This window comes from Nothoprocta perdicaria, unplaced genomic scaffold (assembly GCF_003342845.1).
Source record: "Nothoprocta perdicaria isolate Ctin4 unplaced genomic scaffold, notPer1 scaffold_25, whole genome shotgun sequence".
Lineage (NCBI taxonomy): Eukaryota > Metazoa > Chordata > Aves > Tinamiformes > Tinamidae > Nothoprocta > Nothoprocta perdicaria.
In genome coordinates, this window is record NW_020455477.1 from 4,207,196 (window position 1) to 4,351,374 (window position 144,179).

At 38.5% G+C, this 144,179-nt stretch overlaps 4 protein-coding genes across 10 annotated transcripts in view; 2 read left to right on the plus strand and 2 right to left on the minus strand.

Moving 5' to 3' along the window:
• Positions 1-6,936: 6,936 nt before the first annotated feature.
• Positions 6,937-72,076, minus strand: TRIP12 (thyroid hormone receptor interactor 12). Of its 3 annotated transcripts, none has more exons than XM_026040053.1 (42): positions 72,013-72,076; positions 53,216-53,362; positions 48,298-48,423; positions 46,449-47,248; positions 40,291-40,396; positions 39,482-39,618; positions 38,503-38,586; positions 37,022-37,117; positions 35,998-36,146; positions 34,659-34,694; positions 34,470-34,565; positions 33,985-34,077; positions 33,691-33,852; positions 31,760-31,828; positions 31,497-31,662; positions 30,697-30,814; positions 30,457-30,613; positions 30,032-30,185; positions 29,309-29,537; positions 28,526-28,644; positions 27,763-27,970; positions 26,830-26,930; positions 26,532-26,706; positions 26,018-26,159; positions 25,055-25,246; positions 24,317-24,468; positions 22,759-22,916; positions 22,263-22,336; positions 21,971-22,170; positions 21,078-21,205; positions 20,692-20,843; positions 20,104-20,246; positions 18,768-18,924; positions 17,439-17,537; positions 16,821-16,935; positions 16,427-16,581; positions 15,755-15,919; positions 14,443-14,607; positions 11,969-12,082; positions 10,050-10,144; positions 9,749-9,852; positions 6,937-8,891 (listed from the first exon to the last, which is right to left on the minus strand). In XM_026040053.1, exons 2-42 carry the CDS (start codon positions 53,311-53,313, stop codon positions 8,695-8,697), a joined length of 6,186 nt encoding a protein of 2,061 aa, XP_025895838.1. In that variant the 5' UTR covers positions 53,314-53,362; positions 72,013-72,076; the 3' UTR covers positions 6,937-8,694. The 3 variants fall into 3 exon arrangements, with proteins under 3 accessions (XP_025895838.1, XP_025895837.1, XP_025895840.1); XM_026040052.1 differs by having other exon boundaries at positions 22,759-22,931; XM_026040055.1 differs by lacking the exon at positions 37,022-37,117 and having other exon boundaries at positions 22,759-22,931.
• A 473-nt stretch (positions 72,077-72,549) lies between these two features.
• On the plus strand, positions 72,550-92,330 carry FBXO36 (F-box protein 36). Its single transcript, XM_026040153.1, has 4 exons — positions 72,550-72,671; positions 86,169-86,277; positions 88,098-88,270; positions 91,048-92,330. The coding sequence occupies exons 1-4, from the start codon at positions 72,576-72,578 to the stop codon at positions 91,234-91,236; spliced, it is 567 nt and encodes a 188-aa protein (XP_025895938.1). The 5' UTR covers positions 72,550-72,575; the 3' UTR covers positions 91,237-92,330.
• A 320-nt stretch (positions 92,331-92,650) lies between these two features.
• SLC16A14 (solute carrier family 16 member 14) lies at positions 92,651-106,186 on the minus strand. 4 transcript variants are annotated; one of them, XM_026040151.1, is made up of 7 exons: positions 106,089-106,186; positions 102,536-102,677; positions 101,986-102,262; positions 101,466-101,609; positions 98,070-99,065; positions 96,128-96,283; positions 92,651-92,881 (listed from the first exon to the last, which is right to left on the minus strand). In XM_026040151.1, the coding sequence occupies exons 3-6, from the start codon at positions 102,245-102,247 to the stop codon at positions 96,135-96,137; spliced, it is 1,551 nt and encodes a 516-aa protein (XP_025895936.1). In that variant the 5' UTR covers positions 102,248-102,262; positions 102,536-102,677; positions 106,089-106,186; the 3' UTR covers positions 92,651-92,881; positions 96,128-96,134. The 4 variants fall into 4 exon arrangements, with proteins under 4 accessions (XP_025895936.1, XP_025895937.1, XP_025895933.1 ...); XM_026040152.1 differs by lacking the exon at positions 92,651-92,881 and having other exon boundaries at positions 95,690-96,283; positions 102,560-102,677; XM_026040148.1 differs by lacking the exon at positions 92,651-92,881 and having other exon boundaries at positions 95,690-96,283.
• A 26,977-nt stretch (positions 106,187-133,163) lies between these two features.
• The window catches only part of ZBTB38 (zinc finger and BTB domain containing 38), a 21,544-nt gene continuing 10,528 nt past the window's right edge, over positions 133,164-144,179 (plus strand). The window contains exons 1-2 of one of the 2 annotated variants that reach the window (XM_026040057.1): positions 133,164-133,181; positions 138,467-138,576. The gene's annotated coding sequence lies outside the window, so the exon portion shown is untranslated. Of the gene's footprint in view, positions 133,182-133,896; positions 134,082-138,466; positions 138,577-144,179 lie in introns of those variants that run through there. The other variant, XM_026040056.1, reaches the window with a different exon arrangement.

The window sequence follows — 144,179 nt, forward strand, 5'->3', positions numbered from 1 at the left end:
ATTTTTACTGCTGTAGGTCAGTCTACACTATGCTCAAACCATCTGCTTCACATGCTTTTAGATGAACTAAACATCTTTTGGTCACTGTATTTATCAAGCCTTATGCACCACAGACATAAGGCACAGGCACCATGAACATTTCATGGCAATACAAATGAGCACTCACTGTTACTCAGTATATAATCAGTCCGATTACATTTTCTTTATGCATTTATATCGGATTAACTACTCTGTTTCTGGCAAAACAGACATTGTGTTTGCATACTGTGGACCTCTAAAAACTGTATAGCAAAGAGGCCAACATTTTTTTCCCTTATATTTTTTAAAAAATAATAAATGCCAAACTATGTAACTGTCATATACACATAAGTTGCAGAAAATAATTAGACATAAGACCTGATGTGAAATTTATTATTAATGCAAATAGAAATAGAAATTATGCTTTCACTATTCCTTGCTGGTATGTACTGTATGTTAGGTGCTCATGAGGCCGCCCGCAGAATTATGTAAGAATGGCTGTATCAGATTGGCTGTCAATGTCTTTTGGGACCCGAGTACCCAGTGTATAGATAGATATATGGCATCTGTGCATTAGTGTTCAGTCTTTGAGGTCACCAGAGAGAAGGTGATCTACAGCATGTCATACCTCAACTAAAACATCCTAGGGAGAGGCTTGAATAGGCCAGCCCCATTTCTCCTGTGACGCTGTCACACTTTAAAGCAAACCCTTCATTATCAACTCCTATTCATATCTGCAAATAATTGTCGACTTTAGATCACTTTTTACAGGTATAGGACTACAGATAAAATTATTTTAACCATAAGTTTGCAGGAAAATGGATCTGACATTTTTAAGTAACTTATAACTGGAATTGTTTCTTATACTAAGTTTCATACATATATACACACGCACAAACCTGATTAAAGTGATTATTTTAAGGTAACAGATAAAGTGAAAGAGTTTTGAAGGTCTTGGTTTGCTTTCTTTCCAGAAAGCAATAATTTGACTAAACCAAATACAAGTTTTCAACCAAAAATAGAATCTCAGTTATAGATAAAAATCCACTCTTATGTGGATTTTTTTTTTATACTTTGCATGGTCAAAAAGACAAGATGCTAATTCCTTCTCATTGCAAAAAGAATATGTCAGAAATAGTCAGTTTTATGTCATCCCTTCCACAGTCTCAGCTACTTGCATAGATGCTCTAGCCCAGCCTCTGGAGGAAACAACACTGTTCAGAGACCCAGCAGCCCAGCACCGAGCCCTGCTGCGCATAGTCCAGCAGCACATGGAAAACATCTAACTCCTGTTGCTCAAAACGGAAAGGCACAGAGTAAACCAAAGCTTCCTTAAATGACATATTAGGCAAGATCCCTATGGCTATGTTGAATTTGTCAGTAATTTTTATAAATGGTCTGGGCCAAATAAGAAAAATAATTGTGTTGACTATAGTATCTTACTATAAAAAACATAATGGAATATGCAGATTTACTCTTTGGAATGTGCTTTTGTTGGTATTGTATAATACAATGCAAGTTTTGTAGTCCAGATTTATTAACAGTCTTTAAGATTATATGAAACATACTGTTAAGTCTAAAAGCCATGATTTTGATCTTCACATTGATTTGGCAGTTTGAGAACAGAAGATTTTAAGACTAAGAAACAAATAGGCGGACCTCACAAGAGAAATAACAGAAAGCAAGTGTCTTTGATAAAACGCTTTTGTTAACACCTACTTAAACAACTGCAATTATTTTTTTTCTATTGAGAATTTTCTAAAAAGTTAAATCATTGCTACTAATTTACAGTTATAGTTTCTTTTTTTCTTTTTCTTTGTTTAAAGCTAACAAGAAAAAAAAAAGGAAGAAAGTCCTTGGTGGCTTTTTTTTTTTTTTTTTTCCCTCCTTCCTACAACACGGATAACAGATCAGTTCACTGTACTCACAACCACATTGTGTTTGATGCTGTACACAGAAAGAACAAGAAAGCTCCCTGTTATGAAACACTTACCATCAAAGCCCCAGAGAAGAGAGCCAGAAAGATGACAGAGCATAAAGGACACAACCTGAGAGGCCATAACCACAGATAACAGTCATCACTTACCATCATTTACCATCATCAATTTTGAGCAAACCTTTTGGCAAAGCTTTTTAAAGGCCAAGATAACTAAAGAATATGCACAGATGCCAGAAAAACAACAGGAGAGGGAACAAAGCTTCTTGTTTGGACTGCTGAGACAAGAACTTTATATTGATGGAGCTGAGAAGAGGCAGCTATGAAATAAATATGAACAGATGGTTGCACAAGCAAAGCAGCAGACTAGCAGTGATCTGGATAGTTGTCCACTGAATGGGAATACACAAAGTTGTCTTTAGTCAGGGAAAAAGTGAAGTCTAAAAAAGAAAAAAAAGCCGATTATGTAACAGGTTTATCTTTGGAATATGTATGTGGATATAAGAAGATCTCTTGAGCACAAAGCATCAGCACATTTAGATCCAGTATAGATGGGAGAATGTAATTATGTGGCCAGACTGACAGGACAGCTGTACTGATTGCACAAACTTGGGAAATGTACAGGGACATGCTTGGGAGACTGATTGAGGGCCTTGCCTAGGACACGGTAAGAAGTAGTACATAGCATATCTGAAAGATCACACTGTTACATCAGAAAGTAGCTGTCTTTAAGCATCAACCTCACTAAGTCACAAAGCATAAAATGTTGCCTCTCTAGCTTTAACAATTTTTATTTTTTTTCACTGTTATTCATAAAGACAAATGTTTTTCTCCAAAACTGCATTAATGAAGATTGTGTGGTGAATCCATGAATATCTCTCACCAAATAACCAATACAAAACTTGAAGTCCTTAACCTCAATACCTTTCTCCTTCCTCAACCCATGCTACTATGGGCATGCATGATCTATATTAAGTCAAATTACCAGGTGTCACACAAGTACCAAAACCAACACCAAATGATTTTGAGAGTCTGAATGTACAATGCTCTCAGAAAAATGTGCATCTGATGCCAAATAGCATCAATGTTGTTGATCAATTAAATATTGCATACAACAGAGGACAGGACTGGGGGAAATGCTGATTTCAAGAAAGAGGTTAACCAAAATATTCCTGGTTTGACTACACAGGAGAAATAATGATCTGTGGAAAAAAAGTGAGGAAAAGTTTTTTGGGAAAAAGGGTCATCTCCAGACTGGCTCCCAGCCTGCATCATCTGCTTGCCAAAGGGTCTTTTTTGTATAAGATGACTTAAAGAAGAACTGTAGCACCAAGCCTGACCAAGCCTATATTTAGCCTAGAATTCCTCAGACAGCAGCTAAAGGAAGAGTAACACAACACCTATGATATTTGCCCCAAAGTACCTTCTCTCTTTCCAATAGTCTCTGGTTCAGGGGCTCCTACTCAGTCAAGATTTAGCTGTATTCTCTTGTCCCACAATAATCTGTTTGTAACTCACTCAGGGCATTAGGTGAGGTTGCTGTCCTCCCTGAAAGGGCAGGCTTTGCTTCAAGTTACCCAACGTCTTTGACACATACCCTGATTCTGTCAGCAACAATTACACCAGGGACCTTCATCAGCAGCCTCCACTAAGGAGGCTTGTAACGTTGAGCTACTAAACTGAATGCTACAAAACACAGTGTTGTTGAGTTAGCTGCTTGCCACAAATTCTGTTGCTGGTTTATTCTAGTAACATTCCAGAGTAGGCAGCAAGTCCAGGAACTTCCCCAACAGCTGCAAGTGCTGTGTAGACAACTAAAGAAATGTCAAACTTCTCTTCCCATTTTCCTGTCCAGGGTGTACTTGGGAGACAGCTGCTTTAATGGGATAGCTTTATCATTTTTAAGTACATCCACATCATCAGCCTGCCTTCAATTTCAACATATATGGAAATACTCATGTTTAAGCTTACCTCTGCTAAAAGCATCTCTTCAATCTGACTCACATTTTCAGGAAATACACACAGAGCGTTTGCTGCTTCACAAAATGATTTGACAAGTAATCATTTTGCCCGTGGTTTTATCAAAGTGTTATCTCTGATAGGGCTTCTGAGAGTCAGATCCTGTGTGTTACGTAAGTTAAGCTCTGTCAAAGGAAAACAAACACACTACCACCCCCCACCCAAAAAACCCCACGACCAATCCACTTACTTACACACACACACACACACACACACACACACTTATGCTTTTGCTTTTTGTTGTTTGCTGGTAGGTTGGTTAGATCACCCCCTCCATGTGCTGCTTATGGCTTGAACTGGACATTTTCCTTCTTCACTATGGTAAAATGACACAAGATTTGGGAGCTCCCCTTCTCCATTTTCTTTATTTTTTTGAACAGCATGTGCAGAAGTTACTATCAAATTACAGCTCTATGGCTAGAGGTAGATTTAATCAGACCTTTTATAAATTAATGTCTTGAAGTATTCTTTTATTTACAGCTTGAGATTTCACCAGCAATCCCCTAAATGCACACAGCAAAAGAGATCCAAGATCTGCTTCTGCTCCAATTCCAAGGGAGCTTGAGGTCATATCAATACACACGCTTACCACCATCAGCAAGCAACATGATATTGCTTTACACCTTGTCTACATTTTCAGGCCACTGATACACACACTTTTTTCAAGCTAATCGCTGCTAGTCATAGACAATGTAACTAATAAATTTCCTATGCCTGTATAAGCACACAGCAGTGTTCTGCTGAAAAGGGAATTCCTGCAGGACCACAAAAAAAAAAAAAAAAAAAAAACACACAACCACGCCAAACAAGAGAGAGAAAGCAGATCTAGAAAGGTCTGACTTGCAGCAAAGTTGATTTTCTTTCAAGGTAGTGCAAATCCTGATTTGCTTAAGGACTTTGGTTTTTGAAGAGGGAATTTCTGCCTCTTCTCACTGAAGGAGAGTATCTGCTTTGCTGTATAGCAGTAACTGGGGCCTGAAAACAGCACTTTACCTACCCTAACAGAACACACCAATCCATCTGCACCAATCCACCTGCACCACCATGGTCTAGGAAGAAAAGCTTGTCCATGAGCTGGGCGAGCTGGGCCTAGGGTACAGGCAGTATTCCCCTCTTTTACAGATATTTCCTTCTTAACCCTCCCTTGAGGCAGGATGAACATTCAGGTTAATTTTTTAACCAGCTCGGTCACATACAGACGAGCATCTTTCACTGCTTTTTGGTAGCAAGGGGCATGTGGGGGGTCAGAGAAAGAGTCTCTGTAGCACCTTTAAGGCAGAAATTGCTCTACTTCCTATTTTTATTTCTATTATTTCCAAAGAAAGTTTCAGAGCTTCCGAAGATGTGATAGAGTCAAAGCTTTTGAATCATTACAGAAAAAGGAGTGTCAATCAAGCCAGACAGGATGAAATGGGAATGTTCATGGTTGGACTGTGAAAGTTCAGATGCTCACAGACAAAGCAAAAATGCCGTTTCAGCAACCTGCCCTTGGCCAGGCGTTATGTGGGACAGACACCATCTCCAAATGATGGACCTACCTGCAAACAGCGGCAGGAAAAACAAGAAAAGGCAGCCCCGAGGTGGATCCAGACACCTGCTACTTCACTATTCCTTGTTTTTAGGCATTCGTATTTGAGTAGAAGCAGTGCAATAAGGGAAAGCAAGACAGGAAAAACAAACATGTACTTGGGGGAGGGAGATGGAAAAAGGAGGGGGGGAATCTGTACTGCTAAGTTATGCGGGAAGTCTGTATATGACAACTCTACTATCAATGGAGCTTTGGCACTGGGCCACAGGGATTTTACACATACTTGAAATTGTTTCTTGTACATCTTCCTACAGATTGGGGGGGAAGGGGGAAACACTACAAAATGATTCAGTGATTCATATCAAATGTGGCTAAGAGCTCAGGTTTTATCCACAATACTTAAGCGTTCCTTATACAAAACATTTCTGTATAAAACAAGCATTTAACAAAAATCACCACAGAAAGAGTAGCTATCTGGGCTTGGATAGTCACCTTGTCAACTTCTGCTGCTCTTGTTAATTCAGAAAGATACAAAACAGCTATTCATGTCCAAACAGTTCTCTAAAACCAATAAAATCCTAAAACAATTTTAAAATGCCTCTGTTTTCAAAAATACTACTTCATTTTAAAGACATACAAAGTAGTTCAGTACCAAGTGGCCTCTCTGCGCCTCTGGGGGGCTCATCATTAGCAGGCATCTGAACACACCTTTCTTTCCTGTCAGAGCCTTTCATCAGCATTCCTCAGGAGGAGGAACCTCTGGCATCCTGCCCTACTGCTCCTAGGCCTTCTGTTTCTGCCTGCTGGAAAAAAGAAACTAGTCAAGTCACACAGGCTGCTCTACTAAAACACTTGAAGCCAGGGGAAAAAAATCACCCCTCTTCAGAAGGGTTAAATTCATTTTCCAGTCTAAATATACCCTTAGTCATGCTGCAAGTGATGGCTAGAAGAGCAGATCAATTGGCATGTGAGGTTATTTTCCTTCCTTTTCAAATAGGCATTCCTCCCCTTCAAAAGGAACGAGGTACACCAGCAGCTTCCTTTCCCATTGAAATGGAGTTACCCAATGGCTATTTCAAATTTGAAAACAACTCAAAGTCAATGACAGCCAGATTCTGGAGGGAGACAACATGGGTAAAAAAATATCAATACACATGATATTTTAATACAAAATATTAGTTTTTTTGTTTTTGTTTTACACAAGTCAGGTTTTTCTTTGAAATATAGAACCTTAAAAAATGAACAAATTACTATCCAAACACTATAAACATGTCTTTGTGCTCAGTTTGATCAAGTTATCAGAACAATTTAAACACCAGTCCATCATTTAAACACTGCCTGAAGTTTTATGAAAACTATGCCACACTGGGCACTAGCATTATTCTAGGTACGGTGTGAAGCGCCTTCGTTCAGCTCTAATTCGGTAGGTAGCTGTTCAGTTACCAGGTTCTTTGTGCAAGGATTTCACATTCTACTCATGCTCACGACAGATCTGCATTACAGTTCACTGGCACTGGTATGAGCAACCACGTGTAACTCTGAATGTTCATGGTAAGAATGTCCATTATCATTACAGGTATTGAAATACAGATTCTGAAAGCACAAGTTCTTCTGCTAGATAAAAGAAAACTTGTTATTGTTAGTTTAGGGGAAATACTAGCCTGATTAGCCAGAATGTAACAATTACTAAGCACTGAAATGAATTTTGATTTCTCAAAGTTGAATAAAAGTTGTTAACTATCACATTTTTAAGAGATGAACTATATAGCATGTACATCTCGGGATGATTTGTAATTGCACATTTTTTTTTTTTTAAACCCATAGAAAGGAAAAAAAATTCCCTTTAAGTTGGAGGTCTTATAAGGTCTTGTTTTAGCAGTAAATCATCCACTAGTTGCAGGCTTTTAGCCAAGTAGAATCAGGATGATTTACTTGCTTTACAGTAATTTACACAATTGAACTTTACGTATACAGTACAAAACTGAACAAAAAGGTGAAGCAAACTTTTTTATTTATATTCAGGTAAAAACATTAACCTGATGAAGTAAATTATTGCAGATTTGAGAAATCAGCACATAAAACAGTTGGACAGAGCATTGCTTACAGGTGCTTTATCTGTGTCTATAGACAAAGACTGAACTGTTTGTTCCAAGCTAGCGCTGGGAGAAGAAAAAAGAAAAAGAAAGAAAAAAAAAAAACTACAAAAGTAACCAGGAACTTGGATCAAGAACAAGAAAATTGTTTACTTGAACAGGGAATGAAACAATGAATTTATCTTTTTAAAAAACTTTACATCAATTCGAAATGCTCTGGCCTTACCACAATACAACACTGGCCAGCCCAAGCTGTGGGACTTCAACTACACAAAAGAAATGGATTCTTCCTTGCCTCTAGGAAGAGGCTTCTGCTGCCTGAATCACTGTGTAAACAGCTCTAGAGCATCACCTGGTAAAGACTGTCACCAGTATATCCTACCACTACAGTAAAACTAAGCTATAAGAAAGGTTCTAACTAGTTACAAAGGCTGAATTATATTGACAATATATATTTGATTTCAGTAAAATTTAAATTATCTTAATCAGAGAAAAAAAGGCATGGAGCAGTTAAATGCCCATGCTAACCAAAACATAACAATTGCTGAATGTTGCACACGAAAAGAACCAAGTGAATTGCACATCAGACAATACATGAGGATGGGTAAAATTAGAGGCAGGTGAGGGCACACAGAACTAGTCTACTGAACTAGATTCGTCAAATACATGGTGTCTTTTAATTTCTGTACTTATGTACAAAAGTTGTCTTTGGAAGAAAAACTTCAGACTTAGCTAGATGGATACACACAGCCCAGTATTAAACTGCACAGCGACATTTATTGTTCCAGCCTGGAAAAACATCCCTTTTTTAAATTTCACACAGCAAAGCAAGTTAAAAACTTCACTCATCAAATAAATGATAATTTAAACAAGAACTTGCTAAAGAAACCTTGTCACAACAACTTTTTAGGGCCTGATCACTTTAAGTCCACAGGGGCCTTTAATGAATATCAACCAAGTGTCTTTGTTTATAATCTGCAAGCCGTTTTTCTACAACAAGAAGGCGTAACACGTTTCCTTGACTCAGGTGATACATTTAGAAAAGAATCATGATTTTTCTCTTTTGCTGTAACAGGCAGACATTGCATTTTTCATTGTGATCAGGAAAGATGGAATGACTGCTGCCCTTCTCTTGCAGCTATCAAGAGTTTTTCACGCATTATCTCAATAGTTGAATAGTCCGGCAATTTGAGATAGTTCACACAAGTCATTACTGAGGGCAAGAAGTCATCTGGATTTTCCGTAGACTCAAATGTCTTGCGCACAATTGTCAATGGAGGATTCAAACTTCGAAAGCCTGTTAACAAGAAGAGAGATTCAGAGCGAGAGCATCCTCCCTGAAAAGCCACGCTGTACTAATCCACTGCGAGAAGCACGTATCCTCAACGAGAGACTTCTTGAAAAACCTCTACCTTTACACTTTTATCATAGGGGGCTTCTAGACAGACCCATTTTTAAATTCTGTGTTCTTTATGAGTAAAAAAAAAAAATCTTATTCCCAGAATAAGAGTTGTAAAAATTTGTTCTCATGCATTTTTCCCCCCCAAAGATACCTAGAATATATCTGACTTTTGTCGCTACATTTGCACCCTTTTTCCCTCTGCAGCTAAGGTTTTTACACTCCTACTCCTCAATCCTGCCTGCATTTTCTCTAGAATAAAAAAAATAATCAGCTCATTCTCTAAATTAAGAGATTAAAGAGATTGATAAAATAATATTAAGTCAGTAAAACAGAGAACGTAGGTAACGGAACAGATGTATTTACTTGCAAAAACATTCAGCTAAGAACAAATTAAGAAATATTTTTTGGTCACAATTTACAGCATATACTTCTAACTAAAGAAAACAAGGTGATGGGGTTTTATTTTTAAAAAATGAACCAAAAAGTTTAAACTGTTCTTGGTGCTATAATAGACTATTTGGCAACATGAATTAAACTATGAGAGAGAGAATCTTTTGAAATAAATGTTTTGAGACTAATGCAAAGTTGCCAAGACAGCTGAAAACTGGTCTTGTAACTGCCAAATAAATATAAGGGTCCAGTACAAATACACACATGAATAACTTCTGCCTTTCCTGAAATAATCCATTTATTCTGAAATGCATCAGCAGTATGGATTTCATACCAAGCAATATATCATAAACAAAACCTACCTCCTACAGGCAGTCTGGGGCTACCGGTCACAAACTGCAGGAACAGTCTTTGCTGCTCACTGTCAAAACTACTGAGAATTTCAAAGAGATACTTCACTGCTCGACTAAAGAGGGAGAGAGAGTCAGCTTTTAATATTTTGCTTATGGTTAAAATAATTGCATCAAATTTCTATTCAGTTAGACATTTTCAAATAAGCTTCATATAACAATGACATATGGCAACAACGATGGCAATAAGATACCAAATATTCAGATGCATGTTTTCCAGTGCTAGTATTTAACAAGCCCAACACCATGTTACCTGTCATGGGTATAACCGTGATCTGGCCTGCAACACTCCATCAATGTCTTGGCATCCCAAGTGTCCGTTTTACTGCCACACAAGAGCTGCTCCAGCTATAAAATTTAAAAACAAGATGTTTTTCCCCCTCTCCCTTTCAAACAGATGCAGAACGAAGACTGCCTATTCCATTACGACTGCAGCAGCCTACGTTCTGGAGCAGTGCTCTGCAAATCTGCCAGAGCCAACCCATGCAACCTCCAAGTTCTTCACACCAAACACCTGCATCCCAGCAACAGCCTCACTAACCGAATCTGCTTTTGCCTACAGTTCAGTAGCACATGTGGGAGTCAGTGATGCTGAATGAATCTCTGGGACCAGAAGCAATCCTCTGAAGTAATTTACACCAGAGGCCCAAAAATGCCTTCACTTTTTAGGAACTATTTCAAAATCTTAAATAAATCTGTGGGAATGGGAAGAATTAACTGCTTACATTTGTTTTTTAAAATTCTATTATCTTCTTTCAAATAAAGTAGCATAAATCATTAGACAGAGGGCTATCTATCAGATGGCAGCTTTGTACTTCAGGTTAATCCACTCTGCCTGTTCTTCCTATGGAATTTGAACAAGCAGAGTTGACAGGCTAAAGTTGTAATACTAAAGCTTTTAAAACGTCTCTGCAGGATAAGAGGTATAAAGCCAATATCCCCATAAAAATAGAAGTTTGACACACCTAGCCATTCCCTATATGAACAAAATATGTTTTTCCTTATTGTTTTTTTAAATACAAATACTGAGGAATGTTTGCATAAAAGGCTCAAATGGCCTGATATATGATCGACAACAGAGCTCTAGATCTCATGCTAATGTCCTCAAGAATACATCTTATATCTCAGGAGTACTTCTGTTCTGTAAAGTCACTTGAATGTACACATTCACAATGGATTAACATCAGCATTTTATAATTTCTAAGCAGCAGTAACCATCAAACCATGCCACCAAACATGTAACAGAAGAACAAACTATAGCATCATTTATATTACAAAAAAGTAAAAACTTAGTGAGGACCCTTAAGAGACTGACTATACATTGAGCATTCATGCTTTTTGCTGGTCTTATATTTGTTGCAGAAAAATAGGTGGTGGTACTCTTTGAAGCACCAAGAGAAAAGCAAGCAAAGAATCAAGATAAATAGCTGCAGGAAGCCATTTTTTAAGAGATACAAACATTATGAAACATCAATTACAAAAGTCACAGTCTTCAAGACTTGGCCGAAAGACTGTTTCAGTGTACACCTAACATTCCTTCGTGAAGATAAGGCACAAATTTATGACAGTGACAGCAAGTCTAGGAAACACAGTATTCAAAAAAAAAAAAAGCACCCTCTCCAAAGGCAGGTAGAGTAATAAAACAATTTAAATAAAATTTAATAAAACAACTATTTTATTAAATAAAATTTAATAAAACAACTAATCCAAGCAAGCCATACAGAACCTTGTCTCAATTCATCTCTAAGAGGTAAGAAAAAAAATAGGTGGGTGATAGAACTATCTCATTCTTCGCTTTTTCCTCTGTTCTTGTTAGAAAGCTTTTCCCTCGCATCCATACAAGGTCCTAAGTAAATTCCACATCTGTTCTGCAACTGGTAAGAGGAATTGGTTCAACTTCCATATGAATGCATAGCCTGAACATAAAAGTGAAGCATTCTCCTGGAAAGAGATGGCTGTACTTGATTTTACATGAAACTGAGCTCAGCATCAAAACAAACTTCTGCTGCACAAAATCTTAAATATTTAAGTATGCAGTTTAAAAGACTGAATTACAGTTAATATGTGCCATATGAGTAATAAGTCTATTGTTTTAGGACTACATAGTATCTGGATTGCCTATACAGAGAGCAATAAGGCATGAGAGAATCAATTCAAAACACTTTTACCAACCTCCTCAGGATAGAAATACTGAAGATGACTGAGGGGGAAGACAGATTCAAATCCATCTCTGAAGGAGTCAAACTGTCTGGCAACACCTTCATTTAGTGCCCAGAATATAACCAACTGCAGGGGGGAAAAGAAAAAGTTATTTGAACAAGGGAGCATGGACTACCACTGCATACAACAGACTATGTAAAGAGAAAGATCCACAGAAATCTGATGACATGCTTGTACTGGCAGCAGTGATTCATGATGCTGCTCTACAGCATGGCCGTATTCTGCCTTAATTCACTAGCTCACTGCTGCCTCTATGCAAAGGCAGCATTCCTGCAGTGCAACATACAGTGGACAGACAAAAAACAATCTTTACCTGCTCCATCATCATAGAAGTCACTTAAATGCAAACAAAGCTCATACTTACAATACCCCAAATATGTAACTGAAATGCAGTTTAAACAACTTATGGCTTGATTTTTGAGGGAGTAAAGCTAATAATCAGAATCCTGAGCAGCTGATTAAGCTGTTTCTATTTAACAGAAAGTACAAGACTTACTCAGAAAAATCATGTGTTATATGTTAATAAAGCCTAACCTAGGTATTGTGCCTGTATACTAAAGAATTGAAACCTTTTAATATAATAAATGGTAGACAGCACGTAATCAAGTTGGGATTCTTTTGGCAGGTGTCACCCCTGATGATTACACTTGCAGCGTCCTCGACTGCAGCTGTGAACGAAGGCTGCTTGTAAGGCAGGTGACAACACGCAGCTGCCGACTGCCAGGGGCACTAACACTCTCACCGGCAACACTGAGCAAGCTGCCCAAGACATTCATTTATGCACATGTCTGAACAGGGTAAGAACTCAAGATATCGCTGGACTTCTGAAGCCCATTTTGAACACTGTTCTAATAATCAGAATTACTTAGTCCAGACAGTTCTCAGAATCGAAAACCTATTAGGTTCTGGTGGTAAGTTTTTCTAAGGAAAAGGTAATCCTTGCATTTCAGTTAAGATGTACATCCCTACTTTTATGCATTAAGTTTTCATACTGAGGAGAGCAATTTCATAAGCACTAGCAGCACAAAAGACCCTATGCTATTTTAGCAAAAGGTGTTGACCTGAAATTGTATTTTCTGACTCAGGTATACATAAATTTAATTGTCCATAAAACTAGAAGAAAAAAAGTCAGCCTCCTTACCCCAGAAGCAAAAAAAAAAAAAAAAGAAGTCTTTAAAGACACCAGTGCATATAGTGCAATTTTCTAACTGAGGCAGTGCATATAAGGTAGTCCTTTCTGATTAAGGTACAACAGTCAGGCATGCAAGTAGCAGTAGAATATCTTAATTTTATAAACCAGTCTTAGTGATAATCTAAACAAGATACTAATGAAAATAGCAAGGCCATTGCCCCCAGGAAGGTGCAGAGGCTAACTGATAAATACACTGTTTCAAAATTGCAATTCATCATACTCATGACATGGAGGACATTGATAAGTCTGTGCGGTCATTTCCATTTCCCTGACATTTTAAGTCTAGACGGCAGGTACTGGGATTTGGTTAAGTTTTCTCTTGAAACTGGCCGAATCCGGAACATGAACTAAAATTACTCCTAACATTCAGTTGTGTAGATTAGGGAATAACTTTGCAAAGTTCTCAGTTAATATCTAGGAGCTTGAGTAGTGCTTAAAAATCTTAACACTCCTCTGAGAATGGAATTAGTCAGAAATGAAGTTTTCCAAAAAAGTGTTATACAGCAACTAGAATTTGACTCCTCCTTCTGACTTTGACTTGATGTTTCATTCTTCCTTTCTTTCTCCTATCTCTTTGCCAGGCTGGTTTGATTCTACTCAATTCATACTTCCTTATAAAGAAACCTCATCAGTATTGCCCCTCCCCCTAGGCTTTATGTCCTTTCTGAAATAGGAATCAAGATGTATGCATACCTTCAGCTTATTACAAAATCGTTCCATTCCCTCTTCCTTAAACATTTGCTTTAATTTCTGCTCAGCATTGGGCTGATGTTTTCGTAAGCCTAACTTCAAGAACTTCAAGACCAGTACTGCAGTTCAAAGCCAAGTGAAATGTGGCAGCAACTGCTACATCAGCCATCTAAACATTCATTAGCCTATCAAAATATGGGACCTAATTAAAAGATTCTCAAAGTCTGTAGCTCTACTTAACTCCATCTTTTGCAATATGTTGTAGCCATAAAAAGCAACCAAAAAAAGAGAACCTACACACACCCATAAGTCTGAAGATCTCATTAAGTATAAGCCAGACAATTCTCAATGACTAAATTTAAAGTGCATTGACTAGGTTCAAAGTCTGTCTTTGTTAATCAACTAGAACAAACCAGAAGCAATTAGCAGAAGTATCACTGTGTTGTCCAGTTCACAAGAATGAACTGAAACACATTTGGAAATACACTGGGGGGTAAGGTAAGAAAGAATTAAGAAACACAGCCCTATCTTTGCGTTTACGTACTCTGAGATACTCCTCTAGATTGTGGATGGTGACTGGTATATCTTTTCCCCCTTTTTTCAGCTCTATATTAGGAAACCCAGGAAGTGTGAAGTCCAGGCCTAGGTCTTCCACTGAGCAGCCATTCATAGTCAGAGCCTCCAATGCATACTGCAGACTTTCTTTGGTCTAAATAAACAAATAAAAAAATTAACTGAAAATCTGTAGGAACAACTCATTCATATTAATTTATCCAAAAGATACAGCTTCTAAAACAGTTTTGACTAAGCAAGCATTTCTATGATAATTACTTCCAATCCATTAAAGTACTTGCTTTCCTCCCTTTCCCCCAGTATTTATAACAGCAAAACAACACGGCAAAAATCTTAAATGGATATACCTGAAAGATCAGATTTCGCACCCCCCACCCCCCCCCCAAAAACTTCGTGCATATTATAAGGTTAAAAAACACTGTTGCAAGTAAAGAGCTCAGCCTCTTACAGAAATTAATGCCTTCATACTTGGCATACATGCTCATGTTTTTCAGCTTGTATCCACCAGATTTCAGACTTTTCAAATTCTTATTGGGAAACCAGAAGTGGTGATCAAAGGGATAGAGTGACAGGTTGCAATAAATTTACTAGGAATAAAGTAGATATACTGAGAGGAGAAATTACCACAATCTAACCTATTAATATTAGACACTGAAAAGAAAGCATATGTGACAACCCCCCTCCTCTCAACAACAGTGAGCACTGTAGTTAAAAGTGGGTGTTCTATGAGAACTAAGACCCTTCTATTGCTGTAGAAGAACCTGTATGCTTACATAAAGTGAATTTATATCAGTTCTACATACATTTTTTCAGTGAAAAAAGCCAAGGCATTTCCAAATAAAAAATATTTAAAAATTCAGATAACTAAACTAGTAACAAAAACCAAGCCTTATATGTTTGAAATTGAGCATAGATTTTTTCCCTCCTCCCAGTAACTGAAGCCAGTTAATCTCTGAGTGAATCAAATTAGTCTAAAAGAATTCACAGTTTCACTGTTTCTACCTTGCTTCCAATCACACGCAGATTCTGTAATAAATTTCTAATGTTAATGTAGAGATTACTCAGAATGGCTTAATGATCAAGTTTACAAACAATTACTGCTGTTATATAATTACTAGTCATGGTAATACTATTCTTCCTATTAAAATGAAGCTGTCGCTATTATCACCAATATAATAGCGCCAGTAATAACATCGCCAAGCACCATCATACACCATTCAAAGCTTCTTAAAGATCAGAAACATGTGAAGATGCATTCTTCCTTTCTCAGGTTACTGTCCTACCTGTGTTTTGTCTTGTTCAAGTCTTTTCTTTTGTCTTACAATATCTTCAAGATGGTATATTGATTTGGCTACTACTGGATCAATACTGAACAAATCATGTGATGTCAAGGAAGTCTCCTGTCGTAACATCCATTTATAAAAAGGAAGTCCAAGAGGAAGGTCCACCTAGGAATCGAAACATGTTTCAGTACTGAACTACTGATCTTTCAGAACTATAATATTTTGCTATTTCACCTCTTGGCAAGATCTAGAATACTAAGTAACTGTTAGTTTTCTCACATACCAAAACACTGAAGTGTTCTGGCTTGAGAAATTCACAGCTGGGAAAGCATCATTGACTGAAACAGACATGCATCAGAACAATCAGCAAATTATCAGCTGGTTTGCCAGCAATAAACCAAAAGTAATTTTGAAGCTATTATGCAGAAACTGGACACCTGATCAGAATTAGCTGTTTCTTTTTTTTTTTTTTTTTTTTGCAGCACAGACTCAAGAGTAAATCTAAAGACCTCCAGCATATATTGTCCTCCCTTCCTGAAGGGAAGGATGCTTCCATGCAACTCAAAGCTATTTCCATCCCCCCACTCCCGCCGCTCCCCGACCCCCCGCCTCCTTCCCCAAGTCAGATTTTTTCATATAACCCTTTGGATTCACTCTTGCTTTTATCCTTACCAGTCTAAAATCCATGATGGCCTTGGCCATTAGTTTGCCCAGAAAGCGGAACTTCATTTTAACTTTTGCAATGTGAGCTGGCTTTGCTGTTCTACCAAAGGGCAGTGCAAAAAGGCCTTGAAGGTTATGAATATACTTGGTACCTTCCTGACTTCCTGTTGAAGAAGGAAAAAAAAAACCCTTTCAAACACTATAGTTGCTTCATTTCAGAGACAAATTTAGAAGTAGGCAACTTAAAAAAATAAATTATTTTTTAAACAATCTAACCCTATCGTGAGCCTTAGCATCAGACCAGAAATTGAGACACTATGAAAACTCTTCATCTAATGAAAGTCAACTCAGAACCAGTCCTATATCAGACCAACATTGAGAATTTTAGAAATAAAGTATTTACCTTTTGGATTGGCTAGTGTTACTTCTTCTCCCCTCCAGAGACCTAAGTCTGCTCTCTGCAGTTCCTGAGATACGAGTGCATAGAACTCTAGTGTGGGGCCTAGGCCTGTGCCAACCTTCAGAAGGGAAGGCAGGGTGCAAAGGGAGGAGAACAAGAACAAAAATAAAAAACACACAAAATAGTCCATTAGGTCAACATCAAAATCTTTACTTACTCTGAAATTCAGCTACAATAGAGGCTATTTGCAATAGCCTATAGAGAACCTAACTACCCCAACAATTATAATAGAATTCAAAAATTTAGGAAAATCCTGTATCACAGTAGATAAAGGAATAAAATAATTGCCCGCTTAAAGATCATGCTATAGGAGAAAGGGAAGGACAGCTGTTTGGTTAGCATTAGAAGAATCATACTCTTTAGAATAAAACTGATTATGAAATTCAATAGAAACAGTTTCTTCTCGAAATTAAAAAATATAACTAAACAGATGAGGGTTAATAGACAGAATTTCATTGCACCAAGAAGGGAGTCTGACCAGGTTGTTCTAGGGAAATTGTAGCTTTTTGCATTCATCTTCATTAAAAAGGGGTTAAGTTAGACTGCATTGACATTACTTACTTCATTCTCATACTGGATTTCCAACATGGCTCTTGAACTGCCTAGATCCTGCATCACAGATTCTGCCTGTTTCAACAGCTCATCTCTGTTCACAGTGCGCTACACATTATAGAGAAGTTTTAAGTAGTGAAATTATGTCTGTAGGTCTCAATTTCCAAGACAGTAACAACAAGAAAAGACTTTAGTTATACAAACTTTTCTACTACATGTCAGTAGTTCAGTGAGTTCACACTCCATTTGATCACATTATTGCATTTATATGAAAATAAATCAGCCATTTGAGTACTAATATAAAACAAAAATCACTGCCTTACAGTTCTACCAGTGTAACTTAGAACTGCTGCTCTTCTCCAGGATCCAGCAACAGGACTACAACATAGCAAAGTGTCATGGTGTGATGCTATTTTATATACCTCGTATGGATGAGAGAGGAGCCTGTCTGAGACAGAGTCCCAGCAGTCAGTCTATTCCCTTTAATGTTTAAGGCATAAAGTAGCTCTATAAACAGTTGCTTAGAAAAGATGATGTAGCATACAAGCTATAGCCTATATTCGTATAAACTTTCCACTCTTGCCATAATCCCAGAGCTAACAGATTGAGTAGAACAGCAAATCAGAGGTACTGAAGGTCAGCAACCTAAAAGAAGCTTCCTCTTCCTCCAATCCATAGCAGGGAAAACTAAAGGTTTCAAACACAGCACTAGGATTTCTATCTACCGGCAGTTATATTCTAGTTACATTAGAATCTAACTTCTCTTGTCTTTCTTCCCAAGGTGTCCAAGGTTCTACTGCATATCTATACTAGACATCAAATAACATCCCTCTCCAGACTCAAGACAGAGACCAGAGACTCTGCCAATTTAAGACAGTCACATATTAGCTTCATTACTGAATAGTGACAGAAGCTTTAAACACTCTCAGAATGCTAAGGACAAGTTTTCAGTTTATTTAGGTAAGAGTTAAACTTCTTAAATCCTATTACTTGAATTATTCTCAAATTCTACCTAGAGGGAATCAAAGGTTTAGAAGCTATTTACCGGTCTATAAGAATAACACTAACATGTTCTTACCTTAGGTTCACCTTAGGAAGGTCCAGAAAGCCTTCACCAACTTCATGCTCAGGAAAAGTAATCTAATTATAAAATAGCCAGTTCTGCCATCTAATGGCAGCTGCCTAGAAGACACATTTTATGCTTTGGGGCTTGTTTTTGCTTTGCTAGCTAAGCTACCAAAATTTGAAGTTGAAAAAAATAACTTTGTTCACAATGACATTCTTAGAGACACCATCAAAACAAACAGATCACTTGTTCCATTTACACATTATACTTACTTTTTTCCTGTCCAGTCGTGGTGCCACTCTGCTATCCTGAGAGTCTGACTGATTGATTTCTGGATTAGTATCCAGTAGTCTCTGCATGGCTCGATCACGATCAAACGCGGTTACATAAAACAACATTTGTCGAGTATCAAATGGAAAGAAAAACGGGCTGTAAAGAGTGTTGGATTAGTTAGCTGAGATTCAACTAACATCTACTGCTATAGCTCAAGAAAAGAAAGCTTTTAGCAATGTTTAATAAAGGCACAGTTGCAGACATACTACATTTCTGGTGGTTTTGTTTGAATATTTGTGACTTAGGTTTTTTTCTCTTTTTCTTTCTTTAACACTGGTAAAAGTAGCCCTGAAAAGGAGGCCTCCAGGAAACTCTATTGCTTCAGTTATGATACTTATGATCAGAGTCTTGAGATGGTGTTTTAAAAAGCAAACACACAGACTCTAAAAATTATCTTCCAGAAAAAATAAAGTATTTGAATGCTTTGGCTAAAGATTAGATCAGAAAGTAGATATCTACTTGCTCATGCCTGCTTTACAATTAATGTATTAATTCAGATCAATTATTTTAAGACAAAAACTCAAGGCTGGGTACTCAGGAAAGAAATGAGAATCTATGTACAGTAGTCCAGCTTCTCCACTTTCAAAAAGGCTTAAAAAATAGAAAAATTCTCTATCTTACATGATTTATTATTGAATACTATTATTGAATATGTTCATGTATTCAGTACAATCTTCCACCAATATTTATGTGAAAGTTGTTTCATGGAGCAAACATGGCTACAGGTGACTCTATATAAGAACATACATTAAGTATCAAGCAAAAGTAGTTAAAGGTCTAGAATGTTAGTAAGAATTTGGGAGATCCCAAATAAAATCTCTATAGTACATACTGGCAGTTGGGAGACCCAGTATTACTTCAGCTATCACACTTGGAAGATCCAAATATCTCAAACTCAGTTCCTCTATTTCCCCAACCCTGCAGATGCAAGAGTTGACAGTTTCTGCTGTCTCTCAAGATACTACAAAGCATTACAAATACTTTATTACAAAGTTATACTGTGTTCATGACATTTTTACATTTATTAGAGATTCATTTAACATAAACAGTAACTATTGAAGATTTACTATAAAAATTATATTTTCCTTATAATTGTATTAAATATGCCAAGATAAACATGGCGGAGCAATAAAAATGCCATTAAGAAGCTAAACAGAAGAACACATGACAAAGATTCAAGTATTTGTAACTATTGTAACATACTGCACTTCGGGAGCCCAGCCAAGAAGCCTATTGAACTCAAGTCTGACAGAGCAGAGGGCAAGTCACTCATACCATGTTTTTCCAAGTTCTGTCAGCCAAGTGGGTATGTTTCCCGTCATGATGACCAAAGGGTCCTGGAGCTGCCTGTTTGCTTTTGCTGTCAGTTTGCTGTTGATAAATTCGGAGGTTGGAATAATCTCCTTGCAGATTGCATTCTGTGATGTTAAAGAACAACAAGTTTCTAATTAAAGAATATCAGATTTTTTTTTTTTTTTTTTTTTAACATCTGTAATTTGCTTAACAAAGTAAGAAAAGGGATTGGGGGTAGAGGGTGAAGCAGAGAACTTTCATTGTCATTTGACACAGAGGATGAACTATGAAATACAGAATAGACTTCCAATATTCATTTCCTTTTTATGAAGGATACTGCTCTTTGCTTTGTTAAAATAAACATATTCTCCTAGTTCTTTATCCTTTAAATTGAAAGAACATGCCTCACCATTAGAAATTTAAGTCTTTACCTTATCATAAATTAGAGAGAGGTAGGGGGAAAAAGATAATGGCATTCTCTTTAGAGGATAGGGATGGAAGACTATTTTAAGAGTTACTCAACACAGATTTTCATGTTAAGTATGAAAGCAATTACAGTGCTCTACTCACATCATATAGGTAATACCAGTATCGACTGATAGCATGTAAAACTCTCAAAAGAAGAATAACATCTAATGATGGATCTTCAAATGTTATGTTTTCAGGTGGAGTAGATATGAGGTAAACTTCTAATGGATTTAATACCGAAGGGCACACACCATCTAACACGGGGAAAAAAAAGGAAAAAAATCAAAAAAGTTTTTTTGTCATTTGCTTGGCATACATTCAACTAAGTCATTTTACATAGATTATATGTAGTTTTTATTTTTATAAGCTTTTTTATATATATTTGCTTTTATTACACATGTTTTTAAAGAAATCTTTACTGTGATATCTCCACATACATTTCCTCCTCGCTTTCAGAAACATGTAACACTACCTAGCAACATACTCACCATGCCACAACTCATCATGTTTTTTAGAATTTCTAGGGGAGGTTTTTGTAGGAGCAGTCTGTGCTCTTCCTCTTTTACCACCAACACAGTCCTTATTACCATCTTCATCCTCTCGCACAGGTTTGTACCTAAAAAGAAATTTTCCATTTCAGTAAAGACACATGGAAACAAAGCCAGCTGTTAAAAGTGTTATGATTAACAGAATTTTACTTGATCATTAAAGGCAGAAAAGAACAGTGCATCTGCATATGTTCCAGCCTTTGGAGCAAACCCTTCAGAAATAAAGCACAGAGGAAGAAAAATGGATCCCCTGCAGCTCTATCAACTGGAGGAAGCAGAAGGCATAAATGAACACATCACACAGACCTACTGGTTTGAACAACAGGCACTTAAACATTAGTGAGAGAAAACACAAAGCTGAAACTTAAAAACGCTTGCCACACTCATAGGCCAAGACTGCTTCTTACAGTCATACGAGGATAAACGTATTCTCTGCTTATAACTTATCTAACCACTAATTAACTATAAAAAACAGCATTGAGTTAATGAGTAATTGTAGACTGCAGCCATATTTTCTATTGGTTGTAGTTACCTGTCCAATGCTAGAGAATAATCTCACTCCACTGAGTTGCTATCACTTTAGATTGTCATTTCTTGTTCATCAGCTTTAGTATATGTTACCTACCTAATGTAAATTTACATGAGCTAGAAGGAATAGCAGCAGCAGACAAAAAATGCTTACTATGGTTTAAGCATCTCAAGTACATCAGTAAATTCAAAGCGTCACAGTTTCAGAAGACAAAAAAAATATATATTCTAATTTGCTTCAAGAACCTACAACTAGAAATTTTGAAAAGTTAGCCACCAGCTTCTGGCTTCTGTAGCTGACTTACCAAATGGTATGTGTTTTTGTCCAAATCCCAGCTCTTCCCAGCGGGTTGCTTTCATCATCTGTAGACTCTCTCTCCTCCTCAGCTTGTAAACTGTACTGCCTGACTGCTTGATACACAGTCATATTATATGGCAGCAAGTGATCCCCAATGTAAAACTGTAGTCTATGTCTCACATTACCTGAATTTAAGAATTGAGCAGCCTGAAGGAAACATGGTAAGAAACTGGCTTGTTAGCTTTTCTTCAAAGCTCTCCCCAAGCTGCTCTCTTGCCCCCCCACCATCAAAGGCTTACCAAAGATTCATCTATTTCTTCATCTGACCCATCATCATCACTGTCTTCATCATCTTCTCTAACTCTACCATAACCTGGGAAAGAGAATAAATACAGTCTTAGATGTTTTTAAGTTAAGCACAGTAATACTTTTATAATGTAATTTTTGTGAAATCTGAGTGATTTCAGTTCCCAAATACCTCAGGAATGGAGAAGTTCAGGCATGTATGAACATGTGGCATCAAATACGCCACTTCACAGACAATCCAATAGTCAATTTGATTTTATTTCTGTTATGATTTGGGCTGAACTTACTACAACACACAAAAAAAAAAACAGCCTAGAAAATAACAATTTTTTTTAGTTCAAGTCTCTTCTCTGTGAATTAGACACATTTTAGGTACCATACGCCTGGTTTCAGTTTAATTCTATCAGGTTTTTACAGAGTCTGTACAACTGATAGTGCTAATGATCTTAAGAACCAAAACACCCGTGTTACTGCATAAGATATAAATACCTCTAACTACAAGGTATCTTTCAATGGCCTGTACCAAAGCCAGAGGATCAATCTTCACAGGTCCACCCTTCCACTGTTTCACATTAGCACAGTCTGGATGTCTTTGCAGTTGGCATTTTAATTGATGTGTGTTGAAGAATTTTAAAGCTTGAGATCCTCTGTTAAGAGAAAAACTCAAAATAATTTGTGAAAAAAAGTTGCTACACAAAGAAAATCTAATAACCACTGCCGCATAAACAATGCGCGAAAGTAGGCTTATGCATGCATTTGAGAATTTACCTGCTCTGTTTTAGTACCTCTCTTTAAAAATAAGCTATTAAGATTTGCATAAACAAATTCAAAAGTTCTCTCTACAAAAAGATCAGAGTCTAACTGGATAAATCTCATTTGCAAGGAAAGCTGAATGGATCAAGAGAAGATTTAGTCCGAGGTCTGAAAAAAGTGTGGTCTATACTGACCATCTTTTACATTTGAAGTTGTTCAGATGATGTGTTTAAAAACTTCACCTACAGAAGATGAGCTGGAAGTGGAAAATATCCATTTTTTAATAGTTTCAATAAATACCTGAACAGACAAAATTACATATTTATCTTTTTCCTTACCAACAAGTACATTTTATATACATGTTCCATCTCACCAATTATTAATACTTAAGCTAATGATTTTTAGACACAAGCCTCTTATCTTGGGTTGCTTTTATCCCTAGGTATTAGCAAAAGACTATAATTGATGTTGTCACAGTTCACAGTTGGTGACAAAAAAAAAAAAAACCACCACACAACACACAGCCATACAGAAGTTTCTAGCATTTCAAACTTTAAGTGTAAGCTACATGCACATCATCTTCCAGAAGCCAGAACATAACCTCGTCAAAGGCAGCCTGAGAAAGCAGCACTCTACTTTGCCTTATTTAAGAAGGTTGAGGAGCTTGATGCTCAAAGTTTGGATCCAGGTGCAGTATGGACTGCCATTTCTCTTTTAAAGATGTAAAATTTATTCTAGCAGCTTTAAACATGTTCAACAGCTGTAACTTGAAAACATTCTTTGTAGATTGAACAAGAACAGCAGTTTTCTAAAACCTGACTTCCACAACTTCTCCCAAATTTCTCTATGATAACAAAGCTACCCTTTTAAACAGCACCAAGAAATTTAAGCTCAAACTTATGTGCACTATATATCAAAGTAAGGTTATTAGTTGCTATACACTTAATCAAAGATAGTGCAGATAGATTAAGAGTATAGCTTATTCTTTCCAGTGTTGGTTACACAAGGACAAGGAAAACATGTCAAGTTCTTATTTTCAAAAAAAGCATTTAATAGTACTTCCATCTTTAATCTAATAGAGAGAAATTTCAAGATGGTAAGCAAAGATGCAACCTTCTACTGAAGAAAAGCAAACAGAAGAAGAAAACAGACACACACACACACACACAAGTAGTACACTATGCAATTGCTTTTTTCTTCTGCAAGGCTCTTATTTCTTGATGCTTTCAGCATTGGAACAAGCTGCATAAAAAAAATCTTCCAACAAAACAGTTACCTGAGCATTAATCCTTACCTGCTCCCTGTTCCATTTCCACTAGGAAAGTCATGTACTTTGACTGGAAACTGTTCCATTTGACTGAGGCAATTGTTCATTTTGTGGACTAATGCCAACAAAGGTGCATTTTCTAATGGCTCTAATCTTCCAAGGGGCTCTTCTCCAGGAAGCTGAAATACGTTAAAGTCTGAGTTACGTGCTTTAAAAAAAAAAATCTATCTTAAAGAAATTAAACTACGACTTGTTTCAAAAAACCAAGTAATGAAAAAAAGGAGTTAAAATCAGTGCTCTGGGTTCAAGTTCTTGCATTATCAGGACATCTGGTAGATACGTAACAAGTTTATGGAAGAATTGTTTCAAATAATACACTTCTCTCCCTGTTCCGATTTAATAGTCTTACAGGTATTAAGCATTAAAAGAGTAAGCTTCATGAAAGCTGTAATTACTCTATTCCATTTCACATTGAAGCTCCTTCTTTAAAACCAGTCACAGTAAAGGTTCTTGCAGTATTTAGCACAATGGCTGTTTTGGAAACTTTTTCTACTGTTGTGTCTAATTTTCTCTAATTACAAACTAATCTAAAGAGTTAGGATCCATGTAAACGATGTAGTATTATACATCCTAACCATATGTAAAACAATCCTCACATCCTCCATCCTCAAAAGTCAAGGTCGTCCCTGAATCTCAGGGGTCAGATTATACAGTTTGAAACAAAAACCACTCATGAATTCTGAGGTAGGAAACAGGAAGACTTACTGGAGAAGAAAAAAACACATGAAGGAATCTTTTCAATCTGATATCTCTGCTTACAACATCTTTCTCACTTTTAGATGTCAAATAAAGCAGCAGTTGCTTCACAAATCCGCTATGCTGGATTTCAAATGAGGAGACGTCAGACTCCGAGACGATGCTACGGATTTCTACAAGGCACTCTGTTCCACCATCCACCTGGAAAGCACACCAGCAATACTTTAATTTTACTACACCCTAGTATTAGGGAACAACTACAGAAGAGGAAAAAGGCTATAGTAACTCAACACAAGCAACAACTGATCAAGTAAATAAATTTGAGAAAAGCAATTTTTCTATTTACAAGCAGGTGTTACAGGTGATATGAGTTTTCCTCCTTTTAGAAATTGGATCCTGCCTCTCTCCTGTCTCATGCAAAGTAAAGATGAACTCCAAATAGAAAAAATGATCAAATGAAGAAAAAAATAATACTGAGATACATTTTACAAGACATCTTTGTAGAAGAGAAGAGGGGTGGTTTCTACTTCTATTAGCATTTCCTTATTTCCAAGGAGATATCACAATTAAAGCAGGTGAACAGTTCAGCAGTTAAGGGTTTAGATTGTCTGTCAAAGATGTAAAATCTGTTCTCGATGACGAGAGTCAATGAACACCTAACTGAACAATTTTTTATAAGTTTAAAGAGATGCATTGCAACAATGCTAGGAAGCAAGAATACCACTGCTAATGCTAGTTCTTTATCATAAATAACTGTTTAAGAGCTTATATACTAATGCTTAAAAAAAAAATCACTGCAAGTTTAAGAAACACTGCTTAAGAAGCATTTAAAGTAACAAAATCTGCACTTGTAGCCCTATCTATACTGTCTAAAATAGTCTGCTTGTCTCCAGACAAATAGCTATATCCTTCCCAAACAGTTCCACTGCTTCCTCTGCTTCTTCAGCTCATAACACATTTTCCATTTCTAACCTGGAGGTTGAGCTGTTCAGTTGCAGTGCAAAGTCTCTGTAGTACATTTAGTGCAGGATTGCTTCCATCCATGTTTTCAGAGCTAAAATAACGTTCTACAAATTTATGGGCTTGCTCCTTAATCCAGCCCTTAATTTTCTCTCTGGAGGAAAAAAACACAGCAGGCATTTAGCCACACTTAAAATATGCACAATGTAAACAGTATGAGTGAACACAGCAAGAGCACCATTCCTCTCTAGTTTAACAGGAGCCACAGATAACCACCCTCTAATTTAAACTCGGTAAAAACCTATTTCTGTTAATTCTTCTTGTACCACTTTTCCTAGTCTCCATTTCTCTCAGCACCGTACTATTTACTTTTCATTTCTCCTGGAATTGTTTACTTTGTTAAGTAGTATTTACCTCTTACTCATCTTTGATGCAGCTATCTAATCAACCGATTGCTTATAAAGCAGACATAGCTCAAAATCCACCCCATACTGTAAATGTTTTGAATGGATTTTTTTTTTGGTACCTGTTATTGGAAATGGTATCCTTGGAAGCAGCCCTTGCAAGACCACTAACTCCTGCTGTTCGTGCTGGTTCAATATTATTACTGTTGGACTGCGTGCTTAATCTTCCCCATGTTTTAGGATTTAAACTTGCCAAGAAGGAAGATTTAGGAGATTGAGTAGTTGTAGGGCTTTTAGCTGGAGGAAGCAAAGACAAAATTAAAAGATTCTCCTCGAATCAGGTTTGTTAAGCACTACCGATAGTTTGTAAGGTTATTTTGAATTTAAGAGGAGTTAGCAGTTATTTTAAAAATGATTTACCTTGATTGTCTACTTTATCATCATCTCTCGGAGGAGAATATTTTGGCCTCCTTGGCCCTCGTTTTGGCAGTCTTTTTCTCTTTAGAACATCACTCAGTCGTCTGTCCAAATTTAAAAATAAAGCAACATGTTTCCACCTGCCATACTCATACACACACCCACTCCACAGTTTAAGACATGCCTGCTGCTATCTGCTCAGAAAGGAAGCAAGGAAGGTTCCCTTCCATAGCAAGGAGGGAAGGAGGAGTTCTGCTTGCTAGTGTCACCCTTCCGTGGGTAGCCAGGTACAGCCAGCAATATCACTGAAGAGGCTTCTCCTAAATATCACAGTTACATGGGCAACTACCTATCCATTTATTTGGCCACGCTAAGACACAGAAATCACTGCTATATGACCACCAAAAGACACTGAGTAGTTGACATGTGTCTCTCACTAAAATATAGCAAGTACTTTTTAAACAGCTAAGTTTCTATTCACCAACCCCTACACTTCTCAAGTTGACACACCTCAACTCTAATCCAAACTGACTTTCCTTACTATACTAATACTATACTAATATATACTAATACTATACTAATACATTAAGAAAAACATTTCCCTCTCAAAATGAAGGCAACAGTAGCAGTACTAAAATAAAATATATTCCTACAAAAGATTTTAATTCTGTAAGAGTTCAAAATGACCCCAACAGAACAACCTAAGCATAAACCTCCCCCCCCACCGCCCTCCCCACTCCAGCAGGGAAAAAAAGGCACTACTGCTACCACATTTCACCTCCCTGGAGAGAAAAAAGGCAGATGTTAGTCGAGACTTTTACAAAGCACTTTCAATTTCTTCCAAATATTTTGTCTACTGACAGTAATGGCAACTACAGTCAGCAACGGGCTATGCTAATAAACCAGATCATTTGCTCACAACACACGGGTACTTACCCCTGCGGGCTCAGATCCAGAGAATCCTCCCTGCTGTGCTGCAAGCTGGGGGAGCCCAGATCTGCAGCAGCGTTGCTGGCAGCAGTGGCTGTTCCAGTGCTTATTGTTGTAGCAGTGCTCAGCATTCCCGATCCATTAGTGCATACTTTGGGTGGGCTTGTTAACAAAGCCTCAGACTCTGCTAAGTTTTTCACTTGGTGCATCACTCCTTCACCAAAGACAAGAAAAGTCTTTTACATATAAAAGCGCTTTTATATAAAAACCTTCTCTTTTTTTTTTGACAGTCATTTTAAGTTAAAACCTCTTGAGTATCACAGCATCCTTCCTCTGCTTCAAAACTAACGTTGAGTGAGTTTTAAAAGCAGTTAAATCCTTTCTGGAATAAGTTAATCTGTATTATTAACATAGTAATAAAACAAAAGTCACATACATGCAGAAGAAAAAAAGACAGACTTTCTACTAAGACTCATTAGTTTGGTTCATTAAAGACTCCCATGCAATTTCAGTCAGCATTCTTTGGACTAAGTAAATTCACTGGCTTCTACTGAGCTTGTTCAAACTTGTTTGAGATCCAGAAAAAACAAGCTTCCCTCCTCCAGAGTCTTGGCCAGCTCCTCTACAGTCCTATTAGAATAGCTTGCATGAATTTGCTCTTACCATGCAATAATACTACTAATGCACTACAGTGCAAAGCATCCTCCCTCCACTTGAAAAACATTAACTTAATAGAGAGAAGAAAGAAGAAAACAAGAGTACAACTTACCTTCTCTTCTGAAGTAAACACTAAAAATGTCAGGTAACTTTTGCATTAAGATCTCTGCCATCTGAAGGGCTCCAACTACTATCTTAAGGTCTTGACTTGACAGCATAGAGGCAATATGACTAGAATAGATAATTTCCTAGAGTTATGTTTGTGTTTCACTTCTTTGCTGTTCTGTTAAAATCAAGCGAGCTCATCTTGCATATACTGCTAGTCCTGAAGACTGAAAGACTTTTAACTGGCCTTTGCAAAAGCAATAAGAAATGAAGCTTTTTCCTCATCTAAATCACTTGTACCAAGTATTTCTCTAAAAATACATAAAGGAGAATTCCTTGAAATTAAACAGTGTCAGAAAACTTTGCAATGCCTATTTAAAGTTAACATTTAGTTACTGTACCTACTAGCAACCCTTCTAAGCCGTGAACTTGGACAGAAATAAACTTATGGACAGAAATAAACTTATTATTTGAGTACTATGAGATTCTGTTGCTGTTTGAATCATATTATTCTAAAAGTCACCTTGCCTCCCAGAAGAATGTATGGGCAAGTCTCAGAAATTATGAAAATAATACGTGTCAGACATTAACAGCCATATAAATCGATTTTCTAGTCTAAGAATCTATATTGGTTGTACTGCAAAAATCTAAGTTGCAAAAAAATCCCTAAAAAACAGGCAATTTCATCATCAAAAAATAAGAATTCAAAAGCACAATATTTTAAAAAGTGATTCAAAAAACAAGCTGCAATTTCACAATAGTTGCATTTCATGACTGCTAGTGTACTCACCTTGAAACAGCATGGTTTTTCAGGACATCCTTCAGAAGTTCAGCATCAGCAAAATAAATTATCCTAAGAATTGCTCTAAGGCACTTGTGTCTAACAGCAGGTCCAGCTGAAGAACTATATACTTCATAAAGAACACCAAATAATGTTTTGATAAAGGATTTAGCCAGTTCTGGGTCCTCCTTCATTAGCTGCGCTCGTGCATCATCCTTCTTCAGCTCTGAATGTCCACCTGTGAGAAATTGTGCAACAAATCACTGCCTAGTTCTCTGCATCTCTGCTCTGCTTTGATGAGTTAGTTTAGATCAAGTCAAAAATGTTACTTTAATAGTCAGATGTTAAACTGAGTTACAAACCCTTTCAAAATTATCATTAGATTTTATTTTTTCCAATATTTTATACATGCCTGTATCATAGTAGCCTACTGACTTTCTCATAATCCTCATTAGGAGGATTTTTGTATGCAGATAGGTTTCAGAAAACAGAAATCTCCTTCCCCTCCTTCAAAAATTTGTGTATTTTCAGTTCCCAAGAAGAGTTTGCCTATTAAAGAGACCACATTTGAGTAGTTTAAGTTTTGTTGCAAAGTCTTCTTCATTCATCGGAATGGTTTAACGTTCCACAGAAACAATGGGGAACATATTCCTGTTCTCAAGTAGATTGCAGAGCATCCTAGCCTAAGCAATTGCCAGAGAGGCCAGTTGTCTTTTTAAAAGCTATACTTACTAGTGTTTGTATTGGCTAAGGGGTTTGGTTTTCGCTGAATGGCACGTGCTGTTCCAGTATCCTCATTTATTTGCTGCATAGAATTAAAGTCAATAGTATAGACACGTCCAAGCGTTGACAGGCTTATCTCATCCTCACCAACCTGATGAGCTGCCTAAGAACAAAAACAACATTTAAGTTAAGAAATCCCTAATGTGTAGGGATGAGAAGGCAAGGACAGGGGCATCACAGTGGGAAAAGACTGACAGCAATACTGTAAAGAGGGGGATTAAGCATTCAATAGTTTAGCTGTTACTGAATACAAAAATTGTGCAGTACTACAACAGCAGAGTTAATAAATGCTTGCATTTCATATTGGGACAAATAAGGCTGATAAGCCTGTTTTCAAATTTTAAAAAAAACAAACAGATGTGTGGAACTACTACCTCTATTATTCGACTATCAATTCTGTTATAGGGATGCCAGAGACCCCTGTCATCTCGCCACTGCCATATTGCACCATCTGTATTTTGTGCATTTCCTTTCTTCAGCATAGTATCAACAGCAAAGATTCCTTCTTTTGGCAGACAAGGCATCAGCTCGCTGGAGAAAAATAAAGAAATAAAAACACATTAAAATAGCATTTTAAAGCAGCCAGAGGCAGAATCTACATCTGTACAACTTACCAAATAAGAGAAGTAAGCTCATAAAGTTCTTGAGGACTTCGTGGAACAAGGTCAATCTGTTCTTGACAACTTCCATTTGAGGCTCCACAGAGGAGGAAGTGAAGTGTTTCTGCAATATCTATAAAAATTACCATTATTCATGAGATTGCCTGCATCAGAATATGGGTCATTTTGTGACAGATGTAACACAGAAGAGACAGCTGCTGCCTTGAGCAAACAGAATAAAGGACAAGAACCATCTCTTTGGACATTACAAGAAAGGTGTTTTCATGGCTTTTGCTGTTCTTAAGAATATAAGTACTTGTAATATTAGAATACTGTAAGTCATTATGCCAGGACAGGGAAAACTATTGATAGAACATATTTGGAATAACAAAATTTAAAAGATGGGAAAAAAAGAAATGAGCGAGCATCAAGACACTTAAATGGCACATTTAGTTTCCTTCATGCTTCTTCTTAGAAGCCTCCCTTAAGACATGTTTCTCCTACCTGGTAAATATTACAGCTATTCAATTAGCACTGAAATAAAAGTAATTTGTGTGACTAGCAGGCTCAAAATCAGGTGAGCACCCCAGTGACTACAGAGGCCAGAAAAGGGGAGGGAAGAGAACAATTCTGAGAAAAAAAATACATTTAACAAGGTTAACTAAACTTTATATCCCCAGAAAATCATAGCAATGGACGAAAATATAACATTAGCCATATATAAGCGCATGTAAGTGCGCTACATTTCATACTCACCCTAGGCACACACAAACTTAAAGAAATGCCCCCAAGAACAGGAAAGAACAAAAACTCACTTTGCTTCATAAGTTGCACTGCAAGTGTCGGGCAATTGGAGCACATTAAGGAAAACATGCGCACCACCATGATGAACATTCCTGAGCTCAGAATAGGAGGAGTCACTACCAAGAGTTGCTGGATATTTGTTAACAAGTCCTTGGAAGCAACCTGCTGGAGCAAGTTCTTTAGACAGAGAAAAAGACAAGTTAAAAATAGGAAGGAGGTGGGGCAGGAGGGGGAAGGAAACAAAAACCCACCCCCAGAAAAGCCACAGCCTTACCTCCTCATGCTGAAAGTTGTCCACTAGCCGTGCAAAACAGAGACAAGTGCTTTCAACAGACTTTTTATCCTATTAAGAAAGTTAAGATTCAGTTGCTAGAAAGCTCATATGTTTAGTACGTACTCAAGTCCTCAAAAAGTACTTTGGAATGTGTGCAGTTTACTGGGCAAAACAATCCCAAACTTCAGAAATACCAAAATAATAGTTAAGAGAAACCTGTGCTAAGTCAAGGACTTTGACAGTCTTGTGTTCTAGCTGAAAGAATGTTCTTAGAGAAAGGTTCCTCTTCTGTAGAAGGTCTATTTGCTGTTACAAGAATTTGTGTAGAGAGATTTCTCCTGAACCATGCAGGAACTCATTTTCTGAAGCGTAAGGAACGCTGTCATTCAATATTTCTGCAAATGGCCATGAAGAAAAACAACCTTCTCCCACAGCAATGTGAAGTTCACCACACAAGAAAGATCTAGTAGTAGATGAGTGAACAGGTCTGCAACATCCTTTTCAGATTCTAGAGAGGAGGGTAAAAAGCTGAAGCGACTCAGATACCTTCACATCTATTGGAAGGTTATTCCCCATCCAAACTCTGATGGGACCCCTGACATGATCCATGGTTTCCAGGTGAACAGCAGACTCCATACACTACTTGAGGTTTGCTGCTTTGTCAGCAGAAAACCCCACCCACGTCTAGACAGGCGATACCACTTAAAGCTTAGTGGAATCTCTTTTATCGTTTCAGAGAAACCCATTCTAATTTTTAGGGTATCTGGCCATCTTCCTACTGTAAAAAGGACTAAACAGTCCAACACAAAATAAAAAGGACACCTCACTACATTTTAATAGTTGCCAAGTCCTAAAGCATAAGAAAACAGAACTACAGCAATGACTACACACTTTTTTTTTCCACATGAATTACAGCTAAGACACCAAATCCAGCAACACCAAGAAAGCAAAAACTGCTCTAAAAATAGTTTAAAAGTTAATTGAAAAGCTAACTCAAGAGTTTAACTGAAAAGTTCAATTTCAAATTGTTTTTGTGTACTGTAGACCATTAAGAGGTCAAAAGTCAGTACACCTGTCCTACTATTGCTGAGAACAGTACTCCCTACCCTTTCCAAAGCATCTTCTAAAGCTGACATATCTGACTTGTGAAGCTGCTTTAAAGATTTAAGCAGTCTCTCAGCAAGACAACAGCAGAATCAAGAATATTACAAGAGCATGCAAAAAGTTTCCCCTGAGAATTTCATTCAGTCTAATCTATTCTAGAGAAGAAAGTCATTTCTCCTTTCTCACCTTACTGATTCTCCTTAAGAGGGATTTGCCAACCAAGCAGTATGCCCAAATCTAGATCTCTTCTAGCGCAAGAGTCTTTATGAGTGCTCATTTATGAGCAAAAAAACACTGCAGATCTTTACAGTCCTAGAGCTTGGGAGTCACCATTTCAAACTACTCTGCAACAGCAGGAGCTTTCTAAGTAGTAGTAAGCCCTCCCAAAAGGACTGTCAGGAGAAGAAGAAAAAAAAAAGTAAACTTAAATGACACTGAAGAAGCTTTACCTATTTTAGAGTAGGGGAGAACTTTATAACTCAATTGTTAAAAAAAACAGTAATGCTACTGGATTTCTTCTTAGTTATTGGTAGCAAGTAAATACAAAAGCACTGTTATTCATGTTTTATGTTCAAGTACCTTAGTTATCTAATTCTACAAAGTTATGAGCGTGTCATGAATAAAACACATATACAAAAACATGAAATCTGCACATACACCAGAATAGTATGGCTTACCAGGATAGAAATGTCAAGATATTTACCAAACAACTAATTCATTACAGTAGCAAACACAAGAGATACACAGTAAGAGCAAGATACCTAGAGGGAACTTTGTATTACTTTTAGGTCAAAGTGAAGACTTACTATTTTACAAAAGCCTCTTACCTGATGGGTTAACCTTTGCGTAAGCAGTGGCAACGAGTCTGCCACAAAGTGAAACTCATCAGGCGTTATGCTCTGGCAGCAGTTAGCAGCAATAGCTAGTGCGTTCCTCTGCGCATTTATGCTGAAGAATTCCAGATACAGCAAGCAGTCTGCCAACCCACCCTGTCACAGACAAACAGAAAAGCCCTTGCATTCTGTAATTTCTCAGTGCTGCTAAAATTAAGAACTTTAATTCAGAGAAATTATGGATCACATAGATCTGACAGAGATACAAATTCTTTCTTCTATACTTACTGCCTGCAGAATAGCTTTACTATGTCGGCGTGATAACATCTCCAGGGCTGTCAGGGCCTGCTCTGCCACATCAATGCACTGAATAACTTGCAGCTAGAATAAAATAAAAAAACATAGTTCTTCCAAATTGGTTTAGCAAATAAGTTATCTTCATTAACAACAGGATAGTTAGCATGTACTAAGACACATGCTAATGCAAATGCAATGCTACTTGATACCTAAGCTATTTAAAGCTAGATCAGTTGTACAGCTGATGCAAGTGTGCACTTCATACACATTACTCTTTGCAAGATCAGTTTTCTGCAAATTAGACAATACCTTTCAATAACAACATGAACAAGGAGTTAACTCATCTTTAGAAGTTTCTCATGGACAACACAGTATCTTTCAAGCCATAGAAAATGTGTTTTAAGGACAATCTTGAAGTTAAAATACATTAAATAATAATAATAATTTTTTAAAAATACTAATCCAATTAATTCTACCTTTTCCAAGAAGACAGGAATTGCATCTACCACTACAGCGGATGATCTGGGAAGTGCTTCCATCATGTATGTTAAGGCCCGACAAGCATGGTTCATCTATAAATATATTGAGAGAATTAAGTTCAGATGATACATTTTTCTCCTTCAATAACTTTATAGTTATTGAATAGTGCATTACAAGTCACTTACAATGTCAAAGTTATGTTCCATCTGCAGCAATGTTATCTATCAAAGAAAAAAAACTTCATTTAGCAAAGCACCAAGTTATCAGCATAAATAAGGTACAAACATTACTGCAGTTTTTGACTCAGCATTGGCTTCATTAAGAATTTCAAGAGAGCAATTACCTATTTTTCAAGCAAAGAATGACCTCAAAAACAGAGAACAATTTTTAAAACATATTTGATAACTATGTCACTCTATTCGTAGATAACTATGTCACTCTATTCATATAGCACCACTCAAGTTATGTAATATATGCTATGTATCAGAATAGCTTCTTTTATTTAAGGTATTGAACAATTGTTCATATGTTGTAGTAACATGAAGTCATAATCACATTTTAAAAGAGATTAAGCTCAGAGAAAGGTGTGGAAAGGGCTACATTTTTTTCCTATATATTATTCTCCTGGATCACACCTGCTACAAGAGCCATTTCCATTCTTATAAACATATCCTTACAGTGCAGGATTTTCTGCATTCTCATAAAGCCACTCTTATTCTCACCGTATTATCCAAATAAGTACAGAAGAATACATTAAACTAAAGTCAAGTCACTAAATTGTTTAAACCCATCTAGCAATCTGTATTTCACAAAGGCTATAGATTTCACTATTTTTCTGATTAAACACAGAGTAAGCTGCAATTTCTGCTCATTTATTTTTAGAGGGTGCAATCCTACTTCTGTTCACATTGGACTACTTAACTGCAGTTTGTATTGAAAGTTTTAAGTTCTCCAAGGGAGACACTAGCAACAACAGGCACAGGTTGGCTTTTTTGGTTTGTTTGTATCCACAAATTTGTAGCACAGGAGAAAGACCCAACGACCAACAGGCTCTTCTAAGGTGTAACCTAAGGTTACACATTCTAAATAGTAGGCCAGGAATATACTACTCCAAGAAAGAGAAGAGGTAGTATTTGCAGTTCCTAGAGCAAGAAAGCTGCAGAAAAGTAAATCTGAATAACAGAAATTTCCCTGGCTTAAGTACCACAGAGTACACTCCCTACATTGTCGAAACCAATCTCCTCTGTGTATTTGCAAAAGCAACAGAAGCTACATTTTCTATATACCTGTTCACATTATTAAGCTTTTATCTATTACGGGAAGAGTTATGACATTTTAAAAACATTTCTTTAGGAAGAACTATATAGTGAAAAAGAGTGGGGAAAAATTTAAAAAAAGATCTTATATTGCACCTCTCAACGTTACCTCCAGCTATAAGTAACAAACACCTCTTGAAGTTGAGAATATTTGATTTAAGCAAAATACTGATCAGAATATCATGACTTCCATAAAAATCATCTTTACCAAAGCTGGTACAACACTCTTGACTGGAAATCCTCCCAGCGTTTCTTCGTTTCCCATGACCAACAGCTGGCACATCTCAATCACTGCCTGCAGTTGCTGACTTTCATCAGTAGCTTGGAGACCTTGTAGAAGCTGTTGGGCTTTAGAACCTAGGTATTGGGGAAAGAGGCTTCAGAGAGAGACACTGGAAGAGTCAAGGCAAATGTATTTCTGCCAGAAGGGAAGACCAGAGACAGCTTGCATTCTTCTGTACAAGGCAGGGAGGCGAATCTCATTCTTGGCTACCTTCACCACACTCCACTCACCACAGCCATCTTGCCAACCTACAGCAGGTGACAGAACCCACATATCTTCATCTTTGCTGAGCAAAGGCCTTCAACAAACACCCCCTGGATAATGCAGCACACAGTACTCATTAGACCCAGTCTTCTTGGCAGGGAGCACAACTGTCTGCCTTTGGCTCTCCTGAAAGCTGAAAGGACTTGGACTGGAAAGTATGCACCTTATCCAGCTGCATAACACAGATAAAGTGGAGCAATAGTAAGGAGCCACAGTCACAATGACACGCTGTCTGAAAGAACCAATCTCTGCTGGACACCCAAGACACTTGGAAACTATGATCAATGAACCTAACGCTTTTAAAGCTAGCTCATGCACTGATTTAAAGCTAGCAAAAAGTCCAAGGGGTTGGGGTGGGTCTTTTGTTAAGCAGTCCATCATGCAAAATAAGCCCAAAAAGGAAGAGAGAAGGAAGGGGTGAAACAGGAAAAACCCTCCCTTCCCCATCTAGACAGAAACATTAAGATGTCAATAATTAAATAAAATGACAAAAGTAAATTTCTCTTCCTTATAGGAAGAAAAGCAAATTAATGTTACTGACTAGTGGCCTACCACTACAGTGGCACAGAAGTCTCCAACATATACATCATTTTAGTAAGAAATGTAGCTAACACAGATACTAGGATTAAGTCTGAATTCTACTAGTTTGGAAGTGGAAAGAATTAAGTCAACAAACTTTGCTTACTAGCTCCACTTCCAATTGTCCTGTGGAAGAGCTGCGACATCCGAGGACCAAGAGGGCCAAACAGGTGAGGAGGAAGACCCCTAGCCTCTAACAGAGCTAAAAGCAAACAGAGGACAACAACCATTGTCAAAGCTTCTACATACTTTTGAAAAAGTTCAAATTCAATGACGCTACAATTTCAGACTACAGGACCTTCGAAACTTTACAAAGAAGAGTTAGGATTAGATTACTCCATGCACCTAGATTTCTGAAAGCACAAAAAAGACCACCTTTGGGGAACACATAACTTGCGTGCACCAGGGTATTATGGCTCCCAAGATTTAAGAAGTCACCCACTGAGTTTCTGGAAGTAACGTATTTCACAGAACAAATCTAGGCCTCTAAACCGATACTAGAAGTCTAGATCTAGAACATCGGATGTACTAAGCTGTAATTTCAAATTTGAACTCAAACATTAGCAAAATAGGTTAAATTTATCTTCCATGTTTCCAGTGGGGGGGGGGGGGGGGGAGAGAAGTTTATTATGGGAATTGAGTTACTGGTATGATTAAACTCAGAGGACCTGAAAAAGCTCTATTTGTTGCGAGTATTAAACTAAGACTACTATTAAGATTACTGAAAATAAAGTCCTCTCCTTCAGCTAGATGCTAAGTGGGTGATTCTCATTCTTATCGTACTAGGTTTGAACACTGCTGATCAATCCAAACAAGAATTAATAACAAAAAACAATTTAGCTTGGGATACATTATGCATAGCTATGCTCAATGATATCCTATAGAAAGTGAACTGGCAGTGATTTAGCACTTATTTCCAGCATTTCCATGTTAAAGATCTAGACCATCTCAAAACTGTCTTTTGACGAGTTCTTTGCACTACAGGGCCAAATCCCTCAAACAATTACATGATATACAGACTATGTTTACATCTGTCTGAATTCTGACTTTGACAGACACCTACCTGTATCTTTGTGCAACTTGGACAGATACCGTAACTTTCTATACTCCATTCAAATTTCACTTAGGGAAAACTTAAAGTAACAATAATAAGCACAAAAATATTAAGCAGAAGTAGGTAGAGCAGCAACGGGTCTCATCAGGTCTTAAAAAAATTAGATCTTTCTTCTTGTAAAGACATTTTTGTATTTCCAAGCCAGCTAACACACTCACAAACAGGACTGTCTTCTTAACTCTCTTCCCTAACATAACTAAAAAAAGCAACCAACAATACATTATGTTTAATGCACTACCAAACGAATCCTTACACTGTATCCTCCCTTCAGACATCATTTCCAAATTCTTGCATCTTTTGTGCAGAGGTTTGAAACTCCCTACTTCAAAAGAAGTATATGTAAGCAAGGGATCTCATGCACAGACACACGAACTACAGGTTTCCAACTATGTATTATACAGAGGGTGTTTGGACTCTGTAAGTAGCCATAGTAACACAAAAACCAATTTGTAAATTAATATGAAAATTCATACCTTGTAATCTTCCCATCTCAGAGTCATCTGACTCACTTTCTCCAGAGGTTGTCATACCTACAGCTCCAGCAACTGAACTAGAAGCTAGAAAAAAAATAAAATTATGATTAGCAAGTTCCCATAAAGCTGCAAAATCCCCATCAACTCTAGCATTAAGACAAATGGTTCTTAGGATACTCTGCACTTAATATTGCTGCAGTCATACTTCTGTACAATTGCCACTCCAACAGACTGTACAACAGTCTGTCTACTGCCCTGGTCCTAGTCCTTTTCAAAAAGATAAAAGGCACTATAGCGAACCAGGATGATGAAAAATAGCTAGATCAACAAATTATATTTCATTTTTTTCATACTTCATTTCAATTAATTTCAAATTACTACAATGACAGAGTTCATTTTAAGAGTAAAACATTGACGTTTTCTACATGCCAGCAGAAATGTAGAAAAGCTCCTTTGAACTAAGTGCTAATCATGACCAGATGATAAATTTAAGTACCATGCAAGAACTCCATGAAGGTGTAAAATATTCCAAGTGCAAATAAGGAACACTTAGCTCAATGATAAATTTCTCCAGTATAGACAGGCTTAAAAATTCAGTAGAGAACTACTAGAACTTTAAAATACTTTCCAGCAGTTAGAAAAGAACTTTTGCAAGTAAATGCATGTCTTTTACAGTCTGAACAATTTGGTCTTTTCTCTTCAGTTGGCCCCACAGTAATTCATATAGCATTAGCTAAAATTAGTTTAGTTTCCAGCAGCCTCCTCCTTTCCAGGTCTGCCTTATTAGAAACAGCTTGGAGACTATGAAATAGCGTAATTCAAATTTGTACCACATGTCCAGGAGAACAGATTGAAACGTAAAGGTTCCTTTCCCTCAAATAGCTTCCAAAAGTAGTACAATTTAAACCACACTTTCTCCCAAAAGCTTCAGTATTTTACAATGCTAAGAAAACAGGCCGCAGTTGCTCTTTCTCTTTACCTGCAGCCCCTTGGGGAGCCTCATCTGTACGTGCAGCTGAGGAGTTAACACCATCCTGGTTGTTATCCGGATCAGCCATCTTCTCCTGTCGGCGAGCTTCAGCTGCTCCTCTTTTGCCCAGGCCAGAGCCTCGCCGACTGAAGATTTAAAAAAGCACACAGGGGTTTGGGAGCTATAAATCAAGACTTAATAGTATGAGGCTTTTGAAAAGTTTTTATATATATATTTATTTACATAAACCATAACTACAAAAGTGATGACTCCCCACTCCACTCTACAGTCTACTTAAGAGTATTAATTTGAAACTAATTTTGCCCTGCATCAAATGACATTTCACATATTTAAATACTTATAATATTGGTTGTTTGGATGCAACCAATGACAAACATATTCAGCTCAGATATACACTATTATACTGTCACACTGTCTGTTTAAAGTCCTTTATCAAAATAGTCAATCTTATTATTTTTAATGGAAAGTTCCTCAGAATTCTTTAGCTCTTAGTGTTTAATCTCTATATTAAACATTATCTCACTAAGAAAAAGGATGATTTGCATTTGAGCTATTAGCTTTGGCTGTCTCTTCTCCCTCACCCACTTCACCCCCTGAACTGGAATATCTGAGGGAACTGATGGTGCCAAGTCCTGTGCACATCTGTGCGTCTGCACATATCACAGCGCCTCAGCAGGCCTGCAGAACTGCAGCTACTTCTCCAATAGCACAGTAAAAGGTAGGCATGGCTAACTTCATGTAAAACCCACAAATATCAATATGCCACAGTAAATACAGCTTATTTTTGTAGGTTTTACCTGGTGCTAGCACAGGAGCCCGTGGTCTTTTGCCGTGTGCTCCGCCGCAAACTGGGGAGCTCAGCAGGTGGTGATTCACTGCGCTTCTTTGTAGATTTTCGTAGACCTAAGTGACACAAATAATTATTTAAAGGCTTACTCTCCAAGAAGTTCCGCAGAAAACAAAAGGCAACAACTTTTACAGGAAAACTGCAATCAGCTGACTTCAGCTCTTTCAGATACCTTAAACTGCTGCACCAGTAAGAGGAAAGATTTAGACAGCAGCTCTTTCACTTACTAATCTCCATGTTGTTACTTGGACACCTTTTCCTAACCTCTACTCTACAGATAAGAGATCTTTTCCATGCCAAGGAGGTACTGTAGTATGGGGCACAAGTCTCCCATTTCCACATGCTGATATACAGTATATCTGTGGCAGGAAATAGTTCTAGTTTTGAGTCAAAGAGAATGGGGGGGGAGGGAGAACACCAACTAGGTTTAGGGGTGAGAACCAAATACTTCTCTCCAACCTCCTGAAGTAAAACCTGTACAGAGTAAACACAATACTTTATCACCTTAAGTAGCTGAATCCTTATTCTCATCTCAGTCAGTTTGATCCACATTACTACAGCTTATTCAAGCCTGCCTGAAATCCAAGGCCAGCACCATCCCTGAGGCCGGCACCACTAGTGTTCAGAGCTCTAACAGGTGTTTATCATGTTTTTAATCAAATCCCTTGAGTTCCTGTCACTGTTGTAGTGTCATTTTAGGCAGGTAACCCAGAATATCTTCATAAGTTAAGACTCTTAAATTTTTAATTTTAAAATATTTGCTCTATTGAAGACTGACATAATGGACACTATCTGCTCCAAATCACAAAGCCACCAGCCATCATTCTGGTGGCATCTCCCATCGCAGATTCACATAGGACAAATACACATAAAACTGCAATACAAGTATAATCCTATTACCAGGCTGAAATACTCCAAAACATATCTTCCAGATCAGAAAGGTGCCAATTTGAGTACAAAAATAAATATTACTATTAAACAACCTACCACACATCACAACTTCATTTCCCTGCTGCATTTAACACACAAAAGTAGAAGATCAAATTTGGGGCAAATGGGGCACATTACAACACTTGCTAGTGAATTTGAAAAGATGAAACAATTGTGTCATTTTGCCCTCTTCCAGCAAGAAAGCAGAATAAAACACACACACGCCGACACACACAAACACACACACACGCCAACACACACACACACACACACACACACACCATTAACACCACCAACGGTTCCAGCAGCAGCAACATCCCGCACCGTGGCCAAGTTTCTCAAGAACAGGAAATACCCAGACATTGTAGAATAAAAAAAACTTTCATATTTTTGTTCTACCAATGCATGTTTTAACTAGCACGTCAGCACAACATGACTCCACCAATAAAACACGGCTCTCTCTGTTCACATAAATTCCAGTGCTGCTTTTCCACAGAACAGAATAGTAGGATTCCAGAAGTGAGGAGTACTTTTGCTTTATATTTGAAAGAAATAAAGGGGAAAAGACATCCTACTGAAACAGAGCTCACTGCAAAGGGTGTGCGCATGCACACCAATTCTTTGTGTAAACGCACCACTGCTCCCAAGCCAACGGCACTCTGCTCCACACTGCCAAACTCAACGAACCTAAGCCCCACACTAGTTCCTACCAGCTAAGTAATAAGCAGTCAGGCAGACACTTCTATTTTAAGTGAAATAAAATAGGCTTAGCTTAAAAATAAAATAGGATTTAAGCCAAAGACAAATGTATCACCAGACAACAGAGCTTAACACCTTACTGCACTTCAGGTGTATGTTCTCTCACTCCTGCTTTACTACCCTCAACCTGATCCCTTGATGTACAAAATTATTCCTTTTTTTGGTAAACTAGCACTCTGCCAGCAGGGTGAGCTGAGCCAGCTCACCAAGGGTCAGACAAGTAGAGACAGAGTGAAGAAGCAGGACAAGGAATCTGCAAAAGGGGTCACCCCTTTTCACCGAAAGCATTCATTTATTTGTGCTTTCCCCTTAAACAGCTACCCCAGGGAGAGTTCAAGATCCTAAGGAGTTACTACAGCTCAGTCACCAAACAGTAACTTAAAAGGTGCCTTCAACTTGAGTTAATTTTCTCCTCCTACCCAGATGAGAACTTGACTCATTACATCCTTTGTTTCTCTACTCCCACATCTGCATTTCTCTACCCCTGATGGATCTACCAGGGCAAATATGCCCTTGCACCTCCCTCTATTTATTTCAAAGGCTAAAAAGGAAGTGATGAAAGATTTTTTTTCAGAGCTTCCCCTGCCTTCCTGCTGTTCAAAGACACTTTCTGTAATTAAGGTTTATTGTTTAAAAAGGCTTAAGTCGATCTCAAGTCTAAATCTTTTCAAAGGAAGTTCACCTTAACACACTGCCAACACGGCCTCCTCTCTGGGTGTCAGTCCTGTGCTCTGGAAGTTGTGGGAAGAAAACAGCCCCGGCCTGAGGTGGTAAATAACACAGTGCTCAGAGAGACAGGACTAAAGATGTCCGCTGTCTGCCAGAGAAAGGAAAGCACCGGTCATACTGCCATGAACAGACAACGAGGGCTTTTTGATGTCTTTCACTGGAGTTATTCACCTGGCACAGAGCTATCATTAAGAGATCAGTTTCCAAAGGACTAGGAGACAAGAGTAGAGTTAGACTTTCAATAAACTGAAAGCAGGTTAGGTTTAAGCAAAATCACATTTACCCACTGCAAAAGATTTAGACGTAAACTTTAGAATTAGAGCTATGGGGCTTCCTTAGTTATGGCAAACATATATTGCTTACGCTGTGACATCAACCCATTTGCATGCCAAGCACTCATGTTAATGAAGCTGAAGGAGAAGACCCAAACAGGCTAAACCAGAATCATTGCAGCTAAACAGAAACAAGTATTAAGATGCCCCAAGAACATCTGCATATTTCCGTCTGTTTACTGGTCACCATTTCTTTCATAAAGCAAATACTTTTTAAAGAAACTAGTTCCCAAAGTGGCTGTGGTGCTTCTGCTTACTTGAGCAGTATGACTGTTGAACAAGGTTAGTCTGAAAAACAACTCATAATACCAACAGCCTTTTGGTTTACAGTTCAGAGAAGATAGCTCAATAAAGATTTGTTGGAACTGTCACCCAGGCTCTGTGTCGAGCTGCTCTCCTCCTCAGGCAACAAGGGGAGTGGACAGGGGAAGGGGCAAGACCACCCTCAACGGCTCCACCAGTGCACAGCTCTAAGGCTACAGCCACCACACACACACCCTTTGCTACAGCACATCCCCGTCTCAACCCAGCCTCAACTAAATGAGTGCTGTCTTCAGACTCTCCTTGCCATTACCCCTCCCAAGTCCCTTCAAATCAGTTACGCATCTATGCTGTAGGTTCAAAGCGTTCCAATATATCCCAGCAACTCAAAAACACCTTCCCAGCACCCGGCCAAGGCTTCTCTATCACCAGTAGCATCCCTAGCAACCACCTGCTCTCAGTGTCGTCCCAGGCATCATCTCTAGTTTCCTTCTGCCCAAAGGCCACAGAAACACAGACATTTCCATAGGAGCACAGACATAATTATGCTTGCTTTTATATTGCTGCATACAAGTAAATTGACCTAATTTGCAACATTTAGGAAGGCCCGGCAGAATACAGTGCCAGAAAGGGATATGAAAATGTAGCTAGATCAAAAGACAGCAAAACAAAGCTCCTGCATTGTAATTCTATGTTGCAGTTTCTCTCTTCATATCAAATTGTGGTATTTGACAAAATTAGTCATGACATGTACAGAATGATTTTCTTCCTCTTATTTAATTACTATTTCTTCCTATTTAGATAAAAAGGGGGAGGCAGGGAGATGATGATTTTAGTCTAGACTGATTTTAAATTTCTCCAACAAATTCACAAGCCTCAACAATGTCACCACTCAGTCCCAAGACTGGTGGGGTAAGTGAAGCCTTCAAAAGTCACCATGGCTGTATTTAACATTCAATATTTCTCAGGACATGAGAACCTGTGTGTTTTCTTCCGATACGAGAAGCTCTCCTGGCAAGGCTCTTGTTGCTCTTCATTCCTCTCTTCTATGGAATAGGCTACTTTAGCTCTTCCACATTTTATTCTAAAATCATAATCACCAATTTGTAATAGTTTTCAATGGAAAATTCAACTGCTTCTACTTCCATATCTACAAAGGGTATTGGTATCACACAGAAAATAAGCTTGTCCCAACTCTTCCTTTCTGAAGAGCCTAACATGGCGATTTCTTTTTTGTGAATAATTGAGAAGTGTCAAAAAAATACTAAACCTGAGTATTTTCTTGGAATATTCAAAATATTTAATATTAGCCTCAGCATTCCTTCAGTTACTGACTCTATATGACAGACAAGATAACATCTTTTTCAAAGAAAGGATCAAAGACCACTGACACAGTAGCTATTGGATTAACTCCGCTGTCATCTATAGGCAAAGAAAGGGGTATTAGACCTCTGAGGCTTCCAAATATTCCTGCCCGCCAGCTGCTCTGCTCTCCAGAGGCTGCAGCTTTCCTTTACCTCTAATGAGCCCACAATGCTTGCTACCATCCCCTACACTCCTTCCCAGGAAGGAACTCATATATACTTCTCACACATATATACGCATGGACATAGCGACCCTACTTACCTGGCTTTGTGTCATACTTGAATATCCTAGTCCAACCTAGCTCTCTATCTTTTGCATAAGCTGATTTTCAGGTCACTAAAGCAAGTCAAGCTGGCTTCTCAGGAAAGCCCTTATGGGGATAATTTAGGCTTTTCTTCTCAAATTTGGCTTGTTTTTCAAGCTGCTGACACCTGGATTTACTTTAGGATCCCACTGTGCTGTTTCGCCCTTTCGCTGGCAGATGTGAATCGCCACTGAAGCTGCCTCTGCCTTTACCTACTCACTACCCACTCACCGGAGAAACTTCTGCTCCTCCTTGGTGCTTTTCTCCAAAAGTCGGCCACAACTCAGACTCAGCTAAGAACTTGCTGGCCAGCCCTACCCTTGCCTCATTCCTGCCCCTTCCCATGCTGTGCCAAGTCAGAGATCCTGAATCTATCAGTTTTGAACCACAGAGTATACAAGATAAAGCCAAGGGCAGTCCGTTTCCACTTCTCTAATCCCTTGCTTCCTGAACCAGCTTAGATCATCCTAGAACCAACAGTCCAGGCATGCAGATCATCCCAAACAAGCCTGGTAAGTCAATTGAAGCTATTTTGATTATACAGGAAGCCATCAAGCTCCTCCTGTTTATTTCACCTATTTCCTGCATTACTACGAGCTCCAAACATGCCCCAGTTGGGGCATCCTACTCTATACCGTGCCCAAACACAGGAGCAGACAAGGAATCTAAAGCAACTGTTAGAGAATACATGCTACAAACAGATTTTGCAGTACACAAAGTTATATGGTGCATTCTTATGAACGAGTTTAGACAAAAATATTCTTCCATGGAACTGGGCTACAAGGATATCTACACACTAATGAGCACAGGCTCCACTTGGAAATACCTTTAATGAGAATGTCCAAACAGGGTACATCCTATTTTAACTCAGTGAAAGAGTGACAACATGTTTTACGATAACAATTAAAAAGACAAAATGATACTAAACTTCTAGGCACCGCAGCCTAGAAAGATTAAAAGATTTTTACTGATCTTCAATTAACATCAAATGTCCTAAACACACTAAAGAGACAGAAAAGCAGGCCTGAAACAAGAAACCACATATTTCTACTTGTGTTCCAGCATTCATAGCTCCTGTTTTCAGATAGAAAATTAAAGAAAGCAATTTATAAGAGAAGACGAATATAATGAAGAGTTTTCTAAATACACTTCCCAATCACAACAGCATTCAAGTATCTTACAAGAACTGATGTTTATGAGAGAAGCAGCTTACACCTACAAAGCACAGATTCTGTACAAAGTCACTTGCTTTAGATGCAGTTTCATACATAGCTTTACCTAAAGGCTCAGCAGAACACACTACGAGTTACCTTAACCCTAAAGTAACACCATGAAACCCAAAAGCAGCACATGTGTTTGTTTAGATTTCGTTTTCAGACATCCATGCCTATTCTTCCACAAAAACCAAGCAAAATATCTTCAACTTACTGGCTAGTTTCGCTTGCAGTCCCGAGGGTCCAGGTTTTGATGCCTCTGACTTGGAAGAGCCTGGTAGAGACAGTTTTGTTTTAGGCAGGCTAACTTTCGGGCTGAAGCGAGCAGCCCAGTCGAACTTAGAAGAGCCGCTTGTTTTACTCTGTTCTTTATCCCTGCTACTCCTTCTCGGACTGGGACTGGATGCAGAACGGGAACGTCTAGCCTTATTCTGGTCCTTTCCCTGTTTTACTCTTGCACCCTGAGGAACACTGGAGGAAGCAGAGGCAACAGCAGAAGAGGAGGAGGACGTGGAAGCTGAAGAAGAGGAATCAGTGATGGTGCTACACCCAGCTTTGGCTGAGGTCACCGATTTTGAAGCCAGCTTGGAGGGTTTTGCTGACCTCTCTTCAGCGCCAGTTGATTCAACTGCTGAAGCACTCTTTATACAAGATGGGCTTTCTGTCCTTTTTCTTTTCTGACTTCGGGAGCTACCAGCAGCTCCACCCTTTCTGGTGTGAGCCTTGCTCGTTGATGGTAATTGTGCACACTTCGGCTGTTCTTGGTCTAAGTGTCTCTTCTTAGATTTACTATGTGGTTTGCTAGTTTCCAAGGAAGTTTCAGCGTGCTGAAGTGCTTTGGGTTTTTTAGCAGAGCTAGGAGAATTGGTCCTGCTGTAATCTGGACTAGCACTGCGTTTAACTCCTCGAGAATTGTCTTTCTTAGGCACTTGCCCCGTTTTTTGCTTTTCTGATGTATTGACTCTTTCTGAATCTTCTTGTTGTGGTATTATAACAGCAGATGAGCTACAGCCTCTGCAGGGGTAAGCAAAAACAGCGTTACTGTTAAAATAGAGAAACCTGATGCTATTGCAAAATTTTTGCAAGATAAATGCGAGCATTCTCTATTAAGGGAAGCCACAGGTAACAAGCCCTACCCACTGTTAACTTCACACTAAGACAAGAAAAAACATGCTTGAATGAGGACAGCCCCGTTGCAGCTTTCAGTGCATCACAACAACAAAAAGATCCAACACTTTGCTAGCACGAAAACTGTAACGGCAGCAAAGAACACACTATAACAAAAAAACACACTATAACAAAAGGAAACGAGAAAACACTATAACTACAGCAAAATAAAACATTCCTCTTTTTTAAAAAGAAAAAAAAAAGAAGGTAAGATGACTTGGATCAATTTTGATCAATTTTTTCACAGAAAGGTAGAACTGCTTAAAATGACCAAAGAAACAAAATTCAGGTCATGAAGCTTAACTAATTAAAAACACAGAGCTCCAAAACAGAGCAAGTGTTTAGTAATGCATAACTAGTCATAACCATATCCTAGTTCTAGTTCAAGGAGGTGTTTAAAAAAAGTGGCAATCTTATCCATCTTATATCAAAATAAAGGTAATTAATCATACATACAAAAAGGTAAAATTCTTTTTGACATTGTAGAAGTTTGCTCCAGTGTGTAAGTAGCCAAGAGCAGGACAAGACCAAAATGTTTACCCCAATTGCAGGCAAATTTTGGATTATAGGTTGCAATTAATATATGATACCACTCAATTACTTGGGCAATCCTCCTCCAACATACAAGGTGCAAGAGAGAAACTAAGCAGGCCAGGCTAGTTATGCAGGATTCATTCCCTCCCCACCACTGAAGGGAGACTGTGAGCTGGTGAATTACAAGCACAAGCACCAACAAAATGCAAAGCACGAATACAATGACAGAACACTACACCTAGTTTAGTTAAAAAGCTATTACTCATACATACATTTTAAGAACTCCATATTACTAGATACATTAAATACAGTTGTGAAGTGCAGATAACACTTGTTAACATATGAATATGAAGCACAGTTACCTTTTAGAAAAGTGTCCCTTGGACTGCTCAGAAGTAGTATTAGACTGCACTTTGGGTGTCTTTGAAATAGATTTTCTACTCTCAGGAGGGCTATGTGCCTTATGTTTTGCCTGCCCTAAGTGTGACCTGTCAGCAGAAAGTCAAAACAGAAAGCTATCAGGATTCTGAGATACAAACCTGTAGGTGGAATATTTTTGGCTTATTTACAAATATTAAAGTAAAACTTCTTTCCCCCCCCCTCCCCCAACAATCCCTTATGTTAAAGAAATACTTGAAAAGAACCGCTTGGTTTTGTTATAAATCGCTACAATGAGTTTAATTTTTAAGCGCTCTATTATTTACTCATTTTAAGGTAGACATTTTCTCCCACCTGAACCGCAGATAGATTCACATATTATTGCACAAACTTGCTAAATGATCACTAATCATACAGCTAGCACAGTAAGACACAATTTTAGACAACTTAAATATATATATATTTCACACACACACTCATCAACTTCAAGATTGCATGCATTGAGATTTCATGCAGTTAGAAGTGTTTAGGGAGGTCGGTCTCTTGGTTCTTCAGTTTAAGAAGAATCAAAGGCTTAAACAATGATTTCCACTCTGCAGGAAAGCTCAGCCTTGCCTAGTATTTTATTTCTGCCACTTCACCAGTTCAATGTTTAGGAAGAGGAAAGCAGAAATTCATGCTCCTGCTCAAGGAAGTCACATGAGACAAAACCTTCGATGTCAGAGAAAGGGACTGGTTTCATGTAAGTTCTTCAAGAAGCTTTTAGCTAAATGCAAAAAGAAGTGTTTTACCGCACAAGCTCATGAGTGGAGGGCAAAAGAAAACACACTATTACACTATAAATACATATTCACATATTCCATGTCTATTTCCAAAACCATCTGCAAGACTGAGAAGTGACAGCTCATCAGCTTTTAAAGCACAGCGTGGTATAAATACTTGCTAGGCGACCACTCACTTGAGCTTCTCTGAATAAACTATGAGAACTTTATAATTCACATATCCCATTCATACAGAACATTTGAACACTGCCAACCTTTACAAAGCCTCCTATAAACTTATTCTGGTATTAATGCTGGAAAAAAGAAGCAAGGTATCAAAGTTAAGCAAGCACTGATTAACATCAAAAATCAGTGATTAGTATCAAAGAATTAACATGTCATTAATTTAGGATATCTATTGAGTTGAACTATGCTTCATAACCTTAGGAGGTCGGGACAGCAAAACTGAAACATCTTTTTCCAACTAGTGACCCTGAACATTCAAGAGTTTAGTTCAGAAGAGCAAGTGGAAGGAGTTAGAGTTCCACAAGTTCTCAAATAACTTTTTTCTAGCCAAACATCAGCAAAGGAGCAAAGGCAACGCTATTATTCACCAGAAGTCTCCCCAGTTTCTTAAGTATTCCAATATTAAAAATAAAGCTTAGCAGGAAAAAAATATATATAAGAGAGAGAATGTGTAAGCAGGAGCACAATTCTAAATAGCTAAACACCTCCATGATAATCTAGCCACAAAGTGATAAAAATCCAAGTAACACAACCCTGCACATGAAATAGCATGGCAGTTAAACCGAAGGAACAGGACTGCCCCCTCCTCCAGGATTTCTGTGATGGCAAACAGCCTGTCAGTTTGGAGAGACTACAGAATGCAATTAAAACAATCTTTCCACAGCTAACAAATATCATCAGGGCAGCTGTGTAAGAATTAACTTGCACATGAAGTTAGTTAAAACATGTCTGATGAGCTAGAAACAGGAATAAGGTGTGAGAAATAAACAGCTGTGAAAACTACCCAGGCAGAAGGAGGCTGACCTCAGGACTGCAGTAGGGTAAAGCCAGCAGCACGCTGCCGATAATTCAAGGCTTTAGCTCCAGGCTATCCACTTACAAGCTCTGTATTTCCATGTTAACATATAATTTGCTCAGGGGATGCAATCGAAGAAATATTCTGGCAACAAGTATTCTGAGAATCAGAGTTTCTTAGTACTGATGAGGAATGAAGAAATAAGTATTTATTTGTGATCACGCATTTCCATTGACAGGTGCAGGTCCAGGGAGACCAAGGGCTTCCTGTGCCTTGAAGGGGCGTTTTCACAGCTTAAGACCCCAGTTTTACAACCCACCCCAGGGCTGTGCTCACTTGGACAGAGCTATGCACTGATAAGCACTTCCACTCACAGCAGACACTCAGCTAACAGTAACATGCTTTGCAAAAAACATCGTTGTTCAGCGTTTATACAAGGAGTCCTTTGGAAACTGCCAGCCCTTAGCTTTTCTTAGAAAAACCATGAAGAACCAACCAGAACTTGCCCTCAAAGAGTTACTTTGAACATATTAAAAATATGTTTTTGAAGTTCATTTTGAACCTTCTGAAGTTAGTTAATTAACAAAAAGTGTTTCATCTAAGTCATGATCGTCAGTGGCTCAAAGTGAGATGTTAAATACTTCCAAGTATTAAGCCTTACAAACAAACAAAACTATCCCACATTTGACATCTAAAAAATAGTAATGCTGCAGATCACGAGCTACTTTCACTCTTCAGAACTATTCCATTTGTCTTCCCATCCCTATTTCACACAGTCCAATTAGAAGTACTGTTAGAGGATTCAGCCTACATAGACAAAATGAACGTGTAGTGTATCGTTCAAAAAAACACATGGAAAAGTTAAACGTAACATTTTTCAACATGATTCTGCTAAAATGGATCAATCTGACAATTAAATATTAGATTTAGTTTTGACACAAACTTCATGTAAAAGACTTAAACTATCAAGATTGGTTCTGAAACAAATTCTTTCAGAATGGAATTGGCAACTCCGCCAATAAATTATTCTTGTTTTAGTATTTGAAATAGGTCAGTCTAAGATTTATTCCATATCCTGGTTCTTGCATTAGTATCCACCATATCGATTTTGAGGACCTCTGTTTTCTCATGTAGCCTCCAATCCAAAATAAACAGGGATAAGTATTTAGTATATTACGAAAATGTGAAGTTTAGCAAAAGCCATTTGTACACAACCAACAGCATGATAGTTATTCACATCAAATTCATATCCAACTTAAATATTTTTTCCATGTTATGGGGGTAAAAAGTAAGACTACAGGAGTCAGGCTATAGAAATAAGTATTACTGTCACTTCACAAAATTGGAAAAAAACATACAGTTTTTGCAGTACTTAGTTCTGGTGCAAAGAACCTCTTCCATCCCTCTACACCAGCAATACACTGAAGCACTGCTTGTAACTGAAGAGACATTAGCTGCATGAGTTTTGAAGAGATCTTCTGTGCCTCAACATTGTTTTCAAATTTCTCTCCTTTAAGCTAAATATTAACGTTTGGAAACAGTCGACAGCCTAAGTAGAAATTTAAGGTTGCAATGCCATAAATCTTCAAAATACATGAAAAGTTTAAAATATTATATATATAATTATTTATAACAAACTTCTCTGAAGGATTAAGATTAAACTGCTCTGCAGATTTTTAAGTTCTGCATCACCTCTTGTAACAGATTTCTTGGTGAGAAATACTACTTTTTTTAATCTGTATTTTGAAAATACTTAGCCACAATAAAGGTTTAAGTTATTTCCAACATTCATATGAACAGAAAGAAGTGTAATGAAGTATACAAGATTGGACAGCACTGAAACTTGCCTTGCTGGAAGGGTTACGATTGCTTATCTAAGACGAAGGGGAAGCAACCTTCTCTGACACACTTTAGAAGGTGTGGTCCTTAAATTCCAGGTTATACATTTTGTGGCTAATTTTAGATGTGAAATAACAAATCTCTACAGACTCTGGTTACCACTTAAATCTAAGATACTGGCTTAAAAAATATACTTATCTATGCATTTAATGAAGTGGCTGAATTTAATCTCATACCATCTATGCATCCCCTTCAGCACATGACACAGATCATATCTAAACATATCTAAAGCAAAGTAATTGGCATTAAGGATCAATATCCACCTTTATACATTAAGGTGTTTTTATATATGTTAGACTAGTAAGAAATACACTTCTTGTCTTTATATGTTAGAGGAAGAGTTTGAATCCTTCACAGAGGAAATTAGGTGTGTTATTTTCCTGCAACATTCTAGTCAATGTTCTTCTATCAAAAGACCAAGCCCTAAATGCACATATTCAAACAACTCCACCTGGAATATGGTGGAGGGAAAATAAGACAGGCAGATACTATCATCTTTCTTCAGTAGACTAATATTTTAAACTAGAGAAAAATGTATCCACATAGGCTCACACAGTTACTTGATGAACCTTATTTCATGAATTGGCACGTCAGTATTAATACAGCCAGCATCCATATAAAAGTTTCAAGGTCTACTTTGTTTTGCAGTTCTGATGAACTGCTTGCAGCAGAAAAAACACAGCTGGATCCACTTGCTCACTAGTATGAATATATTAAGATATGACAAGTGTCTTGTTCTTGCATTATTCAAAAGCTGAATACAGTTAACATACAGGCCAAGGGAGCAGAGGGGAGCTAATTATCCAGTCTTCTCCAGAGCGGGATGGGATGGGGCGGGGGACAGATTCTCCTTGGTATCTCACAGACCACAGGGTTTTTTTTTTTCTCCCCCTCCCTATAAATATTGTTTATTGAACAGGAAAGGAAAGAAAGAATGTGTAGTTATCTATAACTTGTGTGATATAGATCAGTCAGTTTTCTCCACAGATCTACTACATCTGCTCTAGCAGAGCACACATCATAGAGAGTTAATCAAGTTTTCAGCCCATGAAATAAAACCACAGGTAGGATTCACAGAAAAAAAAGGGTTTTACCAAAGTTTCAGAGCTAGGATTTCAAGGAAGAAAATGTCATTCTCTACCTGTATCATGTCAGCTTTGTCTTTTATACATTAAATAAATTTGTAGATAACAATCATACCTTCCTCCTACTGCGTCGTCTTGTGGCTGGGCCCCAGCAGTGTTCCTCTGTGAACGTCGCAGTGACCCCCCTGGATTGTTATTAGGCCGGTTGGACATTGGCACCTCTCTCCTGAAGGGACATACCCTTTCTAGACACTATCATTCACTGAAAGAGAACAGAAGCAGTCACGCGAGTCATGAGATACATCTGTGAGTTTTCATGCCACAAAATGCAAATATAAAATGCTACAGCTTCAACAAAAAATTAAACACACACATCTCTGCAAAACTTTGAGTCCTGCTTTACAGAGCAGGATTCTTATGAAGGGTAGTCTACAGCAACCAGGAGCTTATAAGTATATCAACTGCACATACACTACACTGCTTCTTTCCTGGCAGATTTCTATAATTGCTTTATCTGAGAGACCAGATAAATTCAATGCAACAAATACATTAATTTCTCGAATTCAATGTTTGATATAGAAAGAATAGTACCTTAACATGCACTGAGATTACAATCTGCTCCAGAAATTGCCATCAGTGCACACAAGATTAGAGAAATAACCTAAATATTGTATTTTCAAAGCAGCTTCTTGCTTTTGTCAGATTTGCACAACTTCTATCTATGTAAATAAAAGGGAAAATAAAGGCATAATCATTCAACAAAAGGGATGTAGCTTAGAATAAGAAAATCATTCACACCCATAGGTTCTTGATTAGCAGGGAAAAAGCTTACCGATTTAGACTGAAGAAATAACAAACTTCCACAATTATTGCAAGAAGTCAATACAATTGCTGTGAGAAGCCTGAAAGTCTACAGATGGTGTTTGGATAATCATTTATTGAACATAACCATAGTATCCAGCCACACACTTTTCAAATCTGAGCCTCTCAACATTCCAGTGAAGACAGAATTTGTGCATCTTGAGCTAAATACCTTGTTCTAAACAAAAACCACAGCAAGGGACCCACAATAATTAACAACAATAAAAAGAACTTCTTCAGAATTGTCATTTGGAGACCCAACTGTCTCTGATCCCAGTACACTGGCCATAAAAGGACGCGTATTCTACAAAGATTCTTCCTGCAAAGTGCAATACTCACTCTGGAGCTCTACTGCCGTGGGCTTTCCCACCTAGAATCAGTACCATGGGATGCTCAAGATGCCATAAGGAACCAGCCAAGTCAAGATCATGTCCTGTCTTCCATATTCAGCTCTCTCAAAATACTACACTAAAACACTCAATATACACTCAACCTGCTTTTACATGTAATGTTGGATTGATTCATTCTCCCATTGTAATACAGTCTTTAGATACCAAAATGTAAGGAGCTGCACGGCCCAGCAGACCATGGTCTATTCAGCCCCACCACATTTTAAAAAACCGTTTCCTCAACTACATTAAAAGCTTCCTCCATGCCCCTCAATGCCCCTTGAGGAAAAAAAGAGAAAAAAAAAAAAAAAAAAGGTGCTACAGCAGATCTCTGTGCTTCAGTTGAGGGGCCTTGAACTTGGGAAGTGTAATTTCAGAACCTCTGCTAGTAGTTTTTGTAAACAAGCCACTTCAGTTCAAGGTGTACAACTCCATATTCTTAACAATATCAAAATAGAGACCCACAGATCTCCTCTTGCAAGCAAGAATCAATTCTGTAAATCAACATTTCAGGTCTACTTCACATTTCTGAAGACATCCTACAGCTCTGAGTTGTAGTAGCCATTGGTTGCCATTACCAAAGAGTTGTCTTTTGTATTGTAAAGAGAAACAAGATAAATTCATTTCCATCACACTAAGACCCATCAAACATAACCTATTCCAAGTTTTACAACAAGTTGCAGACCAAACCCAGTCCTCAGGGAGGTTCCACAAGAAGGGGAGGTGCAATCCATTCCCCTAGCCTGCAGCAGCAGACTTCCATTAACCTCTTCTCTCTTGGAAAAGCTGATGGGAAGTAATGGACACTTTCCTGCCTCTTTGAAGGCAACAGAACTCTAGAACAAACCAGTACCCCTTTCACCACCAGGAAGTATTCTAGAGCACAAGGGACTCACATAGGCTATGCAGGGGCCTGTTAAACTCCATTACCATGACAGTCATCTTCCTGGAGCTAAACTAAATTGGATGCATTTCTGCTCTCTTTTGTACCTTGATCCAAAGATGCTCTACCAGGCACTGCAGCAGTGATCCAGCCTCTCAAGAGTGCAAGGTCTTACTGCCTCTAAGTCAAGCTTAAGAAAAAAAGAGGGAGAAGGAATAGAAAGCAGAATGTTCAAATGCCTTGTAGTTTAAGACCTTATCTTCCAAAAAGTTAGATATCCTACCACTAGGACCCAGACATATTTTAGCATACTTATCAAAACGCATTAAATCTAAGATTTTAGATCTCTATTCTGCCATGTCAATTCAGAAAATTAATTTCTTGACAAACTGCATCTGTAAGGAATCTAGTCAATTAAGGTAGAAGAACTATTCTTAATGTCTAAGTGCGAGCACTATTCTAAACGCAGAAGTGCACAACACTTTTGAGGGCTCAGGACTGCGAAATGCAGATAAACTGAAGAACTTGCTGGTGTGACCTTGTAACTGCTAAACTGCTTTGGATCTACTTTAGTTTATTTTAAAACAATTTCATAGCTGCACCTCACTTTAGTTCAGAGTTTAAAGTTCTCCTGGTTTTTTTCCCCTGAAAGCAAGCACTTCAGGGCATTTTCCTGCCCTGAAAGCGAGCACTTGCATATCCCCACTCTACTTCTCCCACTTCACCATCTGACTCAAAAATAAATATTAAGAAACATTTTTTTTTCTTACTCTAGTTAAGTTTTTTAGGCAGTCTCGTCGAGCTAACTATTTTTTCAACAGAAGCATTTGATCAAAAGCCACCTAAGAGATCAGCTCAAGTACCCCAAGATCTCAGATTTGTGTAGATGTACAGTCACACAAGGACACATTCTCCCTTTCTGGGCACAACATGCACAAGCAGAGGAAAGCCAGCTCTGGCTCCGCTCCTTATTGGGATCACGCATAGTTCACAGAACACTCCTTCCCTTTCAGTTCTGCAACGTGACAACCCAGTTACCTGGGCGAAGATGAAGAAGAAAGTACTGATACTTGCAGTCTCAGTCCCAGAAGACTGCAGTCACTGAGGTTAGTCTTTCATGGCTCTTCACATATCCACTCTCACACTAGCTAACTTGAGACATTCTCCAAGCTGAGAGCCACAGCCAGATGTTTCCACCTCTCCCCGCCACACACACACTCAGATTGCTGACCCCTCTGCTACCAAGACCACCAAACAAAAAATTCCCAACAGCCTTCTGCATGTTTTCTTCCCAGATTTATTCGCAATGGAACAGTTATTGTGGCTACTCTGCCATATTAGGGTGGAATAATAACATCTTAGTGCCAAGATTACCGTATATGCTCTATGCTAAGAACAGAGGTATGGGTATTACAGACTTGTTATCCAAGTGGAGCATAAATACACTCAAGCTATGGACTCCATAAAAAACAGTCAACAAGGAAGAGGAGTTACCCACTTCTCCTCTGAACTTACAAACAGCCATCTGAAGATTACAGCACCCCTTGTGGTTTGCCCCACTAAGGAGAAGTCAGTTTCCCCTTACATATTTCAAGGGCTCAGACCTCACCTACACTTTTAGCTGAGACAAAGCTGGGGCATTCTAGAAGACCACATTCATGGATGCAATAAAACAGGTTGCTAGGAGTTTGAAAGGATATAACTACCATGTCAAGACTTTAACTAGACTACTAAGTCTATAAACACATGCCTATAACAATCTCTAGAAAGGTATCAGAAAATCTTGGCTCAAAGAGGAAGGGAAGAGCTAATAAGCTATCTTTAGTTGTTATGGTTCAGAATTAGTGGAAGCTGAACCATTACTTAACAGCTAGAATACTCAGGGCCTCAGACCAAAAATTCACAAGTTCCCAGTTGAGAGGGCATCACCTATTTGTCTCTGAAAAGACTTATATAGTGCTCAGTAGGAGAACGCCCCAGGTTATTAGGATGATCTAATGCAGTGACTCCAGTGCAGGAACGTGGCATCCTTAACTATTGCCTTCCACTGAGAGGACTGGATGATACCTGTGCAAAAGATAACAACTTGAGAAAATTTTCTGGGAAAGTCAGATCAAATACAGTTTAAGGTATTTTTAAATATATACTACTGTACACTCTGGAGCTGACAAAAACAATCTGGTGATGGTAGGAAGACACTATGAGTTGCAGAAACTCAAACAAGAGGTGAAGGGGAGACTGTTAAAAAGCTCAGCTGAATTCAAAACTTGAGACTGCAGAGAGCTTTCGCTTGGTTTAGTGGGGAAAATGAAACTAAAAAGGTCCTTAGGAGGAAGCTCAGGATCTTGTTCTGAGGATTCCAGGGAGGCCTTACACCAATCCTTTACGGAAAGGCACAGTGAGTTGGCCTATACCACACACAACCCCAGCGAGCCCTTCTAGGCTGTAGAGAATCTAAACTGAAATACCAAACCGGACATTACCCAAAACACTACTGGAAACTGCAGGTATTGCTTGCAGATGGTTTGGTAACCAATTCAACAGTACAACTGACCACGGCTAAACTTAAGTGTTAAGAGCTGGTGAAGAGAATGGCTATTTTTAAGACAGTAAAAGCCCCAGCCTCCTACTCTTCTCCTCTACAGCAGCAGAAGCTGCAGGCAAAGGAAGCAAACCATATGAGCTACCTGAAACAATGACAATCCTGCTGGAGAGCATCCCCCTTCTAGCTCTGCCTATCCTAGGTGGGGAAGCAAGCACATAAGAAGCTGTTTCACTCTTTGCACTGTTTAGGTGTACATGTGTGCACACACCCATACACAGAGCACGTAGGTATCTTTCAAATCTTATAATCTCTTTCAAAAGAAGCTAACAAAAATAGAACATGTTTAATTCTCTTGCTTCTTCAGAGTTTAACATTCTCATTGACACCGAAAAACTTTGTCAAGGGCAACTATTCATTTCTTCCCTGGAAAGATCAGTAACATAGTTGATCTTAAAAAACAATCTCTTAGAAAATTTATTTACAAGCACAGATCACAGTGTAATTCACAGAACTCGAGCAGAAAGCACCATGTGTTCCCCTTGCAGACCTACAAGGGTTTGTGACCTGTCAGAACCGGTCCCACAGAAGCTTTTATCAGGATATTGCTCACCATGAAGTCATCACGGACAAGGAGGAAGGCTCTCAGCAGCAGAATGCCACAGCTTTGCACTTCAGTTGTTCAAAACAGAGTTTTCACCAAAGTTTTAACAATCATCCTCCCCTCCCCACACTTTTTTTCTTTTTCTTTAAACCAGCTGAACTGCTAGTTTCCTGCTACATTAAGTTCTGTTGCATAATTCAGTCCATACTGCAGCAGTTTGTTTTTCCGCTTGCAAATATGGAGACTATCAAAGCTACAGAATTCAGAAACTCTGAATCAATTTATATTTAACAAAAGAACAGTTTAATCTGGACAGTCAGCCAGCAATAGCCCAACTAGAAAAAGCCCAGAGATATTTAAGCCATGTCAAATTAAAGAACTACATTCGTACAGGGAGAGCTTGTGCATATAAACATCAAAACTCAATATAGCAATAGAGCTGCACCAAATTAATACCAAATTAATTTTGTCTCTATTGACTGATAGATATTTTCCCATTTAAAACAAGAATTGGAAAGAATGAGAAGGAAGAATAAACTCTGCATACACCCAATCCATACAACATACATTTTCCAACAATTAACTTGCATCTACCCAGAGTGAACTGGTACAAGCTCTTTGTTTCTAACAGACCCCAATAAAGACCTTTTATTTTTACTTAGCAAAAATATCATCCGCTGTTTGCAGCTTCTCCAGAAATTCTTATTTTGAAGGGCCAAAACTCCCCATCTGTGTGGCGGCTTAAGTTTTCAGTAACCAAAAACCAAAAGAAAACCAATGCAACGCTGGAGGAAAGCATTCTCTTCAGAGGACAAGTACAAATTTGAGCAATCTTTTATCTTGATGGGACCTGCTGAAAGAGATTCCTCCACCTGGTGGAGATCATCAATATCATCAAGACAAAGATGAATTAGGAAGGGGTCAAATAAGACCAAGGAAACAGGTATGGTAAAGTTGGGGGCAAGTTGGAGAACAAGTTTACTATCAATGGAGTAAAAATCAAGTCAAGTAATCAGTGCAAACTCAAGTTTAGCAGCTGATCTTCTATGTTTTCATGCAAATAAACCAAAAAATATCCCTGAGCAAGTACTCCAAATGTGCACTAGTCAATGCTTAGCACTCAGCTACCTTTGACCTGTAGAACTCCTTCTACTACAACCTCAGCAGCTTGAAGAGAGAAGTGAGCGCTGCAGCACCAAGCCTCTTCCCTCTCTGACTGCACGGAACAGACCCTGCCTTGTTTGGAGCTTGCTCTTCATGGGCAGCTCACACGCAGCCCTGCAGTGGAACGGGGGTGACAGCATTACAGGTCCAATAGGGGCAGTTACGTACCCACGCCTGCCACAGAGCCTGCTACACAACACATGCACCATGTTTCTTGATAAGTACATACTCAGAACCACGTATCACGAACTTCCAAAATACATTTTTGAGAGATTCCAGTCCTTACAGGGAAAAAGGAAAAAAAAAGTCAAAAGCCCAAGTTCCAAAAACTCCATAAAAGAATCAAACAGTTTTCTGCCTAGATTGACTACCCACCACCAGGTTTACACTACTTGGTCCATAAAAATCAGTGTACAGGCACAAAGTGTTGCACACAAAAAAGCTACATGTATATGCATAGGGTCTAAACTAAATATGGAGAGTTAAGGACTGAACTTAGAAAGTCTAAACATTACAGATCCCTACACAGTATTTTAGCAAAGTGCTTGACCTTGTCTTAAGATAGACAGAGACATGAGAATTTAAGTAGAGATGAAGAAAAGTCTCCCTCTCCTATCTCTGCAAGCATCTATATCCCTCCCCTCTGCTTTACCATACCTACTAACCTCCATTCTCTCCTAGGCTACCCACACACTCTTTCCTTCCACAAGTATCACCAATAACCATGACCATATTTTACAGTTCACTAGATAACCAAACAAAATTTTGTTAACAAAAATACAATATTTTTCCTCACTGAAATAAATGGTCAGATTTGCCACAGAGTCTGAAGAATTCTGTTGGAATTCTCCTGGCAAGAAACATGCCAGGAGATGCTGCTGAAATCCATTAGATACATCTTAATCACCTCCTAGGTGAACTGGGATGCAACTGAAGGGGTTCACAGAATCTCAGGAGTACAGAATACAGCTCAGAAGAACATGAAGCTTTTCCACCACTCCGAGATGCTTACAAAAGAGTGAGCAGAGCTGCAGGCTTTCTATGGCTTAGTTTAAGGACACCCAAAATGACTATATAAGCATTGGATATTACAATAACTTCATTGATAATTCTTTTCTCATGCAATTTGATGTGACCCAATCAGAATACCTAATGCTTGCCTCCTATACAGGCAACCTTTTGTCCTAGATTGATATCCAACTGTGTCTTACATGTAGGTAAAGAGAAGAGCCTCATACCCACAATCACATTACATACACACCCACAGCCTCAATGCACATTACAGCATCTCCTTTTACAGTGTTTAAGCACAAAATACACAGGTAATGGAGAGACTTAAGGAAAAAAGACTGAAGAGCATGAAACAGACTTGGGAAGAAAGGAGAAAACAGCTGTAGGTCCAGAAGTGGGTACAGTTTCTTCCTTCTCTCCCTGCTGCACAATATCATTTGAAATATAAAACTGAGTTCACAAAAGTTGCAACCTTACATCTATTTTGCTATGGAAAGATGCTCAGTTAGAAGCATGAGCGACCCCATCCCACCTAATCATTAATGAGACAGTAATGACAACATCTTTGACACCTCTACTTCCCCACCTCAGATTTTTTGAATACTACACTTATTCCAACAAGCAGTTCCCAGCATCTTAAAGACCCATTTGGGACCAAAGAAGCTGAATTAATTGAACTAACTTTGGGCCTTTTTCTACTATGCTTTCCAAATGCATTTGTAGATTTTCCTTGTATTTAAAGACTTTCCCAGCAGAAAAGCCTTGGGATACAGATATTATGTATGTAACTTTGAAAGCAGTGAAATCCATCTGGCATGAAGCATTTCAACAGATAGTGAAAGTTAAATAGTTTGAAGATACTGCTTATCAAGGTTGTGGTAACTATTAATAAAAGTTCAAAGTATTTATTATTAAATATCTGTTTTGATTAGTTCAAAAATCAAAATTGCATAAAATCGACTTTTCCTATCAGTAATCTGCTACTGTAGTTTCAAATACCAAGGAAGTGTATGCTAATGGCATGTGTTAAGATGGAAACACTTGTTACACGATGCAATTGCATGACACAATCTGAAAGTCTTTGATTTTATTTATTTTCCCCTTCTTAAAGCGGGGGGGGGGGGGGGGGGGGGGGGGGGGGGGGGGGGGGGGGGGGGGGGACAGAGAGAGAGACTTCAGATATACTACAGCACTATAAATGTGATGATGTATATTTTTCTAGTTTGAATGATTGCATAAGCAATCTGCATTCATTCAAGAGCGACACACTTTCTGAGCCAAAAACCCTGTTTTCTATACCTTCAAAACTTGACAATAATAATGCTTGACCCCATTTCTGTTAATTTTCATGCAAGTTTAACCTACTACTTGGCTTAAATTAGACGAAGGAGAAAAAACGCAAGAAGCCACCAGTGTTAAGAGCATTTGAGCCAGTCCCCAGCACGCAGTTACTCAGTGGAAAACACCCCATCTTCCAAAGGGTACCACAGCACCGACAGAAGTTTAAGATCCAACTAGATTTCTTATGAGAGATATCATAGCAAATGTAGCCATCTCAATCAACTACAAAGAAGTTGGTTCATCTATCCAAGAATTTTAAGTGAAAATTTTAGGTGCCTAACAATATAAACTCTCCCACCACTAGAGGTATTTTTTCAAAGTTCTCACCTTTAAGCACGTCATTATTTCAGGCCCATAGCCTTATACAGATACTTTTAAAAGAAGTGCAGGGACATGGTACAATTGAAGGTTTCACCTAATGCCTGTGCAAGCCATCTTGATGTTAAAATTCAGCATATCAGACTTCAGGAGTTGTACAGATGCAGCCATTGACGTTTTGGCCAAGATCTACAGATGATTTCGAACCTGGCACTCAGAGCCATCAGCAACCCTCATCATCTATAAAGAGCTTTCAGATTCTGCTGAAGCAACCTGAAATTAGACCAGTTTCTCCTCTGTTCTCCCACTACAAATATTTTGGGGGATAAACTCCCACTCTAACACTTTAAACAGAGCATCACCATCCTCTTGATGCCAAAAAGAAGGCAACAATGCTAGGATAAAATCCTGTTTCAGTCTAGGAAAGTACAAAGAAAAAAAGGAATTCATTAGATAGCTGGTCACAGATATGTATTTCACAAGTTTTCCTACCTCAAAGCTGGCAAACTAACCCCTCTCCTCTGGGAAGGGACACATTTACACAGAGCAAACATATACCAAGTAAAGTCCGACTAGTTTGCCAGTGTAACCTAGAACATCATTAGGAAGCAACAGACTACCTTGATTTTGGATGCACCTTGACTGACTAAATTTAGATGTTTAAGTAATGTTTAAGAAATCACAGAATATTCAAGGTTGGAAGGGATCTCATCTAGTCCAACCTTCCCACTCAAGCAGGCAAATATTCTGCTATGGGTTGGGTTTCTGCTTCTAGCTGCCACAGGTTAAAAAAAGTGCAGATTCCTACACTTCAATTCCTCAGTTTATTGCCAACGGGGAAAGATCAGATTCTTTTATAATGCACTTTTTAAAACAAGTCTGATCCCTACCCTAGATTTATCTATTTTGCATACCTGTTCAAACAGCTATATCTCACACCAGCTCTCTGAAAAACAGCAGAAATATAGCAGTTTTCACCTTTTCACACTTAGTGGTGTTACACATATGGATTAATGAGTCAAACTGAAAACTGGATCCAAGAAGCTGCATGCCCAAAGTCTTCCAGGAACAGTGTAGAACAAACAAGGAGTGGGAAGAGGGTAGAGAATGAAAAAGTACAACCACATAAACATTTTACTGCTTTTCGAGTGGTTGCAAATAAATTATAGATTTAGGTGTGTACCAACAGCATTAGTAGATTGCACTTCCAACCCATGAGGTCTCTTATAAAGCTTATTCCTACAGAAAAGTACTTTATCACCCTTCTTATAGACACATAACTGACAAATATTGCATTCTGTTGCTCTAATAACCTAACAAATAGAGAAGAGAGACATTTTGCACAGGAATGAGATACTCAGGCACAAGGAATACTCCAGGGCCTCTGGTTCCTTCCTCACTAAGGATCTCTTCAGAGAGGAAGTAACTCCAACATCACTCATTATTGATTTGTCCATTGTTTCCCACAGGGAAAAAGAGAGCACAGATGACCCTGTCAAGAAGCAACTGTACAGTGCCTGCACTTGAGACTTCTTTGTCCTGCCCCACAGAACCCTAGTACTGTGGTACTACAATACACACTAAAGTATGTGCTGCTGATATCAAGTAGCACTAAGGGAAGAAAACGTATCCCAATTTTCTGCTGGGGGGTATGGAAAAAAAATGGGGGGGGGGGGGGGTTGAAGGACAATAAAAAGGGGAAATGCATTCTTCTCATAGCAGATTATTGTAATACACAGTGACTTTTAGGAAAGAAAAAAGAAAAGGAAAGAGGAAAAGCTTTCGACAGGGTCAGCCTCTGCAGAGGTTGTTTATCCAGCTTGATCCTTCTGTGCTGTGTCACTCAGTGCCCATATGTTCAGGTCTGATATCTCTCAACTAGGGAAGAAGGGGGAGGGGAAGAGAAGAGCGCCAGAGTCTACACATTCAGAAAACCAAAGCAGGGACTTACTTTTTTGGCAAGAGCTCCATGCAGAACCATGCAGAAAATAAATACAGTAGCACTATGAAAAATAAAGGCCTTTGTAATCAAGTTACTCACAAACACAGAAAACAACCAATAGCTAAGAAGTGTTACAGAACGGAGAAAGATGAAAATTGTGTTGTTGAATCAACTTACAATATGATCCATTATCTAGTTCTGATTTGTCATCTCCCCAAGCTGACTTTTCCAAGAGCTGAAGTTCTTTGTTAAAGGATAATATGCAAAACCAAAAATCTTCAAGGAAGAAACTGTTTCTTGGTTCAGAAGAATCATTTTCACACAAAAACCACCACATTGCTTAATGAAGAAGATGCATTAAGCAATTCTGTGACACACAGCAATCAGCTTACCTTTGATTTTAGGCTTTTACTCCAATCTCACTGAAACATGATCAAAACTGATTGCATGGTCAATACCAGTAGAATTTAATAGAGTTTCTAATAATTTTAAGTGGCCATGGAACACAGTAACAAGGAAATAGATACTGAAAGCAAACAGATAAAGGAAACCTAAGTTTAGGACTGACTTAGCTGACTGCCAAGGTCTAGAGGATTGACAAAGCAGCTCTGGAAACATTAGGGGTACTACCAGCAAGCAAGTACTTAGGGTTTAGGTCTCATCTGCCTGAAAGTGACAGGCCATCACACTTCCCCTTAACATACAAAGTAAAAATAGGTGGTACAAGTACACTGCTGTAAGCACACCATTGCACTTACTCCACTGGGTTCCTTTACAAAGTAGAAATTAACTTTATTTAAACTACCAGAATAGTTTTAACAACTTTTGGCTAGATTTGTCACAGGGAATTTAAAATAAATAAATAAAAAACACCGCCACAAACCTTTCACACCCGGACAATAGAGTTTACTCTGGACAACGTCTGGAAGCAATCAAGGGTAGCAACAAGTGTTTGTCATTTCAAGAATAACAGTTCGAGATTTCTGAACTTGTCACTTTTTGAGTCGTCTAACTTAAGAGCCTACCTGACATTGTAACTTTACATGAATTTTAAATATCTTTCAAAAATTAATTGGTTACTGAAATTCTGACCTCAAGTTTCCAAGCACCCAACTCTCAGATTCTACCTTACTTGAATTCATCTGCATATGGCATCACGATTGCAAGCGCTGCTTCTGCGGAGGCTCCAGCTCAGCTTCAAGGGCACGTCAAGAACCTCTGCTACACACAAGATCATCACCCCAGCTACTTTGACCACACTGTCTGAATACTGAAATATTAGTGAAAGGCAGTCCTGTTCCTTCACATACTAAATTCCACAAAATTCACTTTTCCCAAATAATGTGTTTGTGCTAAACTATTTCTCCAAAAGTATTAAAATTTATAAATTACATTCATGCATTTTCTTAAAGAGTTTAAACTCACACCCATCTCAAAGCATAATGTAAGTCTTCATTCTTAGTAGTGTTGTTTTATTCAGAAGCTAGAACAGGTGGGGTACTACAGAGCAAGATACACATCCCTATGAAACATACAAACACACACACAACAGAGTGTAGCTGTTTTCAAGTATCATTTTTCTCCACGTTCACTCTGAATTCTGGCTTAAAGCTTTCCCAAAGTTTTACAGCTTCCATTAAATCCTTTACATGAGATTCACTTGATAAGGTGCTCCCTCCAGAAGTGTCCTACTTCACTTCAAGTTGCACACTCTAATGCAGACTGATAGTACTTGTGCCCCTTCCATTACCCAAATGAGCTCATTTATTTTGCTTACTGGTACTAAATAATATTAAAAAAATTAAAGAATTTTAAAAAAGCTTTTTCATGGGGATTATGACTGGCCCAATGCTCTCAAGTTGGCAATTTTTTTTTAAATGACAGATGAGTTCATCTAGTCACTATACCTTAAAGTTCTGCAAGCTAAAAATAAAGTTTTAATGAGAAAATACAGTTCACATTAAGTAGCTTAATTACAACAGACACACTATATTCTAAGAATAAATAGGAAGAGAATATCTATTCTGTAAGGCAGAGTTCCATATTTGTACTCAGCATATTAACATACACCTTAAGTGACTTGCTTCATCAGTTCCTTCACACACACACACACAGCCACATTTCATCAGTGTTCAGAAGCTGTATTTAAATGCACTTCATTTTCCTAAGGGAGGGACTCTTTATACTAAATAAACTAGTGAAATAAAGGGTTTGACATTAAAAATGGAACATTATCAATATGGGCAAAATGCCATCTTCTAGCCCCAATGTCAACTGTCTTACTACATTATTTCATCGAAAAACAGGACTTCCACCACAGATTTTCATTCTACAAAAGTATGATGTAAAGACAGGTATCCTTACTAAATAGATGCTTTTTTCTTTTTTACAACTCCTCGATTCTTTTTTTTTTCCTAGCATCAAGAGTATTTAATGCAAGTCTATTTATTGTTTGTATAATTTTTATTCTGCCAACACAAGAGCTACTATGGCATTATGCTTTAAATAATTCTCACTTTTTGTCTCTCAACACAAGATTTCTTGTTCCTAAGAGTCTTTGTTTTCAACTTAGAAGATTCTGCATGTGCATTTTCTTTGATTCCTACATTTACTCACCTGTGCTCAATCTTTCTTATACATTCAGCAAACTTAGATTAAGAGATGAGGTACAAAATTGTCTTCAAGCACACAAAACCCTATGGCACAGAGGTCTCCTTTCATATCCAGAGAGGATAAAACAAGCCAGAACAAGCTCACAGTGAAGCACAAAAGACAAAAGTTTGACACGCAAATAGAAAAAGGAAACCTAGTTGCACTGAGGCCTAAGTATGTATTAGATGACTGAAGGTGTCTGTCCCAAGGCCTACTTTTCCCTAGTTGATTTACTTTTAAGAACTATCCCTTAAAAAAAAAAAAAAAAAAAAAACACACAACAACACACACACACCTCCATTACAGTAACTGCTCTGTATCAACAATGATTGGTAACAGCCATGTTTCAAAAAAGCACCGAGTTCACAACAGTCAACAGAGACAAATTCAAGGAACTCCATACAGCCAGTGCTAGGGTCCTAGTGGCTGCCTCATGACTGGACTGCCTTCTGAAAGCTAACACCTTTGCCCCAAACCATGCACGCACAGCAGCAAATGGAGAATATGTTTATATCCTTTCATTTCCACCTTTACAAAGGCTACCAAATAGTTACCCTTCTGTACACTAAGTTTACTCATTTGTATGCAACACAATAAAATAATAATTATCAGTAACAAGTTAATTTGGAAATAGAATGTGCATGAAATACATTTTGCCCTTCAGGGGAAGAGAGACAAAAAAAGTGAATCTTTCTTCGAGAAGTATCAGGGACCTCAGCTTCCATTTTGAAACACCAAATTGCTCTCTACTACTCAAGGTTCACATTCCAAGAGATGACTCAGACTCTTTCAGACCTTTTATGATCAATTCTTTGCAGTTCATCATGCACACTGCTTTGCAATGGACACTTTAAAAAAAGCAGTCCAACCCATTCAGAAAGCACTAAGACATGTGCTATTCCCCCATTCCCCCTCCCCCTCAAAAGGGCGCCGTAGTGACAAACATTATAGAATCCTTCTAATTCTCTCTCCTCATCCATCTTGGTAGTTTTTCTCTTCCCTTTCCTACTGCACTTTTCCAAATTTTCTCTGCTAAAGTAATTACTTCAAAAGCAGGCAATCTATTGTTCTTATACACTGCAGTCTTCAGCCATACTTGTACTGAGTACATTTGTGAGTCAAGTAGGACTGGCAACAGTCAGTACGTTGCAAGACAAGCCTTATTATAGACAGTGAGAGTGAACAGATTGGTTATGTGTACTAGAACCCTGCCTGCCAGACAGAATTGAAGAAGAATAGGATTGCAGTTGCACATAGTTAAATTCTACCAAGCTCAGGAGGAAAAGGCCATCACATGACAGGATGAGGATAACTGCCCCTCAAAACTAACCTTCATGCTAAAGCAACAATCACGTGCATCTAAAAGCATTCTGTAGAGAAGCTAGTTGACTTGATCCTTCACACTCCCATGCACATCATATCACATAAAACTAAAAGTTTTCTATTTACAGAATATTGCTGGATTCATGTTTAAAATTTAGTCATCTTACTAAAGAAAAAAACAAAAACAAAAAAGCTATGTATAAGCATTTTATCACAGATGGATACTTCATTGCTAGTGACACGTGCGAAGATAGTTTTGCTACTTAAACACAGTATTCTATGTAAATTAGAAAAATTATCAGGAAGAAAAAAAAATCAAAATAGTTTTGCTACTTAAACACAGTATTCTATGTAAATTAGAAAAATTATCAGGAAGAAAAAAAATCAAAAAAAAATTACTGTTTTGCAGTTAGCAGCCAGATTTGCTCAATTAAAATCTCACTATGAAAATCCTCAACAAATTGTTCTATAAACTGCAATATTTTAAAGCAAATTTAAGCTTACAGTAATTATTACAGAAGGACAAAAACAAACAAAAGAAAACACAACAAAAAACACAGACTCCCAAAGGAAACCAGTTAGCCTAACAACAGGAATTCAGAGGTACCACTATTTTCAGAGACTGAAGTGGGACAGCGATAGCTGAAGTCTAAGTGCCTTACAAGAAGGGTTACTAATTTCACAAGTGAGGAACAGTATATGGGTCCTCCAACAGATTGATGGAAGAGCCCCAGAAACACACTGGGTCTAAGTTTTTGACACCTGGATACAATACCACGCCAGGCAGCTTTGGGATTTGTTTATAATTTGTCACAGTAATCTGTAGCCTCTGCACGGCAGAAGACAGACCATAATCAGAAATGTTCTAGACACTATGTATTAATTAGGGAGACAGAAGATGTAGCATGGCCTATGAACACCAAGGTAACACATAGATAGTGCTGAGATTCATTTGCACTTCAAATTAGATCACAAAATGCAGGATAGTCAGACAATAACATTCCTAGCCATGCTTCAGCTTCATTGCTTAAAAACAAAAGGATTTTTAGTCAGATTATTTTACTGGATTGCCTCAAAGTAAATAACTGTACTTACAAGTAAAATAAGGGCTTATGTGAACATATTTGCTGGCTTCATTCATGCCAAATAAAGTCATTTGTGTCAGGTTTTGAGTGAAATGCTATGGGAGAAATGTAGGGCCTCCAATTCCTCTCCTCTTGCCAATAACTTTGGATCTCAATTTCAGAATGATTTTATGAAAGACTTTCCATTCCTTTTTTTTTTCCTAGAATATTAGTATTCAGAATTGGAAGATAAATAGTAAAAAGCCATTATGCAAAGAATCTTGTGCCTAGTTCCTTAATGAAAATGGCACAGTTTATTTGTTTACTGTAAAGGTACACGTTGTTTCCTCAAGGGTCATTTGGGCCAGGAGAACTTTTGCTGAGTATTAAAAGGCTCCATTTTCCTAAGCTCTTACTCAACAGGTCAGCACTCTTCCTGAAGCAGACCTGCTCTACTTACTACTACTAATAAGTAGTAATGTCACATTAAGCATGACCTACAATTTTACTTTCTGTTCCCTACTAACAGACAAAACCAGTTTAGATGCCTGTATCTGAGCCATGTGGAGCCTGGAGAACATGCAGTCTTGAGAAAGTTGGCAATACACATTTGCTCCTTCCAATTTTTCATATAGACCCTAGAAGTGAAGCAGCAGGCAACTGAAGATTCCTAGCACAACAAAAGGAAGTGTTGAACAATTGACATTTAAAAAAAAAAAGCTTCCATTTTATTACCATAATTAGTGTATATGTAACTAGAGTCATTCACAACCAGCTATGTTTTAGGAATGTGAAGCAATTACACATGTAGAAAACATGCAGACTTCTGAAAGCTATTGACTAATAATTATTTACAGTATTACCTACTGATTATTTATTCACTAAAACATTGATTTTAAACTACTTTACTCAAATGTAACATTACCTGTCAAAATATTAGCTGTGAAAAACTAATCACTAATATTTTCCTATGTATTTATTCGCTAATATTTATTAGGTTACCTTAAAAGTTATATAGTTATTTAATTCAGTGTTTATAATCCTTCTTACATGTTTCTTATGCTTCTGCACTTTTACTCTCAGTTTAACCAAAAAAAGTCTATAGATTTGTTTGAATAGAATTAACATATCAGGTCTCAGAGTACAATCAAAAACAAAACAAAAGAGTAAGGGAAGAAAAAGTATAATTAGAAACCTAGACTTTTTCTTTGAGGGGGGAGGGGAAAGGAAGGGCACAAAGAACTGGAAAAAGGATATATCAGATTATTAAAAAAAAAAAATCACAGCAGTACTTCCTAGTGTTTGAAGTCTTACACAGAAAGCCTATCTACAGTGGCAGTTTCACCACAAAAAGCTTGTAAAAATAGTTCAAGCTACTGTAGCTGTAATCACAATTACTCTTTCTTTGCATTACGAAGGCCTTCACCTTTGCCAGATGAACTACTCAACTCCTTTTTCTTTCACTCTTTCAAGCACTACGAAGGCCAACACCGATCATATATAACACACAAGCTGTGGAAGACATCCTGTCTGAAGAAAGTTGTGCGTTATGGCGTCAGAAACCCTGAATCAACATTACTCCTGGTGAGCAACACGGAGAGAAAGAACACAGACCAGCCCTCTGGAGGAAAGAGAGAAAATAAACAAAAAAGGAAAAAGCACCGAATCGAAGCGATTACCAGATTGCTCCGCGTAACAAAAACACCAGGAAAAGAGGCCGAGTACTCTCTAAAAACGTTTCCAAGTCGCACGCCAGACTTACAGAATAAATTTAGGCCGGAGCCCAAGGCCTGCCTGCGGCCGGGCCGTAAATGCGACACAGGGCGGCCGGGCTCGCAGGCCGCTCCGGACCTTTGTTCCGCCCGCCGCCGCGCGCCCCCGGAGCCGCACTCGGCGCCCGCTGCCCCTGCTCCGCGGCCGCCCTCGCCCCAAGGCCCGGCCCGCGGCGCCCGGCCCGGCCCGGGAACAATAAAGTTGGGCAGCAGGAGGACGAGCCTAGAGCGGGGCCGGGGTCCCGCCGAGCCCGCGGCCCGGCCGGGCGAGCCGAGCCGAGCGCCCTGTGGGCTCGCGGAGGGGGCGGAGGAGAAGGAAGAGCGAGGCGAGGGGGAGCGCGGCCTGCGCGTTATGCAGGCCGGGGAACTCGCTTCTTGGCCAAAAAAGGCCCAAGCGGCACCGAAACGCGTTATGTGCGGGAAGTGCCCCCTCCCGGGCCCGCGGCGCCGGGCCCGACCCCGCGGGCGCCCCCGGCCCTGCCCGGCGCCTCCCTCCCCCACGCACCCGGGAGGAAAAGCTTGTGAAACATGGAGGCCGGCCCATTATTTAGCATTTTCACCGAGCCAGCGGGGGAGGAGGAAGGAAAGAGAAGCTGCTTTTTTTCCCCCCCCCCTCTGAAATATTTGATAGCTCCCTAAAACAAAACAAAGGGGAAAAAAAAAAAAAAACAGAAAAGGAGGGAGAAGGAAGAAAGGGGAAACAGGAGGCCGTGGGGCGCAGGGCCGAGGAGCGGGGAGGGCGCCCGGCGGTGTCAACACTGACGCTGCCCTTTTGTATCGGCAGCCGCCGGGGCCCGGCGAGGCGGCGAGCGGGGCCGCCCGGGACAGGCCGCGCTCCCCGCGGCCGGGCCCGGTGAAGGCCGGGGCTGCCTCGCAGCGCGGCTCGACGCCCACCGGGCCATTTTCCCCCCTTCGCTGCGCTTCCCACCCCAACAATGCCCGGGATGGCGCAGCCTCCCCCCCGGCCCAGCTCCGAGCTGACACCCCGGGCCGGGCCAGGCCCGGCCGCGGCCGCCCCCCCACGAGCGGCCACAGGGCCTCGCTACCTAGTTTGTCCCGGTGCGGCCTCCGCAGACGCTCCACGCTCCCTCCGCCCGGCACGGCCGCCTCTCTTCCCTTCAATTATCAGCTGAAGCCGCAGCACCGAGTGCGCCGTCCGCCGCCGCCTCCGCCGCCGAGCCCCTGCCAGCGGCGCGGGGCGGGGGGAGGCCGGGGGGACTACTTTCTCCCGGCGGCGGGGGCTCCGAGCGGCGCCCGCGACCCCCGTGGGCCGCGCGGCGCCCGCTGCCCGCCCCGCGCCGCCGCTCCCCTCGCGGGCCCCCGCGGCGGCGGCGCCTTCGCCCCGCTCGCTGCGCTCGGCGGCGCCGGCGCTCGGTATCCCTCCGCCGGGTCGTCACCCCGGCTCCGCGCGGGCGGGGGCGGCGCGGAGGGCGGGTGAGGGGGCGCTGGGCGGGGGGCGGCGGCAGCGCAGACCCTGCCCGCGGCGGGCGGCGATGGCGGCGGCGGCGGCGCTAATCTGGGCCGCGCTCCTTTAAGAGGGGGCCGGGGCCGGCGGTGACCCCGTGTGATCCCCGCCTCTTCCTGGTTGCCATGGCCGCGGCGTCTCAAGATGGCGTCGCTGCTGCAGGAGACGCTGCTGGAGAGGCGCGGGCAGGCGCCGGCGCCCAGCAAGGACTTCTGCCAGCTGCTCGTCACCCGCCGCCAGGTGCGTGCCCGGCACCGGCACCGGCCTCCGGGCGGGCGCCGCCGCCCCGGCCCCGCCGGGGCACCGGCAAGGGTGCGGGAGCAGCAGGGCCACGAGGCCCAGCTCCCTGAGGCGCGCTCAGGGACAGGCGAGGTCAGAGCAATGCGCCGCAAGCGAGAGGGCTGGAAGCCCCTTCTAGCAAAGTAAGGCTGCGTTGTCTCGGTGCGGAGAGAGGTGCTGCCTGTTTTCAGTGTGTTACCTGAAGGGCCTTGGGCGACCTGCCTCTGGTTGTGTGCAAGGCTGGTTTTCAGATGAAAGGTTGAAATCCCTGAGTGAAACTGCCCAGATTTTGAAGATGTTTTCTGTACTTATACAGCCAAACAACTTGTTAGAGGATTTGTGAGTAACTAATTTAAAATTAACTTCCACTGAGGGGTCTTTGCTGATAAAGAAATGACTCTAGGCAAATCTAGACTCTAGGCAAATGAACTTGCAAGAGTGAGAAAGTAAAATCATAACAGACTTTTTTTATTATTATTATTTCACTTTGACCTGATAAGTGAAATGATTTGTATATGTAAGAGACAAATGTGAGTTTCTTTATATATTTGTTTTTAGGCTAGACATAATGGGTCAGAAGTTGAGAACTTGAGAAAGATTGAAAATGTCTTAGAGGAGTAAGAAAACTTAAAACATTTGGAACTTAGGGAGAAATTTGGGGATTCTTCAATTTTGTTTTGCTTTCATGCAAATTTCCCATTAAACGCTTGAAATATCTATCCTTTATTTTGTTTTCAACTGCCTAGATGTAAGTTTAAAGCAAACCAAAGTCTGTAGCTGTGAGTGGAAGTTAAAATCCTGTAAATGTTTACTGTATAAAAGCATTATCATGAAGTTAGTGTATTTGAAAAATATTGTTTGGCATGATTTGGCAAAAAAGATTTTGACTTTAAGATCTTAAGACTATTCAGTTATGATTCAGTAAACACAAATATTTGAAGAAAATATAGTCCTTGCATGTTCTAAAACTTGCTTATCAGAGTCCAGCAAACTTTCTAATTTAATAATAGTTGTTCTCAGAAATAATTAATTCAAGTAAGCTCAGATAACTTTTTGCAGCTTTAACTGCTGTACACGTAAAAGTTGGGATGGTAGTTAGCCTTTCTGTAGGTTTGGAGGTCTCCTGGGAAGAGGGCTGTGACAAAAACGGTAATTCATAGCGTATGTGTCAGTGAAGTGGCAAGTTATGTATCGTGCAGAACGTTTCTAGCAGCAGCGTCCAGGAGTCTCAGTCGTGGGTTTGTGTTCCCAGGGTGCTCCTCTGTAGTCTCCCAATAAATGAGAATCACTGCCTGAAAGACCTTACAGTCTAAGGCTCCAACCTTGCACATAGTTAAATCGATTGTAAACTTTGCTACTTTGAATAGTCCCATTCTTCTAAATCAATGTTTTCAAAACAGCCTATTGTCTATTTAAAAAGGGAGTGTGTAGCTGCATGGTGTGTTTGTGTGAAGGCTCCCACATTTCTGTGCATGTGCCTACTGTGGATTGCCTCCCTGGGCTCTGTATGAGCAGTAAATGCTCTTCTTTCAGGGTGAAAGTATTAATTTAATAAGTATATGTTGTAGAGGTACAGAGCATATACCTGGGTCAAGGACAGAATGTCCGGCTATCTGTTGGCTAACAAGTCATAGAATTTTAGAACTGGAAACTCTATGAATGTGTGATGTCTTTACAATTTGTTAGGACAAATCTTTCATTTGGACGAGAAGGCCATATCTGTTAATAACAAGGTGTTATGGGGCACAGTCATGTGTCTCTGAAGAAACAGGCTTTGTCTTCAGACAGTCCCTGGGAAATGCCTCTTTCACTGAAGCAATCTGACGTCTTCTTTTTCCATCAAACAATATGATACGTTAAGGATGTCCTCCAGAAGGTATTTTTAAAGTCTGGCTACTGTCTCATGATCAGTGCAGGAGGCCCAAGCTGCTAGGTATGGCATAATTAAAAATAAATTAATTGGGTTTGCTTAAAGTTCAGAGAAAAAAAAAAAAAAAGCATCTCTGAGAACAGAGTTAGTTTCAGCAAGCCATTAAGTGTCAGCTTAAGTTCGGAGCAGCAGTCAAAGCATATACAGGAGGCAAGAGTATGATTCTGCATTTACACACGTTCTCAACATGTGCCTCGTGTTATTGCAGAAATATATCAGAATGTATGTTTATTTATTACTCTTAATATTATCATTTGCAATAGTGGCAATGTATGCTGCATGTTTGTGTAGCAACCCAATAATCCAGAGAAATTGGGATACCTGAAAGAAAGAAATCAAGGCTGTTGCTCCTGCTGCCTGCAAACAAGAACACTTCTGGAAGCAGAAGTGCAGGCTACTCTGAGCTCTTTAAGTGAACAAATTAAAACACTAATTTGAAAGGGAAGGAAACAGGTAGAAATACACCCACTTGTCTGCATGAATGTATTTGTGGCCCAAGTGTTACCCAGAGTTTCTACAGACTCTCTTGGCCACTTTCTTTTTACAGACTAAGGGAGTTTTATGCCAGAGGCAAATCCAACTGCATTTCTAATAGTATAGCTTCAAATATATATAGTAGGATTTTCCAAATAAATGTGTTAATTAGTCCTGAACAAGGATGCCCTTTCAGTAAGATATTAGGAAGAGAAGTTTATGAAAGAAAGGAGACAGCTCATTTCTGCAAAAGGCCCATTGGGGGAGGACTAAGGAGGAGTAGGGAACTTATAACTTATTGCAGATGACTTTGCTAGAAGTGAAATAATAAGAAATAGGGGGACCCTCTGTGAAAAGCAGAGAGTTATTCAACCATTGGCAAAAAGGTGGGGGGTGTGTGTGTGTTAGAGTTTGTTTGTTTGTTTGCTTATTTTTCATCAAGTAGTTTGTTCGTTTGTAGGGTTGCAGTAACCTTACAAATGCTGAGAAACTATCCTGCGTATTCCTCCTGTGTGGTCACCACTCCAGAACGTAAGACTGAAGGAGACCTGCTAAGTTATCAAGTGGAGGTCCCTGCTGTTCCATCCAGACACATAATAGAACTTCCTAGTGCAAATGGCACTTGACGAGTTCCAAGGACAGCGAGGCTCCTGCCTCTAGTGTCCTTTCTCTGCAGTTTTTTCTATTATAACTCTTTTTGTTGTTGTTTTTCTTCTCTTTCAGCAATAGTGATGAGCTCTTATGAGTTCAAAGCCTGGGTTTTCTGGAAAAAATCTGTCTCCTGAAGAGTAAGATTATATTACATTTTTTCTACCTAAGTCATGTTAGTGGTTCTTGATCATCATCTGACCAATTATTATGCTAACATCTTTTTCTGCCAACTTAAATAAGGTTTCTCTTAATGACAGAAATTACTCTTACTAAATGAATGACCTTCCCATTTGTACTTACCAATTTCATACCACTTCCGTCTCCAATATGCTGCTGCTGTGCTGATATACAGATGTCCCTCACAGAAGGGCACTGAAAAGAGATGCCCTCATTTACTGATTCTTTGCTCTTTTGTATTAAGTGAGAATGTTGAAGTTTTATTATTATTACAAAAGTGCTTTGAGTCACTATGAAAGTCTACAGGCCATGATAAAGATACCTGAAGGTGCTTGCCCTTAAAATTCTTGTTTATGCTAAGAATGGATAGTATTTGTTTTGAGTTAGTATATATAAATTTTTGTATAATAGGAATACTTCTGGTCATGGAAGTGCTAAAAAGAAGATAGAGTTGTTTAGCATATGCCTTGCCATCTATCTTTCTGCATACGTATCTCTTGAAATGTCAAATCGGTTTTTGATATGCCAGTTATAATTTGCCAAGGTTTGTTACAAGCCACAATACATTTTATTTGTTGGCATAAAGTGGGCAATAAAACTATAACTTCCAGCATTAAATATGAGATGATAGTTAAAAAAAAAAAAATACTTCCAAATCAGAATTTCTTGCGAATTGTCTAATGGATTATAGGTGCAGGCCTCAAAAATTGCAAGATAGAGGAATCCAGATGGTAGTGTAGAAAAGACCGGCCATTTATTTTGGTCAAACAAGGAATGGGCAAAGTGGGGGGGAAAGTCTGGTGCTTAATCTGCTTATAGGACAGGCTTATAACTGGAAAGATGAGACAAAAGGAACATAATGGAAAAATGATCTACTAAATGTGTAATTAATACCAGCATCTGTCACCATTTAACAAATGCTGTTCTAAGCAAAGGATTGTGTCATGTTAGTAAAATGTTTAACTACTTAACTGTAAAAGAAATGCAACGTGTGTATACAAAAACTAATGTTCTATGCAATATGCTGTATATTATATACTTGTACAACAATTGAAATAACTGTTTTACCAAATATAATACCAAGTAGATTGGTGTATATTGGTCAGAGATTAGCAGCTAGATCATATATTTTTAACAAATATGTACCCTATTTGCTCAGCTAGCTGTCCTGTATATAGTAACTAGACAAACAGTTCTGAGGATTCTTGTTCTTTATCCATCACTGCTCCTATTGTCTATTGTTCACATACCTCTTAAGTAGCTGTTTTCTTTTTTTAATCAATATTCCAAGCATAGTGTATTACTGTAGAAGAATATAGTTGTTTTCTAGCCTTTTTAGTTCTAAACAAAAAATATGAACTACAGCATTTGCATCTCAAATCACTTCAAATCCTTTTTCAAAAAAAAAAAAATTAATCAGATATTTGTTTCTTTTTTTTTTTTTTTTTCCCCCCGCTTATTCTGTAAGTGCTCATCTCCGTAAGCTAAGGCCAAATATTTATTCTTTTCCTTTCTTCTACTAGCTATCTTGGTATTGCTAATAAAATTGTTTGCAAATTCAGGAAACATTAATGAGTGACTAATTACTTCTCTAGCACTTTCACGTTCTATTGAACCTGCAAGGTAGTTCTTCCCTTCTGAAAAATGGTGCTATAAAATTATTTCAATATTCCCTCTATATCAAGGAGTTTCTTTTAAAATCTTAATATGACACTTGATATAGGAGCTATTTGATTAACAGAAGTTTCAATTTTTTTCCAATGCCTCTGGCTTAATCACTTCAAATTAACAGTTTTTATTGTAATAATTAAGTTGAATTTAATTTCATGTTATGTGAAAGAGTTTTTTTTCCACAAGGCAGATCTTAAAATCAGATTTATGGGAGGACGAAGGAGTTCTATGATGCCAAGAAAAGAATAGAAAACTTGAAGACTACAAAAGGAAAACCTTTTCCAAAGTTGGGATGTTTCATTTGCATTTGAAACCTGAAAGATGCCATGCCAGTTATTAGAGGAGTTTAAACAAACTAGTTTTATTATGAACTATTTATTTGGAGGATTTTACTTGCATAAAACGAGTGTGTTGGGGTTTTTTTTTGGGGGGGTCTATCTTAAGTTTCAAGTAACTGCTTGGGAAATAATTTATTTGAGGAGCAATGCTCTGTTGGAAATGCATGTATTTTCCTGCTGGATGATTTTTGGGTAAAACCAAAATATTTTGTTTTGTCAGTGCCATTATGCTTTGTTGAAGTGTGGGTTCCTGGTAGGGTCTCATCTATTGCATGATGTGCCCCTCTGGCTCCGCAGTTGCTGGATGCTGTCCATGTGATTTTGAGAACACTGAGGAAATCTCTGATCATGGTGCATTACTGAAGGGGTAATCCAGCAGAAGCAGCCAATAGGTAGAGAGAAGAACAGGGTGTTCAGCAGCTGAAATGTACTTACTGTGATGTGTTGCAATGACACATTTCCAGCTGAAATGTTTGCAGTTCAGGGCTTTTTTAAATGATAGTTCAAAGCCTTTTCAAAAAGGCAGCATTTAAAACAATAAAAGGTTCCATTTTGATTTTCTTCCCTGAAAACTCAGTTCTCTCTAATTCTCTTCTGCAAACGTTATTAAATATTTGACCCTGGAAATATTAATTTATGAACTATTTTAAAGTGGAGACATAACTGATACTGAGTCCTCAAGTGTTTCTTACATCAAAAGCCCAGTTGTTTGCAAGCCTGCCATAGTGGGTTGTATAGCCTTATAAAATTCCTCTTGGGAGGCATTTGAGGCATTGTTTGAATGCGCACTGGAATGCTTCTTCATACTGGTTTAACTTGAAAAGATGTTAAAGATAACAGGCAATTTACTAAAAATATTGTATTTGCTCTTACTTTGGATTCTTACGTCACTGGACAACTAGATACGTTGTTCTTTTACATAGGATGATTTTTTTGTCTATTACTTTAGTGTGGTGCCACTGTTCATATACTAAAAACAAGTTAGTGCAGTGTTTAGTCTCCTATTATATTTCAAGTGTCCTGCTTGGCTTTAACATCTGTGGCTTCTTTCAAAGGTACCACAGTTGATCTAGCTCTATGTACCAAGAATGCATTTCAGGTCCTAACGGCTTAACAGTTCAAGGTAAGCACGCAGCAGTGCCTACTGATAAACTAAGTGAAAGTTTCCTATTGCACCCAAATGCCTGTTATTTATGTACTTTTCTTGTCAGTGCATGTCCTTCCATGAAAGGATTTAATTATATTCTTCGCTTGCCTCACTTCGGGTAGTGCTTCACTTATCCCTGCTAATCCTTGTCTTGGGAAACCTCAAGAATATATATATATATTTATACACATGCACCTATATCTATATTTAAGTGCTCCTATCTGTCTTCTTGTTTTCTTTGTTTCCTTTCTTTCTGCTTTGATTGACTAAGATAATATTTTTCCATCTTATTCTGTTGGCTTTATTAAATAAGAACATGTTTTCCCTATTTCCATATTTTCATTTATTTCTTTTTCCATGTAAATGGAAACATTCCTCATGAAAATCTTACATTTACTTGACTAGCTGTAAATAAACACAGTAATGTGTTTAAGAAGGGGGAGAAAGAAAAAGCATTAGTAGACAAAAGTAGAAGAAGTCAGGATTTTATCAGAGAAATGTGCTAGGAAATATATTCTCAACTAAATTTATTTTTTTTTAAATGTTTTTAAACAAGCTTGCTGAAGCTTCTCTAATTTCTTTCCTGATATATGGAAACTTATTGTAGTGATTTTCTTTAGGAATAAATTCAAACTATCTGTGTTAAGCTGAAACAAGCCTAAGTTAAACCACAGTAAAAGTTCCTGCAGTGTTTGGATGGGCTTCCCTACATGAGATTAAAGTTATACAGTGTGTGTACAGCCTGGGTGCATGTCATTTTTGGAGTGAAACCAAAATTGGAAGTTATCTGGAGTTATAAAGTTTAGTAGCTATAGAAGGAGAACTACGTGAAGTCAGAAAATGGTTGAAGTGCCAAATAAAGAGGCTTGTAGCTCCCCAGAGAAGCTAGGGAACATCAAAAGAACAGGAGATACATCTGAAAGAAACCGCAATGCAGACTTTTAATGCATGTACGTGTCAAATCATCATAGCAATTGCTGGCAAAAGGATGAACTTCAGTGTGAATGAACCTGGCACCACAGCTGACCTGGGCAGTTGTTGCTTCTGGTGCAGTTTCTAGTGACTCTGATTCTACCAGTAAAAAATATGGTAACAGTTTCCCAGAAAACAAGAAATTAAGCTTAGACAAGGCCAAACTAGTGTTTGAAGAAACACAGAGAAAAGGAGAGTGAGGAGGAAGAAGAAAAGCATTTCAGATCATAGTAACCAGAGAGCTGGGTAGGTGTCAGGTATAATGACTGTGCAATGGAATGGACCTGTTGGCTTCCTGTCAGTCACCTAATGGTGTTGTATGTACGTAAACAGCAAGGGAACTTGGTAGAAAAATGTACTGAGAGAATCTGTGCATTGCTAAAATATGCAGTCTGATTTTGGTGGCCCAATAGATGCGTCTATCGCAACCCAAAGGTGTGATAGATGTCTCAAAGTAAGCTGGCCTTGTAAGAACCCAGCAAAGTAGTTTTCAGCAGACACAGCAGACATGAGACTGCAGGTCTATACAATTCAGGATGGTGAGCCAAGACGGGACTTGTAGGGGATAGTTGAGTTTTTATACACAGAGCAGGGGAATCTGTGATCTCTTTCTTACTTGATTTTGGGATTTTGGTTCTCTCTCTCTCTCTGTCTCTGTCTCTGTCTCTCTCTCTCTCTAAAAAAAAAAAAAAAAAAAAAGAGGACCAGGCCTGACTCTGTAGCAGAGACCTTGAAACTGAAGGAAGGAGGAAACTGCTTCTGATGAAACCTGTCAATGCCTTATCCATCTAGGCAGGAATGTTATGTCTCACAGTTAGCTGGCATCCTTTGTTCTGTTAAATAGTGGAAAAAACTCTTTGTGGCAGACTTATCTAGCTCTGCCTGTTTAATCACGTTAATAAATGGCAAGTATCATGCACATAATTGAAGACTCTTATCCTCAAGAGTAATTCTTTATTCCCCATGATAGGGTTGCATTCCTCTCAGCTCACACCCCTCCTTCCCACATTGTCTCTCCTTGTCCTGCTCTTGTATCATTTCCTCTGCTCTGTGTGCATAGGTCTGCAGGAAAGCAGAAATTACCCCCCGACAAAGCACCTGCACGCTCTGTATCCATGAGAAGCATCTTAGAAGCATCTTTCACCTCTTTTTTTTTTTTTTTAATCCATTTTTTTTTTACTGTATACTTTGGGAAAGCAGATGAAGCAAGATCCAAATACACGAATAAAGCATGTATATAACTGAGAGGAAAAGCAGAGATATTGTTAAGGCAAAAGATTTTTCCTGAAACTTAATGATATTTGCATTCCCCAAAGGAAAAGATAATTATTTTTTTTCCAGGCCTTTTAATCCCTCTTTCTCTTGTATTTTTCTGAAATATTTTTCATATACCTCGAGTGGAAGCCTTTGGGAAGCGTTTGGCAGCTGAATCCCCTCCCCATGAGCTAATCCCTTAGGAGAAGTGACTTGATCTTTTGAATATGTGTGTGTCTGTGGGGTGGCGGGGAAAATGCTTTGTAGTTTCTACGTATGGTACTCTGAAATAGAGGTATTTCTCTTCTCCAGTGATTTGAAGTGCTTGCTGATAGCAAAACACCAAGTAATTTTTAAATTACTCCACAAGATTGTATTTCTTTCCGTCTAGCATTGTCTTCATCATTGTATTCTGCTACAATAATTTTTTCTTTTTGTTTGTTAACCAAATTGTTTTCTCTTTTCCTGTCATTAACTGTAGGGTTTTTTATTGTTATTTTTTCCTCCCAAAGCAGAAGTAGGAGAAGGAAGTATGTGGACTTTCACTCCCTTTAAACTATTGCTTACTTGAAACTTTTATTTATTGTTTATAGTTTACATTAATAAGATTTGACTGCATCTAACTGTTGTAATTTGGACAAATACCTGCACTGCTTTCCTCTCACTGTCATTTACTGCTGATAATGCATTACTAAAATGCTATTAACAGAGAGACCTGCACAAATGAAATGAGACTTTGGCAGGGAGCAAGGAAATGTGTCTGTACATATTTAATGGTGAATCCACTATCAAGTTGAATCAAATTGAAATTAAAATAAGAAATACTTATTTTTTTCTTTTTTGCAGAATTTTGGTAGCATGTTGCTGTTAAAAATCTTACTTTTTAATTTTTTTTTTGTGTCAATAGCTGTTGTGATTCTGAGAATAATCTGTACAAGCTTTCAAGAATGAACTATTGTAATCTTTGGTTTATCTGAGCTATGCGATGGGAAACTGTGATGGGAAGCCTGAAAACCAGACCATACTTAAATGCCACCAAACATCAGCTTTATCCTTTCAAGGACTTTCTGGGGCTCAGTAGCTGTAGGCTCCTTCTTGGGAGTCATGTGCTGGTCATACGCTTTGGTCTGCCAAATCTGAGGAGTCCCAAGGCCCAGATTCACGGTGGATTGAGCATTCCCTTTTACTAAGGCTCTGCATTTGAGAGGAGTTAGGCTTGTGGTTTCTTTTCTCTGTCTTGTATTAGTTAAATCAAATGCTTTGCTGAAGTTCGTAGATCAGTTGTTCTGTACTTGAATTTAGTTGCTCTGAGAAATAGACAAATCTAAATCTAACTAAAACTGTCAAACTCTTGAGTTTGAAAGTTTGAGCGTTTAAAAAGGTCTTTTGTGCAGTGTTTTGCCAGCAAATCCTGTACTTCAGGAAGAAGAGTACAGGAGAAGGGCTAAGACTTCCTCGGGCAGCCTCAAGATTTGCAGTCTCACAGGCAAATGAACTGATATTAATCAAAACTTGCAGAAAACTGTGCTCCCTTTTGGGAGGGGAGGAGGGGGCTGAATTAATGGTGAGGCCATTGAGAAGTTGGTCCGGGCTGGATGTGTGGACTCCTCATAGACTGAGGAGAGGAAAAAGCTCATGGAGAAGAAGATCTTGATACAACGTCACTCCATTTTGTGCAACTTTACTGTGAGTTAAGCTGATTGTTTTTCTTGTTTTGCTTAGTTTAAATGTTTTCTATTTAATTCCTGACTTTTTTTTCCCTAATCTTAAACCGAGGCCTTTTCTTCCTCTGTACTCCTGATATGCAGTGCTTTTCCCTATTTTGCATTGGCCATGGTGCTTATTAGGGTTTTTGCTAACCTGTTTCGGCAAACTAAACTAGTAAGAGAACAATTTTTATTTTTTTTCCAATTTAGTTCTTGGTGATTTAGCTGATTTGACTTGCCACAGTGCAAAAATCACTGGAGTCATGCAAGAGTAGCAGTAGAGGAAAATAGTACAGCAGAAGGTAGTCGTGCCATAGCAAAGCTTCTGAGAGGAGACGTGGAGATAGTTTTCCTGCCTGTCAGCTTTAGTTCAGATATGCTCATCGTTCAAGAACATGACTTCAAAGCTTGGGGCAAAAGCTTGCTCAGCTTCTGCATCGAGTACGTAATGAGAATTTGAAGGTCCGAAAAACGCTGGACATAAAAATTTGTTTTAGAATAAAATTACAGTTGTTACAAGTGATATTTTAAGACACCTGCTGTTTTTTGAGTGTCTCAGGATGTGAAAAGGGAACTACTATTGATTCTATGAATGTAGACAACAATAGGGTAATGTACATGACTTCCTGTCCTATTGCAAATGCAAGCCTAGGCTTGCATAGTGGTTGTCAAATAAAGCACAGGTGATGTAATCCCTATTTTGTATTTGCAAAAGAAGTCTGGTTGTATTTTGCCAGATGCAGAGCAAAAAAGTATCTGAACTCACAGGCATAGCAGGCTGCTCATACCTATTCGATTCAAACTGTTCATGACATTAATGTAAAATGGCATATTTGCATGGGTTTAGTTTATTTTCATATTGCTGGATGCTTGCACTGATAGGCCTAGGTGTGTTCCACTTTCTTATTCCTAGAAGGGTTTCCTTAAACGTTTCCAAGAACTCTGAGTAAATGGGGCTTCGTTAACTGCTACCTCTTGACAGACCCTTTGACCTTCTGCAGTGGAGCCGTTTTGGCCTCCTTGCAGTTTTGAGGCGTACAAGCAAGCACACGTTTTCCCCAGAAATGGCTTAGCCCATTCTGCCAGGCTGCCATTTGCTCACAAACAGCATTCATGTTCTTGCACATTAAGGAAATCAAGAGTCTCAGAATAATTTCCTCTGGCTGATCATAACAAAGTAGCAATTAAGTGAAAGTGCTCAAAATCAAGTGAAAAATAAAGGCTTAGAATTAACAATGTCAAAACCATCCAAACTATGAACTGCTGTTTTATCAAGTACTTCTAGGTATGATAAATACTTTAAACCACAAAAGTCTCTTGAATTTTTCTGTCTCCATGACTGTAGGCAGTCTGCTTTATATTATAATAGTTATGGATGAGTTCATGGCATTTGTAATCAAAACCACAAATTATTTTTTGGAGAGAGTTGGTTTGTTACCCTGCAAGCTGCAAAGGCTGGAGAGGCATCAATAGCTATTAGATCTCTACAAAGCAAGATGCAGGTCTTGTGCCTATGTGTATTCCACTATAACATCATTATGTGACTATTTTCTCCAGATTTACTCTAAAACCAATTATTTAAGAGGAGATCTTAATTTTAAATACACCATTTATCTTTAAATACATTGTCTGTTTCAACTTTATTTTTCACTCAGTACATTTCGATGCGCTATTTTTATATGAATTTCAAGGAGAAATAATATATGTAAAGGTGATCACTTAATCCAGATAATTCAGTCCTCTCTTTAAGAGAAGCTGCAAACTGCAGGGACCATTTTCAAATGCAAATCTTAAAGTCCATATTTGTGTATACTTGCATTTATGATATGTTTATTACTATCTAAAATGGAGTGCGTTTTTAATAAAAAGTTGATTTAAAGTGCAGGAGGCACAGATGTGTACAAGTAGCAGTACTGTTTCACAGCTGACTGGAGATGTTCAGAAGAGCATTTTTCCTAGCTGCATTTTTGTAAGAAGTCAGGTGGGGACATTGTTTTTCAGTAGCTGCTCAGAAATTAAAAGAATCTGTAGGAGCAACTATTTTTCAGCAATAATAGCTTGCTGGCTTCACTCAGCCTGAAGAGTTGGAGGCTTACTGCAGTGAAAATATTAAGGCTTTCTGCTGATGCCTTATAATTAGAATGGAGGTTGGTCTTGCAGACCAGCTTATTTAAAACTGCAAATAGAAATAAATTATATATAGTAAATATTCTTGATTATCCTTTGTGTAAAGCGGGGCAGTGAGGGAATTATTAGAAATCAGCTGATGTGTAAATGTGTGAAGATCATGGTATAGACTTTCATAATACTTGTAAAATCTGATATTTCATGTATAAAACGTAATGTTTAATTTAGAATGAGGTGGGAATATTTGTTTCTTATAAAGATACCAAGGATATTTTTTCTTGACAAGAAAAATTAAAATTTAAACAAGAAAAAATCTTCAGTTCCTCCAGTTTTGTGTGGTAGCTTTTAAGATAATCACAAGATGATGTTAGTAGTTATATATGAAACAATCACCTGTTCGTCTGTTACTGTGTTTCAACAACCAAAATAGCTTTTTCCTTTAGCTAGAGCTGAGTGCAGGCAGAAACGTAGCCTTGCCGTGGCACTTCATAGAGTTTAAGGCAGTCTAAAATCTGCCATTTGAATGGTCCTATTAATTTCAATTGGCCCCTGACAACAAAGTGTTAAAATTACAATTCAGCTTTTAGTGCTGTCCCTTTTGAACACTTGAGTAACTGAATGGCTCTATCTGTTTATGTAACTTGCTGTCTCATGAATTGTACTCCTGCCACTAAGGGGAAAATTAAAAGAGAAAATAGTCTTTCAAGTTGATGTCATTACATGTGTTTTAATTTGTACAATTTATTTACATGCAGGATTGTAACATATTGTGTTTGTATGTAAAATATTTCACCTTTTTCTAGACTTATTATTGTTAGACTTGTTATGGGGTGTTTATGCCTTCAAAGTTCTGGGTAAGGTGACTGGTAATGTCACCACAGCCTGATGCTTTAACTTTATGTCCTGGGAATGCAGTTATAATTGTATAACCAGAGTGCTAAATCATAGTAGCATATGTATCGAGTGGTACTTAATGCTCATTACTTCTTCCTTTTTTTCCCTCAACTGTAGGTTGTTTTCAGGTGGTGGAGAATCTCTCTGAGGAATGAATGTCGTGAAGCAAGACCTGGAGAAATTAAAGAATCCCATGAGGATTTTTTGGATGATTCATCTCTTCAGAGTAAGTTGATAAAGTAATTACGTATTTGCTGTGATATATAATGAAATATTCCAGAAATATTCATCTGTAATAATTTTCATAAAAAGATATGGGACTTTTTTTACTTATCAGACTTTCATATACCAATTTGCTAATGTGAATTAATGGATGCCTACTGGAAAAACAAAAAGGCACAATAGTAACTGTGAATATGGGATAAATCTCAGCAATCCTGATAGATTCATTATAAGAAGAGATAGTAGTGACAGTGACTATAACAAGAGTTAGTAGTGACAGAAGAGACCAGAAAAGAGTATTATCATTGTCGATAACTAAATAATGCCTTGTAATGCTCTGTGCTGTACCAGCACTATTATCTTTATGGCCGTGTCATGAGACATGTTGGATTCCCATTTGACTTAACACAAGCAATATGCAAAGGGATGGTGTATAGGAATGCTTGCTAAAATGTTTCAAAGAGTTAAATTAGAGCTTACGTGCCCAGTTTTGTACCATTATCCTGTGTGTTTCTAGCAAACTACAAATAAGATCTGCCTGTTTTTTCTTGAGAAGTGTAATTTGTGGTTCTGAGGTTTCCTATCTCGTTGGAGCTATGGAAAGTCACGGTCTCTTCCTCATTTTCAGTTGTTTTTTCCTTCTTCCAAAAGAAGTCTTCTGTCTGTATCTCTAACTGTTCTGCACAAGCACTCAGATGCTTTTAATATCACCTTTCAACTCCTGTTACAGAAGCCATGCTACAAGTATTCATAGGTACTTTTTTCCAAAAATTTCAAAAAACACTTAATGATAATACTAAATGTATTATTCTAAAATTTATGTCAAAGTAGGATTCAAATACAATAACTCTCACTGGACCCATGGTTTGCTGCTAAATAGTTAGTATACTCTTACAAGCTAAAGGTTTATCTAGTATTAAGTATTAGTATTTCCTTTTCTCATTTCCTGGAATTGATTTTTGGGGATTTTTGTCATGATGTGCTGGAGACTTCTACAGAGAAAGTGTTGCAGAACAAGTCTCAAGAAAATCTCAAGTTGCAGCAAATATTCACATGGTAGTTTGCTTAATAGTTTGCAAATTATGAACATGGCTGTTATTCCTAGTGTGCTAAGAGTTGGATCAGTGATTAAAAGCATATCTGATTGAATTCAAGATCCTACTCTGTAATGAATGAGTGCTTTTATTAAAGCATATTGATGATACAGATGAACGAGCTAAAGAAATCTTGGTAAATTCAAAAGCCCAAGTTCCCAGTTCAAGATTGAAGCAGAAATAATCAATCAGGTAGATGGTGGATGGGGAATAGCTCACTAAGTAGCGGATCTATGGAAAAGAATGTGGAGTTGTAATGGGTCACAAAGTGGCTGAGTCACAGAATGCCTTGCACTGTGGCAGATAACTCTCTTCAGTTAAACCACTGAAATTAATTTGAACCCACATAAGGTAAGAAGCAGAACTAGAGGGCCTCTGGCCATTATGGCTGTTATTTTTCCTATAGTATGCAACTGAATTGCTTTTCTGGTTGTTTTTCTAACTTTCTCTTGAATATGTAGCACAGCTTATTTTAAAAAAAAATCTGGACAAGTTTTAGTTCAAATCTGCTGCTTTTTCTCTTTCTCAGCTGAGACAAGTTTGATCTATACCAGACACTGTACAATTCTTAATTATAATCTGCTTTTACTCGGATGTCTCTGGTCTGAGCACTTATATATATAATATATAGTATTATAGTATAGCAATATATAATAATATTATATATTATTATTGGGAAGAAATTTCAGGCTTTTATAAATCTGTTTGTTTGGATTTCTTTTAATCACAGTTCAAATTGCTATAATATTTGGTGCCAAAGTTCTGGAACATGTCCTCAATCTGTGCCGAGGTAAATTTGACTTCCTGGAGCGGCTTCCTGTCCCACTGCTCCTGTACATCATTTCCTTTCTGGAGCTCGAAGATATTGCCAGGCTTTCTCAAGTTTCACACAGATTAAAAATGGTAAAAAAAAAAAAAAATAAATAAAACAAAACTTAAATTATTTTAATTTCTAATTTTGCTTTGTAGCATGCTGTCTTGAATTCATCTTACATTTAACATAATCGTTGTCTGCTTTACTTTGAGCTTGTGGCTATAGAGCAATCATCTCTCTACAAACTGCTAAATGTGTGTGCAACAAAAGTAGATCTTGGGCTGTTGGTCAGAGAAACTCTGATCTCCTGCTGTCTTTTGTTGTGTGTGATAAATGCAACTTATCCAGATAATCCTAGCATACCTGATTCAGGGGTGCTGTGGCCAACAATCTTTTTTTTTTTTTTTTTTTTAAACCTTTGTGTATGTGTTTGTCAGTGGTATTAGCACAATAGCAATCAAAAATTGCCAAGTTTCCTTTTTGTAGACCTTGCAGCAGAGAGTTTTGAGAAACAAAAAATTTGTTTCTAAAACAAACGGATGCTTACTAGACAACTTTCTAAGCCTCAGGAACGTATAGAAAAGAGGGTGAATGTGCTCAAGTGAAAATTTAACCAATGGATAATGGAAGTTGGGCTGCTGAGTGATCAGAGGTAAGAGTAGCCTCTCCGTACTGAATGAGGGCTAACAAATAGGGAAAGGATTGCCTGAAGTCCCTTGTGGGTGAGGACCAGGCAGTAGGTGCAAAAAGGAGAACGTGATGGGGTAACTGAGGTTGGAAGAGCCCTTGGGAGGCAAGTCATTTCCAACACTCGGCTCACTGCAGGGTCAGCTCACTGGAAAGACAGGAAGGGATAATGCACACCATGGCTATGATCAAGGAAAATTATTTTTGCAGCTGTGTGCTGAATACCTCAGAACTGCATTTTCTGTTCCAGTCAGAGCAAGAGGAAAGACTGTTGTAGTAATTCAGGCACAAATAAAGGGTTTTAGCTTATGAACAGTAGGATGATAAGCATTATTAAAGAGAAACCTAGGAACCTAGAATGAAGTCTGTCAAGTTGTGGATTTTATAGTGAAAACTTTGTAATGTTAAGACCTTAGGGTGGAGTGGTTTGCTCCAATCCATCCAGTATAACATTCATATTTTCAAATAGAGGCAAGTAGTATATTGAAGTTATATTAGTATTCAGGCAGATTTTGAACATTTAAAGCAATTAAAGGAGCACTGAAGATGGGAAATAGAGGGAGGAAGTTCTGGAGGTTTGTTCCCCCATGCACGGGCCCGGCTGGGGCTGGGTCTGCCTCTTGCCTCCTCGCAGCTGGCAGGGCCCGAGCAGCAGTTCGGGGAGCCGCCCCGCCGGCTCTGCCCGCGCTGCCGAGCCCCGGCACGGGCTGGCATCTGGTGCCGTCTTTGTGCTCAGGACTGAGGAGCAGGGCGGCCAAGGACTGTGCTTCTGACCTGCGCTCTGTGCCTGCCTGCACTGAGCAAGACAGAAACCTTTAGTACACAAGGCAGGGCATTAGTGTTTCTCTCACTGTGCACGACACATATTGAAGGGATCTGAATAAGCAGATTTGAAGCTTTTTAGGTTTTCATGGGGTGCAGCTTTTAAATGTTACAAAAGAAGCTGTTCTTCAAGAAGAAACAATTGACAGACGCTCTAACCTGGAGAGTTATGCAAGCACTGCATGTGCATTGGCAGTACGTTTTCAGCAAGCTCTTACCTTGTGATATCCCCCAACCCAAGTTTGGTACAGGGTTCTCTTGGTTTTTATTGTTCAAGATCTTTGCCTTTTTCTAAAAGCAAAATTATTTTCAAAAAAAAAAAAAAAAAAAAAAAAAAAAAAAAAAAAAAAAAGAAGCTTCTATCTAGGCTCTAGAAGAAGCTGCTCCCACCAGAGGGAGCCAAGTTTCCGACGCTGATGTGAGAAGGAGCCTTTTTGAGGCAGCGGATGCAGGTGCCCTGGGCCCTGGCTGGGCCTGCCCTCCTTAAAATTCAATGAGAGTGGAAATAGGACTGTGTTCTGATGAAATCCTGCTGCAGTCAGTGAATGAAAAGGTTCAAAGTATCCAGTTGTGGAAAGGGGAACTAATATATGGCTCATGTATCAGCAATTTCAATTGCCACAGGTGGGAAGACATAAAAATAGAAGCTACAAGGACTTTTGTATTTCTGTGTTCATTACTAACTATAAAGGACAAAGCTGTCACTTGCATTGGAGTAATCTAGTACAACTCCCACTTAAATGAGTGCAATTAAGTCTTTAAAAAAAATGGAGCATTTAGGAGAAGAATCAATGTTAATAGGTCATGGTGTCACTTATAATGATCAGATAATATATATAATTATGCAATCTATTTTTCTAATCTTCTTTGTAATCCATGTGTGTTAGCTAATTATCATATCACTTTATTATTTCTAACATGATATTTCCACCTCTTTCTATTTATGAAGGCACTCATTAAGAAAGAAGCCTCTGCTGAGAAAGGCTTAATCACTCCAGTGCTTCTGAGAGCTTAATGAAATCATGTTTCTGATTTAAAAAAATGTGTTGCTATTGTATCTGTGTATGTATTGTAAAAATGCAAGCTTTTGCTCAACTCCAGAGGCAACAGTGAACTGTACCATGAACATGAAACTATTGGACTGTGGTTGTATTGGCAACATTGGGGAAAAAAACTTCCACTGATACCAATGCAGGCTTCAGCTAACACTGTGACTTTCAAGATAGTAGGTGGAGAGCTTAACTTCATTACATGATGGTTGTGTTGTCTACTCACGCTTCATGCAAGCAAAATGATCAGTGAGCAATGAATACTTGCATATGATGATTTTTAAGCCTCTACTTTCTCTTATAACTAGATATGTAACAGTAACGCACTATGGGAAGGTATTGTGGAGAACTTGTGTGACACAATTACACCTGAAATGAGAGACCTGGCACAGGAAATGGGCTGGAAACAACTCTTCTTCACAAACAGACTGCAGCTGCAGCTGCAGCTCCGAAGGAGGCGACAGAAACATGCAGAAAAGGAAAAGCTAACTGAATAAAGATGCATGTTTTTCATTGAGGCAACTGTTCTAATGTGTGGATTTGTTGCTTTTCAGGTCATTCTGTATATTTTTTTGGCTGGGGAAAGTAAATTAATCAAAAGATTAAAAGAATAAAATTATTTCTAATACAGGCAACATGTAAAATAATCTCTAGTATTTTGGGCCTCTTAAAATTGAATTATATTCAGCATCTAAACAATTCCTCAGAATATTTAATAATTCTGGCTTCTTTGTACTTTTTTTTGATTTACAGATTTTGTATGTGTACTATATTAGCAAGCTATGTCCATGTTTGTTTGCTAATAAATGCTATGGCATTGTCAGCCTTGCCTTTAAAGAATAGGGAAGAAAACTATTGCTTCCTTCTTCAAGAGTTGCTGATGAATGCTGAAAATTTACTATCCTTCACACAATTTTCTTGGTATATAGGCAACTAACATATGCCCAGTTCCAGCTTGATGTGTGTTAAAATGTTTTTAAATTAATTCAAGCAAATTGTCACTTTGTTACCAAGAAGAAAATTCTTTGGTTACTGAGGATGTGAATTAGACATTCGTCTTTGTCTTGAGTTATCCATCAAAATCATATTTAAGGCAGACTGTTGGAAGTGGGTATAGGCAAAAATTTCCTTGTTGTTGCTGATGAAGGGACTTAGTAAAGCAGTTAACTTCCATGACTAGAGTTCTGTATTTGATAAGTGCTGTTTTGTGCATCCATAACAGTAGTTTCTTAAGTGAGTTGTAAAACAAAGGCAGTTCTTGCTAACATTTTTAAGATACTTTAACAATAAAATTGAGTAATTAGAGGTCAATTATTACTTCTCTGAAAGCGCGGATTGATTAATTTACCATTGACTGGACATGAGACCTGAGCATTAAAAATGGTGATGTCAATAATATCTGGTAGGTGTATTCAACTTGGCCTGAATTTGCTTAGGCTGCCTACCTAAGATCTACAAGATAAAACACTCTAGTTTTTTAAAATTATGTAAATGATTAGGCCTGTATTCAAAATCATAAACACTAGAATAATTATGTGTACATCACTGACAGTGACACACTGATCAATTATTGATTCTATACCATAGAATCAATATATATGCATTTATGTGTCATAAATACGTATATACAAACATACTGATTGAAGCATCATTAAGTGACCAATAAATAGCATTGACTTTCTTCAGCTTGACTCATTTTTTTTATCAGTGCTTTGGGGAACTTTTAGTGCTTTTTTTGAGTGTTGCTGTTTTGCTTGCTTTTTATGCACATTTTGTAAAGCTCTTTTCCCAGCAAAAATGGTAATGCTTATTTTTATGTAATACCTTTTTTTTTTTTTTTTAACATATTTTTTTGTCCCCTAGGCATGTATTCAGAACAATACCAGTATTCAGGCCAGTAACAAACAAATGTCTATTTAAATTATACGCTGCATATGCGATACAGAAATAGACCTTTTAGACTACTATGACTTTATAAGTTAGTTTATAATTCAGTTGTTCCATTTAGTCAGGAATATTCTTCCTGCTTGTTCTGCATAGCTCCCAAGGTTTTACCTGAAAATGTTGCTTTTGACATATTCCATTCATATCTTTGAAGCAGATGCAGTTAAGGTTAATCCCTTACATTCACTGCTGGGGGTTCTGTGACATTTAAGTAAACAATTTTTAAGCATCAAGAATCAAATATTAATTTTGATAAATAAGTTAAACTGTAAATACATAAAAGCATAGCCGTATTTCTTTTCTTTTGAATATTTCCTTTTAGACCAATGACAAATGCCAATTTTCTTGCAGATATAAAAAAAAATATTCATCAAATTTCTGTTCTGTGCAATAAAACACTGTAAACTGTAGGGGGGGTTACATGCTTCTGAACAAAGCTACTGAACAAGACATTCTTTTCTCACTTTCTGTCAATGTACCACAAGTTTGTGTTCTCATAACTAATTTGGGCTGTTCCAGGTTAGGAAACTGGAACCATGCCCATCACTATGGCCTGATTGAATATTAATTGAAATTTCTGTTATCACTCTTTTGTAACCCTACCTTCCCCATTTCCTTCACCAACTATCTTGCTGTCCCTTCTGTTAGAAGAAATGAGAATAATCATTTTATAGCGCAATTTTTTTTTTTAAGTTTAAAAAATGAACAGAATGCTCATGGCAAATGAACAGAAAGTGAAATTGCAGGTCATGTAAGTTTATTCCCAGTATACAACCCAGCAAGGAGATATATTGCAGATATCGTTAAGAGAACAAAGTACTCATTATAGTAATATGTACATAAAATTGCTTTTGACAAAAGAGGAAGTGAAGTTCTAAATATAAAGAGCACATATCTCTCAAAGCAGAGGAAGAAAATTGTTGCAAATCATCACTTTGTTGTGTGTATTTAAATATATATAAATGTTTCACCAGTAAAGGATGCTTCAGTTAAAATCTAGTAGCAACGTTCCCACCAAGAAGACATTAAACTTGTAACTAAAGACCTGATGTCAGTGTCATGTACATGGCATGAATATTTTCTCCAGCAACAAAACTGATTTTAAGAAATTACTGTTTCCTTGTTTATGCTGCTCATGGCAATTCAATACCATCTCAGTTGTTTTAAGATTAATTTTGAGGGTCATACATACTATACTGTGTCACTAAACTGGTGTAGGTTTTGCAGCATTGCAGGGTTCTCATAAGATTTTCCTTTATAACTTGACTTATTTCAGTGATCTACTTTAAAGCATGCCCCTGCCAGCAGTTGTAGAACTACAAAACTAAGAACCTGGTGTGTTACAGTTGGAACAAGTCAAGTCAAGGTTGAGAGCCTGTTAATCGGCCTTTCGGCTATAATCATCCTACTTGAACTGCCTGCCAATAGCTATTGCATTTATTTGAAGAGTATTAACTCTTTTTGCAGAATTTCAGCAGTTTATAGCAGTATTAAACTAAAAAACCCAGGTTATCAACAAAATAACTTTCATAAGGCGAACATAACAAAAAGAACTATCAAGTCATTTTATCTGATATAGGAAAATTAACATCAGCTTAATCTCCCAAAGCTGAGAAAGGTAGGTTTTATAGCATTGTACAACACATTCCATGCTGATCATCTGGTGAGTAGTGTTTAGGACAATTCATTTAAATGTTTTAAATGTTCTTTAGCTTTTCCTACTTTGAATTATCTAATTCTCAAGCAAGTAAATGTTAAAGTGACTAATCTTAGCCAGGTCATGCTGTACTTGCATATAGTAACACAACTAATCATAATTTCTTATCTTTTATTCTGAAATTAATTTAGCAAAGCTTAACATGCTATACTCTGGTTCTTTCTAAAATGTTTGGTGTCTTTTTCTTTAGTATTGGTGACTAGTTTAGCCAGTTCATGCTGTACTTGCACATAGTGACTCAACTGGTCCTAATTTAATATTTTTATTCTGAAATTAATTTTAGCAAATGTTAACATGCTATACTCTAGTTCTTTCAAAAATATTTGATGTCTTTTTCTGTAGTATTGGTTACTGAGGATAAACAATTCCCACAGAAAGAATCAAAGATCGATGATACAAAGTTATACAATATGTCTACTTAGGTAAAGCAGCTAGAAATTTCAAATTCTTTCTAGAATTGTTTTCCAGTCTGGGAAATCCTTGATGGATTGATTCAATTGTAAGGCATCAAACTATCAAGATAGGCTTAAGAAACTGGATATGCCGTATCGGGATACTATTTTCTATCTTACATTTCAGTTACTGTATTAGTGATTTATCAAAGAAGCACCTCTATAAAAGTAAATTGTTTCTGTATCATAAAGGACTGCAAGCTAGAATCAGACCAAAGCTAGCTTTCCAAAGCATAACTTTGAAAATGCAAAAGTATTCTAAAATACAGGAAGTATTTGTATTGATTTCAGCTGTCTCTGCACCGGTCATGGGTGTGATCAGCAGCTCTAGGTCAGTTAAATAAAATATAGTAATTTACATTGGAGCGGGTCCACCCTAATATACATAAATCTCAGTAAGCAAGAAGACAGTCTATGCACGGGTCCAAATTCTGTTCTCAGTTATATCAGTATAAATCATGATTAATTGCTCGAGTATTTGAACTGAAATCAGAATTGCAGAAATCACTCCATCTAAATGTGGTATCTAGGGTATGTGAAATTAGTGTAACAGATAATCAGACTTTACTGCTCTTAATTTCTGTTCAGGAATCAAATTAAATTTCTATTCATTCCATGTTTTTGCTTTATGTTTCTTTTACTTTCGGTGCATTAAGTGTTAGAGCATTTTTGATGCAGTCTATATATTGAGGTGGCTACTCTACTACATAGTTAACACTTAAAAAATAAGTAGAGAGCCCTTTCAGAAAAAAAAATATATAGGAATTCTACTTCATTTTTTTTTCATCACAGAAATAGTATTATTATTAATACATTAAATTAATCAAATGATTGTGCTAGTATTTCAGCAGTAAAAACTAGTCAGAAGAAATACTGTCCCATTCTCTTACTCAGTAAATAATCTTTTATCAGCTGGCATACATAGTAGAAAGGATTTCTGTAACATCATTCATACCCAGATCTGATTCTCTTCTAGAACTTGTGTAAATCCAGCATAACTGCATTACAGTCAAGGTTTCTACCACTGTTCAGATTTTACACTGAACAGTTTGTTAACTGTTAACTGAACAGACTGGTTGTGTGTTTCTAGTTCTCTAAAGTAAAAGAAGTTTATCTCATTTTAAAAGCCTATATCTATGCTATAACTTATTATCATTTTAGAGCATGTTTTGTCTTCAGTGCAGCTCAGTGTGATTAGTTCCATAAGAACAGGTTGATGCGGCCACACAATAGAAACATAAAAACAAGAATTGTAGAAAAAAAAAAAATCTGTACCATTGCTCTATACTTGTGCCTCTTCTGTAGATTTTTCTCTTGGTTGTTTCTTTTGAATACAAGGTTGGAAAAGTAAAAATATTATTCCCACCATGTATAGTAAGCCACATATGTAAAAAGAAAAATCATATTTTTGTGTGATGTCGTAGATCCAACCTGCAAAATAAGGACAAAATATATTCATTACAAAGATTGAGAACAGGAAAAAAATGCATGGGAATATATGAACAATATCTCACATTTCTCTCATAACATTTCAGCCAAATTGTTGCTTTTCTTGTGGCAAATAACAAAACAAAACTAACACGGGTGGTTTTCTCTAGATGTTATAAGTAGAAATGTATTAACAAAATCTGTTGTTTATTCACCACCGCCTAGAACTAGTAAAAAGATACCTAATCATTTAAGTATTATAGAAATCTTAAAATGGAACTTAGAGCGCTTTGTGTCGTCCGTGGTCCTAAGAAGTCGAGCAATGTTATCCCTAAAGCTATACATTTTTCAGATATCTCAGAATAATAAATCTGACTTGAAAAGGTATTTTGGAATCCTGTACCAATTACTTAATCTACTTCACTGTTGTCTTTGTAAAATACTTGACACTACTTCTGTGGCATCATTGTGCAAGCAAACACATTCCCATAGTTTTCTCAAGTTCTCAGATACAGATGAATAATTTTTCAAAAGATAAAATCTCAGTACCATGATAACTCTCTTTTCAACCTCAATTAGTTGGCAAATGTAAAACTACCTTAAAAATATTTCAGATAATTTTGAAAACACAAATTAGAAAAAATCCCTCATGCCCTGCTGGTTGCATTGTAATGTAATCTTGAAATCAGAGGCTTATTTTCCACCAAATAATTGCATCTTATTTGCTTCATTATATATACTTCATTATATATAGGAGACCAAATACAAAGATATGTTCAACATAGACTGAAGAATGCTTTACAAAGTGGATAAAAAAGTAAAGCATTACTGCTTTTCAATGGGTAATGAATGAGCTTTCTTCTAAATGATTTTAGCACATTCAGTGTCGCAAAGAGAAAGATGATTGTTGTGCTGCTAGTAGCTTTATTTCAGCAAAATGCCATTCCTTGCTAACCATGACCATAACCTCTAAGGCTTCTTAATGCCTTTTTGGGGGTTTGTTTGTTTATTTATTTATTTATTTATTTATTTATTTATTTATTTACAGATCCATAAAAGCTAGCCATACTCTGGCTATGTTATGGATAATCACTATGTTAATCTGTCCTGTACTTCCCCACCTCTCTGTATGGCTAAATTTATAATGAATGTTAGTTTCAACCTAGGTGACTTTAGTGATGACCTGACACATGCTTCTTTCATTCTGCTGTGGATGGCAGTAAGATATTACTGCCAAAAATAAATATTGCCCCAAAACAGATATTGCTAGCTGAAGGAAAGCCAAAGCTAGTTTAAGCTGAAAATAAGTTGAATCAACCCATCTATTGGCAGCTTAAAGTGGTGAAGCTCCAATCTAGTTTGCAGGTTTTTGTGGGTAATAATATGGTACAAATACCTGCCTACTCTGAAAACTGTCCTGACATCATTTCTTCATAAAGGCATAAGCATGTATGTGAATATATTGCATATACTCCACAAAACAGCTAATAGGTTAACCTGGCCTCATCTTTGAAAAATATATGATAATATTTTAAAGAAACATAGCACTGAAAGGATAGCTTGTAATACATATGGGTTATCTGCAAGGATAATGATTTGTCATGTGTGAATAGCCAGCAAATGTAATATGTTAGTATATCTGATGCAAAGATGGAGGCTACAGTTGTTACTGGAACAGGTGTGATTTTGTCAAATACATGTGTTTGTAAAGTAAGAAAGATCAATTATATAGACAGACAGGTGGTCATGTAATACAAACATCTCTTGGTTAGATAATTGAACTTTTTACCTGCAAAGGGTGGTCCAAGCAATGCAGATATTCCGTTGGCACAAATGATGATGCCATAAGCATTTGCAAGGTATTTAGTTCCAACTAAATCTTCAGTCACAACAGGCATTAGGGAAAAATAGCCACTAGAAAATCCTATTAGAGCACAAATCACAGCCAGACCAATGTATGTTTGCATTAATGGCAAAATAAGGATACAGGCGACCAGGGTAAAGTTAGCCATGAGGAAGACATTCCAAGTGCTGATGCAGGGTAAATCAGAGATAATGCCAAGGATCACTTTACCAAGGATATGAACAATGGCTATAATTGATGTCAAAGGAAATATGTTATTCTGTCTTGATAAATTGTACTGCTTGACTATTTCTGGAAGATGAATAAAGGGAATGACAAAGCTGCTATAGGCAAACAAAGCCCAAATTATAAAGGCCACAAACACTCTATTGGTAAACAGTGATGCAGCTCCAAAGTAGCTGGAGTACCATATTCGAAACCCCTTCCTGACTGTAACTGTCAGCTGGCTTACTCTCTTAAGAATGCACAGTCCATACATACAATTTCCACTTCTAGATTTACCTCCACTTTCTATGCGTTGAGCACTGTCAAGCACTTCTTCATTTGTTGCCTCTTCTTTTTTTTCCTGTTCCCCATTTAAGACTCCGTTAGATTTTACAGTCTCTGTGGAATGGGACAGAGCTTTTGCGTGATTAACTTCGCTATTATTTCTCAGAATACACTTTCCATTCACAACCTCTTTGGAAGAAAGTGGTCTCATGAGTGCCCCACAGACACAAAGGTTCAGGGCAATGGCTCCCTGGATGAACATTGCATTCCTCCATCCAAATTCCACACAAAGGTACTTCAGTAAAGCAGTCATTAAGAAAGCTCCAAACCCCGTTCCTGTTGTACTGAGTCCTTGTGCAAGTGCCCTTCTCTTCTGGAAGTACTGTCCCACCATGACCACTGCAGGTAGATAAACCATGCCACTTCCAACACCTAGGAAAGCAGAAGTTGCAATCAATCTCAACTTTCTGCCAGCAAGATAAATAGCAGCAGCACAGGTCACACTAGCAACAAACATAGTGGATTTATTGCTAACTTTTGTGCAAGTAAAAATAGTAAACTGAGGAATAGATAAACAAGGGTCATGCTAACTTTCATTTAGCATTTTCCAAAATCTTAAGATTCGCATTCTAGTGAGCTACAATACTGTTGTTGAACTGCTGGTGACCCATGAACACACTCACATGGACGTCTCTGCTCTGTTTGCTCCGTGAGCTCGATGCTCTTGCGGGCAGTGGGAGTAGGCAGCACTTGGCCCTATGACGGGACCTCCATGTTTAGCTTGCACAAGGCGGTCTTCTGGGCAGCAGTACCAAGTTCTCCACAGTGACTTGTCCAGGCCAGGACACAGGCCAGGTGGCTCCACAGCCCCTCCAGGCTGGAGGAGAGGTTGGGCTGGGGCAACACACACTGCCATGGGCCTGGCAGCCAGGGCAAGAGCTGGCAACAGGAGCCCTGCTGAGGGCACCTGCTTCAGGACAGGGAGCTCAAGGTGACAACATGTCTGAGGCTGGAGCATGGCAAGTGTGGGGACCACGAGGGACAGGATGGTGAAAGAGAGGACAGTGAAGGAGGGGACGGTGAGGGAAGAGGGGGGGTGAGAGAGAGGGCAATGAGGGAAGGGAAGATGGCTGGAAGCCTCTCAGAGATGGAGGCAACACCTCAGGTAGCCCTGGTTTTCTGCCCAGAATTACTCTGGCACCATTATCTCACTTTTCCATCTCATGTGGAAATTTACCTCAGATTTTTCCTGAAAACATAGATTTTTACCTTACTTTTCAAATTCTCTCTATATTCTCTGTCTCCCTATTCAGTTTAGTGCGGTATTCTTTTTATGAAAGCTGTGAGGGTTGAGCGTGCAGATTTCCGCCTGCCAAGTGGTCACATGTGTGTAAACACCATCACCGAGAGGGCGACGCAGCCTGGAATGGCTGTTCTTTGCCCTGGAATTTACAGTATGCTCCTTTAGAAAGGAAGTGACAGTCATAATTGTGAGCCTTGTTAGACTCAACTCCTGTCCATTCAGAGAGCTAGAAAAAAATTATAGATAGAAAATCGTCTGGATAATGTGAAATTCTGCTTAAGGTAGAGTTTGAGGGGATTGCAGGGTCTTGAAGCTATTACAAAAATTACAAACTTTTGTTGTTATTGTTGTTAATAACATGGATACTATGCTTCATTTGCAAGCAAAACTGGCCATATTATCTGTGGAGTGGATAATATTTTAAAACTCTTTGCGCTCAGTGTTTCTCAGGTAATAATGAAAGGCCAACATTTATTTTTATTATTTTTGAATCATATCTATTAATAGTTTCTTTTTCCAGAAAGGAACCATGAGTAATGAAAGACTACAGCAGGCTGCAAAATTCAATGAAACAGTTACTGCGACAGCTATTAAGCAGCAGTGTGACATAACCAGCAGCAGCAGTGTGACATAACCAACTAATGAAGTCCTCCAACAAATCCTTCAAAAGGAAATTATGTTACCTGTTTCTCCCACCTCCCTCTCACAGCCTGTAGCAGAATTAGTTATTATTTATTAGTGGTTATTGCTCTAATGTGAATACACTTTATTTGAGACTATGTATGGAAGAAGATTGCATGCATGCTCCTGATTCAAGCAGATCTAATCTACCAGCAAGGATTCAGAAAGGGATACAGACACAAGAACTTATTTTCAAAAATAAAGGCATCTATTTAGTAGATGAACATGCCTTTATTTTTGCAAAACATATGGTTACATCTTTTACAGTTTTTTTTATCAGCACATAGTTATCTCATTCTGATATTTCATTAATGTGCAGCAGCTCCTGTAGAAAATATTAGCTGTTTCTTTAAAAGACAAAGAGAGGAGTTAGCTATAGATACAGTTCCAAAGTATTTTATCATCTTTAATTTGTAGTTTTAAGAGCTCTGGTTACATTAATTTTTCTGTCATCTAATATATTTTCTTGGGAGAAGCTGATAAAAATATCATCTTCACCTGGTAGATTTTCATGACAACAAAAGCCATTGGGTCTGATCCACTGAGTAAATATAGAAGTTTTCTAGAAAGCTAACAGGCTGTAAAAAGTGTGAAAGAAAAGCTGGAATAATTCTACTGAAATGAAAGGTGTCTATTATGCCTGTAATTATAGGGGCATGCCAAATCACCTGAGAGCTGAATAAACTGGAAACAAAAGTTACATTCCATAATATATATATATATATATATTTAATTGGGAATAAAAATGATACAAGAATCAGTTTAACTTCTCTCTTTGCTTACCAGATGATCTTTTCTGAAAGGCATTAAAATAATTAAAAGATCTTTCAAATGTTAACACAGCTTACCAGCTGTCACTCCAAATGTAATGAATAGGTAGTGCACATTTGAGGCATAGGCACTCAGTATCCAACCGAGGGCATTAAGTATCCCTCCAATTATTGCTGTTTTGCGGCACCCACACATGCTAATGAATAAACCGATGAAAGGACCTATTAAATGACATGAGAAAAAAACAGAAAACTATTTAAATATCTATTTATACCCTTTGATAATTTTTCACATGAAGATTCTTACCTTGTTTCATGTTTTAAACAAAATGTCATACATAAGATTACTTAGGCAATTCAGTTTATTTTCCCTATTACTGCTCAAATTTGTGGAAAAAAAAAGTCAGTCAACAAAGTCCTTAGCAAGATCTAAATTCAAAATTGCTCTTTAATGATGGAGATGATGGAGCAATTTCAAAAGAAATTGCTTGGTTTGTTCATAACAAATATGGAAATGTCAAAAACATATTTGAGGGCTCTGAATGGCATATATTCTAAAAATCTATGCAGTTCTGAAATAAATTGTGCTGGAACATACCTACGATAAGTGTAATGCCCATGCTAAGGGAACTAACCCATGCTGTTAGGCCTCGACTTTGATTGAATTCCTCCAGCCATTCTATGTTGAGTACTCCAAGGGCCATTTGGGACCCCATGATAAGGATGTGCACAAGGAAAGAGGAAAGTACAATCATCCAAGCCCATCCTCCATCAATGTTTGGATTAGTCTGAGTTGATTTACTTCCATCTTTTGAGTTATCTCCAAAATCATATCCAATATCCTCTCGACTAGTATACATTTTCTCCACAGTATTCTGAAAAAAAATAAAATAGGATACCTTCAAAATGCATGTGAAACATTCAGATTTTGTAGTTTGGTGATAGTGAATAAGATTAATTGCATTTCACCATTGTTTTAGTGTGATACATAGTTGATTTCTTGATTTTCATTGTTCAAATGTTAAATGTTTAGAAAACTCTAATTTATGCATTTCTTTATGTTTCTTTTTATCATAGCTGTCTATGTAAGAATACTTAGGAGTTTACAGGAGGTTGCATCACTTCCGTTATCATATATTTTTACTTACTTGTGTATGGCTGAGCGCACTTACTCTTCATGGGTTGTCTATGGTGACAAAGTAAGGCCAGTCTTTATGCATGTATTTCCTTTATTGTATCACATCTGCTGTCCCAGCTGGATCATGTGCCTTTATGTTCAAGTTGATAAAGCTTAGGATAAACAGGGAGATGATGAATAGACAGGTAGATGAAGTTACCATATTATTTCAGAGGAAAATGGTTTTGAGATATATTTCTTCTTCAGTAGTGGAAGGATAAGAGTTGTGACAGAGAAGGATGAAGATTCTTGATTTTGAGAATGCTTATATAAATTACAAAGAAGGGATTGTTATTATCTCTCCATCAAGCTTTAAACTTGTTTAAGATTCCATTTGATAAAGAATTTGCTATTATGCCTTCAGCTTCCATAGTATCAATCCAAATAATCCTATTAAAATCAATGAATTATTTCAAATTAATACCAGTGCCTATCAAAATCAAACCAAGTGGCAGTTATGTGCATACATATTCAGAATCAGACCATAATACCTTAATTTTATTACTTTGATTTCTTTCCTTGTTACTACAATTGAAAATTACCATGCAATGTGAAAATAGTCTCAAAACAATATGTAAGCAATTTTTAATTGAGTAACATTGTAGAACCAAATTTTCCTTCAATCTCATTTATCCTGCAACATATTGAAATGTTACATGGCTGTGGAGCAGGACAGAGGTTTCTATGGAGACTAGAAATATAATGATACAAATTACCAGAGATGGTAATTTTTTCTCTTCTTTCGGTCTCTGGAGAAATAGAAAGAGCCATCAGCTTCACAACAATCAAAAGAGAGAACGAAACCAACAAAGAAATTAGAAGCAATGAAACAAAAATTCTATTTAGTCTTCTGGAAAATTCACTTATGAGGCATTGTGATTATTGAAGTAGCATTGAAATAAGAGAAAATAAAACCAATCATTAAATGCTTTTTTATTTTCAATAATAGATAACACATTAAATAGAAAACATATTATTCAAAATTAGCTACTGAAATGCTAGATAGGTAAAATTCAAATAACTTAATGAAAGAAATTTCACCTATGTCAGCAAGCAGTATCTTGGGGTAAAGAATAATTCACACAGCAGTACTAACCTCTGTTGAGGTTACCATCTACTGAGAGTCTATAATTTGGTGAACCCTTTTAACAGAAATCAGGTCTAACACAAGAAAAGGCAAGGCAAAGAAATAGTATTTTTTATTTTAGATTTAAGGGAACCCCAGAAGAGGTCACTTCTGTACTAACACATGAGGAATTTCCAGTAGAATAGTCTTTAAGTGTTCATTGAATACAGCTTTTGATGATGTCTAAGAAGAATTATTGAAAATAGATTTCAGTTGAGCTATGCCAGAATAAAGAAGGGATAAAGGACAACTCAGTGCAATCCTTTTCCGTTCCCAACTCTTGTTTAGATCTGAGTTCTGAATTCTTAGGATGCTGCAATGAAGCTAACTGGGTAACCAACAAGGGAAACTTAGGGAAAAAATCAGACTTTTTAAGGTGTGTCTGTGTGTCCAGGAGAAGGTTCATAGGGCTAACCTGGATTGTCCAGGAGAGAGGATCCTTCTACACATTTTCATCAATGGCTTAAGAGTGACAATCCTGGTAGCATCTCTCTAATTCCAGATTCCTTTGATAGGTACTGATGAAAACTCTTCAAAAAGCAGCAAAACTTCAAGATATCTGACAGCAAACTACTTTGCATGTTTTTTCCTGCTGTCTTCCTTTTAAATAAAAAGCCTTAAGAAATATTCTAATAATCAAGTTACCAAAAATTGTTTTAAGACCTCTTATGTATTCTTTGAGCCCTCAGAGGCTTGCCTCATGATAAAGGGTCAACTCTTCAATATTATAAATTGGCAGTTAATGGAATAATTCTATATTTGCATTCAATTTGTATTAATTGAAATTTGAGCTGTTGACTTTAAATACATATTAATATTGTACTTCTCAAGTTACCACCTTTCCAAACTATTTTGTTTCTTTCTTTTTGCTAGATAAACATAAAATGAAAGCCTTGAATTATTTCATACTGGGATGAAGATGGAGTCAGAGCTGATTAGCCAGAGCTACCATTTCTTTCACGAACAACACTGAAGAATTGCTCATATATGTAACCTGCCCACACGGGCTGCTAGGTAAGTTACCTCCCAGTTCAGTGTCCCATATTCCCTACTGCAGTACAGGCAATTACGTGGGGCTAAGGGCAGCTTGAACATCTCTGTTCCCCAGGAACACACTGGTCTGCCTCACACACTCATTTGCAACTACGGCGTGTTGTGCTTCTCGCATTGATTTTTCCTATGTGGGTGTTCATATGGGCTAAAGTATCACTAGCCCTAGCTTGGCGGTGCAGGAGAGAAGGGAGGTCTTGTTGGCACAGTGAGGACACGAGAACTGCACACACTGCACACTTGCCCATCACCGGGCATGGATGAGTCGTAACCCCACGTGAGCCACCCCGGGCCTGCTGAAAGGACCTGCTGGCTTCTCCTTTTCAAAGCAAATGAGAAGGGGGGTGATGAGCAGACAGCTTTTTACACCTTCTCCAGGGTGTCTGAGATAGGACTGTACATATGATGGGGAGAAGGGTGGCAGGAGGATATGTCAGAGCCATGAAATGGTACAGCCTTATTTTAGTACATAAAAAGAGAGCATGGGAAGAGCTTAATTAAAATTATATTTCATCTACCCTTTATAGGACTAATATACCAGAAGCCATATTCTCCACTGAGGCAGCTTATATGACTAATTATGGAGGCCCTGCCCACTCACAGAAGAGAAAAATACTAACTGCATAAAGGTAGTAAAGACAGGCATAAGCATGCTAATGAAATATAATGAGGGATAGTGGAATGAAAGAAAATTACAAGGTGTTAAACATAGTCTGCATAAGGTTAGCAAAAATGTATGATGGATATTACAGTATCTCCTAGATCATGAAATACAAAATTATGTAACAAAAAAAAAAAAAAAAAAAAAGGACTGTTCAGAGTTAGGATTAACTGTGGAGCCTCACCTTACTCTCTGCTGTTCTTCGCTGCTTATCTGTTCACCTGAATATTGATACTGAATACAAAATTATTCTTCTTTGGATAGGGAATAAATATTTTTATATATATATTATATTTTTAAAATAATTTGCATTTTAAATAATTAACACTGTGATCCAGAGATAGGACATTCATCTTTTTTAGAAAAACAGAGGAAGTACAAACTTAGTAACAGGATGGGCTAAGATTGATTAGATATAAATTAGCATCAGGCTTGCATCAGGTCCCACAAAGCTTGGGGAAATGTATGTGCTCTTCCTTTACACAGAATTCTTGCTTATTAGTAATTTTTTATGATTAATTTCCCACTAAGCTCACACATTCGTAGTCTGCAGGGAGGGTCATTTCCAATAACTGAACAAACTCTTGGCCACAAGCTGTAGCAATGATTGGATGTCTGGATCCTCTCCCCACCCTTGACTCACCACCCCAGGCTATAGTGCCAGGAGAAATGCACTTACCCACTTACCTCTGCTCCTCCCTGCTCTGCTCCGTTGTCTTTCCACACCACGGCACTGCCCACAGCACGATATCCTGAAGGCAGAGAAGCTCAGGGGCCTAGAGACTCTGCAATGAAAATGAGCAAACGTCTCGTTTGTGAAGCCACACACATTTCTCCCACTGTATGTGAAGCCACATACATTTCACTAGTAGTGAATCCCACCTACAGTAACTTGTTCGGATACAGCCCCTCACAAGAGACTGTACTTCAAGACAGGAGAGTCTGGTTTGTGTCTGGTTTCTTGTTGGGGTGTCTACAGGAGGACTAGAGGACTAGTTTTGGGGTTTTTTTTTCCCAGAAAGGCTGTTACACTGTGTGAGCACTCCCGGAAAACTGGCCCAAATGCTAGTGTCTACACAGACATTGAGCTTTTTTGAAAATCTGACTCATGGGAGGAGATGAGCTATTTTAGGGACAAATGCAAGTGCAATGAGTAGATCAAAGTTAGCAGCCAAGTTCCCTGTACCATCAATGGAGTTTAGACTGTCTTCCAGTGTGCAATTTTTGCCTGTGTGTTTGTCCTCCTTCCCCACAAATATCTAAATGGATAAGTTTACTGCTTCTAGCCTTTTTTATCTATCATCGTGTACCTTCCTGAACTGGAAAGAGCAAACAGGAATAGCAAAAGACAGGTTATAAGGGCCACCCTTCCCCTGCGTTTTTCCATATTCTCCTAAATCCAAAAAAAACTCTGAATTGTGAGTGACTCAGTACAGTTGTTGTCTAAAAGGTGCAGCTCCCATCAAATAACTGCTTATGCAGTTATTTGGGCTTCTTTGTGTTTAAGAGGGCTTTTAACACAGACCTTTCAGGAGGCTGCCTGCTCAGTGCAGGGGGCTGAGGGGAGAAGCACGAGCGAGCCCAGGGTCACAGATTCTGAGGTGTGAGGAACCATCCAGCTGAGCAGCCACATAAGCTCAGGTCTTACTCAGAATTTTTGCCAATTAGAACATTTTGTTGTTGAGCTGCAGTATCAGAAAAATGATTGATCTAAAATGCCCATGTGATAAAGAACTTGCATATTCTTTCTTTTCTGGCACTTGATCGCCTCAGTGGTAAATTGTACCTGAATGCCATTTCCGATGGCTAAATCATAAATGCTTTATAAATATTACTGAGTTTTGCTCCCGATTAAAGATACCACGTATACTCATTTGTCTTTGCAGACATGCATAGAAAAAATGCTTAAAACAGTTTATTTGGGATGTCTGAAATTCTGGCAGTGTGACGGCCGCTTGCTAATCCTTCAAGCGCCTCTTTCTGCAGTGACTTCCCTAGAACGGCGCACGTTGCTCCCCGCGGAGCCCCGGCGGGGCAGCCTGCGCCCAGCGCTGCACCCGCTCCCCGCACGAACCGCGGCCAGGGCAGCGCTGCCGGGCGGCCGCGTCCCTCCCGCTCCCGAGCCCGCCCCGGCAGACGGGATCCGCTGCCCGAGCCCCTCCGGCGCCTCCTTGGCGCCCCTCGGTGCGGAGCAGCGCGCGGGCGCGGTGCCGGTGCCGCGGGGTTCTCGGCGCCCCCGCCGCCGCAGGGCCGGTGCCGGTGCGCGGCGGAGCCTCCGTGCGGCGGCACCGGCGGCAGCGGCGGCAGCGCCGCCCGCCCTGCGCGCACAAAGGATGACCGCGAGTTACCTCGCTGCGGCGCCCGCCGCCCGCCTCCCCGCGCCGCGCCCGGGCCGCCGCGCCCCGCGCACTCACCGCGCCCCGCGCCTACGGCCCGCGGCCGCGCTCGCCCGGGCCGCCTGCCCGCGGCGCCGCCTCCGCCGCGCGCCGCAGGCTCTCCGTCCCGCGCCGCTTCCCCGCGCCCATGGCCGCGCTGCGGGCGCAGCTGCCCCGCGGGCGCTCCCGCCGTGCGGGGGGAGCTCGCGGCCGCACAGGTTGCCGCGGGAATTGCGCATCCCAGCGCGCCCCGTGGCGCGAGCCAATAAAAGCGGCCGCTGTCAGGATTTTCACAGGCACGGGTTGCAGCGCGTCCTATTAGCTTCGGGGAGACTGGGGGAGCCTCGTTACGTGGCAGAACCGCATAAAGAACGACGCGCGGAAGCTTCCTTGTAAAGGAGTTTATCAGCATGATATATGTTTCAATAAATATTCCTACCATAGCGGAAGAAAGCAGCTGTAGAAATATATTCCTAACTTTTCAAAGCAGTACTGCATCCTCAGCTGTACCTTTCTGAGTCAACTGCCCCATTCCCACAGAATCTAGTGAGGGATACATTCTCCAGCAGGAATATTGGAACTCTTGGAGTGAATTTATCCAGGCTGCAGTGATTGCATTGCAGAGAAGCAGCGTTAGACACCAGCTTCCCATTCCCCATACATCAAAGATGAGAAAAATCCTGGCATGATCTTGTTCCCCCTCCTATCGGGGGATGTCCAAGCACTTACTGTAAAGTCTAAGGCAAAACTTTCTGCTTTCTACTTGAAGCAGGACTACAGCCTGTTATTTAAGACCAGCCATGAGTTTGTGTATCCCTATCTTGAAAAACTTCAGGGATAGAGACCCCACAGCCTCTCTGCATAGCATGTTCCCGTGAAACACCATCTACACCCACCTTGTGGCCTCTGCACCTTGTTTTACTGCCTGCCACTACCAGTAAGAGTTTGGCTACATCATCTTGTGTAGCAGTAGACTGCTAGCACATCTCCTCTTATTTTCTTATTTTCCAGACTCACTGAGCCCACTTTCCTCAACATCTCCTCACAAATCCTGTCCCTTACCACCTCAGTAGCCCTCTGCTTGACCCTCTCCTGTTTCTTGACATCCTTCTTGAACTGGGAGCTTCAAACAGGACACGGTGTCACAGCTATGGGCTCAGTAGCATTGAATAAGGGATAATAGTTCCTATTTGCCTGCTGTCCATGTTTCCCTCCTAATTCAGCCCTGCTTATGGTCTGCTTCCTTCCCAGGGAAATGCCCTGTTGGCTGCCCGGGTGGTGCTTGGCGCTGCCCCACCGCTCAGGCAGAGCTTTGTGCTTCTTGTTGCTTTCTGCAGTTTCCCTTGACCCGATCATTAAGCTTTGTGTAGTCCTCTACCCTGGAGCTCAATAGCATTGCTTGTGAGAATCACCCTCATAATTCCATAGCGTCTGAAAATCTCCTGCAGGCCCTTCGGTCTTGTCACTGAAGCCATGGTGGAGGTAGTGAACAACACTGGTCCCAGTGCCGACCCCAGAGAGCTCTGCTTGCCCCTGGCCAGCAGATGTAAGTAATGGCCCCCAGTCCATTAACTGCTGCCCCTGAGGCCTGGCATCTGGCTGGTTTTGGGCCCATCGAGCAGTTCATTCAGGCAGACTAAAGCTCCTCAGCTTTTTACTCACCTGGCGCTTTAACCTTTTGCTTGCCCGGGTTGCTCAGAAGGATAGCTGTGCTGGAGAGCACACAGAGACTGCTTGCAGCCCTCTGGAAACGTGTCATGATGAAAATATAAATGCTGATTTAGCTTCAACACTACTGCTACAGTGCTGATTGCTCTCTTTCCTCAGGCTCTGCTCTGCTCCGCAAGTGAAATTGTTGTGCTGCAATTATTGATAAGGAAATAGATATTTGAAATAACAATGTGGCCACTGCAGCTTCAAGATACAGAAAAGATAAAGCATTTTTCTCTTGGATTTGTTGAAGATTTGTGCATAATGTCGTCTTTCCTACTGCATTTCTGAAGAGAACCCTTGGCATCCTTTGAGGACGTCCCGCAGGGTACCATGCTCAGGGGATACCCGGCAGGGCACGGACTCCTTCAGCAGTTCCCCCTCCTCCTCGGGCCAGCTGCGGTGCCTTCCTCCAGTGGGAAGACTACGAATTCTCTCCCTAGCTCCAAGTTCACCAGAGATGAAATGTAGATCCTGGGAATGGAATCCAAAAAGAAAGAAAAAGCAACATTTTATCATTGCTGGCATGGAGATGACTGTTCTGACATTAACTAGTTGTCTTCTCTCTTTCTTCCCTCCCCAAGAGTTTATGCACTACAGCAGCTACAGAAAAGGGAGTGAATAGGAGAGTGTCCCATTTAGACACTCCCTTGGGAGATTCTTCAGGGACATCATGTCCAAAAAATCTTGCCTGCATCCTGAGAAAGATATGGGAGAAAGCTTCCTGAAATACTTTAAAACACAAAAGGATGGTCCTCAGCAAACAGGGATGCTGAAAAGAGAAAAAAAAAATCCTGTCCTCAAGACAGGATGGCTTTTGATAAGATGTCATCAGATGCCTGGATTTGTACCAGAGATTCAGCAAAACTGAATATTGCCCTTCCAAATGTGAGAGATTGGGGCCATGTAAAGCAGGAGTGCAGCAAGAAAGGAAAAAAAGAAGCAGTGGGAAAAGGAACTGGAGGAGGACATTAGAGGGTTGGGTAGGAGTAGGTGATTTCTGCTTCTGAATCAGACTTTTGTCACCCACAGGCTTTTAAACCCTTCAGGAACAGCAAACTGCAGCAAGCCCAGGTCTCCAGAGTTCTATTGCAAATAAGGAAGGCAGTGGGAAATGGCTCTCGGGCTGCTCCTGAAAGTCCTGAAATCTCTGGTTCCGAAGTCCCAGCACGGGACAAATAAAGGCCGAGGCAACAGAACAGGGTCATCTGTGGTTTCCTCCAGGCTCCATCCACTTTTTGCCATGTGCCACAAGGCGAGTGTGGTGAGAGATGCCAGGACGTGTCCACACTAAGGCAACAGTTGGTGTCTAACTTGAGTGCCCAACTCTTAAAAGCTTTTTTTTGTGTGTGTGTGTCCAAGAAGACAAGTATCAGACAGCAATACAGTGTGCAATATGCTCTCAGCAAAGTTTTTAGAAATCACTTGATGTGCACATGACCTGCAGCCAGATGCTAGCATGGACATGCCTTGAAGCCCAGGGCATGTTCCTAGTTCCTTGTTCTGTAGGCGTTCTTTACTGAACTGAACTTTTTTACCTTGCTTTCTGTGAGGTGTTGTTTTTAGTTTCTTTTCAGTTTCAGCTCCATTCATTAGCGGTCAAAGATGTGCTTTGACTAGGTAAAATAAGCAATATGATAAAAAAAAAAAACTACTAGTTGAGAGTGCTATTGTAGCTATGGTTTTGCACATGCTGATAGTTTAAAATACATTAGCACAAGGGTGCCCTTGCAGAAGGTTGAACATCCCAGGTCCCACCGCAGCAACGGGACTCCAAAACCTCCACCCACTCTCGTGCCACAGTTACTTCCTCTTCCTCACACCTTCGTGTTATAAAATAACAGTTTTCACAGTTGTAAAATTCATAGGGAGAGCTGTACTCCGAACTGTACATGTTGCAAACATGTCAGATTAATTGCAATTTCCTGGAAGGTTAATGTAGTACTTGGCTAGTCAATGGAAGTTGGTCGATATCATTGGTGCCAGGGATTAGTCCTTTGAGCTGTAGCACTGAAATCACAGCATGAATCTGGGTGCAGCAGCTTTCCAGTTTTTCACTCTTTAAATAGTTTACCCTAGCATGGCAAGCACTTCACATATCTTCTGTCTTTACCAATAAATTAGTTCTCTCTGGAGATTAAGAAAAGTGTTTTAAGGAAATTGCTTGCTTTACCACATTTTTTTTTTTCTTTATTCTTGTCTTGACAGGCTCTTAAGTCAAAAGAATTTCCTGACAGATAAGCAGTCTGAAAATACATGAAACATTATTTATGCTGGTAAACTTTGAGCTGATCTGATGTAAATTTGAGTTATGTGATTTTTTTTTTCTATTTCTCCTTTTATTCCCTGTAGCACTGTCGCCAGCGTATTGCATTTTTTGATAAACAGTTCGTGAAATACCATAGTTTTTATATAATGCTAACATCAAAATTTTAATGACTTCAAGTTTGTAAAATCCTCAAGCAATAGCTTTCCAGATAGGTGTTCTTTTGCCACAAAAACTGCAACAATGCAATGATTCATAAGAACAGAGGAAATAAAAATGTTTGAAGCTGAGACAAGGAAACACGTACCTTGTTCCGCACTGGAGTGAGAGCTGTAGTCATTTTAGCTACACTACAGTAGGCAACCTGGTCAGTGCAGCTGAGCCACGGTGCTGTAGCAGGTCAGATCTCCTCGGGGAGGCATCCGGGGTAGATTCATTCCCTCCTTCTCAATAACTGTTAAAAGTCACTTGCTTCTTTTTTTTTTTTTTTTTTTTTTTTTTTTTTTTTTTTTCTATTCTTATTGCACTTCTTATATTTTATATTGCCATCGTTTTCCAGGAACAGAGATAGAGGAAAAGGCAATAACCCTTAGAAAACTGTTTTTTCAGACTTTATTAAACTCCTTCTAGTTCTGTAGAATATTTGAATGAATACAAATAAGAATACAGAATATTAATATACTTATTTGTTAGCATTTTGTGAACTTCAGAAGGAGACTCAAACATTCCTAACATGGAAGACTTGATCCACGTTTCTGCAGTTCCCCATGCTGTGTGCAAATGACTAGCTTGGGGTTTCTCACAATGTGATGCCCTTCCAAGCAGCAGGCAGTGAGAGATCGTTTGTGTGGATGGTTTGGACCATGTGGCTTTTTCTACAGAATGGAAATAGTGGCAGATTTTTAGCAGTTTTGGGGCAATAAGACTTCTTGAAGCTTTTGAGCTACTGGGTGAACTTTGGGGTGAAAAGGCCTGAATTCAGGCTTTGATTTGATAAGCAAGCAGTGGAACCACGTGGCACCAATAAGAACGATTCCCTGTTCCCATGCCACAAGGAAGTATAATACAGGCTACTTTGTTTCTTTATCAAGTTAGTGTATGTATCTCTCTATATAGATATATATTATTATTGCATTACCGTTCCTGTTACTTCTACTATTTTTTAAAGTAAGACAATAACTTCCTTGTCTGAAGAAATCAGCATTGTGAATGGAAGAAAAAGGTATATTAATTGAAACTCAGTTGTATAGTTAAAGTTAAATAAGATGTGTCCATGTTCGTTCATAAAAAATGGTGCTAGTAATTTAACAAACGAAGCTAGAGACTTAGATTTCAGGGCTTTGAAATTTTATAAATTACTTCATATTTGTTAATATGACAAATTAAATTGTTCTTTTCTGTGTTTTTGTTCTTTTTTTTTTTTTCCAAATTTAACACTATTACTTCAAAGGACGTGGTATCCGATTGTTTTCAGAATCTGCCTAGCAACAAAAGATGCTCTCTCTCCCTCTACTGGTGGATAATTAAATAGCTTTCTTTCCCTTTCAGTGATATGCAGATAATCAACTAATATCACCATTTTCTAAATATTTTGCATTTAAAAATAAATGTTGTGGTATGTTATGTTAAATAGCATTCAATAATAAGAGATATTTTCATAATAATGTTTCTTCTGAAGCACACTGGTTTTACAAGTGAACTTTAATGGCATGATTTATAAAATATACATGCACATAAAATATTCACAGATAGGTACAAACATTTTGAAATAACAATAAAGGCTCAGCAGTTAGGAACCCTAATGTCAAAAGTAAAATACAGCATGCTTAACGTTAAACACAGGAGTAAAGGAGTTCAGCTTCCATGTACCAACATGTATAGTAGAGAAATTCCTGTACTGACATCCGAAACCTGCTTTGTAACTGTTGCATTTGAATAAATCATGCTATTCATGAACTCGACTACTTGTTTTGAAGGCACCTGGACCTATAGTTGACAGACTTTGTTGAGCCTGTAGCTCCCCCAGTATTTGATATCGCCACTAACAGATGAGTCCAGCTGCCTTCAGTCCCTCTAGCCTCTGAGGATCAGATGGAAAACAAGAGGATTCATCTCTTACCAAATATACTCCCTTTCAAACTGCAACAGCACTCAGTATCTGAAGTTGGGAATGCAGATAATGATTTACCAAGCAAAGTAATAAGGTATATTATAAGATGCATAATAAGAGCAGAAGAAAATAGTTTGGGAATATTCATGATTAAATGTCCAATACATGCCAGTTATTACCAGGTTTCTCATGTCCAATGTATAATAAGGAGATCTGCATTTCTGTTACTATTTTCATTGGAAGATTTGTTTTCTTATTATGCTCCTGAATTTCTATTTATTTTTCCATTTTGTGGTTTTATTGTCTCATTTCTTGTATTAATTTTTTTTCTTCCATATTGCTGTGCAAAACTTTGCACAGGTAGGTGCAGAGGCCACCAGTTGAAGAGAGTTTGGAAGGAGATGTTCATGTAGCTACCTCCACCTTCAGCTTTTACGGAGAGGGGCTTTTACCACCCACGCTCACCGTTTTGCACTCTGCATGTCACTGTAAGCATTTTGACTGGTTTGTTTATCTGCTGTTCTTACTCTGCGACTAAAGGGTAACACAAGTATTTAGGAAGTGTTGGACAGCAGTTTGGGGTTGCCAGTGTCTCAGTCGAGTACCAAGAGAATGCGAATGTCTTGCCGTGTGTCAAGCAGGAAAAACTTACCTTCCTGTATGGGGGCTGACTGCAAGGCCTGTGCGCAGCTCTGTGGTGCAGTGACTCACAGCAGCTCTCATTGCTAGAGGTAGCATAAAAATTTACATAGCAGGATGAGACTACGTGGCAAGCGCTGGTACCAGTGCCAGGGTGACTTCCTGATGGCATCTGTGATAGAAAATCAAAGTGCAAAAGGGACAGTTGTCCCCTGGCCACTTGTATCAACAGGAGGTGAGTGAGAAGAAAGACTGCTGTCCAGGACCATGGCGGTTGTGCCAGCACGTGGGCTAACACCACGTGTGTTGATGATGTTTTTCCCAAGTGCTGTGTTCCTTTTCCTGTTAGTCTAATACAGACTGCAATAAAGAAGCAGTGTCGGCTTCTGGGGAGTCCAAGTTGTTGTTACTTTCCTCAGATTTCAAAGTAGAGTCTCCAGCTACTGCTCTTTGGTAGTTTCACATGGATGGCTGCTGTTTGGAGATGCCCTCTCTTTTGCTACAGCAGAAGTGTTATCAAAAACACACAAAAAAAAAAAAAAAGGAAAAAAGAAAGAAGAGAAACTGTTAAATATTCCCTTATTTAGCTGAGTTGAACATCTTTAGAGTTGCCTTAAGAGGGAATGCAAATATCATTTTAGCAGCTTTTTTTTTTAATGTGTTAAGAAAGGAAATTATTAGTTAACTTTAGAAGCTTCATTCTGGAAGCACTGGCAACCTTCCCGCCAAGGCAAGAACGGTTTCCCCCAAATTAATGTGTTCCTGGCTTGGAGGTGGTGATTTTTTCAGCCTCTTCATATATTCAGGGGCCCTATTAATGTTTTCAGGATTAAATATTGCAGATCCACTTCTCAACGTTTTCTTTAAAAAGACACTTTATTTGGCTCATTTTGTTACTGACCTCACAGTAACAGGTTATCCAAGTTTGCATTTTAACTAATTTCTTAACAGAAATGTAATGAGAATGTAATGAGAAGCTGTAATTGGTATTAATGATGCTTCCTGGCAGAAACAGTCACCACAAAACCCTAGGAGCCATAAAAACAACATGGTTCTGCCTCTTTAGCTACTGCTTTTCCGAGGAGCAGATATTTCTCTGCTAAAAGACAAGAGTTCCTTGTTCTTTGTCACCATGCTGAGCACTGCTCTGCTGGTTCCAGCAAATCTATAAGCCCTCCTACACTGGACATTTCCTGAAGCAACCTGACCCTGAGGCTTAAGGGGTTTAGCGGCGAGTGGCCTCCTTGTCACACCAGAGGGTGCTCTGCCACGCTGCGAAGCGGCTGCGGAGCGGGGAAGCAGCGAGGAGCAGCAGCCCGAGGCGCGCAGGGCAGGCGGCCTGCGGCACGCTGCTCTCTGCAGCCCTGCAAATAGCGAGCGGAGAAACTGAGGCTGCAGAGCCCTGACATCACTGGATTTTAATCAAAATCCTTCTGAAATCAAAATTAAAGTTTTAGATTAGAAATGTATTTTAATTCCTATATTAATTTACCTTAAGGTTAGTACCTTTGGCACCTTACCTCTGGAAACTTATTTAAGATTTGATATGTAATTTAAGTAAAGACATTATAGAAAACTGATTTTATTATTCAGCAAATAATTCTTCTATATTCTTGGAGTTTTAGGAATATTTGTTATGTTAAATATGAGGTGTTAATGCTTATTTATTGTCTTTCACATGCACAATTCAAAATGCTTTAGAAATGTTTATAAAGATCCCATTGCTTTACTAACAACGTCGTTTATATCACACAGAAGTCAACCAAAACACTCAGATCAGACAACTGAGAAGTATGGAAATAACCAGTAAGCCCTGACCCATTTACTAACTCCTCAAACCAAAAAGTGGATAGTGCTTGGTCAGCCCACCAGTACAGAGAGTACGTGTCCCCCTCCTGGTCTAAGTAAATTATCTTGTTTTTCTCTTCTGCAGAAATAGGAAAGATTCTGGATCTCACCATTGACCTTAGCCTCACTGTGTGACAAAAAACTTTCTGAATTAACTAGTAAGCATTGCTACAGTAAATACTGTAAATATGTTGAGATCATCACTTTTGGCAGCTTTATGAAAACGCAGCTGATTTTATTCCATGACTAGCAGACTGCAAGCCTTCCTTACCAAGGAAGCCAAGTCTACGAAGTCAGGCTGGAGTCCCGTGACCTGACTCTGCACTCCAGAGCAGTTTTAGGTAACTCTTCTCACAGCATCACTTGTCAGACCAGGGTTCTGCCTTGAACAAGACTGCTGGGGAGAACAGTCATCAGCTGCTTGCCAAGTCTTAGTTTCAGTGGGACAGCACAGTGAAAGCAAACAGTTACTAAATCTTTGAAAGATTAAATTATTTTAACTAATTTCACCCTTGGTTTCATTTATCACTTATTAAAATTAATTTATAATCAGAAAAAAAAAAGTCCTGTGCATTAGTATAAATGATTTTTATGAGATAGTTTATTTATAGTAAAAAAGGGTAAACTGGAAAGAAGCCTGGATTCTGCAGATATGTACTCAGACTCCAAATATTGCCAGTAAGTGTTTCATGGAGTTTCCTGCAAGAAGAGGTCCCACAGCTGCCTGTTTGTAAAAGATGAAGTCCAGAGCGAATTACCGCTTATAGTGCTAATCCTGCCACATGCACATCTGGGACATAAATTATAGAGATTTCTTTTTTATGGAGATATTTAACTTGATTGCTTTCCTTATATTTAGAGACTTAAGTCTGCTAGCTACCTTAACCACCTTATTTTGAAGGCTTAAAGGTACTTTAATATTTTAGAAGTCTTATGTCTATCTACTTAGTCCTTTCTAAACCTCTGGTCTCCTTAAGATGCTTTGACAGTAGTGCAGCGCGTTCATGTTGTTAAGTGCATCTGCATCTATGCGTTTTCTGGTATAGTTAATAATTCATTTCTATACAGTTAGCTGGAGTGGCCTACAGCTGCTCCGCGGAAATCTGTGGGTGTTTTAGCCTTGAGGCCAGCGTGAGCCAGCTGTGCTTTAACATGGAGCTGTGTGGTGTGTGCAGCTGTTTTCCACCATGCTTCTCCGCCTGTGATAACATCGTGTCAGTCAGAACAATGAGGAGGCAGAAGCAAAGCTGAAATTGAAGTTTAAAGATCTGACTCATGCAGTTTCTGTCACGAGAAGGGTGCACTTCCCAAGCCTGCTGCACCGCAGCAAAGCCGGGCGCCCGGCGGCCCGAACGGCCGTGCGCTGCGCTGCCCTTCGCGCTCCTCTGCTCTTCATCCCCGGGGCTCATTTAAGGCCTGCAATGGCTGCTTGCAGGATCCCAGGAGAGTTCCCCTGCGTTGCTGCAATTCTCCTTCCTGCTTCTGTTGTCTTTGCTCAGTGCCACCCTTAGAGGGCGGCTGGTAGTCTCAGCATCCTGATAATCTTCTGTAGAAGAAGAGCCCTGTCCTCCCCTCTCTTAACTTTTGATGTTGGTAAGCAGAATAGTAGTAGTTACAAACCCTACTTATGGTGGTAATAAGTAGTATGTTGCCTATTTTTTTCTCAGAAATAGCAGTAAACCTGCTTCTCAGATTTATTAGTTTCATCAACCAAAATAATTTCATGACTCCAATTCCATATAGTTATTTGCAATAAAAATACAGAGCTGACAGGTGCCCTGGGGTTTTGCTGAAAGCATGTTGCAGTTCTTCTCAGGTTATAAGCCCTCTACACAAACTATAAAGAAAATGTAATAGGTTTTAGTAATTCACTTATAACGTGTGCTGATAGTCACATAATACGCTCAAGAGGAGCAACCAGCAGAAGGAAATTCTGTCTGGAAATCCATGGTAGCTAGAGCAATATCTGATCTCATTCCAATTTTTAGAAACAGAATTTGGCTCAAAAATATGGAGGTTTTGCAGTTGCTTTGCCTACCTTTTCCAGGCTCCAAGCTCAAAATTCACTGTATACATTTGATATTCTGAATAATCATGAACACAGTCCCAGGAAGGAATTTCCATCAAAGCTGTATTGATTGTTCAATATTGTTATTAATATGAATTTAACTCCACATCTCTCTGAGGTGATTTTTTTGAATCACCCTGAGCAAAGGGAAGGCTATGAAGCAGCATATGAACAGCAATGATCCGATTTCAGATGCAATTATAAAGTTGAGCAATAAGCAGTCAGACCAGGTAATGCAGATGTAGAAAGAGGTGTGTTTGCACAGTCACACCTTGTGTCTTGTTTATCTAAGCTGACCTCACTGAGTGCCATGACCCTGCAAGAATCACTCAACATACTTCCATTGGGTAATCCTTTCCATGCTGCTTGTCATATTACTTTTGTAAAATTAATGAGAGTACATATTCTTTTTGATCTATCCTGGAGTGAAAGAAAGACTTTTTTAAAACTTTCAGAGAGGAATCCTAGAAAACATTTTGGGAACCTGAGCAATGCTAGGAGTGATAGAATTTCCTTCACACATGAACAATAGAAAAATTGGATAGGTTAATAAGTTCTCTCTTCTGCTAAAGAGAATTAGAATGGGTCACTAGTGTATAATATGTCCTAGGCTAGTAATGAAGGTTTTTTCTCAACTCAACTATTTAATTAAAAGCATTGCATTCTAAGAAAGAACATCTTAATTCTCTTACTTTTTTCTCTATATAAAATTTCAAAGTGACAGTAATCGTACAGCAACCATGAGGTTATCATATTCATGCATTTTTACCTCTATTCTGTTATTATCATGTTGATTGACTTTAAACAAGGGTATACATATATAGATAGAGAGTACATATATAGATTACGCGTACAATAATTTTTCATCATGTTCTCAGGTAACTAAGTTCTATGTTCTCTATCTATCTCCAGATACTTCTACATACATAAATCTTTAAATTTTTAGTTCACCAGTTTTTCAAAATTTACGAAGTTCACTGTTCCTATACAGACTTTTTGTATTGTGAAATTTCTCTGGACAATGTTCCTAAATCTCAGAAAAGATCACTGGTTTGAAAATAAGATACTTTTGAGTATGTTCCATCTTCTTCATTTTTTTCCCGATAGTTAGCAACATTCTTTGTTACAAATTAATATGGTATAAAACTGGTCCACAAAACTAGAAAACATTCAGTATCAATTCCTACCCCCCCATCACACCCCTGTCTCAGCCCATTCAAACCTGCAGCAGTGGCCTTTTCGCTTCAGTGGAAAAGAAGCTATTACTTTAGCATGAATTGTAAGTAATTCTTCTGATGCCTTGTTCTTCAGTTTCTGGCTTAGTTATTTACATTATAGGACAGTAAAGAAAAGAGAAATTCTCCCTCTAGGCACCTAGGTTTCCTTTGTTTTAGTTATAGTTAGGGCCATCATGGTCACAAATGAGAGAGAAGGGAAAATCAGTTATCAGAAGTTTAGATTGTGAGTAGTCTCCTGTGAGTGTGAGTGTATAATAGTTGTGAGAGGAAGGATTTTGTCAGAATGTAATTACTTAGAACACTTTTGCACCATAGAGAGAAGATTGTCTTTTAATAGTTTAACAAGACATTATTCCTGCTAATGTATTGCTAATATATCATATAGGCAGCAGAGAAAAATGGAAGCATAGTGCAGATGTGAATAATTTTCCAGAACAGATTTGGTGAGCTTTGTGATGTCAAGAAAAGCTCAAAAGTTCCTTGTCTAAAGATCAGTGCAACCTTTTCAGAAGCAATGTCTCCCTAGCGCCTCACATCATAGTTTACATTTTTCTCATTTGAAATTTGCCCTATCTTAAGCTTATGACTAGGACTGGGTTAGAATCAGAGCTTCTTATATGGTGATGTTAGGGATTGGATTCAGTTGCCCTAACACAGACTTCTAGTGGCTTTCGAAACATACTGAGCTGCCTAAAACAGCCATATGGGGCTGTCAGATAGGATACACTTCCAACAGGAGATCCTTATTGTTCGGGAGTGCGTCGTGTTTGCAACTGGGGATGCTCCATAGCTGCCTATGCCTGGGCAGAGGAATCCCCCCAGCGCGTCTCCAGCAGCCCGTGCAGAGTCAGGGCTGTCACAGCTGCCATCGCAGCTCACAGGGGCTCCTCCTCGCGTCACGCAGCAGCATCATCCTGACTACATGAACAGGCACCTGCTCTCCCTAGGGATGATGCTTTCTCACGTCACCGGCGAAGCAAACAGTGAATACCCTGCTCTGAACATCAGAGTGGCCTCTCCCTCTCAGGAAGGTGGAGTTTCCCTCTGTGAGGAGCTTCTTTTTGGTGCCTTGTATTATAGATTTTTTTCTTCCTCACAATGAACAAACTTCACTTTCAGATTTTTAGTTTATTATTCAAATTATGCAAAATCTGCAAACATGTCTAAGCAGTGTGAAAGTAAGAATTAGTACAGACCCTTGAAAATCAATAGATGTTACACAGAATGACAATAATAAAAGATAGTAAGAAGAGAGGTTAGAGTGAATGGTAGTCTAATTTTTGTTTCTCTTATATATTTTCTGTTCCATTTATCAATGCAGTCTCAGTGCAATGCCCTTCACAAATGCCAGAAATAATATGACTAATGTATTTCATGGCTTCATTCCTTTGCATTTGCCAGAAAGCAGAAAAGCATTACTTCTATGGATAGCCAAATAGAAGTCTTCAAATGAAATTTGCAATGCTTTTCAAATTAAGTATAAGCTTTAGTCTCAAATATAGATACTTCTGACGCACAAACAGCTTTCATTTCTTACCAAACTGTTGTGCAAGAAGGAGACTTTCATTCTATACCACATAGATGTAAATTAGTCAATAAAGCAGAGAGATATAACACTATAGTGACAGTAGATCAGGAGAGCTAAAGAAATATTTCACAGGAAACTATCAGTGTGGCACTGACTGACAAGCAATCCAGACTTTGTAGAATGGCCTGGAATTGGTGTGACAAAGGCCATGAGATTTTAGTTGGGCAAACTGCTAAATTAGGGTAATCTGTCTCCAAATGCTGCTCTGAGTTATTTTGGTAGAATAGACTGCCAAACAAGAACACCTCAAAGGCAGCTTGAAAGTTTGCCATCTCAAAAATGTTCTGCAGTCAAACAGGTAGAACCTGTGGGACTTTTTTTTTTTTTTTTTTTTTTTTTTTTTTTTTGGTGGGGGGGAAATATTTCTCACCCACAGGTAATTGGAGTTAAGCTAATGAAGTTACAATAGTATAAAGCCAGCCCAGCCACACTAAGAGGACAAGGCAGTGATTTCCTCTGTGATGGCTAAAAGAAGGTACTGGTGCCTGAGCTTCCAAGTTTTCAGAGGCAAGTCTTGTGGAAGCTCTGTTAGGGGTTAAAGAGGGCTCTACCATCCTGGTTATTATATATTTTTTTTACTTTCTCAAAGACTGAAATATATGTGTATATTTATGTGTGTGTATATAAAGTTTGCAAATTTTTAACCAGAGAAATAGTATGAGGACAGGAAGCCTGTAGAAATCTTCCTGTAATAGGACAATTGAATCAATTTCAGTTGTTCATAAAGAGATTAATTGGGGCAAGGCATGTTGATTTTTGATTGCTCCCTGATAAAGGTCCTTCTCTAGTTGTTGCCCACCTCTTACTAGCCATCTGGCAGAAGTTCCTGCTAAATGCTGACTAAGAACGTTACAGAGAGCGTGGAGCGGCTGCCCATGCTGGGTGTCAAGCTCTGCTTTAACACGCTGTCGGAAAAGGCTTGAATGAACAGGCTCGGTGGCTCAGTCGCAAGAGCTGTGAAAACTCAAAACTGAAATGTTGCAATTTGCCTGCATACCTCTATCTAAACCACAGATAAGACCCTTAGGCTACTGTTTCTTCCTACCCAAATGTAGGAAATGACCAAGTGATAAACAAATGACTAAGCAAAGCATATACATGTAGTTAACTATGCACATATAAGGTTCCCTTCAAGGGCCACTAACAAGCACAGAAGCCTTTAGCAATAGCAAGAGGTGTTTTCCACTCCCACCCCCAACCTTCCTTCTGTTTAAGACATTTGTTCATATACCCATCAAACAAGACCATGCCTGCTATGTTGTTATTGAGCACTAGATTGTACTAGCAGACCAAAAGGCTGACTTGCCGCAATGTGGTGCACTTCAAAAAATAGCTGCAGACACCGTTACTGACACCACTGGCTGGAAGCCGTATGGTTGCACAGAGCCTTGGTGAAGAGGGAAGCTGGTGTGTATGTGTGTAATAGTTTGTGTGCTCAGAGCCATAACTCTCTAAACTCATGCATTAGCGTTAGCAGGTTGTGCAGGAAATGTTGCTGTGCCTTCTGTGAGAGATGCTGCAGTTGGTGGTCTCTGCTTTCCCTTAAAAAAAAGTAGAAGGTTTTGCTTTTCTTTGAAAGCCCACATGTAATGTCTGTCTTTAATATAATAACTAAATAAGCTTCCTACAGTCTCTTTTTTTTTTGCGATTTTTTTTTTTTTGCAGTTTTTGTAGAGCATTTTAAAGCCAATTTGTATTTTCTCTGTGTGCCCAAAGGTGGCATCTATCTAGGGAGACTATTCCACATTATTGCACTGTGCAGGCCCAGCAGGGAGATGCTCACTGTTCTGTCCATGTATGATCTGTAGGCCCGTGATGGGAACTACAGATGAGTCTTGTAAAATTGAGCTACACAACTTTGTCAAGTCAGAAATTGTACCCGTTGCATATGCTTATGCCTTACTGTTATCTAACAATGAACGACAGGCAGGTCTTAGGTATAACAATAATAAGGTGAAATGTTCTGCTGCTGCTTTCACAGAGGTATTTGTGGTAGCCTGAAAACTTATTTATCTGTGGTTAAGCCTATGGCTAACAGCTGTGGAACAGCTAGTTCTGAGCAAAGTGAAAGCTTGCATGAAAGCTGTAATATGACTTTTTAAAACAGGACTGGTGCTCTGAAGTTACCAATATATTTGGAAAATGCTTAAACGAATGGAAAAGCTGAGTACCTTGAGACCATATACAGTATCTTCCTTGTCTCTAAAACATCTTTGGATAATAACACTGCTTAAAGCTTGTCTCTAAAACATCTTTGGATAATAACACTGCTTAAAGCTATTTATCTCTTACTGTCTGGAAGAAAGACCTGGAGGTATATTCAAAACAGAACCTCCTTGCCTGACTGTGTGGAGCTGCTTTTGCTAGAACAGCTGGAATAGCTTTAATTGTACTTATAATGGTCATTATAGTTACCTAGTGTTTCTTATGCAGAGAAGGAAAACATGGTCACATCAATAACTCAAAGTGAGGGGGAAAAAGAAATCATTATGTATTGCAAATTAATTTGAATCTTCTACTACTATTGATTACAACAGCTGCTGGAAGAAACCCTGATAACACTTTTACATTTATCATTCATTGTTGTTTCGTCATTTGCACAATACTTTAGTGCTCTGATTTATGGCCCCAACTTTTTCCCTATATCCTCCTACCTGAGAGTTCTAAAATTGCTGCTTTTGCCTTGTTTTTATACTTTAACTGCTTTCTCCATGTATTTGTCCGGACAAGTGCTCCATTTTATAGCAGCAGAGCAGCTCACAGAGCAGAAGCAGCCTACCTGCTGTCCCACAGTAAGTAACCACAGGCCTTGAAATGGCCAAAAAACATAGGCCATGTAGAAAAAGACACGAGGACTGGTAGTCCTGAACCCTTTACTATTGATACTGTTGATTACAGTAGTTGTATTCTGTTAATGAAGAGGATGTCCTCTGATTATACAGAGAATTTCAGCATGATGATATCTGCTGATGGGTTATCATTTCAGAGAATGTAGGTAGAAACACCTCAGTGTATTTTTGAGCTTGCCTTTGCTACAGATATTTTACTGTCCTATGAAGCTTTTCAACACCAGTTCCAGGAAGCTCTCTGAGAGTGTGGTTTTGCCCACGTGTAAAGATGGGCTGAAAGATTTTACACATGTTGATTGAAAACAGACCCTGAGTTCAAAACAGTGTGTAGTGTAGGTAGCAGTTTTAAGAGACAAGTAAATCTCACCTCTTCCAGAGGAAAATATGCTGATAAGAACAGCTTTCACTGGATTAGTTGGCACACTCTGGGCATTTTTGGGAGCAAAGATGTTTTATATATTTTTACTTTTCACTGTTTCCACTCTGAAGTAAAGCTGGCCTCATGTATATCGTAATTATTCCTTCTCATTGTCTTCAAATCAAATGCACGTAGTTAACAGGTCACATGTTTTTGTCACTGTATTTGCAAGCACAGCAAGTAGTGTGGACTCTGAAGCTTTTCACTGCTGTTTTCATTCATAACAGATTCTGAAAGTCAGGCTGTTCTCTCAGTAGTACTTGTTCATGTAAATACTTGCATACTAGAGTTTTGTTACACACGTAAGGGCTCCTTACTCATTGGATTTTAGCTAAAATAACAATGGTAGCTTCCCTATCTCTAGTACAGAGAGAATGTTGAATGTTTAAAATGTTGCACCTGAGCAAATCCACAAAAAAACAGAGAAATTTCTGATGCTTGTGCATGGTTCCACAAAGGGCCAGTGAGAATTATGAATAAAAATGAATGCTTGCTTTGTTGCAGTGCAAACTCTTGGAAAAAGTACTACCAAAACAGAAGATGAGAAAATTGAAGCAACTCCTACTTGTTTACTGCTTGGATGATAATGAATGGTAGATGCTACCAAGCTGGTTTTCCCTAAGAAATAGCGTAATGCCAACATGCTAACCACTACAGTGCAAATCTTCCTGTCTACCTTAATGTCACCTTAGCTTTATGTAGGCAAGTAACATCTGCATTTCCCCGGATAAAAATTTCTAATTGGAGAGTACCTTATGCAGCTCTGGATCTCCTTTGGCCCAATCCTTCTCCAGCCCATGTCCAACTGCAGTTCTGAGATTTCTCTTTCTCTCAACCTTCACACTGTGTTCAGTCTTACAGAAGATATTCCACACAGGTATTATCTCTTTATTTTTTTTCAAATCTCTCAAAAGAAAGAAATGCACCTGCTATTGGTCCACTGCAAAACTATTTTCCTTCCTGGTGAGCACTTCCTTAGAATAATTATATTACAGTCTTGCAAACCTTTTATTATGTTTATGTCTGACATTCTACTTCCATTTGGCTGACAAAGATTCTTCTTGCTTTGGATTACCCATTTGTGCATGTGGTTCTGGGTTCTATTCCGAAGTGAATCACTTAACCTCTATGTCTCTCCCTCCATCCATAAAATTAGCATAATAATGCTAATTTATTGCAAGCAATAGTTAGGCTCAATTAATGTTTGTAGTGATGTCTGAGATTGCTGGATAAAACATGCTTTAAAAGTGTATTATTATTGTTAATAGAACATTTCGTACAACTGCACTCTAACAAATCAGCACTACCATTGCTCACTAGCTTTAGTCTTGGAATATCATTGGAATTCCAAAGGATTCAGTGGGAATTGGGATGCTGTCAAAAGAACAACAGTTTTGCTTTTGGAGAATGAGAGGTGCAGAGTTTGTGCGAAGAGAAGTCATTTTCATAAGTGAACTATGAATGAGGGCTTTTAAAAACTGTTAGGGCCTCAGCTGCACTGACTTAACTTCCGCTAACTCAGATTTTAGAGAGCTCACTCTTTTAGAGTGGAATGGCCTGGGCTGCCTTAGCAAGAGCAGCAGCAGCTGATCTGTGGAGAGGATTCTTCCACTCTGCTCAGCAGTGACGGTGCTGCATCCGCAGTGCTGGCTCCAGTAATAGGCTCTCCAGTACAAGAGAGACATGGACCTGCTGGAGCAAGTCCAGCAAAGGGCTGTGAAGATGATTAAGGGACCAGACTGTCTGTCATCAGGACAGACTGAGAGAGCTGGGGCCGTTTTGCCTGGAGAAGAGAGGACTTGGGGATTTTGCTCAAGTATGTAAATGCATGATGAAATGGAGTGAAGAAGATGGGGCCAGATCCTTCTGACTAGTATCCAGTGAATAGGTAAGAGATGATGATCACAAATTAAAATATAAGAAATTCCCTTTAAGCATAAGAAATATAGTGTGTGTGTGTGTGTGCGCGCGCGCGTGTGTGTGTGTGTTAGGGGGGTTTTGAAGAGTGCTAGGGAGGCTGTGGAGTCTCCATCTTTGGGGAAAGTCAAAGCTCAACTGGACGCAGCCCCAATTGACTCTGCTTTGATCAGAGGGCTGGACTTTGTAATCTGCAGAGGTCCCTTCCAAACTCAGCCATTTGGTGATTCTGCGATTAAACAGTCTTAGCCATGGCAATGAGGGCAGTGTAGGAGAGTGGCGGTAGACAAGTCTAAAACTATACCTTGGGAGGAAGCAATCCATGGTGTGTTCATAATGAATGCTCTTGGTTTGGGATTGCATATGCCAGATTAATAGCTGCAAGACAAAATGAAATACTCCCTTCCCATCTATCAGGATGAAAAAGGAAGGAGCAAGTTTCAGGCCTAGGCTGAAGATCAGATCTACTGGCTTTATTGAGCAGCCTGCAGTTAGGAACATAATGGATAGCAGAGGCTGAGGAAGTAAGCATGAAATCATTCTTTTTTGTTGCTTTCATTCTACATATGTTTTTAGACTGTGTTTGGAACTGTGATACATTTATCTATACACATGGTTTTTAGGAAGTGTGATTTCTCTGACCTGTTATGTGACACTTGATTCTATAGCTATCAAATGCTAAACAGTTTTCTTGGAGCTTCCAAAACATTTTTTTTTCTACTAGCATACTTTAGCTTCCTACCCCTGCTTGTTCTGGCACTCATGTTGCTCAAAAATAATTTCCTTATGTTTTTAATAATGAGGAATGCTTGTTATTCTCATGCTGTCTGTTCTCTGAAACAGCTGAATAGTTTTTCCTCAAACTTCATGGGGGGGGGCGGGGGAATCAGTGTTATTGGGTAGATACTGTGGCCCTCTAAAATGATTCTGCCTGAAGTCATGTGTTTCAAAAGTCACCTTAACCAGTTTATAAAAGGAAATTTATTGCTGCTTTACCTCTAGAGAAATGTAAAATGACCTTTTGTTTTGCTTTGTTTTATTTTGCTTTTATTTTGTCTTCAAAGAACGGATTTCATATATGTATCCAAGCACATTTTTCCTAGTTTTGTTAGTAACTAAAGCTAAAATCCCCTGACTGGACTGAGAAATTTCTTTTTATTTTTCAACCTAATTCTTGCTACCCGCTTGCCTCCTGGCTACCATTCATAAGAATGGCTTGGCTACAATGTCTATATCTGTCAGGGATTGTGTGACTAAGCAAAAAAGGAACTGTTTCCACATCGAATCTTTGAGTCTGTCACTCTGTAAAAGGAATGTCTGGCTCTTAAACCCAAAGGAGAGGAAATATATAAGGTGCAAGTGGAAATGCTTATCAGTGTGAATGAAGTACAGTGTGCGTGTCAAACTATTTGTGCCATTGAATCCAGAGAAAAATAAGATTGGTAAAAATGATAAAAACAGACTAAAAATACAACTAACCTGGTAAATTAGATAGGAGTATTAGGAGATAGAAATCTGAAACGTTTCGTATACTGCCTGGCAGCAGCTTACAAAGTAAATAGGGTCTTAAGAGGTATAATTAGAGGCGATGCAGTGCTCCTGCAGTAGAGGTCATGAAGGCACTGTTCAGAGAAGGGGGGGAAATAATCAAAGTCACTTGTTATTGCTGACTATTTTGATCATCATATTACTTGAAAAATACAGAACTACAGTTTGTAAAGGTGCATGCAATTGTTCATAAAGGCATTGCTTCCTTAAGATTTTGTGAATATATTTTTAAAATAAATTCTCTTTTCTGTTTCATTACTCTGAATACCAGGAGTTCCAGTTGTTAAAAATGACTTCATAGAGAACTGAGTAGTGGCTTAAAATTTTTCACAAAAAAAAAGCACAAGTAGCAGCTGTCTACCTTAATATACCTTAATACATGACTTGTCCAATACATGTCCATGTACATGACCCAGTTTAGGTCAGCCAACAGCTTTCTTAGTTTATACATTTCATGATACATCCATGCAGTGCATCATAATAGAATAAGTAATACTCAAATATTTGCTGGCTTTTTAAAAAATAATCTTGATATTTGTCATTTTTAAAGAGCAGTTACCTTCAAATATTTCTCTGTTTTTAACCTAGCAGTGCTGAGGAGCATCCCCTTGTGAACAGGACCACTTAGGGACTGCTTTCATGGCCTACGTATGTGAACGTTGCCATTAAGAATGGATGTCTCTAAAGCATGTACAGGAATAACCAAGAGCAACTATTTTCTCACCAACCTCCCTCACTATAACAGCACTTTGTTTCCCTTTTATACAGTTGTTTTATATAAAAATAAGGTAGCACTTAGGTCACTGGAACTTATGGGGAATCTATCTATGATTATTTTCTCATTATAAGCACAGCAGTTTTATACTTATTCCACAGGAAATAAGGGATGATCTTTGTCTGGCCATACAGACAAACATAAGGTACAGCCTGCATCCTAGGGACAGCTTTGGCTAGATGTGAACACTAATGGAAGTCTGGGGCATGTCATCTGCAATGGGTATAAAAGTGATATATTTTGGCTCTACAAAAGGCAAACTGATGAATTACTATGATCAGTCCTCTTCCTTTGCCCTTTTTTGTTACAGCCCAGCAGCAACTAGCCAGAGTTTCACTACTAAAGGAAGTAGCTTCTAAAATCATGCAGTGGTGGGGTTCTGAGAAGGAGGAGTCTGGTCTGAGTATTGAAAGTTTGGACAAGTATATAGGGATGCTTATCTGAATGTGAGTGTTAGGTCAGAGAAGTTTTTTCAAGATTAAGGGAATGTTTTTACTTTTTCAGAATAATTCTAGTTTTAAACTTGATATTGATCAACAATGTGGTGGGTTTTTTTTTGTTTGTTTTGTTTTTTGTGACACTAACAGACTGAAGAGATAAATATAATGAATGCAGCTAAATTCAGAGGCTGGTACAATCACTTCAAGAGCGGGTTTGTTAAAAGGCCGTAGCCGGCTCTGGCATGTGCTTTCAAACCTTCCACCCCGGATTCCCAGCTGTGCTTCACATCCCCTTGTCATAGCTTTGCAGGGATGGGATCACAGGGCAGTTGACTACAATTTCTTGAGGAGGACTGTTAAACAGTTTAAAAAAAAAAAAAAGTAAATACCGAGGTGGAAATGAACCCACGTGCATGAATGTTCATCAGTTATAAGGCATATTTCCCCCATCCAGGGTACCCTCTATAGCTAGAGGGACTGTTTATTCTCTTGGTCCTGTTTGGGGCCATGTTCAATAAAAACAAGAGTGAGCTTATCCATATAAAACGAAGTGCCTATTGTCTTCTCCCCCCTCCCCCCCGCCCTCACAATCTGCCTGTTGTCTTCTGGATATTTACTGCTACCATTTTGGTCTTTGGCAGAGTTAACCAGACCCCCAGATTGCCCTCACATACTTCCCCCTTGATTGAAGAGGTGTGGTAGAACTGTCAGACAAAAATCAGTACAGTTTTGGGGACTTTGCATGAGTCTTCCCACTTCTATCTGTTTGGGCTTCCATTCCTCAAATCAGAAAGATTCACAACACAAATGGCTTGTGAGACTCGGTGAGGATACCTGAAGTAGCCTGCATTTAAGGTGACCAAAGGAAGAGCAGACACAAGCTCATGGCACGAGCTGACATATTCCTAGCCCAGCTGAGGCAGGGAGTTTTGAAACCAAATACTAGGGGAACCACTGCCTGTGACTGCGACTGTAACAGTTCCAGTGCAAATCAGGTTAGAGCTTAAACCTACGTTTCTGACCTAATAATCACATGCAGTGTGAAGCTCTCTACTGGGCCTACTTTGTGCATTTACTACCTGTAAATGCAGTGTTCAGAGTTTCTTTGCAAAGTCAGATACTGCGCATCTTACAGTCCAAAATATGATTTCTTTACTAAAACTGTGTTGAATCATCTTTGAAACTCTGTTGAATCTGAAGAGAAGTCATTGCAAATCTGACCCTAGAAAATATTACTAAGGACAGAAAAAGGTCGGTTGAAACAAGAGGTGCCGCATACAGGTTTTGAAGACGCTCACTTTCCTGCTCAGTGTGAGATGTTTGTTCCTGCATGGTGTTGGCTGCTGGAACTCTACTGAAGTCTGCCTTTTGCAGAAAATTGTTGTCCTAAAACAAAAGCAGTCTTTGGTTTGCCAAAGTGTCCCGTCACATTTTGTCAGAAACCAATCGATAGACAGCTGCATGAGACCCAAATCCTCCCCTCTTGAAATGCATAGGAACTTTACCATGCTTTTAAAATGGGCATGAGAGCGCCTATTGTATATGTGTTGCTGAAAGATGAACGTTTTTAAAAAAAAAAAAATCATAGTTAAGTTTAAAGTTGATGTATAGTGACATCTACACAATTTGACAGCTCTTAACTATAAAAAAATTCAAAACAAACATAATGAAAATAAATGATTGCTAAAGTCCTAACTTGTTCTGTAATCATAAACTGTTTTTTTTTTTTCTGCTCTGGTCTCCCTTTCCGCTGGCTGTGTTCCATTTCTCTGTGACAGATGTGCTATTTATGGAAGGGGATTCTGAATATTTTAAAGCACTGACTGTTGGGATCATCTCATTCCCAGCCCTTAAAACCAAACAGAACAGAATGCCAAACAATTTTCCAGATAAACATTTCCAAATTAAATATATATATATTCATTTAAAAAGAAAGTTCTTTAAAAAAGAAAGAAAAAATCAGATTGTTCTGCAGAAGAACCCCATTCAAATATAATGTGTACATATAGCAATCTCAGGCATTACTGTGTGAAATAGACACCATATTATTGTTTTTACCTTAAAAAAAAAAAAAAAAACAAACAGGCATTACTTTAAGGGGGAAAAGAAGAGGTATGCAGGTTCCTGAGAAAAAATGGGTGTCTCAATTTGGCTTTTTTTTTTTTTTTTTTTTTTTTTTTTTTTTTTTTTTTTTTCTCTCTCCTCTCTTCCCCTAGCTGTATTGGCAGGTAAAAAACAGCTTCTCCATAAAAATCCTGCCTTACAAATCTCTCTTTCAGAAGCTGGTCAGAAAATGTATATATTATGCATAAGGTAGATACTATTTGCTTAAATAACTCTTTCAGTGAAATAGTTCCAGAGCTTGCACGTTAACGTTTGCTGTTCTGTGTGTTAGGTATCTGGGGTGGGAAGAAAAGGAAAGCATAAGTCATTGGGAGTGCATCGGAAAGATTCCCTATAAACAGATAGATCTAAGGGTTTGTTTGATTTCATCTGATTGTTTAGTGTTTTGGGAATGTATTTCAGGTCATAAGAAGTTGTGCTATGGCGCTTTCACTCTCCCTTTGGAAACATATTGACAGTGCAAATAAAACCAGTTTTGCTAATTAGACATTAAAAAAAACAGTTTTTAATGCTTTTCATTATCCATATCAAATATTTTATTGTATTTTTAAGTTTTCTGGAGAATTAGAATCTCTTTTTTAACCTTTCTATCTACTTATTTATAGAAATCTAATTCCCGCAGTTACACTCCTGCAATCGCTGCAGAGGGTGAAACCAATTTAATGTATGCAGCAGAACAATGTACATACTATTAATCCCAGAAGGTAAAGGAGAGATGTTAAGCAGGTTATGTGACATTCATTATTATTATTTTTGCAGCTGTGGCTTAATATTCCAAAATGATTTTTTTCTTCCAAAAGACGACAGCACTTTAGTAGCTGCGTGACCTCCATGATGTCAGAATGTCATTGTGCAACCGTAGCTAAGAAAAGCCTCCGAGAAAAAACAAAGGAGCTTTGCATCTCCCACTAACATGAGATGTGCATATACAGTACGTAGCGTTTTGGAATTCATACTGTGGTAGCGCGCTGTTGCTTTCAGTTTGATTAGACAATCTTTGTTTCGTTTTTCCTTGCTTTGACAGTGAGTATGCTTGTTTGCTGCTTAAGTCGTCTTAGTGCTATCTAGGTCAGTATACTTTGGTTGTTTTTTATGTTCGGTAAGTCAGACAGATTCGGTGCCTAAAAAAGATCAGCAGCAGTTTTTCTTTGCTTTATTATATCTATGATAGAAAAATATTTTATGACTAATGAGAATTGTATACCACGCAGCACCTACCGTTTCTGCATTGCAGATATATTTAGCTCTAACACTGCTTGTGGTTAACAGGGTGTAGCGTAGACACAGACAGCTGATCATGCAGTCAGACCCTCTGCTTGTGTGGTTTGTCAATACTGCTCAGGGTTTTGATGGACTGTAAAAGAGGAAAAAAAAGGCAGAAAGGAAAAAAAAAGAAATGTTTTATTTGCATGAAAATTAGATTTTTATTTATAATATTTTTCCTATAATTGTCTTTTCCTTTTCCTTTTCTTTTTTCTTTTTTTTTTTTTTTTTTAATTCTGAGGCTTAAAAAAGATAGGAGAGCGCAGCAAATGCATCCAGGATCTAATGTGCTGTGTGAAATCTTTCTCCGTCAAGAGGATGTCACTGTAGTCAATCCAGCCTTTCTCCAATAAGCAAGAAGATTGTTTTGTTTTCATCGGCAGGCGGACTCGGCTATTGCACAGACAGATTTTGATAAGAGTTTGAAATGCCTACTACTGTATCGTTGTAGAATTTGGAGTTTGCTAACAGTGCTAGTGACTGGAGCTCATCTTGCATCACCAGTTGATGACAATTTTCTTTGTTCCCTCCCACCCAGTTGAACCAAGACTCTGTAGCCGATGTGCAATGTCACTTACAACATTAATCAGATACTGCATTTAAGGTGAGCTGTCCCTTGCCTCCTCCCTTACCAGAGCTGTGCTGCAGTATGTATCTTACTCCTGCAAGCCTAAAATGGCAGGCAGGATTAACGTTGCTTGTGCTGTGTGCATGCTGTGTATTGAATTCATTATACTGTGCCTAGTATCTCAAATGTGAGTATGTAAATGGTCTCTGTGCCATAGCATGCAGTAGCGAAGACTGGTTTATGCTTCATTACAGGCTTAGATATTTGAGCATCACCTTAAGAATTCTTTTTCATTTGCAATGTGGTGAGCTGTTAGCTTGTCATCACATTTGAACTACGTTATTAGCCCGTGGAAAGAGGGGAAAAAAAAAAAAAAGCAAACTGTGCTTCCAGATGGTGTCACCCTTTTTCTTCTTGCATTTACTGTAGTTTAAATAATGTATATTGTATTGTTAATTAATGTGAATATCGAATTAAAGCACTTGAAACTTACATATTTATTATGCAGGTAGGAGGCACGTTGAATCTATTTTTAACTCTTACGCAGTCCACGTTGTGCAATGGGCTTTGGTTGTCGAGTTTATATTCTCAGCTGTGATATCAATAGGCTGATTTTCAGTAAATGTGACAAGTGGCCTTTGCTGTGGTCAGCTTTGAGCTGCGAACCCTCTGAGGAGGAGAGAAAAAAAATAATCTTGTATTGCAGTTTTGGAAAACCTCGGATGAAGACTTTTTTTTTTCCTCCCCACTCCTGCTTTTCCCTATTGACAATTCAGTTCTGATCATGGTCTATTCAAGCTGCTTCCCATCTGATTTTTGACAACTGCTTCTAAAAAAATTATCAAGAAGACTGAGAATTCAGTTTGTCTCCATCGCTTTACGTAAAAATGGCTGGGTGCATTGCCATGCTAACACTGCACTAAGTGGTACATGCAGGTAGGTTGAGATTTGCATGTTTTACCGATTTCTTCTTTAGGGCTGCAAGAACTTAAAATGGGCTTTAGAATATAGCTGTCGGTTTAAAAAATGCATTAATGTGTTAATTGAAAGCAACATGATAGTAAATTGCTTGGCTTCGTATATTGGCATGAGAATTGTTTTTACCTATTTAAAAAAAAAAAAACTATTGTGAAAGTAGAGCAGTCATGTCTGTTAAAATAACCGTAGGTAGCAAGGGCGTGGCGACGCCTCTGCAACAAAAGAATTTTTGAAAACCCGATTGATTCCATTACATTTTAAAGCTGCTTGTGAGCATTATGGAGCTTGCAGTTAAAATGCAAAAATAAAAATTAAGGCAGATAAGAAAAATGAAAAATATTTAAATTGTTGTAAGCGTTTTCCCACGCGTTGTGCGAAATCTTAAATAAAGATTAATAAGCTTTAATACTAATAGTTTCAGTACTGGATACAAACATAAACCTGCAGTTATTTCTTTTTATTTTAAAGCAGAAGATTTTTAAATGATTGATATAGACGGCCTTGTCAGCTTAAACAGAGTATCAGTTCACTGGAGTGTTTTATTTCAAACACAAAACATCGTTAAATTAAAACTGCCAGCCTTACGTACAAAAGCCTGAATTTGAGCATTAAGAATAAAAAGAATTATGATGATTGTCTACTAACACCAACTTCTGTAATATATTTGTTTGAGATTAATACTGGGCCAGAACCAGTTTCCTTGGCAACCAAATCCTTTTAAAAGGTGCAGTAGTAGTAGCGTAAAAGAAATTATTCTCTTTAATACCAATACCACAATGCAAATGGAAATTTCGTAGTTAAGTTTCTTTTCAGTTCTAAATGAGAATCTGATCTCATTTCATGTTTCCATGCAGCTATCATTTCTTACACGATGCTATGTTTATAAAGCTGTGCACTGCAGAAAACTGTTTTTTTCCTGTTTTGCATTGGTTGTTTTCAGAAATGCACCCAGGTTCTTTTTTCTTCCTTTTTTTTCCCTTTTTCCTTTTTTTTTTTTTATATGTAGCCTGGTCTTATATGTAGGTCAAGGTTTGTACTGTCGGTCTATAAAGTGATAGTTTCATTATCACCAGCAGAGAAGTATCACTAAAACATGTAGAGAACCAGAAGTATGTTTAAGCCCTCTTTCACCTTTGCTGAATTCTGCCACAGTAATGCTAATAACTCGTTTTTAAATAGTGGTTGCATTCTGGAGTTCAGCTGGAGAACTATGTTTAACCATGCTGGAAAAGAGCTTGTGTCAGACCTTATAAACAAGCCTTTACATAAGCTCACTTGCAGCCTGCGGTAATTTGCAGACCTCCTACATTTTGCAAAATTCAAGTACTTTAATTCCTTGTTTCCATTTTTATGTAACACTTGGAAAAAATACGAGACAAATCTTGTGTATATACCAGAGGTAACAGCTAATACAGTAATAAATTTGCTAAATATCTCTACTTGACTTATAATGCAGTGTATTTCCTTCTGAATCTCCTTTGTACGTGACTTGAGAAATTCTCACTACTGCACTGAGACTTTTGCAGCAGGGTGGCCATTTTCCTTTCACGTCCTTGACTTTAAAATGACTGAGTATATTTTATGTGGATGATGATCTAGCATGGAAAATCAATACAAAAGGTGTGTTAGAAGCACAGTCAATTATATTAATGATAACCTTGACAGTTTCAGTGAGATTGAACTGATATTTAAAAATAAATAAGAATTAGTTCAATGTATTCCAAATAAACAGTGTATAACTGTTCAGGAAGATGATTGTTGTCATCTGTCTTGATAGGCCAATGCTTAATAATGATAATAAAACCATTTGGCTGGTAATTACTAGATGAGTTAGACACCGAGCAATCATATTTCCCAATTCCACATAAGGAAGCAGAACTGAAAACATAATAAACAGCATCTCTCAAGTGACATATTAACGTTGTTTTTTTAATATATTTTTATTTTTCCCCAGTAGCTTATCTCTGATATTTTCTTTCAATCTGAAATGTTATGGAAAAAACACCCTTACGTGTTCTTACCCAAACTGTATTTCTTTGTTTATTTCTTGTGTGGTTATTTTTAAAGGAAGTTGCTGAGCTAATGTTCTGCAGTAGCAATCTATTTATTGCTGTTGATATTTATCTTTAGAAAATAAGTGGCACTTTTCGTTAAACTGTTTTTATTACTTCTTTGTGTTTAAATATATTTACTCAAGGAAGTGCAGCTCCATGGCACGAGCTTGCTGCACTATGGTTGTTTTAAATCCATTTGCAAATTCGCTCTTTTGTTAGAGGGTGCAAGTCCTCTTATAATTAATATGACTGAACTCAAGTGTTTTCATGGCTCTGGAAAAACTCACTGGCAGCCTTTCTTCTTGCTGGCAATTTCTTCTTGCTGAAGAAATGGATTCATTTATTAAGGAGGTTTCGAGTAATTAGCAAGCTGTTTGCAGTTCCAGTATCATACAGCCTGTGCTGTGCAGATTTTAATGGTAGTTAAATCTAGCTAGGGCAAGGCAGCTAATGTCAAAGCTGGGGTGGTATATGAAATCCTGAGTAAACTTTATGCATTTTATTCCCTTTGGCTAAGGAGGTAACAGAGGCACCTAGGAACAGGTGCCATTTTTCACGCCTCAGCACAACCTGTCAAATGTTAGTGCTGGAGGGGGGCGGACTTGGCTCTTTGTCCAGTTTTATCCTAGATGCCAAATTGCTGATATTCAGTTTCCCTTTTTATACTGAAATCTATGCATGGAAATTCCACTTCTGCCAAGCAGAAAATTTATATAAAACTTGAATAGGTACAAAATCAAGCAAAAAATAATTCCAGCGGACGCTATCCTGCTTACCTTTAAATTACCTTTTCAGATTAGGATACTTCTGGCTCTAAGTTTCATTTTGATTTGCAGATCTCCCAGTGTGAAACTATCCATGTTTTGATAATATTTGTCAGATTATTACCCTCAGATTGTGATAGTAATGAACAGGTACCAATTAACCCTTTTGGAGCATCTAAGATGACTGTTTTTCTTCACAATGTTTAAGTTTTTGTCAGATATAGGGTTTTAGCATGTATTAAAATTGATTTATTATGTATAGCGGTACATGTGCATTCTAGCATTATCAAATTTGGGGATTCTTTATGCTTTGATTAAAATCCTCTTTTTCTGTTGCATTCGTCTTCCTGTTCACCATAATCTTTGTCAATGACTTGTAACTATAAATGGGCTCATGGCTTTACTGCTATTTGAGATGATGATAATAATAATAATAGCTTATTTTTTCATATTCTCCTTTATTGAGGAGACATGCATAGACTCCTCCAGCTAAAACCTAACAAGTGGTGGATGCTGTAGTTCAGTTGTCTATGAAATTACAGCGATATGTTTGCAAATGGAAGATGGAGCTATTTATTCTTTCTGCCGCTCTGTGAATGCCTGCTGGCTGAGTCATGAGCCTCATCCGCAAGACACTGCAGTTTGTTCACTGGAACAATTTGGTTTTGTCTAGTGTCTTCAGGATGCCGCCTTGCACTAAATTATTTTGACGGTATTATATAATAAAGTTATTAGAATGTTTGAAGCATAAAACTGGAATGTTTGAAAGCAATGAAGAATCATTTAAGCAGCGAGATACAGAAAGACTATATGTTGCCTAAAAAGTCTTATCTGTGGTAAAAGCAGTCAGAACAGAAGTGGCAGAATGGAAAGAAGGGAGAGAAAAGGCCCTTTGAGAGATGTCAAAAATACATGGTGTTTTTAAAAATAAACGATAAATTGTAATTGGCTTCTGAGGTTTATGTGGAGTCAAGGGAGTGGCCTGGCAATGAACATTGTTTCCCACAGTACCATAATTTTTTTGAACTGGCTAGATGTGGTAGCTAATCTTAAACACAATTATTTTTCATTGACAACTTTGTGAAACTCAGAAACAGATTGACTGAGAAAAGCAGGAAGCCTCCATTATTGGATGTCTTATTAAGTAAATATGACAGGAATGGATTGGATACATTTGGATGGCTCTAGCTAAGGCCTGCTTTTAGCCTAATTATTCCCAAAATCCTGGTGAAGAAATGGTTTCAAACTTCATCTAGAACATCTCCTTACATTCCAGTCTAGAACTATGAAACATGGTGTCCTGTTTGCACTACACAGGTTCAACTATAAAGAAACCATGCACCCCAAAGCAGTCCTTCCAGTGGTTAACAGAACTGTTGCGTTGCTAATGAGCTGCGAGGCTCACATGGCTAGAGAGGGAGCCCTGCAGCATTCCAAAGAAAGTGATGATGAGTTACATGATGTATCTGGAAATTAGTACTTATCTAACCATGTAGGTATTGAACTTGGCTTTTCCCCTTTGCAGACTGACACAGGGGAGCCACAGAGGTCCCACAATTGCTGAGATGCTTTTGCCAGACAGAGCTGTTGACACCAGTTTAAAAAGACAGTAACAGACGAACAACCTGATTCTAGGTGAGTAAATTTATGGGCTGACTGATAGTAAGCCATAATCTCTTGAATAATCATTTAAGATTTTTTCCCCACTGTTTTACTGCTTTACTATATTCAGTCTTAATATTGTTTTTTTTTCCCATCTCCTGTTAGATTTTTATTGCTGTAGAGGTTACAGAAACAAAATCTTGTAGAACAGACCTTTGAAACAGGTTGTTATGGCTTCCATGAAACTCCTGTGATCTGTGCAAACCAGACATGTTGGCAGGCAGGGAGCAAACCTCTTAAGCTTTCCAGAATACTAGCTCTGGATGTCAGCACTAGCAACCATTATAAGTCTATGGCATGCAGTAAAGGCAGAGGAAGTCTATTAGTGCCCATGTCCAATTTTAATCTTGCAATTTTGATTGAATTTTATATAGTCCATCTCATAAAATGCTAATCTCTATACATGACTGTAATCAGGGGCGGTAAAAAAAGAAAACATTGGATTGTGAGCTTCAGTAAGCACTTAATAAAATGAAGTAAAATATTGTGATACTCAGGATTTTTCAAAATACGACTATGCATTTTGTGTGACGTTTTCGAATATCAGTTTCTGTCTTATTATGAATCAAATTTCATCTCAGTTAAAATTAGCGTATCTGGTATATGCTCTTTCATGTTGAGATATGTATATGTATAGAATGAAAGAACCTGAAATCCCGATAATTCTTCAATTTTGAACCTAGCCCTTTGCATCATACAGTATAATATGCATTGTAGCCAGGGAGTAGTTTCATTGATTGTAGTGGCACTATTCACATAAATTTCTGTAGGAAATGATCTGTGTGCTCATAGTCATTAATACTGATATACCTTAAGTTAAAAGCAGATAACTAGGTTGCTGTTCAAAAATGTAAGAAAAAGAGCTATTTAAAACACATGTACAAAACATCAAAAAGAAACATTCTTTTTGTTCTAGAATATCTCAAAATAATATCTGTAGTCTAAGTTAATTTTAATACCGAATGCTCTATGATTTAAAGACAGAAGATGGTGACAGATTTTCAGAGAAAATACTGCATTGTTAGCTTAATCAATGAAATATTAAAATTAGATAAATTGAAGTCACCTGGACTTGCAGAGCAATAAGCTTCAAAATCTAAATTCTACCTATTCTAAGTAAATGATCATGGAACAGTTGCTCAGTATTTTTTAGATAGAATACTGGGCCATAACCTGTTTCCTTGGCAACTACATACGAATAAAAGGTACATTAGCAAAGCTGCAGATGTGTGTCAGTGAATGCTTATTAACCAGCCCAATGCATTTACATAGCATGTGCTCACAATAATGGATGCATTTTGAGAATCACCATATAAAAAGATTTCTGAGCATGGCTCAAAATGAATTTTTAATAATCAAAGATTTTAACCTAAAATCTATTATTGTCAATGGAAATCTCTCCATGATTTTTCATCTAGCTTTAATTTGGACTTTTAATAACTGGATAATATTAGTGTGGTAAGTTTAGTCTGCAAATCTTTCTCCAAGATTCTGATTACTTATAACACTCCTTTAAGACAACAAAATATGGAAATTAAAACATTCAGTGTCTTTCAGAAACACTCAGCCATTCTAAATCTGGATTCTGCACAAGAATTCAGAAGCAAATATGATTATACTGCTTGACACAGTGACAAACTAAAGCCACTAAATAAAAATGAAACTTCTGTTGCTTCTAGTACCCTCATTTTATCCAACATACCCAAGCTAAGAGACACAACAAAGCGCTGTCTTTCAACAGGCAGCAATAGACAGAGGAGGGGAGCAACAGGAAGCTGTAAAAGAAATCAAAATGGCAGCTGTTCATGGGCTAATCTTGGAATAAAATTTTGCATTTAGGCAGTACTTTCTGTAAAAATTCTGGGTTTGTACAGTATTGTCTTGTTCTATACCTTGTCTTTAAAAGAAGCTTAGGTATATATCAGATCAATTTTGATAGATTTCTTTACAGATTGGAGGTAAGTTACATTTTTTGGCCTGTCTTCTCAAAGTAACATTAGTATTACATTAAAGACTGTATACCTCTCTTCCAGGTAATTGTATTACCCAAGTTGATGTATCTTTAATAGTTAATAAGTAAGTCTAAAATGCTAAACTTTGCAAGGACAGAAAGGAAAAATGGGAGACTGCAAATCTTGAGCTTAAATTCATTTGGTGTGATTTGAGAAGTTACGCATGTGACCATGATTCAGAGAAAAAGTTACTACTTGTGCTAGCATTTAGGACTTTTAACATGCTAAAATTCATCACCAAAAAAAAAAAAAAAAAAAAAAAAAAAAAAGAGAGAAGGAGCAAAAATATAAATATGTTTTGCAGTTCTAAAGAAAGTTGGAGTTCATGGTGGTCAGATGAGCATCTTGAGGCTTGTAGCTTTTTAAAATGTCTGTGCCTCATCATCTAGCAGACAAATTAAATCAAGTTACTGCTATGCATGTGTTGCCAGGGGAAGAGGGGTAGCTTTATTTTAAGCCCAGCAAGATTTGTTACCTCAGCTCAGTGAAGGGCAAGAATGGCAGTACTGGCCTGGTCCTGAGGACACCTGTCTGGGAATAACAGTGGCCCCAAAGCTTGCAATTTGGTATCTTGAGGATGTTGATTCAGATATTCAAAACATGTTTCCTCTGAAACTGGAAAATTGGCTGGATTAGACTTCTTTTATTTTGTCTTATTACTGAATGGGCAACAGAATACAACACAGTATTTGTCTGAAAAGAGCAAAAAATAAATGTTTAATTTGCTATTTTTGTTTAAAGCTATTGAGATATATTAATTACTACACTTAATAGTCAACAGAAAAAAAGGTAAATACTCAGACTGTAAATACAGCTTCACAACTTGATTGATCTAAGGGTAGCTAGGACTGTCAGGCATCCCAGAAGTGTAGGAGGCTAGAAATTAGCTTGTCAGCAGCACATAAAGCGAATGGAAATAATATTGCGATTGTTCATGCAGAATTAGTAAGATGTCAAGTCAGCTGATTTAGTAGCAGTACAATATAAGTTTCTAAATTGTGTGCAGAAGAAAAAATGTATTTGCCTGGATTTCATCTTTAGGTTGATGGAGAGACAAAAATATTTATACCTTTAAAAATACTTCTATTTGTGTGATTTAGTGTTAATGGGACTTACATTAGGTCATGCTTAAAATGACTGTGTGAAGCCAATATAACTTGGGAAAAGAGTCTTGCTTTTGTGCACTTGGGCAGCTGTGTTCTAGAGGCAGGTAAGTCCTACCCAGCTCTTTCCCACGTGGCCCAGGTTGAATGGGCAGCTGCAGAGGTGACTATCTCTGCGTCCTTCCCCTTTCCTCTCCCTCTGCGGAGGCATCTAGAAGAGGAGGAGGCCTCAGCAGGGGAGCCATTGCCCTTGCCTCCTTTACAGAAAAGTGAGTGGAGGCACTTTGGGCAGCTCCACACTTCAGAGCCAAGTGCTGGTCTGCTTGAGGGGAAAGCATGAGCTGTGTTTTCTTTCTCAGTGGCCCCACTCACTGGTTGCTTTTGACCCCAGCAGTGAGAGCAATAGGGAAGCCAATCCGTCCAAGCATTTTTTTCATGGATATGCAGGCCTTCACTAGGTACTGAGAAGCTCTGACCAAGTTCTGTCACTCTCAGAGAATTTGCACAAGATGGTAAGGCTATATTTATACTGTTTCCTGCCATTCTTTAAGAACTGAAACTGCTTGACTACAGAAGAATATTGGAACATGATTTTCCTCAGCAGTCTGAAATACTCTTGAGGAAAAAACACCACATGCCATGATTTGCAGAAGTGAGATTATCAGACTTCAGCAAAGCGTCCAAACACCACAATTTTAACAGCCACTTTTATGCATTTTTCATTTTAAAAGAAGTAAAAGGTTCATGACATATATATATGCACATATTGTGTGTGTATATCTATATATAAAGCACTCTGGACTTGCATTTAAATAACAATGTGTGATGTTATATACAACCATTTATATGTTAAATTGGAATTGGCAGACTAGCAAAATTGCTAATTCTTCTAGTATATAATGCATATGAAAAAGTTTGAAATCAGGACTGCCTATGTAGATGGATCTCTTTGTGCAACTTCTCACTGAGATTAATAGATATTAATGTAGTCAATTGCAGGTCTGATTGCAGCACCATTTCCTCCATTTTCTTTGCATGTAAATGGTACTATATGAAGCATTATGGTGAGAATGTAAAATCTTAGGTACAGCCAAGCCAGTCTTATAAATAATTTCTTACTATGAAGTATAGTTTCAATATATCAATGATACTGTGAATTCCAAAAAGCTCAAGTATGTAAATTAGTATTATCAAGTACTATCAGTCAGAAAAAGTGACTGAGCTAAAGTTTCCATAGATAGACACTATTAATTAAAAAAAAAAAAAAAAAAAATTGTTTTCTGCAACTCGCTTATGTGACCTACAGATTATGGAAACAGCCAGGACATGAAACAAATAGATTAGTATCTCTGAGGATATAAGAATAATGTATTATACAAATGACAGTTATCCCTCTGTTTTCAAAACAACTAAAGAAAAACAAGGTTTAATGAGAATTCATAGCCTAATTGTCCTTAACATTGTTTCACATAATCAATGTGAACAATACCTGTATTTGTTCCTGTTCAGTAATAAATAGTAATTTATTTCTTTTAAAGGATTATAATGGTTTGAATTTAATCTATATTGTTGTGTTCTTAATAACAACACATTCTTCATACATACATCTGGGAGCACCTTTGTTAGAAGTCTTCATTAATACATACTAATATGCACTCCTAAAACAATACAGAAACAATAGTAAATAAGCAAAGTTCAAGATTAAAAGTAACCTACGTGTGATTATGAAATTCTGTTTCTCAGTTACGTAGTTTGGAATGAGAAAGAAGGTTGTGACAACCTTGCATTTGTTCTTCAAATATTTGTTCTACATTTCATTACCAGTAGCTACTGATGAGAACACCTCAGTTTGCAGTGAGATAGGAAAAAAAAAAAAAAAACACTTTTGGGTAGTAGAGTGCCTTAAGTTGATACACGTTGTTTCGATAGGGGAACTTTTAGATGGGAATTTCAGAAATGCAGAAGTGAAGCTTCTCACCTTAAAGCCCATTCTTTCACCAGGTTTCATAATTACAAGTACCCAGAGGAATAAGTTTTGCAATCTATTTAAAATTAGAGTGAATATATAGACAAAAAAAGCCCAAATATATTGGAGCAAGTAAAATGCTTCTGGTCAAATTATACTGATTTCTTCTTTGTTTGGGCAAACAATTGTTAGCACTTCATAAGCACTAATAGTAATGTTGCACTTGTTTCCTGAGGCAGTAAATATTTTGATGAAATTAGAGGCTGACTACTGCTTAAAATAACTATACCCCAGGTATTTACTTGATATATTTTTACAGATTTCTATGTGTATGTAGGAACAGGAGAGTATAATCAGATAAGGGAAAGAAAATAATGTGAATATCAATATTTATATCAAATTTATCTCAAATATGACCATTTAGAGGAAATATTCTGGCGCTCTCCTTTTCACTGGGAGGTTGCACAATGTACGTCGTGAGTTATGTATCTCCAT

Bases quoted from the DNA above. Each gene is read 5' to 3' on its own strand.
- TRIP12 (XM_026040052.1), bottom strand. From the start codon at position 53,313: ATGTCCAACCGGCCTAATAACAATCCAGGGGGGTCACTGCGACGTTCA. The intron at 39,619-40,290 runs GTAAAACCTACA...TTAAATCTTCAG, and splicing joins GGCTCCTGTGCTAGCACCAG to TCGGCGAGGCTCTGGCCTGG. The intron at 22,932-24,316 runs GTAAGGATTAAT...AATTATTTTGAG, and splicing joins GGAAATGGAACAGGGAGCAG to TTTTTCTCTTAACAGAGGAT.
- FBXO36 (XM_026040153.1), top strand. From the start codon at position 72,576: ATGGCGTCGCTGCTGCAGGAGACGCTGCTGGAGAGGCGCGGGCAGGCG. The intron at 72,672-86,168 runs GTGCGTGCCCGG...CCTCAACTGTAG, and splicing joins TGCTCGTCACCCGCCGCCAG to GTTGTTTTCAGGTGGTGGAG. The intron at 86,278-88,097 runs GTAAGTTGATAA...TTTTAATCACAG, and splicing joins GGATGATTCATCTCTTCAGA to TTCAAATTGCTATAATATTT.
- SLC16A14 (XM_026040151.1), bottom strand. From the start codon at position 102,247: ATGTATACTAGTCGAGAGGATATTGGATATGATTTTGGAGATAACTCA. The intron at 99,066-101,465 runs GTAAGCTGTGTT...CTGCTTTCCTAG, and splicing joins TACATTTGGAGTGACAGCTG to GTGTTGGAAGTGGCATGGTT. The intron at 96,284-98,069 runs GTAAAAAGTTCA...CTTATTTTGCAG, and splicing joins GCTTGGACCACCCTTTGCAG to GTTGGATCTACGACATCACA.